We start from the raw sequence: 121,896 nt of genomic DNA, 5'->3' as shown, positions 1-121,896 counted from the left end.
GTCCTTACACATAACCTAACACGTGACATGATAAGATCAATGCACAATAAGATGAAAACGATGCGAAATTAGATCACCTTCCCAAATTGACTTTAAGCTCTGCATCCAGACGAGAGTCAGAAATAAATATACTATCCGTTGGTCCCAGTTAATTTCGTTTAGTTTTTCGTCTACATCAAGAAAGATATATAACAGAATAATGAAAAAGTGTCACAATGTTTAAACAATAAATCAAATTAAAACACCATTGTTCTGAAATCAATAGTTTTTTTTCGAAATTAATCATCTAAGACTGTATGAGCTAACATGTGAAGGTCATGACTGCAGAATTCCTGCCAAGTTTGGTCGGGAAAGTGGACACGATGAAGTAATACAGCCATTATGGTAAAGACGGATACGATCTCGACAGAGAAGAAAGAACGATATGTTCGTAGCTTCGTGGCAATAACAACTATGTTTCTACTTTATCGCTGACGGATGATAACAAAAAAACACCCTTTAAGCCTGTTTGATCTTGGTGGGTGTTAGATAGCCTAACACATTGTCAGCGACGCTTTTAAAAAGCCATAAAACTAATTTATTTCAAGATCATATAAACACGCATGCTTTAGTGCATAAACTTGTGTCAACATATATGCCTGATCGATATATCTAGGTAGATTTTGTTATTTCGTTGTTGTGACTGTTGAATAACCCACCACGTTGTGAAATGAAATACACAGAGACGTTTGCTACAAGTTTGTTGTAACTTATAATGCCTGAGAAAAATTGTTTTGTCGCAGTGTATTCGATGCTTGGTTTCAACGGGGAGTCCATACATGCACGCTTAAACTCTGTCGCGTAGGCGGAAATGGTCGGATAGAAAAAATGGTGAATTAATGATGAAAAATAGAAGATTAAAAGCACGTTAGTGAATTAAATCAACCCAAACCCGTGTCAGACGTAACAGCATTCAACTGAAGACGTACACTGGTGATGGGGTAATTGACTTGCGATTCAGCCAAAGAATATTTGGTTACGGCTGAAACAGCAAGCCATGATCTGCAGTCTACGGTGTCGGGTTTACTTCATGTATGTTTTTCTTGGTCTCCGATTCGTGCATGAATCTCGTTAGAACCATCAGAGCATTAGATTGTTATTTGGTCAAAATCACATCGTGCTGAATCGCTTAACTACGCTCAAGTCCAAAATGAAATCAGGTATTTAAAACTCCCATTAAAGACTCACCTGATCAATAGTGTCAATCCTTCCCTATTGTGGTAGGTCTATTATCAAATCAGCTTCCCAGTGCATCAACGGTGCTTCTAATAACACCTGATACCATGCTCGGCTACAGTCGTTGACTGCGGGATTGTGACATTACCGTCGGCCATTAAAGGTCTAATCTCACGGGATTTCCCGAGAGGTTGTAACACACCGGGTGCAACAGGAGCCCAGTTCTGCTGGTAATTTTCCTAATTGTATCTCTAATCGGGACCGACAATTCTATTAATACAGAAAGAGTTCGTAAGAGATCTTTCTTTCTCCCGCAAGCAGGTTCGTTGGTTGAGAACCTTAATTTCCCTTTTAAGAAGCTGTAATTGTTTGTTTAAACTAGCGGCTACAAATAACCCAACTCGCCGGGCCTAATCGAGACAGCGCCAGGCCTGCACTGTATCAATTAGCCGTAATGGGATCAGCAATCGCTCGAGGGTGTTTCCCTACAAAAGAGCTAAAAACAATTACTATGCCATCAAAGTAGAATATCCTTCTTTTCGGTTGACCCATCCGGGGAATGGTCCCTTTATGTTGCCTTGTAATGGTTTTGAAACATTATCAATATATTTTTATTTTATCTGAATAGTAGATTATTGTGTCTCAAAGTGGACCAAACAAAAATAACAACTCGTCTGCATCACTGGGATGTTTTCGTAATTAGATTTTATGCTTTTAGTGAAACCAGTTATGTTACTAGTGAGTCTTGTATTTTATTTTAGATATTTGACAGCTCAATCGATGGGGCATGATGCATAGATTATGAACAGAAACCCACAGAATGGGGACGATGCCAGCAGATCGACTGCCGATCATAATGGGATTCTGTGGTCAGTGCAGCCGGGTTTGGCCAATGGACTAAACCGAAAGTTTATAAACCACATATAAAAAACAACTGACCCAGTATCACGGAAAATTGCTACTCTTTTTAGGTGTCGACATAACTCTATTACAAAGGGAGCTTTAGAAAGAAAAATCTGGAAGTCTGCTACTGGCATTCTTCCCGAGGCAAGAACGTTCACTTGCTGATATCAAAGACTAGGCCTCATCCTTTCAAACCTTGAGTCAACTGAAGCGCTATCCTTTTCAGAATGCCAGTTGGGATTGTTGCAATGAAAATTCGGTATATCCAATCGCTGGATGTTTTCGGAAGTGGTCATTTTGGAAACGTAAATGTGTGATTTTTTTTAAGACCATACTTTTGTTCCAACAGTTTTGGTGGTGGTGTGATGCTAGAGTTAGTTTGCTTATATAATATGTAACGCCAGGTCGCTGTATACATGTGATTAAGTACAATGTTCCGATTAGAATCTCCAGATGGAAATGACTTGTGTAATGTCCACACTTGCATCCAGGTTTGATCCAATGACTGTACTCTCAATTAGAGTTTATGGCTTTTATGGCTTAAATCATTTGACAATTACAAAAATATTAGATAAAGATAATCAAGATTTATATCGACGTCACAAATGTACCAGTATATAACTGATAGCATGTAAAGAAACATTTTAATTTCCTTCGATCTAAAAGGTCATCTAATGTATTTCTTCAAGAAACACACGTACAAAGAACTTAGCAATGGTGAGTTTGGTTTTACTGTTATTTCCTGCAAGGGCATGGTGATACTTATAAAAACTATTTTGAATATCACAAGAAGTAATGTGTGAAGACAACGGACTATGTAATATAAAAGATATTACACCCATAGAAGCTTCGTTTCTTAACAGGAATCATTCAATTATTGCAGATCCGCTACAGTAATATCGAAGAATTGAATGTTTTAGACGTCTTTTGAGAACTCTGTATGAATGATGTATTTGTATGTTGTACATTATTTAAAAGGGATGATGATATGGCTGGAATATTGCTAAAAGTTGGAGATAAAACCAGACTCAGTCAGTCATTATTTAACATTATATGGCATTTATTTAATGTATTTATAATGTAAAGACTACATACCATGTGACCGTTTCTGTTGCAACTCAATAGCGTATTAATTTTTCATAAATGCGACCAAGGCCCCGTTTTACGAAACTCTCTCAAGCCTAAGATCTCGTATGTTTTTCTCGTAGCCGTTGTACCTCCTATCCTGTAACATAGGAGGTACGGATGCTACGAGAAAGTTACGAGATCTTAGGCTTACGATAGCTTTTTGAAACGGGGCCCAAGCTTGTACATGTTTGTTTGTTTGTTTTTCTGCTCAAATAAGGTCTCTCGTAGCAAACAGCATAATGTTGTCTCCATTTTGTGGATGAGGAGTCGAAAAATCAGTAACCTCTCATTTTTATGATGAAATCAATTTATTACGACTATTTTGGAGAATTTAACTCTTTATGAGAGGATATCTCAAAACCCGTCCCTGTATAGGTATGACGCCAGTGCATGAGTAATGCATGCACGTTTCAAGGTATTTCAGAGACAATAACAAAAAATATGCTCACATTTTAATGTGTGAGTGAGTATTAGTTTGTTCCTGTAATCACTGGACACTACGAACACTACAATATGAAGAGTGATAATACTTCGGAATATATTGATATTATATTTCTATATGCCACAGCTTTACCGAAGTTCTTCATGTATGACCGAAATATCACTGGATGTTCTGACACAGGTTACAGCAACATGCCTTAATTCCTTTCTTAGGAATCTGTAATCCGGGCCAGAATTGATCTTCACCAACCCGTGCTTGTCGTAAGAAGCGACTAACGGGATCAGGTAGTCAGGTTCACTGATTTGGGTGATGTATGTCATCGTATCCCAATAGCGTAGATTGATGCTCGTTTTGATCACTAAATTGTGTATTCCAGACTCGATTATTTACAGACTGTCACCATATAACAGGAATATTACTGATAGTGGTGACACGCCTACAAACAAACACCATATTAACTCATTTGAAGTTCACACAACAAAACCTGCGTTAACTCAGTTTTAACCATTCATTCAATGGTAATTAACAATATGACCTCGGGTTTTCTTGTCTTTGAGTAAAGACTAACGAGATCGGCTCTCAATTGGATCTCAATTGCGTAGATCAATGCTCATATTGTTGATCACTAGACTGTCTTGTCCAGACTCGATTTTGACAGACCGCCGCCACATCGCTTGAATATTGCTGAGTGCGGCGTAAAACATAACCCACTCACTCCTTGACAAAATGTCAGTTAAAAGCTAGGTGTGTGGTACGACTACGGGAAGAGAGCTATATTAAAACAACAAACAACCAATTTGATGAGTCATGTCGGATGTGGACAACAATCGACTAGTGTCCAGAGGGACGCTGCCTACTTGTTTACGTGTCATTTATCATGTAATATCATATCACAGTAATAACAATATCTGTTTGACATTTGATAAGTTGGTGAGTACCAGTAGAGACAGAGACGCGATGGACAACTTCTTCATTGCAATACATCACACTTGCTTGACAACGCTATAAGCATCTATACCGAAATGGTGCATACTAATATAATATAGATGTTCGCATTCATAAATCATCCTCTCTTAAAATGACAAGATAATGGTCATAAGAACAGCCTAGCACTTCTACAAGTGCCTACTGCTCATCTGTTTCGTACTAATCTCGATGCATAAAGATTCAGAGTAACAATAAAGTATCCATTATGCCATATGACAAAACGGATGACTTCACCCTTCCCATAGTCACTTTCCCCTTATTTCAGACGCTTCAGTGCTGTCCTTGGTTGTCCATGTTTAAGACATCTTCATATGTAACTGAATGTACTATTTTTGTCTAAGATTTCATTTATATAATCCATTGTCAAAACCTATTTGTGCAGTTATCAATATTCAAAACCTTCGTAAAGCTTTCAAGGTCTTTTCTGGTTGACATGAGGAGTCCAGAACGGTGTCCAGTGCAATTACCTACTTCGACTTAAGATGCAATATAGTTACCATAATTCTCCTTCACACCTATTTCGAATTAACCGGAATCAAGGAGCAACATGTTTTTTTTCCAAACATTGACATGTGGACACGTTCTCGCCGGTGTTCGGATGACGTCAGAGCTCATTTGAAGAGCACTCGGGGCGTTCTGGCTGTGTCGACGTGTATTCGAGGTACATTCGAGCTGTATTTCAACTTCAGTCTAAATATTCCGACACATTTAAAGAATATTCCACCTGAAGTCCAGCAGCAATCGAGATACATACCGACTCATTCGAGGTGATTTCGAGACATTTGCAGGATTTGAAATTCTTTTCTATTCTCTTGAGAAAATGTTCAGATTATTTAGAATGCCTTAAGAATACATAGAATGCACTTCGAATTCACCCCAAATGCCTTTCGATATTTTCCACTATTAAAAGGGGGTAAGCGCTGTATTTGGAACAGTGAAACAAATGCACATGCAGTAAGTGATGAGCGTTAACTTACGCCAACCCTACGTGTTCTCGGCGTTTCATTTAACGTGCAGACCCGTGAAGGTCCCGGAGTAGAATAGGCCTTCAGCAACCCATGCTTGCCATAAAAGGTGACTATGCTTGTCGTAAGAGGCGACTAAGGGGATCGGGTGGTCAGACTAGCTGACTTGGTTGACACATGTCATCGGTTCCCCATTGCGCAGATCGATGCTCATGTTGTTGATCACTGGATTGTCTGGTCCAGACTCGATTATTTACAGACCGTCGCCATATAGCTGGAATATTGCTAAGTGCGACGTAAAACTAAACTCACTCACTCACTCACTCACTCATTTAACGTGCATATTCCCTTGTAACGCAAACCAGTAATTGCAATTTGAAACTACGATCGATTGTTAAACAACTTTTGTCCTAAGTTGAAATTCTGAAATTTATGTGCTCAGTTGGGAAGGTAAAATTATGAGGATTCGAAATCGTAATTCCGCATTATTCGATTTACTTTTTTGTATAAAGTAATATTCGTCGGTACGTTTTCACTGCAAACAGACAATAAGCATTGATGATAGTTAGCCAGACAGTCAGTCATCCTAATGCTGACTTGGCTCGATCAAACCAAATACCCTGTCAGTCATTGTTTCGTAATTTGTTGGACACGGGATGACCAGAACTTAGATCTGAAATTAAAACACTCCCGTTTTCTATACACGACATACACGAGGGAAAGCAAGATGGCATAATAGGCAACTGCATCAGTTTGTTCCTGTGAAGAGTTCCAGTAGACCAATCTTCTAATGGATCTTAAGACTGCAACTAAAAGTATCACCAAAGAGGCGTATATACATTTGAGACAATAACAGCGAGGCAGCTGAGAAGGTTGAACTCCTTACGTAACAGACATAGTCCGACACCTATCAAAATTGATGTATCATATCGGAACGAGACAACAATGGAAGCTGAAAAACAGGTTACAGACAAAGCTTAATCTTTGGAGGATGTCTCGCAGGTTGATGAAGTTCTTCTTGCAGGTCAGGAAGAAGGTTTGCTCTTTGACAGCCTGATGACTATTTCTTAAACACGCTTGTCCTTATTAACAACTTGCTGAAACTTCGCCACGTTTTCTTCTGAAGGTAATTTCTGTTTCTTGAGCATAGGAAACTAGTTTTGGGTTCATTATTTTCTGTTAATGATAAGGACCAACGTAACACATCATACACATTCAACAAGGAATCAATAAATTATTTCCAACCAGCCATGTGTTCAATGCTATTACTGAATGTGTCATTCTGGTGATAATATATTATGTGACAGTTCGTTACTTGAAACGTGATCATTGCAACAGTAAACATATGGAATCATATCCCGCAATACTGCTCTTGTATGGTTAAACTGTGATTAATCATGACGTATAGTCGATCAAGAGTAAATACATATGGTGCACGTTTTAAAGTGCATCCTACTTTTTAAGAGTTAGTGTGTTTTAGGCAGATCTGTTTCAACACTACTGACAGGTTTGACAAACGTTTCTACAAAACAACCAGCTATGATCTTACTTGAGTTAGGGTTATTGGAAAGGAATTTCCTTTTCATTCGAATCCTAAACTCACATATATGTGCTTACAAATGCTTTAGCGCTCTCACCCATATTCACCTGACACAGAACCGTGTAACAGAGTATATAAGTCAGTTCTGAAAAGAGATGTGCAATACAAGTCTGACTAACACAGAACCCTCAGCTTGCTTGTGCACACCTACTGGTCAAACAACATCATGACCCGAGCCAGTAACAATCATAGGACGTATGTCAAACAAATACTACTTCCTCAGTGTGTGGCGCCGCTTCTAACTATCTTCCAGCAATCTCACAGTTGAGATACCAGAAGAGGTTTTCACATTTTGTACCCTTGTGGAGAACTGAGCCAGGGTCATCGGCTGCAAAGGCCACCACACCGCCCCACAACCACACTTATCTGTTTACATAATCATAATGCATATTCACTTAACTTGTTTATACAGCTTTGCGGTTGACCAGGCTCAGATCTGTTATTTATCAGTCTAGCAGTTACTGATCAAACGTTTCTTTTACGACAGTTTTTTTGTGGATTCTCGAATTAAAGAAGCGAACTCAGTGGAAGTTTGTCTTATATGATGTTATATACCATACCATGTCATGTTGTTGAACCATGTTGAATACTATGCATTTGCAGATTGTAACATGATATTCCCCAAGTAAAGAAATCGTATCAAGTGATATCAACAAGATTTCAGAGCTTCGAGCCGCATTTAACAACGCTGATAATCCCATAATTCTCAGAATGCCACACACTCTCCCATTCGATTTACAATTTCCAATGGTACATATTAGACTGTCCCCCATTGTTGGCCAAATTTTCCAATATTGTTCCTTTGCAGACTGCTACGGCAGCCTCTGTTTGATTAATAAGTCACTCTTGTGCAATACTGCTCACTGATTGCATCACAGCCGTGACAATCATGAATTTCTTTTGCCAATAAACGCCAATGCCCAGGGGATATTAATACTCGCATCTCTGTCACATGAAAGGGAACATGGGTCCAATAAGGAGGGACACAGTCGTATGCACGTTCAGGAACGATTGTAAACTTCAAGCCATTCCACCATGTTTTATAGAGACGGATAAGAATGTCTTGAACCAGAAGCATGTACACTGGCTCAAGTTCCTGACTTTCTTACCCTGATCAATGCACCAACAGTGGAGATGGAGGACATGTCTGTACATAGGTTTATGTTTTCGAGTTGTTATTTTTTCGCTTATGTCAAGCAATAAAGTCTCTGCTTCATAAGTTTGCGTGTATATTTCCCAGTTATTAAGATACTTAAAATCAATTCCTTTCATGCCCAAATTACAAATGTCACATCTGTCTGGAATTAAAATTATTTGATCAATGGTGCAATATAGCGCGAGTCATAAAAATTCCAGAAAACACTAATAATAAGTACTTTGAGGTCTGCAGACTTCTTTCTTGTGGTTCTCTTCATTCCTCAGCCTCCCAATCTATCCCATTTGTTTACTGCTACTTTCATACGTATTTCGGTCATGTTAATCTTATAAGCAATAGCGTGATGGACTTGACAACTGATTTGCATAAAAATGTCCCAGGGATGCATGTTCAAGTTTTACCTTAACATGAGACATATTCTGAAAATGTACACATCTTCAAACAGCCTCTTTTCAACTTCCTAGTCCCACGGGACCCAAGCTGCCAGAATTCCCTTTCAGTTGAACTCCATGACAACCGGGTTCTCAAGAGAGTGGGTGAGTGAGTTTAGTTTTACACCGCACTCAGCAATATTCCAGCTATATGGCGGTGGTCTGTAAGTTTGGGCCAAACAATCCAGTGATCAACAGCATGAGCATTTATCTGCGCAACTGGGAACCGATGACATGTGTCAACCAAGTCAGGGAGTCTGAGCACCTGATCCTGTTAGTCACCCGTTACCACAAGCACAGACGCCTTCTGTGGCAAGCAAGCATGGTTTGCGAGACACCTATTCTACACTATATCTGAGTGAGTGAGTGAGTGAGTGAGTGAGAGAGTTTGATGTGACAATATTCCAACAATACCACAATGGGTACACCAGAATGGGCTAAAAACGTTCTATGCAGGTGGAGAATCAAACCCTGGTCTTAGGTTGATGGCTAACTCTTAAACTTCTAGGTTCTGCCCTCCTTGTCTTGTGGATACTTTCTGTTTGAAGGGACTTGTGGCTTGATCCCCTGCCTGCATCAGATCAAAGGACATTTACAAGGTTATTGTTACCTTGCCTTCTTCTCAGCATTAAGGGCATATAATAATCACTGATTACCTCAAACATGTTTAGGGGTATCAGTGTTAAAACTGACAAGGTATATATATGGACAATGGGACAGACCCACACCCTCCCTCAAGACCTTCATTCATTTCATCTCAGTTCACCACAGAATATGGTTGTTGGTGTGTAGAATATTCATAATTTCCATTAAATAGTTAATGGCATCATTAATTAGTTCAATTTGTTCTTTTTGCAAGCCATCTCGAGGATAATCTAACGTTTATTTGTGTCCACTCTGCTTATCCAGTGGCCAACATATGACATCCCTAAGAAAGGAGTTCATGCATGTGTAAGAACATCCAGCGACATTAAGGTCAGAATTTCAGTAAAGCTGTCTCATGGATTGAAAGATTTTATAGACAAGGTATACATTAGGTAGCAATAATTACATAACACCATGATTGTGGCAACATTATACAGCCCGCCAAGCCCATTTAAAGAACCCTTTGTGTGGGTTCTCAATGTCCAACTATTATGGTTTGCATGGAAACCTTTTATTCTCATATTTTGTTTCCAAAAGAATTTATAGAATGCATAAAACGTTTTGTAGCTAGTGCATCTGAAACAAGAAACTGATTCCGGTCACCCCATGTTTTCTGTCTCCTCCAGTGACATGATGGCGATGTATTAATCCTGACAATCTATAGTTTTCTAGCATTCGCAGAAGTAGAAATTGAGTATGTGAGTCAGTGTTACCTCAAGGAGCATCTGCAATACTGCAAGTAGGAAGCCCTCTTTCGGGTGACGATGATGAGTATCCTATATGACTACATTTTCTCATTACATAGAAAATAATTTATTGAGGCAGCAGCTCATACAGGCATAAAGACAAGCATCTTCCTCCCATCACATTTTCATACAATCATCCCTGGTCTTCAATGGTTCCAGGACTTCATGATGAATTAAAATGCTCCAGTCATGTGAAGAACCCTGCGACCTTCAGGTTCCTCTTCTGACTAGTGGCTTGCGACCAGTTCACATGAATTCTTCCACTGAAGTAATCGTACCATGAAACTTGGATGTTGTCATCAGTCTACCACAGATGTTTCCAGGCGAGAGATTCTGTGTCTGCGGATGTCACTGATGCTCCCCCGCATCTGTACCAGAGCACTGTACTGGAGTCGCATGTCTGCCAGAGCATTGGACATCTGTGCTATCAGGGTGTCCTACATGACAAAACAATGCATAGAGTCAGAGGCATGTTGCAAAATAAATGGGGAATCTGTGTTATCATTTCCAGTCAAAGGGGCAGTGGGAAGGGGCAAGAATGTTAAAAGATGAGAGAAGAATCATGCTGAACATGTTACTAGACTCTCATGCAAGTTGATGTGAAGGATGTTTGAAGGGGCATTGGACAGGACTTCCAAAAGTATACAAAATAACCAGCATGCACATAAATGATGTTAATGTGTCCAACATGAATCGAGACTGAACTGGACAATCCAGTGATTGATTTCATGAGCATCAATATACGAAACTGTAATATGACATGTGTCAACCAGTCTCTCCTCTAATCCCCTTAGTTACCTCTTACGACATGTTAAAGATGTGTTGCTGAAGAAAAATTCTCATCCTGATTGTCATGAACAGGTTTGGCAGAGGACTAGAAATCTGAGCAACAACCACAGGTCCAATTGGAAACCTATCCCAGTGCACAATTACTATGAAACAGCGTTCGAAATAATCAACGGCCCGGAGGCCCAGCACCACCTGTTATTGCATCGGGCCGGCAGTTTCAAAGATGTGCAAGCCCTTGTGACCTTCAGTGAACTATCTGCCATCTTTGATCTCAACTGGAACCGTTTCCATAATTCGTTTTCGATACGTCTGCGAATCATCCATGATCCATCATGTTATGATAACTTACAGTTTCACTTCCTTGTATTTCAGCGCTTTCCGCATAGGAATGTCAATACCTGTCCTTAAAACTTTGAGGATCTCTGCGCCACTGACTTCGCTAATTGATATTGTAGAAACAGTGTGAAACTGTATAGTCTATTCGGTTTGTATTGGTTTGAGCCATCAGACTGCAGCAGGCCCTGACGGCCACCTGCCAAATCAAAGTATTGGAAAGACTGATATGAAATACTCTGAAATTTAAATTTTTGATGATCAAGAAATAGCAAATATTTGTTTCAGCAGCATCCATATTTATGGGAAAAAATTACCATTTTTCCCTCAGAGAAGTTAGTCCTCTTCGTCCAGCTGACGTTGTCTAGGTTGTAGTTGAGATCTCCAAGGATGGGAGCCACCAGTGGGAACAGCTCACTGGCATATCTGGAACAGATCAAAAACACCTGACTAGGACCACCTAAGGCACTGCATTGTCTGACCAACAATATCCATTCTGTTATCAAAATTTATACACACTCCATCCCCCGATTGCTTGAAACAAACACATGTTTTCACCAATGGAGTCAACTTGAATGACGATTGATGTGTTGCATCTATTGTATGAGAAACTCACCTTTCCTGGTCAACAGAGCAAGTTTCCTTAGGTATAAACTCAATAAAGATTGGAGCATATATTTTACAATCTGGAATTGTGTATATATAACATTAGTCTATTTCAGAGTCTCCCAAACATGTCATTTTCCTTCAAAACAGCCCTTTCTTCAAAGCAAAAGCACTTGAAGAAGCAAGTCCACAGATTTTGACCCACATAAGTTGATCAGGTCACTGCAACTCCACGTCAACTTTAACACTTTGAAAGCTAAATGTTAGTCTGATTTAACATTTGTGTATCACATGTGTAGCAGACTCATACATTTGTGCATGTGTACACAGCTTTTTAGTTAGGACTGAAATGGTAAAACTGGATATTAATAAGTAGTAATGTATATGACATCGTTATTAATAAGTAGTAATGTATAGGACATTGTTATTAACAATAGAAAAACAATACTAATTAATAGAATATTACTTACTGGTATAGAAGAGTATTAGTTATGTTTTATAGGTTAACATTTTGTGCCTTAAAACATTAATTCCAACAATCTGTAAAGTAAGCTTTTCTCTCAGTTTTACATCCACAAATGGTCACATTGCATGCTAATAACACGCTTTGCTTCAGTATGCAGGTCAGTTTGACAATTTCAAACAGCTGAAATTTTAACAACTACATTCTTAAAACTGAAAAGCCCAAACAACTTAAGCAATATAGTCACAAAACTCAAACTCTGCTATGATTGAGCTTAATATCAATTTCATTACATTCTACTTCTAGGAAATATATTGCGTTGTTCACACCTGTGAGCTTAGTTTTACTCTGCTTTTAGCAAGATTTTAGCAATATGCGGGGCAACACATGAAATAGGCTTCACACACTGTACCCATATGAGGAATCAAATCTAGGCCTTCAGTGTGATGAGCACAGTCTGCAAGACATAAGAAAGGATAAGAGTCATATGATCATCTTATCCCCTTGGTACCCATTCACTGCTAGGTGAACAGAGGGAGAAGTTGTCAGGAACCAAACTTGGAAATAACTGACTGCTTTTAGCAAATATTTCACAGGATATGGAAAAAGTTTTGTTTGTTTTATTTCATTTTGATCGCTGAATTCATAAACATATCATAAAAGTAGAGTGGAAAAGAAGTTTAATGATACTCTTAATGTTCATCTCATCTGTGCTTATGCACACAATACTTATCAGAACACCTGCGTTTTATCATATTTGGGGTAATTTGAGGGCATTTGAATCTCATCAGTTACCTGCCTTACCCAAATTCTACAAAAGCAAAATATATTACCAAGGTATGACGCTCCCATATATTTCACGCAGACCAGATGGCTGGTTAATAGTAAAACTTGGAAGCCTGAACCACAAAATATCGTGTCTAAATTTTAACTCAACCGTTAAACAGGTGAATTTGGCAGTCCAACCCATTGGGCAGGCAGGTATTTCAAAAGCTGATATTACATAATGCCAAACATTACTCAAAAATTTGACAAAATCAAAATCCACATTATATCCTTCAGTGAATTAAGATGAACAGGGTTTGAAATTAACGCTTTGTGGTAGCAAATTTGCTATTCAAAATTGTATACAGCTACCAGAAAAATCTCATAGTAGCAACAACTTGCTACCTGGTATTATTTAGTTGTTAATTAGCCTGCACTTCCAAAGGATAGATCTCCACTTTCACTCATAAACTGGTATTTTACTTTCTCCAAAATTGTTATGGGAGTTTTTGTTGGTCACTAGTTACAATAAGTTGCAAACAGCGAACCAGTCAACTCAGTGTGCATGCATGTATGTATAACATTACTGCTTACAACGTTTGACAATGGACATACATCATTTACCGGCACAAGGATGATAAAACATTGCCTGCTACTACATGGAGGCCTAAAGTGCTGTCGAAAATAGAAAAAAAAAAGATTTTAGGCTGTTACTCTGTATCCTTCAAATTTACACAAGTGCAAATAGGATATGTCAAAATTACTCACTTTGGCCTAACTGGGCATCCAATAGGATGCATAAGAGGTTATCCAGAAAAGCATGTCTATTTGTAAAATAGGGTTTAACTTAAAAATACTAGTTGCTGAAAAGAATTGACTATAGATAGTTTGGTCGCTCAGCCATGCATGCACTGCCTACTGGCACATGGGTTTCATCTCAAAGATATTTATTTTGCTTTTACATGTGTGTTGAATATATCTCATCTACTGATTGACATCTTATGTGTCTTTCTTTCATAAAGTTTATGTTGAGATATGTGAAAGAGTATGATACCTGATACCCATAGAAAAGCATTGTATTAAATATCTCAAAGTATAGGTATAGGTATAGGTAGCATGACCAACCGAAGATTGACAGGACTTTACATCATTTGTAAACTGTTATCACATACCATGTACTTCCACTGTTTAATTCCTCTAAGGGATTATAAATATTAGCAGATATCTCTATTTCTATCCCCAAGCTCCATCTCAACTATGGTCTGCTACACCCATCCTGGTTTTGCTTTTCAGATGACCCCTCCTACCTGTTTCTCTTAAAAGTGATAGTGAGACTCCATGGTAGCTGCATCCTTAACAGTTTCAGCATAAAAGTTAGCATTTTTATGTCTAATTTCAAAATGGGCATTTGAAAAGTGCCCTATGTAATAAAGTATCATCGCACATTAATTGGCATAAAGTCATGGTCTGTTCCAAATAAGTCTCTTTTGACTTCGGACAATATGACATACAGATATAATCAGTCTATAAATCTCTGTACAGAGGTATATAACAGAAATTTGCACCCTTACTTGTGGTATGAGGCATCCATTTTGATGTAGTCGCCCACAAAAGGCTGCTGAAGTCGACCTGTCAGTTGATCCTTCTTCTCCATGATGGATTCAATGTGAGCATTCAGCTTCTGGATCTTCTCCACTTTACCCTCTGTAATCAGTCAACACATATCAATTCATTCACAAAAAAAATTCACCATGATGTCATCTGTTCATAAAGTCAGCTACTTGTGAAAGTTCTTCACCAACAGACTGACTGGTCACAGTTTGACTTTATTTTCTCAGAAGAACAGACTGTGGGTTATTATAATACTCCACAACCTATCGCGCATCAGATCTTGAATTTAAACCAATGATCACTGCTGCTTCCTCATCCTTGATAATCTCCAAGGTATATGTTCCTGTAATTGCATTACCTCTCTTTGCCTGCTTTTTATCCAATTAGGTGTGTACACTGGGATGTTTAGTGTACCAATGACCCACCTATCATCACTCCCACTTCTTTCATCTAACCAATGTTTCTTTTAAAACTTGGCAACACAATTGTTGCAGAGGTACCCTGCAAGAGGTAGAGGGAGTTCTTGAATATATTTTTTTAAGGTTTCAGATCTGCAAATTTGTATGATTTGCCCCTTAAATCTGAGATGCACAGTGAGCAAGCCTTCAAGGTTGCTGCTGCCATCTTTGTTGACACTGCCAAGCTCAGTTGTAATTCACTAACTGATTGGTTACTGTGACAAGGCAAAGCAGGCAAAAGGAGGTAATTCAACTACTGGGCCGAGACATAGATGCATCCAGGGTACTAGTGGAGACTTATCAGCACATACATCCTTGAGATTATTGACTATTGAGGAATGAGTGAGTTTAGTTTTACGCCGCACTCAGCAATATTCCGGCTATAGGGCGGTGGTCTGCAGATAATACAGTCTGGACCAGACAATCCAGTGATCAACAGCATGAGCAAAGATCCCGTTTGTCACCTCTGACAACAAGATGAGTCGCCTTTTATGGCAAGCATGGGTTGCTGAAGGCTTAATCTACCCTGGACCTTCACGGGTCGATTGTCGAGGACACAGCTTGCTATATTTGTTGTTTAATGCCCCACACCATATGACAGCAGAGTAGAAAGAGCCATAATAGCACAATGAATAGAGTCATTGTCAACAAGAGCACTGATGTATGCAACTCGAACAGAATTACATGCCAGTTAGTTGCCACTTTTGTAGAGACCAACTTTAACCAAGATCCATTAATCCTGGTATAATTCATCGAGGTAGTTCTTTCCCGATGTTTGCCTAATAGCACACTATACAGTGTTCCAGCTTTCTGGTGGCAATCTGTAAATAACCAATTCTAAACAGTCCAGTGACTGACATCATGAGCATCAATTTACACCACTGGGATACAATGACTTGTAACAACCATTTCATCAACCATGACGACCCAATTCCAGTTGTCACCTTTTCCAAAAAGCATGTGCTGCTGAACATGGGCTGCTGAAGGGCAATTTTGGTACGGACCCTCACAATCCTTGGATGTTTCAGTGACAGCACCAGTAACTCGCCATAAAACAATGTACCTATGGCAAGAATCATTTGTCCCTAACCTAAGGTATGAGGAATGAGGAATCATTTTGCTACCTGATAAGAGTGAGTGAGTGAGTGAGTGAGTGAGTGAGTGAGTGAGTTTGGCTTTACACCACTTTTAGCAATATTCCAGCAATATCACAGCAGAGGACACCAAAATGGGCTTCACACATTGTACCCATGTGGGGAATCAAACTCAGGCCTTCGGCGTGATTAGCGAACGCTTTAACAACTAGGCTACCTAACCACCCTGCTACCTGATAGGAAAAGATAGTAACAACAACTTGCTACCTGGTATTTTTCAGTAAAACGGCTTACGTTCATCAATTAGCTGTCATTTTCAAAGGATAGATCTCCATGACCTGCAGACTGCAGACATATCCCCTTGAAGAATAGATGAAAATCAAACTTGCAGACCCACAGACTCTTAGACAATTCGATCCTATAAACCACTAGTGAACAGGTGGTGAGTGTGGAGAGAGGGTAAGGAAACCTAACACAGTTCCATGTGGTCAAAGACTAGGACGGAGGGATTAATTACGAAAGAGTGCTGCTACCACGTAAGGGATTTTGTTACCTATTTTTAAACCTGGTAGCAAGTACTTGCTACAAGTTAAAAAAGTTAATTTCGAACACTGCAATGTCACTACAATGGAACTCATAGCTTTAGATCACAGCTCAATAAGATATCATCAATGAAATGTCATTGCACATTCGAAACTGCAGGAAGGAACAGGCAACAAGTCACCTTGATGGGTGATAATGTTCAGGTTGACTCCTGTAGGTTAGTAGGGCCAAACATTGTGGTGCACATAACATGTGGCATCACCAGATGACTTTGTGGTAACATGTTGAACCAGCAGTGAATGGGTACCTGGTAGGATGAGATAGTAATGTCATAGTTAACATTTTAGAACCTCAGAGGCAGTTTGTGTTCTCCTCCGTGAGTTGAGCGTGAATATCGAGTACAGTGATTGGGTAACTATACCCACTGAAATAAATTGTTGGATTAGGTGTTTAAAAAACCTATTATGATTAAAATCTAAATACATAAAGCGTTTACTGTAATCCATTTCCATAAACCAAAAAATTATCAAACAAGCATGACTGACAAGTCAGATTTTAGACATCTGGTTAAAGTATTCAAAAAAGATAAATTCCAATAATAATACTTTTAAGAACATGATGGAAATTCCTAAACACAATAATTTTCCTTATTTGCCATTGTAGGAAGTTGTCAATTTGGCACAGTGCTTCTTAACCGCTCTTAACATAATACATGTAGTATGAATAGCGATCTAGTACTTGATTCATTCTGACACGTGATTAAACCAATCCGATCATAAAAATACCTAGAAAAAGATAATACCTCTTAATACATGCAAATGAACAGCTTTCATGTCTTCTTTGAAGTTAGAACAAAATAAGCAGAGACATCGAAAGTGACGACAATAAAACTCATCGTGAATACAATCATAAAACTGTGTGAACAGATAATTTAAAATCAATTGTTGGCGTCTAAAGTTTCACAATATCTCACTCAAATGTGAACTGTCAGTGCATATGTACTATAAAAAATGTCTTTTAGGTCCCATTAGTATTTGGCCATAGCTGAAAACAGCTTATCATCTCACTAGTAGAGTGAGTGAGTGAGTTTAGTTTTATGCCACACTCAGCAAACATTCCAGCTATATGGCGGCAGTCTGTAAATAATAGTCAGGACCTGACAATCCAGTGATCAACAGCATAAGTATCGATATGCGCAATTGTAAATCGATGACATGTGTCAACCAAGTTAGTGAGCCAACTTTTGTGGCAAGAATGGGTTGCTGAAGGCCTTTTCTACCCTGGATCTTCACAGGACCTCATTAGTTGACAAATAGTGATGAAGATAGAATCATCAAGGAAGGCCCATTCACATACAGCTTTATGTAGTTCAAACACTACGATGCTTGACCGTACTTGTAGTTTGTATTTTTCTGTATATACATATCTTGAATCTGAAGCTCTGTCTCAGCAGCTGTTAATAGCACAAACTGTATCATGCAGCAAAACCAATTATCAAAAACAACATGTTATTTTAAGTTTTACAAACAACCACAGATGCTTTTAGTGTCATGTTCCAGATCTATTTTACACTGAAAGTGTCACATGATAAACAGGCTTTCAAATATGGCTGTCATACTGGTAAAGACGGAATCACGCCAATCAACTTCTTTTCATCCATATCCACATATTTCACTTATCCACATTTATATTTATTCTTATCCTGTGAGTGAGTGAGTGAGTGAGCGAGCAAGCAAGAAAGAGACAGAGTCAGAGCGTTTTTTATCCTGAGCATTTTTTTGCAATATTAAAGCAATAGCAGTACAAAAGCCACTTGAAAAGGAGCTTCACACAACGTACCCATCTGATAGATGCTTTCACAAGACACCTCAAACAGTTTCAGCAAATTTATCTGTCATCATCAGATCATTGTCGCAACATTTACAACAAGTTTCTGGTCTAGTAGAAAAAGATGAAAGAAAACCCCACGAAAACACAAAACACACATTCCACGACCAAACAGTTCAATACATTCAATGAGATAGGCAAAACATGGTTTTCATGCCGAGTGAGCTGTGAGCTCTATATGTGAGCATCTAATTGACAGGTGTACCAACAAGAGAACATATGTTGGGATCAGTAACCAAACACCTTATTTACAGCAGTATCATTTCGTAATGGGTGATATATGCATGTGAACACAATCGATCAGCATCACCAAACCAGGATACTGGGAACAGCTTTCATGAAACCGAAGCATCAGAATTCCTAACCTATATCCTGTTGATGATAGGTGATAAGGGATCGTGTTCATGTGTCCAGTGGGCTCAGTGAGTTTGGTTTTACACCACAATATTCCAGTGATATCATGGTTGAAACACCTGAAATGGGTTTCACACATTGCACCAAAGGGGGTGTCATATGACTGACAAGTGAACAATTTAGGCTACCCCAGAGAGCCAGTGGGTTTAGATTGGTATGATACACACACACATGGCTACTTTTCATGGAATGATTTACCGGTAGTAAACACTACCGGTATTTCTTTTCTGTATGGCTAATTACAAGTGAGTGAGTGAGTTAAATTTTACACAACACTCAGCAATATTCTGGCAATATGTAAATAATTGCATCTGGACCAAGAAATACAGTGATCAACAACATGAGCATCAATCTATGCAAGTGGGATATGTTGGCATGTGTCAGCCAAGTCCTCATCTGTCCTATCCACCCTATCCTGTTGATCAACTCTTTCAACAACCATTGGCTGCTGAAGACCAGTCCTAACCAGGATCTTCACGGGTTGAAACGTATATATGACCCTGAGTTGAGCAATATATATGACACACATTAATTATTTATGATTAGTATGTATGTGTTAGACTCTAATCAATATTACATAGACAATGTAACCCAGGTAACAGCTGGCTAGACTACAACACCACACATTGTTACTTGTAGCAGTTGTTGATGAATACACTGGCTTTTGCTTTCTCCATGTGTAAGGGAGATATACCAACAAGAATTATCTCCCTTTCCTCAAACACCAATAAGATACTGATTTTACAAGCCTTCTATCATGTCTATAACCAACCGTGATGCAATATCACCAGAAATACTTAAAACCATCACAAGTTTGTCAACTGCACATAATTTGTACTGCAATATATTGCAATACATGCATCCATATTATGAAATATTGAGAGGTGATCTGCTTGACATAGTGACACTTATATTAGCAGAGCCTGTTTTCTGTATAAAACAATACATATTATGGTTTCTAGTTTTATCATTTGATTACTATTGGAATGTCAGAGTAGAAAATCACAAAGCTGTATTTTTAACCCAATATATTTGTTCTTAGATAACATACTGAAATGGTCTGAAAAGTGTATTATGGTATACAAGAAATACTTTAATATGTTGCAGTTTTAAAATATAATATTTGACAAAAGTTCATAAATGCATGATTGTTCATGTGAGAATAACTATTGAGGCATGCATGTTTGCCCTCAACTATATTTCAGTGGTCTGTAAATAACTGAGGTTGTCCCAGACAAGTGATTGACACAATGAGAAGATATCAAAACAACTTGGAGCATCAATAAAGTCAGCAAGGCTGAACTGAGTGACGTACCGATTCTGTTTGTCACAACTAAGGAGAACCATGAGTTACTGAAGACCAATAAAAGGGAGCAGCAGTAGGGCACTGGTTAAAATGTTCACTCGTCACACAGACAATCTGGGTTTGATTCCCAACATTGGTGCAATGTGTGAAGCCCATTTTTGGTGTCCCTGCTGTGATATTGCTGGTATTACTGCTAAATGCGGTGCTCACCCTAAACTAGATATTCACAGGTGTGACGGTGGTCTGTGAATAATCTAGTCTAGTCTGGACCAGACAATCCAGTGATCAACAGCATGAGTATCGATCTACGTAATTGGGATACGATAGCATGTGTCAACCACGTCGGTGAGCCTCACCACCTGATCCTGATAGTCGCCTCTTACAACAAGCATGGTTTGCTGACCAATTCTAACCTGGATCTCCATTGGTATTATGACAACAGTAATGTGAAAGAACAATTACATTCAGCATGTTCTGACACAGCATCAAAAATAGCATAACCTGTTTTAGAACGACTCCTTTTTTTTTAATGGCCATTTGTTGCGGTTTCACTCATTATAACAAGTCATGTGACATCACCGAGCAGTTGAATTGACATCAGGAATTCCCTCGCATCAGCTCCCACAGAATGCTTTATGTGAAGTATCCAAAGGTGACACTTTAGAAATATTGTAAACACAGTGCAATTTGTGCTTGCATCTTTTTCTTGAAAGCATATCAATTATTAAATGTAAGCATATCGTAATTACACCATGCAAACCTCAATTTGAAGCGTCATTGGCAATGTTTACATGTCAAGTAAAACTCACATGATTGTCGCAGTGGGGAAGCACTGTTAAAATTTTAAATCTATGGAAGTGTTCGAAAACTGGTGACGCCACATCATTGATCGGATGTTGACTTCACATGGAAATGGCAGCCACGCCTTTTAACCCCCTAGATGCCATGGGGACATATTTCTCCTTCCTCTTCACCCCCACTTTAAAGTCCAATAAAATTCTAAACATACCATGTACATATATATACTTGACCGTTTCGAATTCTGCGGAAAAGTTTCTGTTTCTTGATACCCTCCACTATTATCTCAGACCAAGCTTAAGTGCTCAAAATTACCTTTCAAAATAGGTATCATCGTAATTGTCGCCATTTTTCACACAATCCAAAATACGATACAGAGGGGTATTTGCTGTATGTTTTGAAATGAGAAAATCGTATGAATACAGCCAGTATTGAATTTCACAAATGGCATATTAATGATCACTGATATCAAGTTTTCATGTAACCACTAATGATAATTCTGAAGCGTCACCAATGAACCCAGAAGCAGTTGGGATGTTTTCGAAAATACACTTACAAAAACGCTGAAGTGCGCGTTCCGCCATATTGGACAGTGTTTACAAAATCACGTTTCAAGAAGGCTGATATTGAGACTCCTATTACATCACCTATATTTTATAGTCAGCTACGACAAATGCATCATTGAATTCCCCACACATCTTAGAATCAAATTACAAATGGTCTTGTCACCAATACCAACTATCTAGATAAAACGAAACGAAAGATACTGGGTATGAAAACAAACACTCTCCACGAAAGACTGTGCATGTTTGAAATGTAAACAAAGAAAAATTCTGATTCTACACTGCGTAGGATTTTCAGAAATTTTCCAACATCCAGCCACGTAATCATTGCTTACAATGGCTCAATATGCTTAAGACATTCAGGGGAAGAGTATCGTAGCAAGAAATAGCAAATTAAAAATAGATAAAATGTTAACATTTGATAATTGATAAGAGACTGTCAAACTTTTAGTACAGCGTGACACCATGACTGACGCAAAATCACAACCAACGACAACGGTAATTGTCAGCATTTCTGGCTTCTTTTGTCCTTTACAATGTAAATGATAAACACATATAACAATACCCAGATAGTCAGAATAATTGTGATTACTTACATCTAACATTTATGTACAACGTTCCCTGAATCAAGGAAAGAGTCCTCACAAAATCTGTGTACTTTTGTCAGCAAAGCCGCCATTTCGAAAAAAATCTGTCATCAGTAGTGATGTCACATGTCAACACTGTTGCACATATTAGGCAATTTCCTTGAAGTGAAGGTCGGTTGAACAAGAGTAAACACAATGGCCATATCATTCCGATTGTGGTGTATATTTTGCATATCGTTCAGATATTTTTCCATGAAACTGATTTCAGTATCTCCATATATCCTTGTTCAACATCATATCATATGTGGACATAAGGTATGCATTGTTATTCTTTGAAAGCTTTTTATTGTTTGAATAATATTTATATGGGAAATTGACTCAGTAAGTGTACTTTACCACACTTTAAGCCTCTACACAAGTGTTGGAAGTTCACACTTAGCCATTACTGCAACATGTGCTTTAGTTCCTGTGATGTACAATATTCAGTACCTTGGGACAAATATTGCACTTTCACGTGAAAAGGTTAATGTGCAGCGATTTAATTCAACCTTATAAGTAAAACTGATAATATTAATGAAAATGATTTATACATTTTATGAAATGTATAGGCACACATATTTAAAGGAATTGACTTGTTCATTGCATTTGTTTGTGTTGTTTTTATAGACAAAACAATTATGAAAATTGATTGACCAGGTGCAAGTTTGTCAAAAACGTTTATGATTCACTATCATTCTTTTAAATAATAAAGTCAATTCAAATTCGATTAAAACATATTTTGATGACAGAATATCTAACTCAAACAATTTTTTTTTACGAAAATTGTTTATGAATATATAAACCAGGTCATGTCTTAATTTGGACAAACCTTACGCCCATATTCTAATAGTTCCATACTAAAAAACCGATCTCCTTTCATTGCATACTTATGAAGTTAAATAATTACATAATCATAAGAAGAAAAGTTTATACCCTAAATGAATATTCAGTGAACATGGTGAATATTCAGGAGTTGTGAAACTTTCATATACGCTAAATTGATGCCAGACAGGTGCGAGTGTTGCTCACAGTATGATACGTAGTAAAACCGTCTAATTGTTGATATATTCAGGACACTATTTCAGTGGTAAAACCATTAATGTTATGTCTTGTCTAAAAAGTGTTGAATTCTGACACAGAAGCCGAGACCTTATACACATTGAGTGGAAATTAGGTTAGATATATACTAATTAGCAAACAGATGTGGTCTTTTTCCGACGTTACAAAATGCACAATACATGCCATGACGTCAAATAAAATGTCACATTATTTTCAGTTATTTCATTACATTTGAAGATGTGTCAGTTACTTTGTTAATAATAATCAAAATACATCTACACAAACAGGAGAATATGGGGATCTACGAACTAAATTATGTATTGGATGGGGCCATCCAAATCGCTATTACCTGCTTTCTCATGCAGTACATTGGCATCTTTTCTTACAAATTGTGAAACAACCAAAAGGTGCCCGCTCACATTGGGGAACTTTGTATTGTAATTGTTTGGTTCACTGTGAACAAAACGTCACAAAAATACACTGTCCTTATCCACAACAAATTCTCTCCATGTGATCTGAGTTACGTTGACCTAATGTAGAGCATAACGGAGTTTTGCCCCTTTATGTTTATACGTGCATGATCTCTCTGTCGACGTTTGACATCATAAAAGAAAATCAATCTTTGACATTTAGTGCGGGTCATTTTTTATCTTGTGCATATGACGTTATGCATTAGCACATAAATCCATTTCATATACACTTATAGGATATGTGTACTCACTCAAAATATCTATATGTGTGATATCAGCTGTCTCCTTGTCCTGGACTCGACACTGCATCTCCAGATTCACCTGAAACCCAGTTAATTACATTCATTTATTTCACACCTTCAGCACTGACTAAAGCCAACAGTGAAGCCTATTTCTGATGCCCCCAGCTGTGATATTGCTGGAAACTGGAATATTGCAGAAAGTGGCATAAAACTAAACACACTCACTTAACGTGTTGAGTAAAGTAATTCACGAAACCCAAATAAACAAGAAAAGGGTAATAACTGAGCACATTTGAAGTGTTCAAGACTTGTGTTTAAACTTTAAAAGTAACAGGACATGGGATCCCCTGAGTATTAGACGTCTGTCTGACCAACTGAAATTTTACAGGACGCATAGCAAAAACATTAAACACACATTTCAGATTTAATATTCCGCATAACTGGCGATCAAATTAACAAACACACAACTTAAAAAGAGCAAGCAAGTGTCCCATGTCACATATGACCACTTCAGTCATTGCGGAACATATAGTCAGACACTGATGCTGGCAGAATGTATACTTCCAGTTCCACTGGACTATAGACGAATCTGTAGGATATGTCCATGGGTCTGACGCTATCAGTGAACACTGCATTAGAATTATTTTTCATCATATATGGAGGTATATGTTCACTATACAGAAAAAAGGTACATAAAGCCATAAGGAGAGACATAAGGGTCACTCTATGCTATGAAGGGGGTGATGAGGTAGTCTAGTGGTTAAAACATTCACTCATCAGGGCCAAGTTCGATTCCTCACATGAGTATATGAGAAGTCCATTTCTGATGTCCTCTGTTATGTCATAGCTAGAATATTGCTAAAAGTGTTGTAAAACTATCCTCCCTCACTATCAGGGAAGAGTGATCAAATGTAACATATATACAAAAAGACCTTTTCTTTTTAAACAGATAATTCTTGGCATCAATTTTCTGAATCAACCCTTGAGTACCTTTATCATTATGCCACTGTAGTTTCTGAAAATATGTCCCCTCCATTCAGTTACAATATCTCTTTAGTGTGTTTGTGAAAGGCACTATATCATGCCACACTTTTCTAAATATAAATAATGCAGTTTTCTCAATAGTACCAACTATCAGTCCTCAGGGAAGCTAACAGTAGTACCATATACTATTAATTTATTCCAATTTCTTTTACATTTTTAGATTACAACAATAAATTACACAGTTAAAATGAATTCATGCCCCACTGCCTTCGACTTTCAGGCCCTCTACAAACACTATTTCAAGTTACCCCTTAGCAGGGATGGCAACAAGTGAAAGTGATTTCAGCTGAAAATAAGCTAGGGGGCCGCAACAAGTCTCCAAAGAAGAAGACAGATGTGGGTACTTGAAGTTGATAAGAAGGACCTCACCCCTCTTAATATTTTCTCCCCGGATTTAGATGAATCTCAAGATCAACTGATTTGCATTTAAATCCATGGATGTCCAAGGATTCACAGAAAATTGCCATAGGGTTATGTCCCTTGGTGTCCCCTGTGTGCAATAGTTTTCCATGTACAGTCCGAGGCGTAACGTGTACGCGAGACAGCCTATCGTCTCTTGTTCGTGAGACGGAGTTCTCCGCGGTACTAACTGAAGCGCTTCCTCTTAATTAATTCAGTCACAGTGGAACAACCTCGATTGGGTGCGAACATCATGCAGGGTAATTAAAGCGTCCCATAAAATCCCCAAGGGTGGTGGGGTACTTAATTGACAGTCGTGAATGAACAAGTTTTTTTCGTCACACTTTTGTCATTTGCACTGATGTACAGAGGAATTGTTTATAAATTACATTCCATTTATGGCAAGTGTTCAGAGTTTCCATTATCGATTTCAGGCAAGTCATAGGACAGTAAGTCCTTCAAAGGATAATAATTCCAGCCTTCAACTTCATTGAAGTAAGTCTGGGGATACAAATTACAATATCATGCTGCCACCTTTCAAACTCAGTCTTGCTTATTGTCTGTTCACTAATCACACGAACTTAAAACATGTAATCATGCTTACTCCAGCAGTTTTTTGAAAAAAAACTGAAAAACTAATCCTAATATGTTACAAGCTTACATTCGTCTTTGGCCAAAAATCAGGCCATTACAGTTCCAGTTTCCAGACCTGTGCAGGGACTATGTATGTCCACATCAACCCCGCAACAAATATCAGCACCCTGTTGATGCTACTATGGTTACAACTTACATGTTCAATTTTGTTATGCTATCAGTGTGACTTGTATTTCACTGATGACACAACAAATTAGCCCTATTACTGTATTAGCCAGTCTTGTGAGTCTCAATTCTTGGTTTTATTTTTGTAGTTCAATGTTTTCTTGATAATATGAAAGTAATGTTAAGATTCCTCTAAATTTAAGTAAATAGACATTTTCAGAAAAATCCAATTTTGTCTACAACTCAGTTTTTGAAAGCTGCATTTGTGGAATGCCAAAAGCACTTGGTTTGGGATCCTGGTTTATCCTTGGAGTTACATTCCTACCTTCTGGAGCTCTCTCTTCTTCTTGGTTATCTCCCTTTGTAAAGCAATGAGCTTGAGAGAGGGTAACTCCTCTTGATCTTCTTCACTTGGGCCATTTCCATCTCCCCTCTGCTGGAACCATAAAAAAATCAAATCTATAACTGAAATTATTTCCACTGATAGTAAAAGCCGATACTAAACACTCTTATAATTTTTTCAGAAGTTTCAGATTAAAATAACACACACAAATTGTTGCTCACAATTTTGGGGGTAAATCACACGAAAAAAACAGAACTTTCACACTGACACAATACCTTTCTCTGACTGCACCTTCACTTCTAAAAAGTTAATAACCTCTCTTCACTTAACTTGTTGGCTCCAATTCAGTTTTACTGTGATATTTTCAAAAGCTTGCGTGACAAGGACAGCCATAATTGTCTTCAAAGTGAGCAGTGCTGCTGCATTCTTGTTTGTTATTAATATCTCAAAAAAAAAAAAAAAAAATAACAAAAAAATGCAAAAAGCGTATTTTGTCCCAATTTTCGGGTATATCTGCTATCAGAGATATATGCGGTTTGAAATATTTATGAGTTCTTGGTCATACATTTTTGGAGTCCAAAGCATGAAAATGGGAACAAACATCAATGTTTGTTAATTTTATCAAGTCTGTTAAAGGTCACATGCAACATGACAAACTTTGTAGATTCTGATACTTTTCGTAATGCACTTACCGAATCAAATCATCAAACATGACAATTCAACCTAGAAAGTTAAAAATATGATGGGAAAGAAAAGCCCGCAAAATAGGACTTCAAACGATTCACTAATTGTCCCCCAGCACTGGGGGAAAAAGTGGTTTCAATGGGTATGCCGCGCTCATAACGCATGTGCAGTGAATAGGTTCACGGAGACTGAAACAGTGTGCCTCCCCAGTGTATGAGGTCGTGAGCAGTTGTCTAACATTGGTTGTGTACACAAAGAAGAAAATAATCTACTACATAAAAAAACCATTTTGATTGTGATAAGCAGACTCTGTCCAAGAGAAAACTCAATGTCTAGTTTTTTGACACTTATATGTCTGCATGTCTGTCTGCTAATGACTATATGCAATGCACAACTTCAATCACTGACCACGTGCAATTAACGCCTATCAGGCTTATAAGCCATAAACAAAGAGCTGGCTAAGTGTATCAACAAACCAGTGGCCAATGAAAAAGCTTCATTACACTTGAGTGCACACCCATCAACTCTGGGTTCAGTATCGCAGCTGTTTGTTTCGAGTGAGGTAAACCCAAGTACAAAATATTGCACTTTTGGCTTGCGATTGTACCCTTATAACTTTGTTTATTTGTATTTTTCTTAATCAACGGGTTACAATGCATTTCATATATCATGAATAAGTGACAACTGTGTTTTAATTATGTTTGATTTTTTGGCTGCATGTGACCAATTATGTTTATCAAGTCTGTAAAACAATCCTTATTCCCTGTGTCTCAGAACCAATTCAGTGCACTAAAGGGATTTCCCATGTTTATTTACTTTTGGGGGCAACAAGAGACTCAAAACCTTTCTGGCGCACAAGTGCGTCTGCCAGCCTACAAAATTGGGCAGGGGTGGAACTAACCCATTGCCCGACATCTCAATCAAGTGGGGTTTTTTTGGCAAGCAAGCAACTTTGTACATCATGCGGTACTGGTGTGCAGTTGACGTTCTAATGTTAATTATGTTGCATATTTAAAGAATCAAACAAGAAAATCAGCCATTAAAGTGGGACAATTATCAGGGTAAGTGATTTTACATGTGCAACTGTACCAGAGTACACTAAGAATTATAAAGTTATTTCCACCCCTGTGGGGTCCCAGGAAAAATGGATAAAATTACATGCTGCACCAAAAAGTATGTGATGCAAGATGGAACGAACTCAGAAGCCTCAACACAGTTCATGCTAAAGTTTTTGTCTTCAAAAATCAAAATATCACCAAGTGACATCTTATCATATCTTTCTTATCAAACAGCCCCACACTTGCTCACTGAGAGCCAGGATGCATTATTTTCAGTATAGCTGTGACTAGTCTGAGTGTGAATCCACTGCTCAGTAGATCAGCAAGCTAAACGTCTTGTTTAGCTGGCTGAACTAAACTCCTCATACGTTTTGGGCCCATTGCTGGTAAGAGTTCCACCCGTACCCCAATCTTTTGACAGTAAATTTGTCCCAGGGAAGTCTTTCCCCAGTATTTCAACACTGAAGTATGTTCATTGATTGTTTTCAAACCAGTTCTAGTTTATTGAATGTATATTTAGGGAAAGGTATGCATGTCAGCTTGTAGTTTGGTTTTCATGGGTGTGGGGGTACGGGTGGAACTCTTTCCCATTTGTTTTCAATATTACTACAACTTCAACAATGTAACTTAATGAGAGCTATGATTATTAGTAAAGATCTGGATTTCAGTACTTGGTTTCAGCAAACCCATGCTTGTAGTTGTAAGAGTACATCAAGGATACGTTCGCCACGCTAAACCAATCCTACCCCAACTCAGTCCACCCAAACTCTAACAGTCCGTTTGATTGATTGGCTATCGCTACCCAGTTGCTCATAATCTCAATCAACGCGTTGTCTTGTCCAAGATAGATATTTAAAGACTGCCGTCGCATTAACAACAAATGAACAAAGTAATTATACTGAAGCATGTTTCTACTTGACGAGATAAATGAAACTGACAGGGTGCAAAGATATTAATGTCTCATTGTCTGCTAACCTTTCTTGTATGTCCCGTTTTTTCAGCAAGGTGTAGTACATTGCGTAGAGCTAATGTTGTTTTGTCTGACGAGGACCACGGGTTCTGCGTTACATCCAGTGCAGAAACATTCCTTGACATGACGGATGTTATCACGACATCAAATTTCGTGTTAAATTTACCGCTAGATGACAGTACGTACGTTTCCTCTTCCGCTGTAAACAGGAAACGACTTGGCGGAATGATATGATAAACAGAAAATATTTCGGAATGAATATGGATGAGAATTTTATTACTTCTTATAAAAAAACAATGTTATGTGTACACGTATCACAGTGCAATCTGTTCTTTAAATATTTGCCGGATATTTGGATCCATTAGTAAATGGCACTATATCTCTAGCGTAAACTCTTCCTTTTCTAATGTAGCAGGTGTTGCGAGTCTCATTGCGGTAATGCCTCGATAACCAGTAATATCGTGCAAGTGATGGAACGACATTAATAAACTCGATGTCAGCGCCGATTTGGTAGTTTCACCCACAGGTTGGCAAATAAACAATTTAATTTTAATCGTGAAGGAAACAGTTTTTAGTGTTTAGCGCGTACTGTTTAAAATTCCCAAACGAGGGCAAACGAAAATATCGAGAATTGTTTTCCGGCTTGCTTCCACATATTACATATTTATGATTTAGTGTCTAATTTAGCTTCTACTTTTGTGGTGATACATATTATCTGTAAATGTTAATATTAACCACTGTAAATCTACCCTTGAATAATTGGTCATGAACGGAACCTGGTGGTCACGCTCGCTGACTTTGTAAAACGCATCATCGTATAGCGGTGTCCATATGTTTACGGAAGTGACGTCACAAACCACGCTCACTCAGACATGGGTAGGCAGAAAGCCACAATGGTTGATGATAACGATGGGAACCGGTGTAGTGTGAAAGGCAAACAATGGTCGGATTATGTACTTAACATTTTATTTCTATCTGATAGACACCCCAGGTCAGTTCACCCTCGAATCTGTGAGACCCTCAAGTAACTGAAAGCATATGAATATGTGGAAAGTGGACACGTTTTTCCGACACAGTACCACAATGTCGATGACAAAATACCTCTGTGCTTGCTGGATATCTGCTACGAGAAAATTATGTTTGTGAGATGACTGTTTAACTTACATATTAAATTGTTAGGAATAAAGAATATATTGCTGATGCCTACTACAAGTGTGTCTGGAAAGTTTTGAAACCACCCTGTTGGTGAGATTAGCCTAGATCAAGGCTGCTTTTGTATGTGTTTTTTATAAGTAGGAATTAATGTGATGACATGGTAACTCAATGCCATTTAAAGATTTAGCTTAGATCAATGCTACTTCTTTATCTGTTTTCATAAGAAGGAAAAGCTGTGATAAAATGGTAACTCAATGCCATTTAGATGCATGTGTTGTTATAGTTGACAAGGAAGGTTTGGGGTGGTGTTTATGCAACATGTATGACTGGCAGGTGAGGCAGATTACTCACCTTTCCTGATTATGTCATTGACAATATGTAAGCAAAGAAACAGTATGTGAGGGATTATTTGTTTAAAATTTGTATTGTTTGAAAGAAATGCGAGACAAACACTTGGGAGTTTTTGCATTACATTCTTGCTTTCATTGAAGTATGAAATCTGGATATTGTCAATTAGATACTTTCCACAAATGTTTTAGAAAAATAAAGGTTGTGTACCTGTCTCATTATACAACACCAAAAGAAAAAAGAAAACCAGATCGGGAGGAGTTGTTACGCATGACAAGTCAACGATCAAATGTATGCAGCTTGTGTGGTTCTCTCGTGTTTATGTTTAACTTCTGCCTACCGGAAGTACTCGGGCGCGTCACGTGATCAAAACACTGACGTCACCGTGGCCTCTCCTATCGCAATTGTGCATATCAGTGCTCATGCAGTTGATCACATGAATAAATGAATTGTCCAGTACAGACTGAATTATTTGATGACCACTTCCTTATTCCTGAAATATTGCTGAGTGCTTTGTTAAACAATAAACAAACAACTTAACGTTCTTGTCATTTTGTATCCTTTTATAGCCTGTAGCTTGTTGTTTCGTTACAGATATATACAGTGTGTTTATGTGTGTGTTTGTATTTATTCTGATCATTGCAAATACAAATTACATAAACACATGAAATTAATTTATGAAGATTGTATCCAAGTATATCTAGTCTTAGTCGGCTATTTCTGTATAGCCTGCAGTGACAAAACAAAATCAAAATATTTTTAAGGACTCACAGAGGTAGATATACTGGAGCTTCAGTTTAAAACTGCTAACAGTAACAACTTAGCCATAAATACTGTTCTGTGTTTGCTTACGTTATTTGAACCACTTTTGTTTCATGCATTCTTTCAAAATTGTGATTAACAAAGGTAATTATTTACAATGAGTTGCGATGAGAAATCCATCCTACCTTTAGAATACAGCATCACAAACATTAAAAACACATCATAATACGTAATTGTAGGTGATTAGGGTTAGGTTGGGGTTTGGGTGAGGGTTAGGCGTAGGGTAGGGCAGGGTTAGGTTAGGATACGGTAACCTGGCCCTAACATCCTTCCGGAACATTGTGGTGCTGTATTCAAAAGGCGCTCCGAAATTCCTGATCTTGAAAAGGTCTTACATTGAGCCTTGTGGAAAATAATCTACTCTGATCCATTTCTAACATTGTCGTATGTATTATATTGATATGTTAGGGACTTCTGTGGCCTCACCTGAAGAGTGCTTTGTTAAACAATAAACAAACAACTTAACGTTCTTGTCATTTTGTATCCTTTTATAGCCTGTAGCTTGTTGTTTCGTTACAGATATATACAGTGTGTTTATGTGTGTGTTTGTATTTATTCTGATCATTGCAAATACAAATTACATAAACACATGAAATTAATTTATGAAGATTGTATCCAAGTATATCTAGTCTTAGTCGGCTATTTCTGTATAGCCTGCAGTGACAAAACAAAATCAAAATATTTTTAAGGACTCACAGAGGTAGATATACTGGAGCTTCAGTTTAAAACTGCTAACAGTAACAACTTAGCCATAAATACTGTTCTGTGTTTGCTTACGTTATTTGAACCACTTTTGTTTCATGCATTCTTTCAAAATTGTGATTAACAAAGGTAATTATTTACAATGAGTTGCGATGAGAAATCCATCCTACCTTTAGAATACAGCATCACAAACATTAAAAACACATCATAATACGTAATTGTAGGTGATTAGGGTTAGGTTGGGGTTTGGGTGAGGGTTAGGCGTAGGGTAGGGCAGGGTTAGGTTAGGATACGGTAACCTGGCCCTAACGTCCTTCCGGAACATTGTGGTGCTGTATTCAAAAGGCGCTCCGAAATTCCTGATCTTGAAAAGGTCTTACATTGAGCCTTGTGGAAAATAATCTACTCTGATCCATTTCTAACATTGTCGTATGTATTATATTGATATGTTAGGGACTTCTGTGGCCTCACCTGAAGAGTGCTTTGTTAAACAATAAACAAACAACTTAACGTTCTTGTCATTTTGTATCCTTTTATAGCCTGTAGCTTGTTGTTTCGTTACAGATATATACAGTGTGTTTATGTGTGTGTTTGTATTTATTCTGATCATTGCAAATACAAATTACATAAACACATGAAATTAATTTATGAAGATTGTATCCAAGTATATCTAGTCTTAGTCGGCTATTTCTGTATAGCCTGCAGTGACAAAACAAAATCAAAATATTTTTAAGGACTCACAGAGGTAGATATACTGGAGCTTCAGTTTAAAACTGCTAACAGTAACAACTTAGCCATAAATACTGTTCTGTGTTTGCTTACGTTATTTGAACCACTTTTGTTTCATGCATTCTTTCAAAATTGTGATTAACAAAGGTAATTATTTACAATGAGTTGCGATGAGAAATCCATCCTACCTTTAGAATACAGCATCACAAACATTAAAAACACATCATAATACGTAATTGTAGGTGATTAGGGTTAGGTTGGGGTTTGGGTGAGGGTTAGGCGTAGGGTAGGGCAGGGTTAGGTTAGGATACGGTAACCTGGCCCTAACGTCCTTCCGGAAAATTGTGGTGCTGTATTCAAAAGGCGCTCCGAAATTCCTGATCTTGAAAAGGTCTTACATTGAGCCTTGTGGAAAATAATCTACTCTGATCCATTTCTAACATTGTTGTATGTATTATATTGATATGTTAGGGACTTCTGTGGCCTCACCATGTGATCTGCCAAGTATGTTTTGGGAAACTGTTTTTGAAATGTTCTACCCAATGCTAACATTTATATGTTCATGCTACGAGAAATCTTGCTGGAAATTTTAAATCTCTCAGTATTTCTAAAATCAGGATTTTTTTCAATCCAGATCGAAGTTTCCAACAATAATCATGGGTGACAACAGTATTGCAGACAACCCATTTGCAGCTCTGTTTCCGACCTTGACACAGGCTCAGGAGTACAGCAGTACCATAGCTGGCAGCAAAACACCAGTCTCAGAAGGTCTGTAGCTCATCCTCCTCCATATCTCCAGGGTATACATTCTGATAAGTCTCCACTATACCCTGGATGCATCTACAGCCTGATGACTTTATTACCTCCACTGGCTGGCTTTTTATCCAATCAAGTGTCAACTCACTTTCACTTCTTAAATTATCTAACCAAATCATGCGCAGGTAGTACTCTGAAAGAGGTAGGAGTTCTTGCGTACATTTTTCTAAAATTTTTGATCTGTCAATTTGTCTGTATGATTTTCCCCAAACCTTAACATCTGTGATCACTATCTTTGTTGACACTGGCAGACTCAGGTGTATTGGTGGCTGCGCTGATTGGCCACTGTGATAATGTGGAGCCAGCAAAGGCAGATACTAAAATTATTGGGTAGATGCATCCAGGGTATAGTGGACTCTTTTCGACCATATTCCCTGGAGATATCGAAGATTTTAGCTCATTTACCAGCTTAAATCTTATTCCATCTGAGTGAAACTGTCCGTTAGTGCACAAGTGCTTTGTGAGTTTGCTGATGCTGATGATCACTGTAATGTATGGTCCAGACTCGGTTATTCAAAGACCAACACCATCTAACTGGAATAATGCTGAAAGTGGCATTAAACACATAACCAAACTTTATGAGGTCTCATGCAGTGGAATGATACACGATATGTATTTTCATGGAACAATACAGGATGTTATAATAGTTAAAATAACCTACTTGCTACTCTTTGTGTGAGTGGCCCCCAGCATTTTTGTCAGTCGCATATTTGAAAATCTGTTGTTACTTGTTTCAAGCTACATATTTGTAGTAGCTGCAAAAGACGTGTGTACAGCCAGGTTTCTTGTTGAACCTAGTCAAATGAATCCAGGCAAGAGGTTTCCTCACACAAATATGTGTATCGCAATAAGTATCATATTGTGACCTATGCATCACATCATGACTCTCTGGTATTGTTTCACTCCTATACTCAAACAGACTGCAGTGTGATATGTTTAGTTAGTACATGAATAGTAGGATATATCCATTGTTATATTCTTGTCAGTAAGTACTACATTTCACAATGTGACAGGTGTTAATGTGGTTTCTGAAAATGTTGCCTCACCTGTAATCCCAATATAATGAAAACATTTGGCTTCCATTAGTTAGAATAGGCCTGAAACAATATCTAACGGTTTTAAGTGGTGACTAACTGAACTCAGACTGTTAGCATTGTGGATTGTACATCATTATACTTTTACATTGTTGGACATTGTACCCATGACAGTCCAGGTTAGAATATTGATCATTAGTAACCCATGCATTTGGGATCGGATGGTCAAACTTGCAAAGCAAGTGAAGATTTGAACATGTTATATTAAATGAGCATGAGGATACGGTCACCATTTCAGTTTGATATATCCTTGTTATTACTTCCAGTGGAGTCCAGGTTATATGTTGTCCCCAGGAACAGGTGACTAAATGACTACCTGAAGTTGCTTTGATATTATTGTGCCACGTCAAGGATTTACAGGAAGCAAATCCCTGCATAGCATGTACATACAAATTGGACAACAGATGCAATTAGTACGTCCCTAAGGATGCTGAAGAAGTGCAAATATTTTTCTTAAAATGATGATCAAGTAACAGTAAGTTATCAGTGATTCTGCCACTAGCTGGGCTATGATATCATTTGCAGTTTAATTACTGTGATGATCATGATGCACAATGCAATAAGAGTAACTGAATTGCAACAATATTATAACATAGTATAAATAATATTTAAGTGTCTGTGACCCTGATTTTTTACTTTAGTCCAAGGCCCTGAAAATTGAGAATATGAGTCTGAGTGATTCTCAAATACAGGACTCAAGGTAAATCCCTGCCAAGGACATTGTGCATCCTTGCTCCCAAATTACAAGATTGTCTGGATGAGATTTGATTATTTAAAGACCACTGTTATAGCTGGAGTATCACTGATTGGAAACAAACACTATCATGATATTTATGCATGTTATGGTAGGAAATGTCTGTATATACTACACATCAAAAGTCTAGACTCACTAGTGTACATATAGCCTCTTACTTCAGTCAAGTGTTTTAAACTGAAGCAAAAGCAAAATATTCCATACCGTTTAAAGGTACTGTTCACACATGAACTGATGTATTGTAGAACTTATCCACAACATTGAAAAGATTATTGTCACGAGTTGAATAAATGATGAAATTCAGTGAAAATTTGCAGTCTAAACAAACATTACACCAAAATGCAGCTGTTCACATGCGTATTTGCACAAGCTTTTCAGCAAGTTGTTGCTTGAATATAATTCATCTGCATAAGGTTTTCAGGTGGTTCCCTCAAGTCAGTGGTGAAATTTTTTGCTTTGATGTAACCCATAAGAGGCGACTCAGCCTGTCGTAAGAGGCGACTAACAGGATCGGGTGGTCAGGTTCGCTGACTTGGCTGACACATGTCATCAGTTCCCAGTTGCGCAGATCGATGCTCATGTTGTTGATTACTGGATTGTCTGGTCCAGACTCGATTATTTACAGACCGCCGTCATATAGCTGGACTATATCTGAGTGCGGCGTAAAACTAAATTCACTCACTCACTCACTTTGATGTAACCGTATATATGTAGTTTATATAATATATTGTGAGTGCTTTAAGTGCGTCTTTATCTTTTGATAGGTAGTATATATGATGAGTTGTGTTATTTATTTCAGTATCATGTCTTTCCAACACCACAGTGCAGGATGAGAATGACATGGAAACCAAGGCTCTCGAAGCAGTGGAGTTCAATGAGGCTGTTGAAAAAATCTTTTTAATAACTCTTGACAATGGTAGGTAGAGGTAAACATGGTCAAATCATAGAGTCTTGTGACAAATTTGAATTAATTTTGTTTTTCCAACTGTTTTGAAAGCTTCTGACAGAAAAAATGTTTGCATTATGATCATTTAGGACTTTGTTATGAGATGGATTACAGTAACGTTTTAAAACCGCTGTCTTTCACAGACACGAGTTCTAATGTACAGCGGCCATGTCGTTGTGTCTACCTGGAGGAAATGGCTTCAGCTCTACAGGGACAGACATGGTTTGATCAAGAATCTCTGCCACAGGTATGGAGCTGAAGACAGACTCTCATTTAGTATTTAACTGATGGGATCACTTCAGAAATTTATGAGTGAGATACAGGACCATGTCTTCCTGTGTGACTGTAACCATAGCCCGATATCATGAAGCTTTTAAATCCTACTCAACACAAGTACTTGTGGAAATCCGGTTTATAATTTATGTTCAGTAACCCATGCTTGTCGTAAGAGGTGACTAAACACATCGGGTGGTCAGACTTACTGACTTGGTTTGACACATGTCATCCTATCCCAGTTGCATGGGTCGGTGCTGATGCTGTTGATCACTAGGTTGGTTTTGCTGGATTATTGATGAGCGTGGCACAAAAGAAAAACTCACTCTTAGTGCAAAAATTGTTGTATTTGTACCTTGTACCAAACTTGAAATGTCTGTGGTAAGATAAATAATGATGTATTGGTAAATGACTAAATCCTTTCTCACAGACATTAATTTGGATATATATTCCTTTTTCAGTTCGGACCCGTGAAGGTCCGGGGTAGAACTGGCCTTCGTCAACCCATGCTTGCCATTTAAGGCGACTCTGCTTGACACAAGAGGCGATTAACGGGATCGAGTGGTCAGGCTCACTGACTTGGTTGGCTCATGTCATTGGTTCCCAATTGCGCAGATCGATGCTCATGCTGTTGATCACAGGATTGTCTGGTCCAGACTCAATTATTTACAGACACCCCACCATATTGCTGGAATATTGTTGAGTGCAGCTTAAAACTAAACTCATTCATTCACTCGCTCCCTGTTTGAATTGGCTGTGTTTCAGAGATAAGAAGCTTGGTATTGAAAGTTAAAAGTCAGCTCCAGGGCAATGTTGTTCATCATTCAAAGCCAAAGATGTCATCTACACCCTCAAGCTGAATTAATTGTCCATGAACCTGTACACATAATCCCATTCATTCATAGCTTAATTTTCAACAATCATTAAATTATTGCAAATACCTGCCTTTCTGTTCCCTTTTATAGCCACACAATAGAGTTACCTCCCTTGCATCAGTAACTTCACATTATTTAGTCCTTGACTGGTCTGTGATTGAAAGATAAGGAATGGTGTGTGTTGCTGTTTTATTGGGCCATGTTTAAGAGATAAGAAATGGGATTTGCTAGTGTTTGACTGCATGATGTTTGTGACATTATGGAAAAAGATGTTTTGGTGTTTGATTGGGTAATGTTGAGAGTGGTTATGTGACACCTCAATGTTTGACTTTACTATGTTTGAGTGAGTGAGTTTAGTTTTACACCACACTCAGCAACATTCCAGCTATGTTGTGGCGGTCTGTAAATAATCGAGTCTGGGCCAATTTTGAACCAATGACCTGTCAACCACGTCAGTGAGCCTGACCACCTGATCCCATTAGTTGCCTCTTACGACAAGCATAGTCGCCTTTAATGGCAAGCATGGGTTGCTGAAGGCCTATTCTACCCAGGAAATTTCACGGGTAACTATGTTTCAGAGATGTGTAATGTGACATGTTTGACTAGGCTGTGTTTAAGTGAGGTGACTTGATATAGTAGTGTTTGACTGACCTGTTTTTGAGAGAGGTAACATGACATGCTGGTGTTTGACTGACCTGTTTTTGAGAGAGGTGACATGATGTGATGGTGTTTGACCAGGCTGTGTTTGAGAGAGTGATGATGGAGAACCCAGTCGACAGTATGGTAACATCAAGAACATCAGGGAAGGATGCCAGAGCAGCAGCAGCAGCTTGTGAGACGGAGGTGTTGAGATACCTGTTCCAGTGCTACACCCGGCTGCAAGCTTCCACAGAGGACTTAAAGGTATTCAATCCATGGACATCATTCATGCATTCACGTTTATAAAGAATATCAGAGTAGAGATTGCCATTCTCTTCCCACAGAGGTTACTTGTCATATTTTCCTACGAACCTCTGTTCTAATACGGCCATATTTCGCGGTTCTCATAAAATCCCCTAGCGTCAAAAAATGGCAACAGATTTATCTCCCTTTTTTTTAGATTCAACTTGACAAATGCAAGCAGTGTGGAGAAACAAAAATTATGTGACTGAGTTCTGTCTAGAAGAAACATTTGAGTATCCCTCTCGGGAAGAGATTCTAGTTTTCACGATGCATCTGGAAATTACCGAGATCTTTCGAACGATCACTTTTGAAACAAGGTGGCTGATTGCACTACTAAATCTGATTGCTTCCAATCAAGAGTCTTGAACACTCGCACCATGAAAGGGTCGTATTAGAACAGAGGTTACGTAGGAAGATGTGACAAGTAACCACTGTGGGAAGAGAATGAGAGATTGTATGATGTGCCTCAGGTCTTATTGAAATATTTATTCTGATGTTCGCTGATGATGTGGTGTTCTTCTCAGAGTCTGTAATCAGTCTGCAGAGGCAAATTAATGCTCTAGAAACCTACTGCAATAAGTGGGCCCTAAATGTCAATCTTGATAAAACTAAAATCATGGCTTTCAAAAGAAGATCAAAATGTTGTTACATTTTACCAGTATCTTGCCGTAACATTCAACAGCACTCTAAATTGGTCCCTCTCAGCTTCTATTACAAAATGCCTTTGTAATTTTAAAGACTTGTCATATGATGTCTACTTTAAAATATTCGACTGTAAAATACTACCAATATTATTGTATGGGTCAGAATTGTGGGGTTTTCACAAACATGGTTGCCTGGAAAAGGTATTACTTTATGCATGTAAACGATTTCTTGGTTTGCGAATGTCTATACCAAATAACATTGTACTCGGAGAAACTGGTAGATATCCTGTCCATGTATATACTCTTAAACACTGCATTGCCTACTGGTTAAAGCTCCTCTCCAAGCCCTCTTCATGCTTTCCATCTAAAGCTTACAAAATGTTATGTAGTCTAGACTCAAACGCAAGCGCCGAGCCAAATAGGTTTAACTGGGCTTCACATGTAAAAACAGTTCTCTTTAGATTTGGACTTGGACATGCGTGGATATGGCAGGGAGTTGGAAGCAAACACAATTTCTTAAATCTGTTTGTATGAAGAAGCAAAGATTGCTTTATACAGGAGTGGCATGCAAAACTCCAAAACAGTTCCTGTGCATTCGCTTACTCCTTGTTTAAAGAAAGTTTTATATGTTAACGGTATGTATTAATCTCAAGAAAGTAAGAATAGCCATGTCACAGTTCCGTTCCATTTATTATGACATAAGTTGTTATAAAGGAAAATTCCATAAGAAATCCACCGTGTGCAAGTACTGTAAATTGAATATCCTGGAAGACGAATACCATGTACTATTAATTTGTGACTACTATAGAAACATTAGAATCAAATATATACCCAACTATTTTACGATACAACCGTGAAAACATCAATTTATCCAACTACTGTCAACTTCCAATCGGATCCTCATTGGAATTGTTGCTTTGTTTATTTATCATGCTATCTCAAAAATAAATCCACTCTGCTGTCTGCTGTTGAACTGTTTTTATATATCTGTACTATGGGCCTGTGGCCTCCAGTTCTGAATAAATATTGATTGATCTGCCTCTAAATAGTGATGTCAGATGTGAAGATAGTAAATGTATGAACAGCTTATGTAGGCTGTGTGCTGAAGATGAATTGAACTTTATTTGAATGTAAATGAATTGTATTGTGTTGACTTGTCATGAGGGGTACATGGGTGGATGTACCCTCAATGTTTGTTCAAGTTCAAAGGGCAAGGAGGACATTCACAAGCATAGAGGGTACATCAACCCATGGACCCTGGGGGAACAGGGAACACTATATTTATCATACTGAACACCTCAGTGTTAGTTTTCAAATGTTAAACGCATGGATACAAAACCTTTTGTAGCCATCACTAGATTTTGCAGTCAACAAGAAATACATATCATCTCCCTTCCATCGATTTGCATTCACAAAATTTCAGCAATTTCGGTACATCATACATGATTGAGTGTTATTCAAGATAAAGAATTACTACCATGATGTACCACATGAGTTCAATGTTCCAAGTGGGGTACATGGAAATGTTACTCGCTTGTAAGCAGGTTATATTGAAAATAATGGAAGAGTGCTCAGCCAGGGGTACATAGAAATGTTACTTGCTTGTAAGCAGGATACATTGAAAATAATGGAAGAGTGCTCAGCCAATCAGAAAGTGACATTTATTTGTGAGGTAAGATAAATGTATTTGTACCTGTGCTGATGGCTTGAATATAGAAATGAATAGAAACATATTTTCTAACACTATAGTTGTTACTTTGACTTGCAGACAGCTGTTTTCCATCAGTGTGAGGACCTGATCATCATGAATGCACGCAACTGTCTGCAGCAGACGGAGCTGTTCCCGACACAGAAAGTCCATCTGCAGTTCCTGGACATATTCCAAGAGGAGTTTGACTTTTTGTCAGGTAAGACAAAGTACTGTTAAAACATTCTCTTGCTTTGTATTTGTAAATAAATCCATAAAATAATGATTTTTGATGTACGTAAAGAGATGTAGGCAGATGTACGTAAAGAGATGTAGGCAGATGTATGTAAAGAGATGTAGGCAGATGTATGTAAAGAGATGTAGGCAGATGTATGTAAAGAGATGTAGGCAGATGTACGTAAAGAGATGTAGGCAGATGTATGTAAAGAGATGTAGGCAGATGTACGTAAAGAGATGTAGGCAGATGTATGTAAAGAGAATGATGTTCTAAACGAATATTTGAAGCCCATATTGGTTAATGTGACAAGCAAAGTTAATATGTTAATCGTATTGCAATTTTCTTCAAGAAAATAGAATCAACAGTCAACATTTGAAGCTCATACTTGTCTTTCCTGTGAATATGTATTACCTTTCAGTATGGATATGGTGTTAGTGCGATTATAGAATCCGCCACTTCATTTTGTGACTGCTTTACCATGTTAATCAATTTTTCTTTCCTCTAATAATCAGGGTTAGGTTCGGGTTTTAGGGTCAGGTTAGGATTTGAGTTTGGGTTAGCCTCTCTATCTTTTCTGGTGGCGAACATATCCTATAGGCTTCATGGTATTTTCTTTCAGTATTTAAATCTCAGTCTTATAGTTTTCAGTTCAGTCAGAGGCTGAATAATGATGTAGGGAGACGGTATGTAAAGGTCAACCTTGACATTCACAGCTCACAACTACAGTGGAAGCTGTCCAGACCAGCATCTGTCCAATCTAGCAAGTCATCAACAGTAGCATAAAATCTCAGTCCTGTCCGTGGCTTGTACCTTTATTATCAGCGCTACAATCTGGCACATTGTCGAAACCGGGTTATTTCTTCAGTCCCAATGAGTACTGGTTTAGACAGCTTCCACTGTATAAGCTATGTAGACATACAAATACTTCTGCCCTGTACTTCTGCAGGAGGACTACGTGCAGTTGCCGAGAGTTTCTTCCTCCATCTCAGCCGCGAGATTGACACCAACAAGGAGGAAGGGACTCTGCTTGAAGTGTTCAAGCCAGTCCTGGAAGTAGTCAAGGAGAAGTTCACCAAGGAGCTGACTCTCACTCACGCCAACACTCTGTACTATGTGGCCTTCATGGAGTTCTTCACTAAGTCCATTGAACTAGGAGAGGTGGGTACTTGTATTTTTAGAGTGTGATCCTTTTTTAAAGTATCCGTATTTTCAGTCCTTTCAGGGGTGCTGGGTCGGCTTTGAATTCTGTTTGTTTCATCTCTTACCAGTCCCGGGATCTGCTTATCATGATTGGTTCAAATTCTAAATTTGCTCTTATTTTCATCCTTCATCTGTCAGTATCAAATATTTCCTCCAGGTCGCTCGTTTTTGTGTCAGTTTGAATTTCCTCCAAAACTGAGTTAATATGTCCAATCATATTAGTCGTCGTTACAAACAGTATTCAATAGTGTAACATTGCCACTATTAAATACCACCTCTTGCCATTTAGATGATCCAGGTTAGGTCTGATCTTCAGTAACTCATGCTTGTCATTAGAGGCAGTTAACAGGATTGGGGGTCAGGCTCACTGACTTAGTTGGCAGGTCATCATAAAGTCGTTGTGTAGATTGATGCTCATGCTGTTGATCACTATATTGTCTGGTCCAGACTCGATTATTTGAAGAGTGCAGCTGTAGGGATGGAATATTGCTGATTGCGGCATTAAACAACCAGAGCTCCAGCAGCTCCACCCCAATTATTGATGGTGATTCTTGTTTGAGGCAAAGTTTCAAACAAACAAAAATATATTACAATGTACAAGGAATGCCAGTGTTAACGATTTCACAAACTACAACCCAGATTGCTCCAGAACATTATTCTGTTTTGTACATATGATAGAATATGTGGCTTAACTGGCAGAGACCTGACTTTCATCCAATGAAATTATATACGTCTGCTTTTGACAAGTGGAAGGTGTCAAAGAGTTGTCTCCCTTTCATCAAAGAGTCACTATTTTTGTTGGTGGTGAATTATTTGAAAATAATACAAATATGTAATTCAGTGAACAACATTTCTTGCCTTATCATGCTAACTGCATGTTGTAAGTCCATCTTCTTGCGTCATTACTTCCTGAAGTGGTATTTTAGAAGTTGGTATGATGAGAATGAAGACTTTAATGGACAGACAACTTCTTTCTTGCAGTGGATGCGACGTTTTGGTGTAGATTCTAACACAGTTATGAAGCAAAAGATGATCACTGCAAGAAACAAGTTGTCTATCCATAAAAGTCTTCATTCGCCTCTTTTACGTCATTGTTGAGATTTTGTGAATGCTTTGAGTAGATCTAATCTATGACTTGAAAGCAGTTTATGTTGCAACAGCTGCGCTGTTCATGTATGCGTTGTTGTATAGAGATTAGTATATAGTGTGGTGGAGAAAAATGGAATACCTGTGGCAGGTTAACGCCTGATATTCCTCAACACTGGATTGTGGCACTAAGCAAAGCTGAACAATGTTCAATATCGGAGAGACAGATAGGCTGTATCTTTAATTCATAAATAGGTTATACTCTAATTCACAGAGCATCATTCTCAGTGAGAATCTGAAGAAGGCAGTCACAGCTATTGCCATGAACTAACCAATATCTGTGAAACAAAGTAGTATATTCAGAGTTTGAAATGCTGTTGCCTTGATAGGAGTGTTGTAGCATTGTGATTAAAGCATTTGTTCATCAAGCTGAAGACCCAAGTTCAATTCCCTACATGGATACATTTCTGGTATCCATAATATTGCTGAAATATTACTAAAGGTGTTGTAACACGAGACTCACTCACCCAGTATTGTCTTGATGTCCTCCCTCTCATGAATGGTGATGTAGCCCAGTAGTTTAAGTGTCTGCATATCACGCTGAAGACGCGGGCTTGATTCTCCGTATGGATGCAATGGGTGAAGCCCGTCTGTGGTGTCTCACACAAGGATATTGCTGGAATATTGCTAAAAGTGGCGTAAAATCATACTCACTCAAACACTCACACACCCACCCACCCACTCACTCACCCACTCACTCACACACACACCCACCCACCCACCCACCCACTCACTCACTCACTCACTCACTCACTCACTCACTCACTCACTCATGACTATGGGTATTCTCAGTCACTTTCACATCACTTTGTATTGGATTTGTGAATTACAGGCATTCATGGCATACAATGCGCCATGGGACTGGAAGAATGGCAAGGCGTTTGAGATGACTTTGATTGGTGCAGCTCTATCCCTCAGCTGCATCCCCAAGAATGAGACTGGACCATATGAGTTTTTCAACAATCCATCTTCAGCTCCCAAACAGGAACATGACATCACTGAGGCCAACATCTGGCAGGTAGGCATTTGTGTACTCTTCTGCCGACCACCATTATCTACCACTGATAAATGACCTTGGGGGCGGTGGGGTGGCCCAGTGGTTAAAGCATTCATAAAGGCCAATCCTGAGGTGGCTGAATGGATTGATGGTTGATATCAATGATTTCTCAGTTAATAAATCACAAATTTATCCCAGTTCATGGACATGATTCACTATGTCATCAATCACAACTTTGTCTGACCAGACTTTATGACATGACTTTATTTCAGCCACTGTCAAACCTGTGTGAGCATGTCCACCAACTGTTTCTGTCTCTGATCAAACTCTCCCCAGATCTCCGTCACACTGTCCTTACCTGGCTGGGCAAATGTCTGCAGGCTAATTCAGGTAAAGATATTCATGTGATCAGTAGCTATGGTCTGTAACCATGGTACCTGACCAAATAAGTACTGTATTATGGTTAAGACATAAAGTTTTTCAATTTTGGGGAAATGTTCAAATTGAGGAAGTTTGAAATAAATTGGTGTATGAAATACTCACTCACTCACTCACTCACTCACTCACTCACTCACTCACTCACTCACTCACTCACTCACTCACTCACTCACTCACTCAACTCACAGTGGAGATCTGGATTGAATGGTCTTCAGTAACCCATGCGTGTAGTAAGGGGTGACAATCAGGATCGGATGACTTGGTTCCCCAATTACATAGATCGATGCTGATTCTGTTGATCACTGGATTGTCTGGGCCACCATATAGCTAGGATGCTGATGACTGAGGCATAAAACAAAACTCTGTATTTCAGGTAGGACAAAGATCTGGTCCAACCAAATCCCACAGCTGTTCAACCAGATGTATTGTTCCGAGGGATTCAGCCTCAATTTATGCCACGTGATGCTGAAACTCTGCCAACCCTTCTCCAACCCTACCTCAGCTAAACTGCTCAAAATTCAGCCGTCATACACCAGCGCTGTGGCTGCCTGTGATGAAGAGGTGAAATCCAGGTGCATCCATGCTGGCGGTGAGCTCATTCAACACTTCCAAGCAAGTCATACCAAGAGATCCATCTACTTTTATTCTCCCTCTTAAGGGGAAGACAGGAATGATACAGGAAGCAGAATAATTTGTGGGATCACTCCCATGTAAACTTATCCTTTAGTATAAACATGTTTCTTGACTTTAAGGATTTCCAGTGCCTAATGTTTAGACAAAGAATAAGAGAAGAAACAAGGTTTGTCAAAAAAAACTGAAGCAAAATATGGGTGTTAAAGCTTATAGTGCCCTGAGGTGTCCTGTGTTGTGTACTCCCTAGGGAGTTGAGAATGGTAAATGTAAACTAATTGGTTCCTAATGTTGTTCAGGTTGTGACTTAATGGATGAGGTTGTAAGTCTTTGATGTTTGTTTGATGCATGTCTTCATATCCCAATGAAACAATTCTTGATTTGAGATCAATAGCTGGATTGTTGGGTCCAGACTCCATATATTCACAGATATTCAGACATGTATATGCAGTCAGATGTACAAGTAAACATGAACATTTACACCCACACACATTAACTCAGTAGCTCATGTATTTACAAGCTCACTGACACAGTCCCTCCATGCTTGTGTGATTATGTATGATCAAGGAATCTCTCACCCATGCAGGCTTGAACACTGAAACCAAGCTGGTACAGCTGGAAGATGAGTCTGCCCAGCCATCACCCTCCTCCGACACATCATACAACTTCATCACGGAGTGCTTCTTCCTGACCCAGCAGTGTCTGAACCTGGGTTTCCACATGGTGCATGACAAGTTCCTCAAGCTCAATCAGGACCTGCACCGAGTCCAGAGAGTGTACAATGACATGCGGGGACAGGCGCCAGATGAGGAACAAGAACCTATGCGTAGTGTCAAGGCTCAGATGGAGAAAGGTAGCTTATCTCCCTTTACAGGGTGTACATACTAAATCTTGTTATCAGGATCTGTTCAGATGGAGAGAGGTAGATTATCTACCTTTACAGAGTGTACATACTAAATCTTGTTATCATGATCTGTCATATGGAGAAACTTACATTATCTTCCCTTTACAGGAGTGTACGTACATTCTGAAATCTTGTTATTATGGATCTATTCAGCTGGAGAAAGGTAGATTATCTCCCCTTTACAGGGGTATGCACACTGAAATCTTGTTATGAGTATGTGTCAGTGTTGAGACACTGTAATGTTGTTAGTATCATCCTTGGATTGGGGGATGGGCTTCACTGACTGGGTTGATACATGTTATTGTATCCCTTCATGTACATTTATACACCTGGACAGTTATGAAGATCATGTACCAGTTGCTGTTGTTCACAGTGAATAGAGGTCTTTGGTGACCTTAAGTCACAAACCTTAACATAGACTTGAGGTAGCCTTAGCACCAAGGTTGTTTTGTACAAGAGCACCCTGGAATGTAGATAAGTATGACTTGGAGTTTGGTGTGGACAAGAAATGTCAGTCTAAGTAAACTTAACCCGTTTGTTATTTGTTACACTCCTACACTGGGTCGAAACTAGTAGGAGTTCATGTCAGGTAACCTTTGACATTGACCAATCAGAGAAAAGGTAACCTTTGAGATTGACCAGTCAGAGAACAGCTTAAATTGGGAAAGTAACACTTGCACCTTTCGCACCTTTACCCATGCAAAAGTTTGTAGCTGAACGATTTCAAATGCTATTATCCCTATGATCGTCTCCAGATGATGCACTTGGAGCACGCCACAACAGTGAGTAAATAGTCGCTGAAAATAGCGTTCGAAATATTAGCTAATGGTAACCATGTCGACAGCAACCAAAAAGCGTATAAACTGCAGGTCAAATATCAGTATTATATGCAGATTTTTTTGTTGAGAGATCAGTGTCAGTGACAAGTGTATTTTGGAAGTCACACCAAACCCTAAACAGAAGCTGTTGTCTGATTGGTTAAATCAGTCTAGCTGTCTCACTTTTGATTGGACAATCAAAGGTTGCTCAAAGGTTACCTGACGTGACCTCCTACTAGATCTTGTTAGACCCAGTGTAGGAGTATAACAAATAACACTGGAGCTAACTTAGACTGCATGAATGTTAGACCATATGTAACACTGGATATGAGGCAGCTATTATCTCATCTACTGCATCTGATTCTTTCTTCCAGGCATGACTCTGTATCTAAGTATGAAGGCAGCCCTTACAGAGCCAAACCTGATGGAGATGTCTCTCAACTTCCACATTGCCACAGCAGCATGGTTGGTGCAAGTTGCTGTCCACAATGACATCAGCAAATTCCAGACAGTCACATTCCCCCTCCCTGAAGAAGCTCCAGCTGCACTGGCATACATTCCAGAGTTCCTCATGGGAAACCTCACCGACTTTGTGCTCTTCTGTCACAGGTTCAAAAGTGACATGTTTCAGGTAATGATATGTCTGTAGCAATAACATGACTACCACCTGAAGATTTTCTCCCACACTGACTAGCCCTAATATAGATGAAATACTGTGCAAAAGAGCATGAATTCTGGACACTATTATGTATCAGGATATTTATTAATCCACTTCATTCCCATTTACCCTCCTTTGTTCCATTTTTGGCTGTCTGTATCAATGGCTTTTTGAGGTTGTGTATGGTAAGTTTATAATTGATATTGTTAGATAAATTGGTATTGGAAGCAATGCCTACCAGGGTGGTGGGGTAGCATTATGGTTGAAGTGCCGGCTCATCACTGTTGAAGATGCAGGTTCAAATCCCCACATGGGTATAGGGTATATATGGGTATGAAGCCATTTCTGGTGCCCCTCATGATATTGCTGGAGTATGGCTGAAAGTGGTGTAAAGCCATACTCACTCACCTGTTCCTGCCATCAAAAGAATTATTTTATTTCGTGAGTTTACTTAAGATGTTGCTGCAAGTGTGAGGGTGTCCCATTACAAGTCACTGCAGAATGCTGGGTAGGAACTGGTCTTCAGTAACCCATGGCTGTCATAATAAGTGACTAATGGGATCAGGTGGTCAGACTCACTGACTTGGTTGAGACGTCATTGTATTCCAGTCGGGTAGATCGATGTTCATGCTGTTGGTCAGGGGATAGTTGTGTCCAGATGTGGTTATCATGATTATATACAGACAGCCTCCATATAGCTGGAATACTGCTGAGTGAAGTGTTAAACAACAAACCATCCACATCAGAATGACCTTTCAGAATGAAATTTTAACCAGACAGTTAGATGGCTACTTAGAACATCACATAGTCAGGACCAAGATAGGTTCCCAGTCAGCAATTTTGTTTGATAAGTACCATAGACATATTCGCAGCAGTGTCATTCTGTAACTTAAGTTGACGATGATGCCAGTAGTAATGTTCATGTCTGCAGCTGGCAGGGGAGCAAGTCAACCATCTTATGACTCTGATCCTGGTATTCATGGGAAGTCCTCAGCGGATGAAGAACCCCCATCTTCGTGCTGAACTGGCAGACACTCTAGCCGCTCTCATGCCTGACAAGGACAGTGGTCGCAGTGGAATACTCTCAAGGTCAGACAGATGCACCTTTGAATGCTTCATCTTTTGCTTGTTTGTTGTTTAACACCACACTCACTAATAATAAAGCTATATGGGTATGAGAGTGATAAAACCAGTTGACTTCTAAAAAGAGCTAACCATGGCAGCTCTACAATCTGGCTTGCTGTCTAAACCCCATTATTTCTTCTGTCCCAACAAGTTCCTTTACAGCTTCCACTGTAATCCCTTTCCTTGCCTGAAGAAGCATGTTAAATCTTAGCAAAATGTCAGTGCTTGGTCTTCCAGTACCCTTGAGCATTTCCTTTTTGCCCATGAAAACATCATGCATAATTTATTGTTTAAAGACTTGAGTAATGACTAAAGTCATAGACTTGTACAGAATCATGAAACTGTTTGTTTAACATGTTTCATCACCCAAATGTCATTGGTCATATGGTTGAAGTAATTGTTTCTGATGCTAGTTTCCATCGAGACCAGCTGTTTGTGAAGCACCCCCAGATCTCCCATCTCTCCACAATGCTGCTCCATGTCTTCGTCAGTATCGAGATGACGGGGCAGAGTGTGGAATTTGAGCAGAAGTTCAACTATCGCCGTCCCATGTACCAGGTCCTCGAGTACATCTGGGAGATAGATATACACAAACAAGCCATTAAGGTGGGGCAATATTTTACTTTTAGCTGTTTATCATTTTAAATAACATGAAATGCATGTACTTATTGTAGGTTTGAACAATTTGGCAGAATTGGATACATTGTAAATTGCACAAAAAGATGCAAACAGCATGTTCAAAGCATTAAAGGGTCACTGATTCAGAGCAATTTCCATGTACTGGTTGTTGCTTTTGGTATTGCTTTTCTCCCATTAGTACACAGATTGTATCCCAGAATTCATTACTGATTTGTGACCTCTGCTGCACTACCGACATGTGCAATTATCACGATAATTATAGACTGATCAACTAAGATGCAGTCATTTTCACTTCATTATAATGAAAACTGAAAAAAATTTGTAGTTTAATTATCTGTCAGAGGCAAAAGCTGTTAGGGCTGAACAACAACAAAGTTTGTGTATGCCTTTATATTTTGTCTTATAATCATGTTTAGTTTGCTATCATATTTGTAATTTTTAAACTTAATGAAAAAGCACATGATCTGCTTATACATGAATTAGTAACATGACTGTAATATCTAAACATTGTATAAATTACCAACGTGAATCATATTTCAAACACGCCGTATGAGAGGCTAGTGTAAGCCTTCTGTCAAACAGATTCTGCTAAATGCTACAACAAATGAAGTAAAACAGATGCAAATATTAAATTTAAGACAGACTAAAGCTATAGCAGCAAAGGCTGTTACCTTGTTCACTCCACTACACTCGTTTCACTCCACTACTGAGTCTAACAAAACCTTATGGGAGGTCGCGTCAGGTAACCTTTGAGATTGACCAATCAGAACACAGCTTACCAAATCGCGAAAGTGCACATTCGCACATCCCTTTTGAACTTTTTATCTCGAAAAGGTTCGTACTCGAACGATTCCGAATGCTATTTAGCGTACGATCGCTTCCAGGTGATGCACAAGGCGTATGTACAGCCATGACAATGGTGAGTAAACAGTCGTTGAAAATAGTGTTTTTGACAATATTCAAGGATGTTATCTTGTGGAAATATTAGCTAATGGTAACCATGCCAACAGAAACCATAAAGCGTATATACTGCAGGTCAAATAACTGTGTTATATGCTGATTTGTGTTTATGGAGAGATCTGTGTCAGTGACCTGAATATTTTGAAAGTACCTCCGATCCCTAAATAGTAGCCGTTGTCTGATTGGTTAAATCTATTGAACCGTCTCGCATTTGATTGGACTGTCATTGGTTGCTCAAAGGTTACCTGACGCGACCTTCTACTAGGTTTTGTTAGGCTCAGTGGTGGAGTGAAACGAAATACACTGAGTCTAAGTTTACGTAGACTGGTGTCTTTCAACAATCCAATATGTGAAAAAGCATTACATTGTTGAAGGTTTTTTCACATTGGTGTGTAGTCTCATTGGTACCGCAGCTGGCAACTAATAGCATGGTGTCAGTCATTCTAAGTAATTTGATTATCCAATAATGAGCAATCAGTTAATCAACGTATTGGCGGATAATCCTTTGAAGATAGGACGTTGTTTTTACACAGGCACTGTATGACAGGATGTATTCAGTATACATTAGCAAATTAATCAAGCAGCTTGTTATTGGTTATTCCTTTGATCAGTATTTCTTTTTTTATAACTCAGCTGATAATATTCCTTTTGCTGCACTTACAGGCTCATATTACATAACATGCAATACATTTGCCACATCAGACCTTGATCTATAATGTTGAATATTTACTCCATGACATGAGAAATGCCAAATGGGAACTGTTGTCAGGTAATCTGAGTGGTGTTACCATTAATTATACCTGTAATAAGTTCATTAACTGACCACCAAGTGAATAATGACAAATAATGCGTGGGTTTATGCATCCAAACAAGGGTTACTGCAAGGGTGAAGTAATCGCTGTCTTGAATGCATCCTGAAAATACTACTTATGGGCCAACACTGTTTTGAGATACAAACAGAACTTCAATGTTACATAAGAAATGCATATAAGCATTTGCTGTGTACATATATACAGTATGGTTCAAAATTATTGAGAATAGCTAAAGCATTTCATATTATTAAACGAGAACAAATCAGATAAAAGTGAATGTATTGTGAAAGTGAACTGACCTTTTCATGTTGTGTAGGTAACAATTTAATATTTTATCAAGTCTCCTTGAGCTTCACGGCACAGTCTAAGACGGGTAGGCATACTTCCTATCAGAGAGGTTAGTGTCTCGTGAGTTATGCTGTCCCAGTATCGGACCACTTCTCTCTTCATGTCTTCAATTTTTGTCAACCCCTTTTGATTCACACATTCTTTCATCATCCCCCAAATGTTCTCAATGGGATTTAAGTCAGGACTATATGCAGGAAATGGTAATGCAGTCACATTTTTCTCCTGAAACCACTGCTTGGCATGTTTTGCGGTGTGTTTAGGATCATTATCTTACTGCAAAATCTAGTCATTTCCATAAAACACATGTGCACTTGGAAGGAGAAAATTATCTAATATGTTAGTGTAGCGTTGACTTGTCAGATTTCCCTCAAACACACACAGCGGGGTCGTTCCTAATAAGGATATCCCTCCCCATACATGAAACTTTGGGCTGTATTTAGGTCGTCGATACAACGGTCCTGACGCAGACTTTGTCCATATTTTCACATTATTGGGACATACCCATATTGAGCTTTCATCAGTAAAAATCACATTTTCCCAGTCAAAGTTTTCATGTGCCAAACACCACTCAACACGCCTGTCTTTATGTTCTTGTTTCATGAGAGGAGAAGGAATTCCAGTCTTTTTCTCCCATCCAAGATCAATCAAATTTCTTCTAACAGTAGATTTTGATACAACTGTTGATCCCCTTTCTATCATTTCATACCTGATGTTGGAGATGCTTGCCCTTTGCTTTTTAGACGCTAAAATTCCCAGCCGGACGCGATCTGAGAAGTCCAATTTTCTGGGTCTCCCTGCTCCTTTCTGGTGCCCAAAGTCCTTTCCCTCTTTAAAATTCTTCCTAATCCTATACACAGTAGAAAGAGGAGTTCCTGTTCTCTCTGCCAATGTATTTACATCATTTATTCCTTGATTACACAACTCAAAAATCAACCTTCTTTTATCTTCAGCAGACATTGTTGACAGTGCTGAGGAAAATGACGTCTGCTACAAATTCAGGGGAGGTAACTCTAATTGTACTATACTCAGTAGGCCAAGATGAGTTACCTCCCTTATACCATTACTTAGTTTTAACTATCAGTGAATCAGTTGAGGTGTTAGGATAGCTCAAAGTAAGAAGAAAAATTCTCAATAATTATGAACCAGACTATATATAATTAGGTAAGATCAGTTTTACACCTAAGAAAATTTTCAGATTTTTCTAGCAATGGCAAAGTGGCTGTTATTCATTTACATATTCAAATAAATCAAATGTGTGTTTTTATTATCATAAATAATAGACCAGGGACTCTCAAGGCTATCCAAATACATGTATATAGATTTGCAATCTATTGAACGAAACAAATGTGTTCTCTGTTTCAAACCAGTATACATCTCTGTTATATGATGAATTGTTTTCAAAAACTCCTGTTTTGTAACTGATTCTCATCATTTTGTCCCTGAAATGGTAGCATGACAGTGACATTCCTTGTAAAACAGAAGAAAAAATATGATTCAAAATGGCTGAACAGAAAGATATGTCACTATACAATACCGTTTTGCCATATCATTACAGTACTGTTTTTAGACCCGTGGTTATCCAGAGTAGAACAGGCCTTTGGCAACCCATGCTTGCCATAAAAGGTGACTATGCTTGTCGTAAGAGGCAACTAACGGGATTGGGTGGTCAGGCTTGCTGATTTGCACATGTCATCGGTTCCCACTTGCTCAGATTGATGCTCATGCTGTTGATGGCTGGATCGTCTGGTCCAGACTTGATTATTTACAGACCGCCACCATAAAGCTGGAATATTGCTGAGTGCGGCATACAACTATTTTCACTCTGTCACTGACAGTACTATTTAGTTATGGGTAATGAAGGATAAGGCTATAAAACATCCTCCCATTTCATTCCAGGAATTATCAGTGATAGCCGAAGCTCACATCGAGGACACCGACCCGCCACTCTTCTTGAGATTCGTTAACCTGCTAATCAATGATGCTATCTTCCTTCTTGATGAGGCATTACAGGTAAAACATCCATATGAGCATCACAGAATTACAAAAATAGTTTTTCCATCAAAACATAATAAAATATCTTATTCAGACTCATATGTCCTTCATGAAACACTGGATTTGAATTAGACGCTTCAAGTATTTCTTGAATTATGTCATGATTACCTTTGCTTTTGTATATGTTACCTTTCTCATATGGTCAATATTAAAAAATGTTGTAAGGAGATACAATCATATTTTTATCATAAATTCATGTCATAATCCAGTTCCATGAGTGGCAGGAATTTGATCCAATCAATTTCCCATCAAGTGGCGATTATTCTTGGATGGTTAATGATTCCTCTTCTCCTTATCAGGATTGAAATATGATTGACGATCACCATTATCAAGCTAGTTTCCATGTATGATTAATACCATTTGCAGACATTTCCAATTTCACACTACTCATCAGGGTGTCAGGTCTAGGAACAACACGCTCAAAAAAAAGTGGTAAACTACTCCATAGAATTTCAATTTCAATTTATAAACCTATTTCAATTCCCAAAACCTACTTTGCCAGTCTATATTTTCTTGAAGTGACATTTAATCTTGACAAGATGTTTTAGCTGAAACATGAAATATGATTCTTTTTTTTTCATTTTTACATTTTATAAGAATGAGTTGTGTCATATCAAGTATTTTGGACCAGTCGACATGGGAGTTAAGATAATGATCTTCTCTTGGTTCCCATCTTTTGGACTGTGAAACTGATCCTGGTATATTGAATGGAGGTATAATTATCCTAGCCATTCTCACCCGATCTGTTTTTCTAGACATTATCACTGATTGATTATGGGGTTATGATACCCAGAGGGTTGAAAATGACCCAGTTAGACATTTCCATCTTTCGAAATATGTAGCCTTCAGCAAGAGGGCCAGATTGTCATTATTAAATGCCTCACAGGATTATTTTTGATCTTAGACCAGAAATCAAATGGGTTCTTATTGTGTGATATATCAAATTTTAACAATTATATTTAAGTGATGTAATGTGAATATGTGAGTCTTACAATTTTGTTGCTTGCCTGAAGGCTATATCAAGTAGAATGTACTTTGGTCAATTCCATAAGAATGGATTACCTCTGCTTAGATAGATCAACAGAAACAGGAATGATTCCAACTGGTAGTTTCAACTTTATAGGGCACAGCCTTTGGATGTATAGTCACACTCAGATATGTGGCAGAACTTGTACATGTTCAGACATAGGCCACCACATCACACTCTAATGTGTCAAGGTCATTCTCGGATCATATGTCAGTGTCAAGATCATTCTCAGGTCATGTGTTAAGGTCATCCTCAGGTCATGTCATATTATGGTCATTCTCAGGTTACGTCTTATGTGTCAAGATCATTCTCAGATCACATGTCACATGTCAAGGTCATTTTCAGGTGATCTTACTGGAGTCACAATCAGAGACCCAGGTCTGTGTTGGCTGGCTGGTTGTTGCACTTAGCAGTATTCGAAGTATATGGCAGTGTCCAGTATGTCACCAAATCTAGACCAGACAATCCAGTGATCAACAGCATGAACATCGATCTACGCAATTGAGATCTGATGGCATGTGTCAACCATGCCAGACCACCGATCCCGTTAGTAGCCTCTTAAGCATGGGTTGGTAAAGACCAGTTCAAAGATGGATCTCTATGGTTTCCCAGATCTAATCAAATGTCGTCCCTTCTCATGGGCTTCAATCATATTAGATCATTTTACTGCTTGACAAGTATTAGACAAGCCAGCACAGTGAACGCCTATGTGACAAGCAGGCGGAGCATGTAATCTGGACAAATACACTTGGTTGCTACAGGTAGATTGGCGATTAAGCATGTGCAATACATGCTGACTGTGGCATGAAATCAATACCGTTACCGTTTAACACATGTCTCGTAGAGCAATTTAGTTCAGCCAAACACTGTCACGGCATGATTCACACAAGGAAATTGAACTTTTCAATATTTCAACGACAACCTGTTCACCTCTTGTTTCAAATGGAATGTTCTGAAGGGCGTTCCCACAGATGCAAATTTGTCAGGTTGAGGCTCCTCTAATACTTGTCAAGCATAATACTTGTCAGGCAGTGGACAGTTTAACTGACAGAATCAACATAAATGACAAGCCATGTATCCTACTACATTTAGCTTAAATAGTTCCTCTTGGTCAGGATCGGTGTAGAAACCTAATGATTGAAGCTCTGGTTTGTCACACTGATGACGCAGATTTGATTCCCCATATGTGTACATTGTGTGAAGTCCATTTCTGATGTTCCCCAACGTGATATTGCATCATGATACTCTCTCCTCATGGCCATGGAATCAAATGCTGGATTGTCTTAGTCGATTACTGCTGCTTAGGCCCAGGCTGTGAATGAATCTGTCACTGTGGAACAAAGTGATCCTTTAAATTCCTGATGTGACATTACACAATTATAGATTTGTGATGAGGTCAGTACCTGTATTTATTGACCCGAGAAAAGCAATATTACTTTTCATGGGTCCATAAAACCAGATATTAATTGAAATTACCAGTTTAAATTTGTTTTATTATGATATTATAAAAAGGCTTCTAAAAATTAAAACATGTCTATTTAGTTAGGAAAAGTCATTTTATTTTCACTAAAAATCAATGACATTATCTCACCTCACCTCACCTCACCTCACCTCACCTCACCTCACCTCACCTCAACTCACCTCAACTCAACTCAACTCGAACCCACTCACTCACTCACTCACTCACTCACTCACTCACTCACTCACTCACTCATGCCAGCAACTAATCATTGTTCCAGTACATGAGCCAGATCAAAGAAAAACAACAGGAGAAGGAGCGTGGAGACTGGAACAGCCTAGAACCACGACAACGACAGGAGACAGAAAACAACTTTCGCCACCTGGGGATGCTGGCTCGCTACCACAACGTCATGGCCAACTACACCATCCACGCCCTGGAGCTGCTGACAAGGGAGATCCAGTCCATCTTCTGCCACAACATGCTGGTCGACAGGATTGCCGGAATGCTTAACTACTTCCTCCTGCATCTGGTGAGTACACCAGGATTACACTGCTACAAACCAGTCCATGTTCCAAAACATTCAGCATACACTCCGGTATATATTTGTTACCTATAAATGGTGGGATTCTCAGAGCTTTGAAAACTTCTTGAAACATCACCCTTATAGCATTTGTAGAAACATGGCTATATCATGATGACATGTGTCCTTGTATCCAAATTGCTTAGATCAATGCTCACGATGTTGATGGTTGGATTGTCTGGCCCAGACTTGATTATTTACCAACCTCTGCCGTGTAGCTCGAATTTTGCAGTGTAAAACAATAATCAATCATTTTTTGCCATCATCTCTGTGGGGAAGGGCTCCACTAAAGTGGTAGATCTGTATTTATTTTAGCTTAGCACCTATATTTAGTGGATCCATAGAAGATACTAAACGACCCACAGTGTAATACCATTTCTTTTAAACAAGTTAATGATTTGGTATCAAATTAGAGAAAGCAAGTTTGATATCAAATCTTTCACAAGTTTAATAAATATGGTATTTCACTGAGGCATGTTTAGTATTCTGTTTATTACTCTACAACACAAATTGATAGAAACTCTGGCTACACTGCCTACTGTGTATGGACTCCATATGTCAAGCAAGATTGAGTACCAGTCTGTCAACGGCATTGGATTGTGACGTCAAAACTGTGAATCACTATGACGTCACATGTCTAATGGTATTATGCTAGTGTAATATTGCCATAAAAATTTTCCATTGCAGTATCTTATACAGGCAAGTGAAAAACTGTGATACATTACTATTACTCTTCAAAGAGGTATAAAAACTAACTCACTCTGTAACTCAGTGAATAGATGCTTATTTAACCATTTTCTTGAAACACAGGTTGGTCCCAAGCAGAGGAACTTCAACGTCAAGGATAAGAATGAATATGAGTTCAAGCCACAGCAGATCGTGCAAGACATCACCAAGATCTACTTGAACCTTGGGGAGAGTGATATGTTCTGTCAGGCAGTGTCAGGGGACGAGAGGTCATACTCCCCGGAACTGTTTGCCAAAGCTGTCCAAGTCCTACAGAAGATCAGCACCGTGCCTCAGGTCATAAGTGACTTTCTTGGCTTGGAGGACAAGATCAGGGTGAGTCTTAGATTGCAGAGGACAAGATCAGAGTAAGTCTTAGATTGCAGAGGACAAGGTCAGGGTGAGTCTTAGATTGCAGAGGACATGATCTGAGTAAATCTTAGATTGCAGAGGACAAGGTTAGAATAAGTCTTAGATTGCAGAGGACAAGATCAGAGTAAGTCTTAGATTGCAGAGGACAAGATCAGGGTGAGTCTTAGATTGCAGAGGACATGATCTGAGTAAATCTTAGATTGCAGAGGACAAGATCAGAGTAAGTCTTAGATCGCAGAGGACAAGATCAGTGTAAGTCTTAGATTGCAGAGGACAAGATCAGAGTAAGTCTTAGATTGCAGAAGACAAGATCAGAGTAAGACTGAGATTGCAGAGGTCAAGATAGGAGTAAAAGAGGACAAGATCAGCTTAAGTCATAGATTGCTGAGGACAAGATCAGAGTAAGTCAGATACTGGTCAAAATACATTAGGATTATTGGTACTTTTATGACTGATATTTTATCATTATATCAATGCCTCATTATTCATAATTTCGAAATTTACAAATGTCCTTAACTATTTTTGTCCAGTATAGACTGAACTTAGATGAACATATGCATGGCCCAGGGGGTCAAGCGGGGCAAACGGCTGATTGAGTTAACTTCATGAAATAGGAGAGCAGATAACGTTTGTGTTGCGCTCATGAGAAAAATGCATTCATGGATGCATTACAGAACTTCTGTTTACAGTCATAATCTATCTAGTTTGGGTTAGTAACTTTACAACATAAAGTCAGTTACTTTCAGAATCCGAATAACTGCTGCTCATTGCCTAAAACCCAAATAGGAAACATTAAACAATGCTTACAGTTTCTCGACACTGAGATGTCAAACAATGACCTTGTCTCAGCCTTTCAGACCTGCTAACAATCACCTGACAAAGGCACACCCCTTCACAATAATAGACCCATCCAGTTGTGACATGGTCACACAATGCATTAGTATTCACTTGATCAGGTCAAGCTGAACAAGCTTTACATGTATCATCAACCTTGTCCATTGTAGCAAAACACTGACATTGCTTAGAACTGTGCATGTAAGAAAATACTTTCACATGGATAGAGCTGTGTATGAGATTTGCTTTCTTTATGGAAACTGAACAGTGTGTGTTATATCATGCCACAGCTAATATTAATCTTTAACTTGGTCATATTTGCACACCTAAGATCATGCTGTCCCCATGGCAAACCTTGTATGTGACATCATGCTTTCATCATGTGTATGTTATGTTTCCAGTGCTTGGCCGACAGTCTTCGTGAGGAAGAGGAACTGCTAGCAGATGTTCCTGAAGAGTTCTTGGACCCAATCATGGGAACCCTGATGAAGGATCCTGTACTGCTACCATCCTCTAAGAACATTGTAGACAAAGCCACCATTGCCAGGCATATACTCAGGTCAGTCTGCCACTTTGTTTTGAACCTGTCAATCAGCAGTTTTCAACACTTTGTAGGACAATGACATAGAGACCCCACCCAGACGATAAAATGATATTTGTTAGGAGTAACAGTCCATTTAGCCAGGGTGTGATGACATCCCGTAACTGAGCATGACAACCCTATCTTCTTAGCTGTAACCTCTCTGACTACAACCTCTTACTTACTGAAAACAATAACCGTTCCCCTATGAAAGACATATTTTCAAAATACCCTTTCACTGTTCTTGTTCATGCAGTTCATGATCCCCTGAGAAGAAACTTGCAAAAGCACTATAATTACTTCATTATTGAATGCTATGTCTGGCAGAACCTGTCCACCCCCACACCCCCACACCCCCACACCCCCACACCCCCACACCCCAACACCCCAACACCCCCACACCCTCGAGTCAATTTTGACCATGTTTGACCTTTGCTTTGCAGGTTGGCTTTGATTCTAAATTGTCTCAAAATGCAACAAAATTATTAACACTGTAATGATGCACCATCAGGTACTGTTTACCCAATGAAGCTGAAACTGCACACCATTGATAACAGCTGCTGTTGAGATTTTCGAATCCAATTTTGTCACTATGGCCTCTGACACCATTTGTTTGCAATGTTTTCAACAGTGCCATGACTCTTGTTTCTTGTTTCAGCGATCAGTCAGATCCATTCAACAGATCTCCACTGAGTCTAGAGATGGTAGAACCACAGCCTGAACTAAAGGCAAAGATACAAGAATGGATAGCAGAGACAAAGTCTAAAGCTGGACAGTCATAGCGTACAATAATACTTGCATAGTATGGTGTGATCGCCATCAGATTCCAACTCTGGTGTATGGATGGCCTTCAAGGTGAAGGTCACTTCTATCAGATGAGGATTTCTGACATTTGGCTAAATTCCCATGCTGAATTCAGGAGACAGCTACATCAGTGAACTCTCTCAAGGAAACACTGTCTATATTTTGTATTCAGACGCAATAGAACAGATCTTTGGTTCTCATGTACTGTTCAATGTGCAGTCAAGTGTTTCAGGTACACAGTAATGTGATTCTCCAAGATATATTGGCTGTGAAATAAATTTAGGCAACAATGTGTTAGATATGAGATGTCCATGCTATATTTTATTTTTTAAACAAACTGTTCAAGGCATCTGTGCACACCAACAGCCAAGGGGAGTAACTGAAACGAGGAGAGAATGTTGGATGATGCAGGTGTATTTCATAAAGTAAGGAGAGAGGGTGGAGTCACCCATAGCAAATAGCTTTGTTTGTAGGTGCATGTGGATGAAAATCTGACTTTTAAGATATTATTGCCTTTTCATGATATTAATTGGGTGGTCCATGTGATTCTTGATGTGAGAGGTGCATCAAATCTATTCAAGGTCACAGTGACCCATTTTGCCACCATGCAAGAAGGGGCAGTGTCAATCAGTGTGGCTTGTGACCCACCATGAGGGTACGATCAAGGTCATGTGGACCCTTATCGCCCTCAATTTCAGGTTACAATTGGGGTCATGCTGACACTGTATCACCACCATGAGAATACAAGCAGGGTTATGCTGACCCTGTTCCACTATCATGAAGTACAAAAAAGTCATGCTGACCCTGTTCGACACTCATAAGGTACAAGAAGGTCATGCTGACCCAGTTCCACCCCCATGAAAGACAAGCAAGGTCATGTTGACCCTGCATCCCGACTATAAGGCTACATATGAGGTCATGTTGACCCAGTTTTACTACCATGGTGTGTCTATATGGTTACAGTGACTCTGTACTACAGACACTAGACAAGCTCATACCAACAGGTCACTTTGACGCAGTCGTAAAATGAAGCATTTTCACCACATGTATGTCATGTTGTTGTCTATGTGCATTTACAGTCCATGTCAAGGTAGATTGCATAATGACATGTAATGAGTCTGATATGGGCATGAGTTTGTAAAGATATCTACTTTACTGTTAAAGGATATATGCATATGAATGTGTAATGCCATGTACATGGATTTGTAATACTATGTACATAAGTGTGTAATGATGTATACAGGAATATTTATCTATTAGTAAATGAGTGTTTTGCAATATGTAAATGAATGTGTAGCGATATGTGCAAGAGTGTTTCATGATATATATATCAATATTAAATGACTTATACATCGATATTATATATGTACTTGAGTATGTGTCTATACGTACATGAATGGCAAATGATAACTACTAGAGTATGAAATGATGTATGCACAAGTAAGTCACTGCCTGAACAATGCATTTCAAGAGACACCTAAAACAGAAGACAACTCTTTATCCTTGATGATATTCACATCTTATAGATTTAGGGGCTGCACCATTGATACATGAGATATTTACATAACTGTACAAGATAGACATATTTGTGATAATGTTATTTCATTGAAACTAAGAATTCACAATCAAGGATAAAGATGTCAAAGTTGCAGAGTACAACAATGTACAGTAATTAACATGAGCTTATAATGCCCAGAATGTCAGTGTTAACTTGAAACAGCACACCATAAAATCAGGCATTTCCATTGAAGTCAACTGACTAATCAATAATTGTCAAACTTTCAGAATAGTAAGATTTTGAGGATGCTATACTTACATCAGTTTTTTTCGTACCTTACATCAGTGTATGAAATAAGCCCAAAACCCAGCCAGGCAACATAATCAAAAATGGATTTAACCAGACCAGACACCAAGATACAGTGAATTTACTCAGGTGTATGGAACATCTAAAATTCTTACCAGACCATCAGGTTTGCAAGCTTTAAATCTGGACCATTCATCAGAAATCTCAGATTGGCCTTGTTTCACACACTGTATACATGTTAAAGTTCTCAGATATAAACTGATAATCGATCAATGTTTAATAAACAGTTATCAATCTCTGTGATGTATATAGATAGCCAGCTCTATGAAAAGATGTACTACTAAAGTTCCAGAGAACCAGATTACCACACAACATGGAAGTAAAAGCCTGTCCTGTACTTCTATTGAGCAGAGTATGTGGTTGATACAGGTATTTTCGGTTTGATTTTGTTAATCAAGGGTGATCTACTGATTTTCATATTATGAAGATTTGAATCAAAATTAAATATCAGGGATTATCTAGCATGTGATTTGTGAGGACTTTGAATGATCACGAAATATGCTTATTAGGCCAAATCAGTTTTATTTCTTGATTATTCTCCGCGGAAAACCTAAGGCAGAAGAGAAAATAAGTAAAAATAAATTTTCCAATCAAAGTAATATTCCATCTAAATACTCAAAGTATTTAAAATTGGCAATTTATGAAGTGAGTATGGGTGAAAAAACAACCTAAAAAGTATTTTCTTGTCAGTTTACATAAAAAAATTAATTTTAAAAATTTTTCTTATTCTTGAAATAATAAGGCAGACAGATCCGTAAAACAAGAAATAAAATCAGTCTGCTCTTAAGGTAATACATGTATGCAGTTATGCTTATAATTATAGAAAGAACAGTCATGTGTATGTACCTCTCAACAAAACAACTGTTAAGAATGATCTGAAGATCTCTTTACTTTCCATTTAACTTTGCATTGAAAAATTGTTCTATGTGAAAGATCAGTGAAAGGTGACCAACAGGATCGGGTGGTGAGGCTTGCTGACTTGGTTGACACATCATCATATCCCAACCATGTAGATCGATGCTCGTGATGTTGATGACTGATTTGTCTGGTCCAGACTTGATTATGTACAGACTGCTGCCATGTAACTGGAATATTGCTGAGTGCTGTGTAAAACTAAACTCACTCAGTCACCATTTGCAGTTGGTCAAGGTTCCTCAGTTCACTGAGAAGATGTGACTCTGAGAGGCACCTGAAACCTTTGATCACTTTCCATGCTCCTCTCACATATGAGGCCATATGACTGGAATACTGTTGAAATATGTGACCTCTAACTTAATAACCCACTAACTTATCAGGACCATGAAGATCGGGGCTAGAAATCATGAAGATCAAGGTTTGAATTGATCATCAGCAACCCATGTTTGTCTAAACAGATGACTAAAGGGTTGGAGTTGTTGGGTATGCTGATTTGGTTGATACATGATGTAACCAGTTGCATGGATCAGTGCTCATGATGTTGATCAGTGAAATGTCCAGTCTACACTATTGCTTGAACATTGATTACATGTTTTTAAACTACACTGTCTCTCTCACTAGACTGACACGTCTCATCTTGTTTCAGTGGCAAGATTCACTCACACAGTCATCTGGATTATGGATCTTAATCTTAAAAGGACAAGTAAACTCTTCATACATTAGCTTCATCGTCTGAAATAGCTTTGTTGAAATTTGAATGCATAACATCAGGGGTGTCAGGGTATACTGGCCTCATTTATCCTTACATGTGGCTGATTTGTGTGAGTTGGTTCTTTGGAGCCTTCAAGGCAATGCCATCATCTAAAGAATTATTCAAATCATGTTGGCTTTTTATATTTGTTTGTTATGTAGGAATGTTATGTCATCTGTTAGAAAACTATTTTGTTGCATATTGTTATTTATTAAGTCGTGTATATTGGAGAACTTGCTTTTCTTTTTAAGATCATAGTCATTGTTCCTATCTATGAAGATGCACGTAAGATTTGGTCTTCAGTAATCCAAATGAGGACTGGGTGGTCAATTGCTGACTTGATTAATGCAAGTCATCATGCCGTACTTGCATTGGTCATGATGTCAATCACTGGATTGTCAAGTCCAGACTGATTTCACCATTAAACAAGCAAGCACAGAACTTTTCTCCTGCATTATGGAATCATATCTATGTCAAGAGGTACACAATAGGATATGATGTACGTCATTGTTTATGAATATACATATGGCTTGATTTTAGTAAAGGATCGTAGGTGAAAGATGGTTATGGTTATCATAATTAGATGCTTTGATGAGACATCAACCATCACAGATCTCAACTTATAAATGAATGTCATGTTTGCTAGATGTTACCTGGGATATTTCTGAAAATAAACCAAGACATTTTCTAGAAATGTGATTTGTTGCCATTTATGTAGAGTGTAAATGCCATAACTAGTGCAGATTGGTGCTCATGATATCAGTCACTGGATTCTCTGCTTAAGACTGGATTGTGAACAACCGCTGCCATGTAGCTTGGATGGTAGTATTTCTGTTAGTAGTATCGGATGGTCAGGCTCGCTGACTTAGTTGAGGCCATATAGCTGAATATTGGTTTGTAAACACACTCACTCTGATTTCATAGTGGACAGGCCCATGAAGGTCCCAAGAAGAACATGCCTTTAGCAAACCATACTTGTCATAGAGCATGACTCTGCTTGTCGTAAGAGGCGACTAACAGGATCGAGTGGTCAGGCTCGCTGACTTGGTTGACACCTCATGGGTTCCCATTTGAGCAGATCGAGGCTCATGGTCACTGTATTGTCTGGTCCAGACTCGATTATTTACAGACCGCCACCATATAGCTGGAATATTGCTGAGTGTTGCCAAAATCTAAACACACTCACCCCCTCATAGTGGACATACAGAGTGAAATAGGGAAACAGTTGCATTCTCTAATTCATTTCTGATACCATTACTCTGTAGGCATAATCCTTCCTTTCACAGTATACAGTGACCTTATGGGGATCAGATAATATATAAACAGGAGCAACCTGACAGGTTGGCTGGGTCCTCGTCGTCGAACCTGGCAGGTGAAAATCATCCCTTGCAACACCCATCAATAGCATATCTGATTAAGATTCGACCAGGGGCGGGGTAGCCTAGTGGTTAAAGTGTTCGCTCGTCACACCGAACACCCTGGTTCGATTCCCCTCATGGACACAATGTGTGAAGCCTATTTCTGCTGTCCCTATTGCTGAAATAGTACTAAACGCCGTGTAAAACAAAACTCACACACCAAGATTCGATTATATCCAGGCTATTTTCATTTTGCTGAAATTTTATAAGTGCAGTGTTTCATAACAAACATGCTTTGGGTTTTTACACAAACAATTACGTACTATGAAACATCCTCTAACATGATGTAGCATTGCTAGATTTTATAGAAATCATTTCGTTTAACGAATTTCCCAGATTGATGCATCGTGGGTATTAGCACTGCAGTGTTAGAAGATCACATCATAGACAAGATGTAGCGCATATCGTTACTTTGATGGTGGCGAAATTTTGGTTGGACCTAAAAAATGTTTTTGGAACCGAAGCGAGGGAAGTAAATTGTCGTTTTCTGCTTGCTTCGCTCACATAGAAGAAGACTGTCATTTTCTCTCTGGTGCGAGAAACCTTTTTACGCAGTAGTTGCCTGTGGTCACAGGTACCAGTCCCCAGCACTGCATAACGGTAAACGTGGCGCGAATTTTCACTGTATTTGATGTGACACCTAAACCAGGTAATACTATTTGTCAGAGATCTTGGGTAATATCAAACAGGGCCGTGCTGGTTGAATTGGTCGATGCATGTAATCACATCCCAATAGTATGGATTGGTGTTCATTACATCAGTCACGGGATTGTGTGGCACAGGCACATGTTATGTTTTTTTTAGAAACTTTACTCCCTACATTTGCTAACGTGATTTTATTTATTATGTAGTCTTAAAATTACTGATCGGCAAGTAATAAGCAAAAGCTGGAAATGGAAAACTACAGTTCATGACAGATACGCGTGATCACGACAGAACATGTACATTTCATAGTGTATGGTTCGCACTAAATCCGACAATCTTAGATATATTATTTTTGTTCAAAGAGTGCAAGAAAAATATTTAAAAAGTCACTTGCACTCCACTGTCGAGTGATAACAGGCAACACTCTCTCATTTAATAAAGTTAAAAGATAAAGACTAAAGAGATCAACATTTTGATTAAAACTTATTGAAGCCCAACGTTTAATATTTTATGATTGTGTCTACTATTCCTTTCTCGATTCTGTCTTAAACAGAGTGCATGGAACAGCATATGATTGATGCTTTGATTAAATAGCATAAAGAAATGAATGGCATGAGGAGCCGTTAATCATGGCATTACAGGCATCAAAGATTCAACCGCAATTCATGGAACCAGAAAGCGGGAAAATAAGAAGATTTTTACGCCAAACAGTGTCCTATTTCAAGGTTTTAATTGTCATACACATATGGTGAAATATGCGCTCCTATTGTCCGTGAGTGCACTCCAGCTAATGGAAGCGGACCCACGCGCACCTAAGCATATGAATAGAAATCCCCAGTATTTAACCTGTTTTGACAGTAAGTAATAATTCACTCTAAACTATGCCTCCCAGAAAGACATTCCACATCCCTAAATCATTGCCTCTATAACCTTTGATATTAGACCTTGTCTGGACCAAAGATCACTTCGGGGAAAATGAATTACTTGTGCCCTCTGTTCATTTTAACGGCCGTTTTCTCTTCGACTTAATTCCACAAAGTGTGGCTAATCAAGGAGAAAAGCTCCAATTTTGTAGCACCGTTGATCACCACTAATATGAGACTGTTGGACGACTGATGAGCTTTTTCAGAGCACAGGCCGTGTTTGATTACCAAGTGTTCTAGCTGTGAGGTACGGACACATCTCCGCTTGAAGCAGATCAGGAATCCTCCCAATTGTTACAATGATGATTGGCCACATCAGACAGAAGAAGCCAGTCATTTTATTGGTTCTGATTTACAGTTGTCCACCGTAATGAAGAGTTTGCTTGAGGACCATTTATTTTTATAGTGTGTTAACAGCTAATGTGATTAAATCCCAGTGGGACATAATGAACCGCTGATTGAAGCCTTTTTAACAGATCTGCTAAAACATAAATTGTGATATTTAGTGGAAGCTTCTTTAAGTGTGAACTATTTGATATTGATGCATATGTTCCTTAGATAGGACTGTTGGCTTTTACAATTTATGTTCATATTTTGATATTGGTCATGTTGGTATTTGCATGGTATGAAAACGACAGTTGATGAATCGGCTATAAGAGGAATCAGTGTGTAAAATCAGCCAACACGTCTACAAAAGACCAGAGTAAACAATCAGCTTATTAGACAGGCACGTAATAGTTAAATATGATCTGGCAACAAAGGACATGTTTGCAATCAGTTATAGAAGCTCATACGTACAAAAGGTTGAGGTGAAACGGGTTTAACGTCATACTTTAGAATATTTCGCTCATATGGGGACGTGCATGTGTATGTCGTACCGGGAAGGTTATTTTGTTCAGATGTCCCGGGAAGGTTAAAATGTTTTTGTTCTGTTTTCCGGGAGAGCTGATAAAGGAAGTACCGCCAAAGCTAAAGATAAGTTGCCGGGAAGCATAACCCATGTCGGGAGCAGAGAGAATTCTTTTCAAAGCATATTTATAATCTTCGCTTCTTTTAAAGTTTATACTTCAACTTTAACTCCTTTATTTTCATAAATCACCATCGGTGGTACAAGAGCAAATAATATGCAATATTAACAAATGTACATATATATAAACATGCGCCATGGTAATGAGTTATTTACGTAACAATTTATTCAAGTGAGAGGTGAATGGTGATAAACATTTGCAGAGCTTAAAATTGACGGGCGACATGACCTTGTTGATAAATTGGCCCAGTTGTAATATTTTTATGGGATGAATGATTTCCTGTTGGAATTAAGGCATGTACGTTTAAAAAGATGACTAATTTCCTCACCAACTAAATTATTCACCAACTAAACAGAAAATTCCGAGGGAGTTATATATATTTCAGATAGACAGATTTTGTCAAATAAATGTTTTATAGAGTGTAACCATGGGTATGCCGTAGGATGTTGTTCACAGTCATGACTAATGGTTCATTCTCCACTAAACGTCCATTTATCAGATTATTGTGTCGCTTTGGAATAGATATAAAATGCATTGTTGCTAATGAACATTTTAGACTCCGAAATGTCCCTGATTATATGACAGTTAACATTAATTTATAGAAATCGGATTCAGGCTCTTAGATATGCCAATTTTACATAAATATGCATGTCGCTAGCCAATAGAGCAATTACAGTTATATATGCTGTATTCGTGATAGTGAACAAATCTTCTGAATATTAGCTCATGACTCCACAACATGAGAATATGTTGAGTACCATTCAAATACTTTAGGATATCAGTGTTTTTGAAAAAAGGCCCAGAGGTAGGTGTTGCTAAAATACGTTATCTAAAATCGTACTCCATTACGAAATCAAAATTTAAGGTGCATAACATCAATTATAATGTCATTTCAACCGCAAATTAATACAAAGCAATATTTAACAATCAGCCGTACATGCATTTTTTAAATATATTTCAATTTTCATGAGAGTACTTTGAACTGTAACAAGTACGCGAAAATATCAACAGATACGTTACGTATGTTATCTCCCATTTTGGAATGAATCGTCTTATATTCCCCGACTCTCATACATGACCAACCTGCATGGAGTGTGGTGAGTAGTCTCGAGGTTATGGCCCTTTTCTGGCTTTAATTGTGTCTCTAACACATCTAAATACATTTATGTCCAACAGATACAGATAAAGATACGTTAACAACAGATACGTTTCCAGTGCGTTGTCAGTATGTGAAAACTTGAATTTTCCGCGTTAGGAAATCACGTTTGACGTGGTAATTAACGAGAATGTTGTCTCAGAAATATTTCCGGTATCAAGGACGGACGCATAAGGAGGAGCGTCACCAATCTCAAAGGTATGCACGTGTTATCCATGCAATCGTACATCATCACCTGTGTAAACATTGTAAAACAGCATGCTATGTTGGATTTTTTAATGTTGACATTTTAGTGCATACCTTATTTTTAAATTGCAATTATAATTAGCTCACTGCATTTATTTGCAATGATGAATTGTGGAGGTCTTTCATGGTAACGTACCTGTTGCATTTGGTAACGTATCTGTTGCACATTTACTAATAAATAGTGAAAGAGTAACTGCACAACACAAAGCGCTGCATGATTTGAAAATGAATTTGCCTCAAGGACATGCTGTGATAGCGATGGACTTTGCGGAAAATTGTATATGGCAGACCATGGATAAAGCGAAATGACATGGTAAAGGTCCGTGCGATGGGATAGGGGCGACATCGAAACGTATGACAACACAGACTACCAACCAGGGCAAAGCGACAGTTCAGGATGGCCGTGATTATTGCAAATGGCCATATGAGAATGAGACAACAATCCGGTATATTTTCTACTCCTAGGATGATTATGATGCTGCAGCAGCCAATCGTGCCTCACTGAAATCTAAGACAGTTCCTGGAACTATGAAGATCCATACTGTACAGTCTTCTGGTGACACAGTTATCTATGTTCGAGAGATATCTTGCTACTGTGATAACTGTCTAAACTGGAATCGACCACGTGACGGCTGGATTGCCCATGATCTGACATCAGTCACAACCAGCGTAACTGTACCAGACGCTTCAGCTACTAACCGAACTACAGCAGCCCACATCATCAGACACACCTGGGGTTGTGTAAAAAGATTCTGAGTCTACACCTATAAAGGTTATCTCACACTGCCAAATGTTGGGGATATGCATGATGTGAAGTATGATGATGACTGGTTTCCAGGAAAAGTACTTGACGTTGATATGGTGGATGCAGATGCTTTTGAATCCTTCATGACAAAGAAAACAGTTCAAGGAAAAATCCGACCGCAATGACCAGAACACCGTGATGCCATATGGTGTTCATTCCAAGACATAATCATGTCAGTTGAAGTAACGTCCCTTGATCGACGCAGAAGATATTACACAGTGGCACCAGATCTTGTTCAGTCAGTCCCAAATGCCATGGCCACAACGTGAACAGATACGTCACTTATTTTAGCTGCTGTTGTATCATTATGGGTTCCTTGGTTATGATTTAGCATTACCCTGGGTTGATCTGCTACATGCTAGTGTGAAAGGTTAAACGATTCTTGCTTTAAATACGTTCATATTATAGTGAACCAGACACTTAACATGGGAGTGACAGATACGTGACAATTTGGCTCTTAGTGAAAATCGTTCCTTGCAGAGACTAAGTATGTTTCCATCTTTCTGTTCTTTGATCATTTTGTGCACAGACAAATTTGTCATGGGGAGAAAATTATACATTTCTTGTTCAGTTCCCATTCTTTATGCAGAAAAGGATATGTTTGTAATCACTGAATGCATTGAAGAAGGCGTTTGTCCTTTTCAACCAAACGTTGTTTGGTATACTTCAAAGTGCAACATGTACCCACTGGACATGAGTTTTGTACTTCAAAAGGTATCAACAGTTCAGTAAAATAGATTCATATCTGATCTCTGCACGTTGTTTTCCATATAGTTAGCACATCTATCAAGTGGTCAGTAACGTATCTGTCCATACCCACAGAGGGGTGTACAAGAGTTGACCACCATAAAAACCAGCACAAGCATCGCACAGTCCAGCCACTTCAGAAAAATGTTCCCCTGACGTCACTCTGCCGTTTACCTAAACAAATAACGATCTATGAGACACTTCATTTCTCAGCACCCACACGGACCTATATGCACGTTTAGTGGAGAATGAGCCTAATATAAAACTGGTATAAAACATGAGATACTTTGATCGTGTCATTTGATGCGAGTTTATGCCAAAGGACAACATGTTGACATGGGTTCTTATATTTAATGGGACTCTACCAAATTCGTCATAAACCGTGAAGTTCCACAAGGTCATCAAGGTGGCACTGTGTCTGAACTTCTCAAATTGTCTTTTCAATTGTCTCGAAAACAGACAGCCAGAAATGTGATTTACCTTAGATAATGACAATTTAATGTCAAATTCAAGAAAATGTACAATGAAGAATTGAGACGAAAAAGTGTTAATAGCTTTCTTTGTGTTGTTACATGGGTCCTCGTTGATCCTGTTTTCTTTGTAATCTGTCAGATCCTCCGAGTGTGACTCGCCGTATTCATATTCAGCCATAACATTGCGTTGGAAGTACCGCTAAAGGTATGTTCATTGAACAGAGAAGCGTCACGATTTTAGCTTTCCCGGCCACGAACCGCGCGCCCAGACTTATGCTGGTTCATTGTGCAAACTCACAGAGATACCATACCGCAGTTAAGCATGAATACCCCACTCAGGGACATCATACTAACTCCGAGTCGACCCGTCCTTGTTGTATCCATTAATGCCGAGCGTTAGGCAGGGACCAACAAGTACCGTATTTTAACATCTGCTGATATGAAGAGGATAGGAGTTGGCCTTCCGATCTCTGGGTGAGCAGTATGAAGCTAGAAACGGATTCGAGATTTGGGATTGGGGATTCGAATCCCGACTCTGAATATTTGTTTCATGTATGTATGTATGTATGTATGTATGTATGTATGTATGTACGTATGTACGTATGTACGTATGTACGTATGTACGTATGTATGTATGTATGTATGTATGTATGTATGTATGTATGTGTGTCTGTCTGTCTGTCTGTATGTACGTATGCATGCATGTATGTATGTATGTATGTATGTATGTATGTATGTATGTATGTATGTATGTATGTATGTATGTATGTATGTATGTATGTATGTATGTATGTATGTATGTATGTATGTATGTATGTGTGTATCTATGTATAATTGTATAATTGTATATATGCGTTTCTGTATGTACCTATGTATGTATCCATGCATCACTGTATGTATCCATGCATCTATGCATGTATGTATGTATGTATCTATGTATCTGACCCGTGAAGGTCCCGGGGTAGAATAGGCCTTCAGCAATCCATGCTTGCCATCAAAGGCGACTCAGCTTGTCGTAAGAGGCGACTAACGGGATCGGGTGGTCAGGCTCACTGACTTGGTTGACACATGTCATCGGTTCCCAATTGCGCAGATCGATGCTCATGTTGTTGGTCACTGGATTGTCTGGTCCAGACTCGAGTATTTACAGACCGCCGCCATATAGCTGGAATATTGCTGAGTGCGGCGTAAAACTAAACTCACTCACTCTATGTATCTATGTATCTATGTATGTATCTGTGTATGTATCTATGTATCTAGCTATCTGTGAGTATTTTTTCAGATTCGGGATTCAAATCTTGAAAACATGAAGACAAAAACCTACGTTTTTCCATATTTCAACCTCAAGTTTGACTTCATATTCGGGTTTCGGCATTTGAATCCCGAATCTGAATATTTTTTTTCAGATTCGGGATTCGAATCAGCAATCCCGAATCCCGAATCCGTTTCTAACTTCATGTTCCCCTCCGGGAGGACATAAAGGCGAAGAACTTCAGATAGAACTTGACACAGAATCATTATACAATACATAAGCTTCATTCGCCGAGATACACAATATGATGTACATACGTAATGTCATACAAAAGTTTACATATGGTTAAATGCAACCTATCAGACGCACACTGACTAATAAATTATCAATGGGCATTCTATTTCAAACGTGATAATGGGACATAGTCGATTTGTTTGTATTATTCTTTATATCCTTTAACACATGGCGTGCTGTAATATTTGTAAAACTTCATCTAAATAGTTGTGTGATATAACAAACGATACTACAACGACACATCTTGTCTTTTCTGGAATCCCTGACAAATTGTACTTTGGTAAACATCTAAGAACAGACGGACATGATAACAGGCACTACTCATTAACTGGGAAAACAACACGACTTTATTGCTTGACTACCAGAGCAAATCTGGGATTCGAACTCTCTATCATCAGGTCCTTGCACAGCTAAGGGAATTCAACGACCTTCATCACGAGACCATTCTGCATTGTTCAGTCATAGAGGTGTGGTTGTACCTCATACAAACAGGACTGTTTTGAACTGTGATGAGAAAAAAACAACAACAGAGACTCTAACGGGTGAAAGTGACTGGAACACTATCAGACTTTCAAACGGACAGAACATCACTGTAAGAGGATTGTTCCACAATGTCCTCGTAGCTAAATATGTACATATATCATCTTAAGACCAGAACAGTCTCTGGCCTTGACCTTCCAAATCAGAAGCTCCGGAATGCTTTTAAGTCTAGCGACGATCTTCTTCTGTTTGGGTTTAAACATCACAGGCGATTACGCCGAGCAAATAGATGGCTGTCTTCCCGATCGCTGAAGCGTTGTCCAATCTAGGAATTACACCGATAGGTGCATGATAGTCTGTTAAAATATGTATGAGGGGAACACCGTGTTAGTCAACTCAAATGATTGATGTCCCTTTAGACTAAATCTGTTTAACCGGAGGGGCAATCTTCCGCATGCCAACATTTCCATTTGGTCTGATCCAATTAACTCTATTTAATTTTGTGTGCACTACTGCATCCTATCAAAGGTATAACATCCAGGGTGCCGTGACTATGGGCTGTTGTGTTTTATAGTGTGTATTAGCTAAGTGCCTACAGTTACGTTGAATTGACATTAAACATTTACCATATACTTCTAATGTCGTCGTTTTCAGTGGACATGTTCTGTATACATGTGCGCAGATTGAAACAGACAGGAGATTGAAAGCTGATAAAGAAACCCGGTAGAATGAGTTTTCGTAAAAGTCTGGAAGCTGAAGGACAAAATATTAAAGTACATGAAAATGACAAGCATCAACTGTAACCAATTATTTTCATATCGCATCAAAAGTTTCCTTTCCACCCAATAAAAGAGCAATTCCGTGAAACACAATGCTAAAACACAGGGAAATGGTCGTCTAAAAGAAGACAAACATCAGATGAAAACTATTATTTCCTAATCCCAACAGAATCTCCTGTTCCACCCATGTCTGTAATAAAATTTTATGATCCCCGTAACTCTGATCAATACACAGTTTGAATGATGCCATTCATTTCCTTATGTTATTTAATCAAAATAAAGCAAACAATGCCAAAAATACCATCATGCAAGGCATAAAAGTTACATGAACTGCACTGGCCGATTTATAACAGATAACAATCACTCGTATTGTGAAGTTAAGTGATAAAGGTCAAAGAGATCGACATTTTTATTTAAAACTGTTGAATTAAAAAACAACGGTTAATATTTTATGAATGTGTCTTCGAATACCTTCCTGATTCTGTCATAAACTGTATGCATCGAGCATCTTATGAATTTTCGTGAGAGATGATAAAATGGATCCAATGGTAAGCCTCGAAGACTCTGTTGATCGCTGGTCATCGTAATGCTCATGATTTCAATCCCTTGTTTGTCACGATGAGATTAGATCACATTCAGGTCGCTGAGTTGTGCGTTCTATGTATTCAAACGAAAGAAAGAACCCGTTTAAAGGATCAGTTTGATATCCTTTTGAAAGTATCCGCAGCATTGTGCCGCGACAAATTAATAGCCTGAAGAAGCGTATTATAAGATCCGTCTCTTTCGCTCGCGGCCAATACCAAAGACTGGAATTCGGTTCATGATTTTAACAGTATTTCGCTACCCTACCTTAATTACGTCTAATGTCCGCGCTCATGGCCCCACGCCCCATTTGTCTACGTTCTCCAGGCGACAGCCTCCAAGTGTAGTCTGTTGTGTTACAGTGTAGATGGTATTTACACCTCCCCTGTCAGCTCCCGACGCCTTGTAAGATCCGATTATTAATTCAGCCTGAAACACTTTCTACAAAGAGTATGTGTGTCCCCCCGCGCAATACTACAACGTTGCGAAGAGACTCATATTCACACGTGTCTCGGTGCAGCTGAAAAGCGCGGTCACATGTACTGTTATGAACGCTGTTATACTGGACCGAATTGATCAACGATGTAAACCGTAGTAAGATCGTAGTGTCATGTTACCACGATGCGCTATGGTCAACGCAACAGTGCAGTAAGGTCATTTCCGGTCAAATAGGGATAACCAGGGTCAACCAGGTTCAAACTACTGTAACAGTAGCGCCTTGACTTTCAAATAACCTTAGAGATACTTTGAACATGTTTTTGGCACTACAATGGCAATGTCCTGGGTTTGTTGAAGTTCAAAGTACGGCCATCACTACTGTGATCTACGCTGAACAACGCCTAGAAACTATGTTTAACTAAGGTCAGATGCGGGTCTACTACAGTCAACTATGTGCGTGTCCGTAACATGTGAGCTCCACTGAATAACCTGAGCACTAAAATTTATTTAGTGAGCTATTGGCGACCAATACATAGAACTTACCCTGTATGTGTGTGTGTGTGTGTGTGTAGGAAAGCTTGGTGGCTAAAGCGTTCAATACTGAAAGTCTAATACTGGTTTCGATCCTTCATTTGGGTGTGCTTCATTTGAATGTGTGATGTCTGGTGGCCATGATGTCAAACTAAGTCGCTCGCTCACTCACTCACTCACTTACTCACTCACTCACTCATATTTCTAAATGTATTTGCAATACATGGATACTTAAATGTGCAGAATTTCAGCAATATATAGACGATACAGTGATTCACATTGTAATCCAAGGCCCATGCCCAACGGGTACGAAGGCACAAATCACCCCCCCCCCCTCCCCCAAATCCTTCTTCTTATCAGGACCAATCCTAAACAGGACTTCGCCTTAGGTCGGTGTTATCCAATAGAAAAAAAAAGGGGTGACAAGATTCAGCAGAGGGCACTATTGTATGGTGTCACACAACCAACATTTATTTTTTAATGCAGATTGTATCAGTTGTACAGGCGGGACAGGACATGCGAACACCCGGTGTCATCACTGATTATCAATAACAATGTACCCCATGGAATATGTTTCCGTGAATAATCGAAACCTCGTATTTAACTGAAATTATCAGGTCTCACTTTCAAGAATAACAGTAAATTCGTAAGGAGTAATTTACACGTTTCACTGTGTTGTATTTATGTATGTACTTACTTACGACTTCAGTATATTATCTCAATAACATTAAGGGCACGGGTGATGTTTGTCACAGCAGTTCGCCGCAGACAGGCCAGTTATTAAGCCTGTCACAATGTATGGTATAGTGTTGTCAATGCCAGTCCTATGTTAAAGCATGAAGTCTTTTGTGGTAAATTGTTCCATTTGTTAGAAAAGTTGAAACACATTTGCATAGCTGTGAATATTGGAATACCACTGAATACCACTGAATACCATTGGTGTACATTGGTGTGTCATTTCTGTCAAACAATCGCATCATCATGATGTTTGTTTCATTGAACACAAATCATGAGATAACCCGTTTATGATTTTCTCACCTCTTGGGGTAGTGGGGTACCCTTGGGCTTAAAGCGTTCGCCGATGAAGAGCGTTTGATTCCCAAGGGCCACGTGGGTTCAATGTGTGAAGCCCATCTCTGGTGATCCCCGCCGTGAAAATATTGTAATATTGCTAAAAGCGGTGTAATACTGAAATTACTTACCCAGTCCTTCACCTTTAGTTTAGGGGATTATTTATCACTGAGGGTGGAACAGAACATTTTGATGTGATGAGAAAATAATAGGTTTTACCTGATGTTTGTCTTCTCTTAGATGATCCCTTCCATGGGTTCCAGCATTGTGTCATTCTGCTTCCAGATTTATCAAACGTTAAGCGATATGTCACTTATTACTGACATGGGTGGAGCAGAAAATGTTGATGCGATTAGAAAACAATAAGTTTCATCTAACCCTTGTAAGTTTTAGATGACCCTATTCATGTGCTCTAGCATTTCGTCATTCTGTTTCAAGAGAAACAAGAGCCATTACCCACCCACCCACCCAATTATGCTCCGGAATCGAAGCCCATCCTTCCCAACAATTATACCAAGACCAAAATGTGTCCATGGAACCCCCACCCCCACCCCCCAAAAAGAAAAGAATATAAATGCCCAAACTCTCTAAACAGCAAACATGATAACGGACAGACAGACAGACAGACGAGGCGTCGACTATATATCCACTCATTACATGCCGGGGGGATAAAAAGGGGAAACGCAAAAACTCATTCTACCGGGTTTCTTTATCAGCTTTAAATCTCCTGTCTGTTTCAATCTGCGCACATGTATACAAATCACGTCCACTGAAAACGACGACATTACCAGTGTATAGTAAATGTTTAATGTCAATTCAACGTAACTGTAGGCACTTAAGCAATAAAACATAACAAACACTGTCACGGCATCCTGGACGTTTTAACTTTGAAAGGATGTAATAGTGCACGCAGTTCTTCATGTATTGGATAACGCTTCAACGGTGTGGTAGACAGCCATCTGTTTGAGCAACCTATTTTTTATAATCGGTTTTGGTGCATGAACATAAAGAGACTCACTCATTCACTCATATTTTCTTGATTTGTTTATCAATACAGGGATAGTTTTATTGTATGGTTACTTAAATGCTTAGTCCCTAGACAGTAGTGCATCCCGGAGCTTCTGATTTGGAAGGACAAGATCAGACACTGATCGGGCCTGAAGAGAATATAGGTTGTACAAGAGATTGTGGAAGTATTCTAGCAATGATGGTCTGTTCGTTTGAGATTATGATTTCTCTGTATTTTATATTCAAAACACCCGTCAGAGGTTCTTGTCTTCATCTCATCATAATTCAAGACAGTGTTGTTTTCATGAGGTACAAAACACATCTGTATGACGGAACAGTGCAGAGGGAGTCTCGTCATGAAGGTCGTTTAATTCCCTTGGTTGTGCAAGGATACCTTGATAGAGAGTTCAAATCACAGACATGCGCCGGTAGTAAAAATATAGCAAAGTTAAAGTCGTTTTGTTTTCCCAGTCAAAGTGTATAGCCTATTGCCACATAAGTTCGGTCTGACAGTTGTACCAGCGTACCAATAACTGTCGGTTCCTAGAACATTCATCTTCTAAAATAATGTTACGAAAGTGCAATTGTGCTCGTAACCCGTAACTTTTCAAATATTACCGATAAACCGTGGTTGGAAGATCCAACCACAAGATACAAGATGGCAGCTCCTTAAACAACATTTTATAGGGTTCCAATGTTTGCAGTGAAAGGGACGTTGCTCGTTTCATGACATGACTCACATTGTCAACCCGCGGCGAGGACAAGTGGCCAACATTTCTTGAATGCAATAGCCCTGCTTGCAAAGATATCGCGACCAAAGGTAACTTTTTCATGTTAGTTACATGTAATGGGAAGAATAAAAACAGCTAATTAAACAGGCTTTCAGTTCTCTTTAAGTCTCCAGGACACCACAGAGTACATCACGATTGAGATCAGGACAATCACCGATAGTTTGACAAGATAAGAAGTGTTGATGCGCCTTCTTGAACGTCACCTTGGGCAAGGTCGAGCCATTTCAGCCTCCGAGGGGAGAGAAGGTGCAAGTGTCAGGATGCTGATTTGATTACAGGCTAACACTTGGAGCAAGCACTGAGGAAGAACTAACGGAGATAGTTCTCAAAAAACACATTCCAAATAGTCACGTTTATATTCCCCAGGAGACTGCACAGTCCGGTTTAACATTTACACAGCTTTGACTCGGAGACGATGAACTCAGTTTGAAAAAGAAACAACAACTCCTAGCTCAAATGTCACATATTCGATGGGAAGCAAAAAACACCGTATTTTAAATGGCGTAAGATATCAGAGAAATGAGGTTGAAAATGAGATAATACTGTTAAACACTATTACCAGACTTGGTTTACTGGTTCCTGAGAAAAGAGCTTGTTACAACGAATATAGAGCTTGTATTTATTTGTTTAACGCCGCACTCAGTGATCAACAGCAGGAGCATCGATCTACACCGGGTATGATGTCATGGGTCACCCAATCCATCAAGCCTGATTACTCCTTAGTCGCCTCTTACAAAGGTGGATTTTGAAACCCTTTTCTAATCCAGATCTTCGAATTCACGGGTGAGTGTGTGTCTGGCTGTTTATCTACAACTTCTTGTACTTCTTGTACAACAGTACTTATGATCATCTATAGGCAATGTGTCATCAAATATCCCAGCAAATAAAATATTTATCAAATTGATATCAATGGTGTTTACTGAAAGGCCCAAGGGTTTATGTAGTTGCGTATGACATATAGAGTAAGGAAGTTCAGTTAATCACTTCCGAAGAATTTCATGACATGATCTTGCTATAATGTACAATTCATGGAAGCTTCTCACTACATTTAACGACAGGTAAATGCTATATTCAATATCCACTAGTATGTTTTAGTACATTAAAAATAATTAAATAAGGTACAACATTCCAAACCGTTACATGACAAGTATTCCTATTCATATCGTTGTTATGGACTAGTTTTATCTACTGTCTCTATTTTCAGATGGTGAGTCATTAACGAAACGTAAAAAGTTTCTAAAAGAGACGCCACGTCTTGCTTTCTATTGACCTTCCAGTTTTGTTTTTTTATTCCATTTTAAGCGTTTTGATCAACCTTTTTAACATCGACCAGGTTCAAACAGCATGCGTGTATCTACAGCGTAACCGAGAGAACATACTTTGTTATTTATCACGTGGTCTGTGGACACAAGGAGATACTAAACATTCTAACCCTTGAAAGTTACATCCAGTTGTGTATATTTTCGATGATACAGTCATGTAATCTTGCCTTTTAGGCCGAATGGAGGGAACTGGGTGCATAACTAAGACCGGCTATTTTCCCTAGCGTTGGCGTTTAATAATACAATAATGCAGTACTAGGGGATTTAAGAATATCCACCTGTAGTGTTTGAGTACTTGCTGAGGGAGAACTAGCCCCCCCTCTGATTTAAAACAGCTTGCAAACCTCTTAATCCCCAACCTTATGAAACATTACTGATTTAGTTTTCAATTCACATTCACATTTAACCACATTGTCCAGTCAGGATCATTTCCAAATACTGTTTCAAGTATTTATACTACAAGCAATTCGATTTACCAGGTCTTGGTTATTTGATTTAAATATTTTAAATACTTTAATTTGTCTTACCTAAACTGATAAATATTACGCGAAGTTATCAAAAGCTAACTTGCCTCTACAAATGTTTCCCATCCAACCGGTGGGCCGAGATACTGTCACCTTTTTCAAGTTGAAGTGATACTAGTGATACTTTGAAAGTCATCTATAAATACTTTTTAAGACGCAGACGGAATTGTACGGATGATTTATTTAGGCTATGACAATGTTCTGTTGCTTCCATAGGCAAAGGAATGATATGGAAAATAAATCCCCCCCCCCCTCCCCGCCCTTGAAGAACTGGCTTATCAGGACCAATTAGTTAAATTCATGTCGATAAGCAGCACGTTAGTTCCCAGTTAGCTGACATTGTGTGGTCCAATTAACTTTAGAAAGGACAAGTTACTATGATACAGCGAGACATGTAATTCTCTTGTTCACATACACCGGAACTGCCATTCTTTATTGTCGGGAGCATCTGTTTCTTGGTGTTTACATCGCTCCATACTCGTTTAAGAAACGTGAAACTCCGGGTTAGAGTTGGGCTTCAGTAACACCAACTTCTCGTAGTATTCACCAGACGGAATCGAAGCCTGACAACCGATCTTTAGATATTATGTAAAACTTTGCATGTTCTTCTGTTGCCCAACTGTGCATGCCTCCAAAATCTGATGTGTGCGATAGAAATTTACCCCAACTCATCATTTTCAGTGTTTTAGTGTTTTGTCTTTTGCATTGCATTTTGTATTTACAGAACTAACAAGACTGTGCTCGAAGAGAACCTGGTACAGAGAACCTGTCTCAGAGACCAACTTTATTCGTAAATTCAGTCCAAGATGGTCGTTGTTCATGTTCACTGAGAATATTTGAAATAAATTATTATGAACACCATTTAGAATCTCAAAAACGCAACAAATTTATTCGGATTCCTTGAATCTCCGAAGTGAAAGACGCAGACATTTCAAGAAAGCAGAGACATGTTGTACGTTTCCACTTGCACCTAGAGCATGTGTTTAATAATCACTAGCAAATAGTGATGACAGAAGAAGTTGGCAACACTTTGAGCCTTTAATAATTAATCAATAATTAATAAACAACTTGAATGATTCATAAACAATCTGAGGTTTTGAAGATTATTGTCACTAACAAGCACAATGCATGTGTATACTAGGATACGATTTTGAAATCGTTAATATTTTTTGTCCCTATTCCTTGCTGCATACTTCTGAAAAGTTTCAGTTTGTTCACATGCATATCACTCTGATTGTATAATATGTGTTACAGTATATACCGTTAAATCCAGATCAGAGTCCAAAGATATCCCGACTGACAAATGTTGTATTCCCACAATACCTCATACGATATCACCGGAAAGCATTTTACATCCTGATTACACGTCAGCGTGTCAACCTTCACATCCCTTTTTACATACAAAAAAATAAGGATAGCGCACTTAGCCAGCAGAGAGATCATAAACTGATTCACACAAGCAACGATGTGTGCCTAAAATGTGGTCATCAGTTGGAAAATATAGGAATATTACACTCACAATGTATGTTTTATCATATTTACAAAGACAAATGTCCTGTTTATTTTGAAATGTCAAAACGTGTCCCTATAATATTTTATCACTGACGTTAGTGCTTGACGCTGTCGGTGTAAATAAAACGATAAGGTTACCAAAAAGCAATTAAATATCAAATATTTATCAGTCCGGCCACGACAATCGATATTCATTAAACATTTCATCCTTCAATGTTTATCATGACACATGGCAGCACAACTAATTCTGTAAATATTGTTTCGGAAATAGGCCGTGTTCACATTTGTGGTGATTTTGATATAACCTGGATGTGTACTTCGGGGTTCTTAGTGTTAGAGGACGGTGTGAGGTAGTCTAGTGCTTAAAGCGTCGCCCGTCACCCCGAAGACACGGGTTCGATTCCCACGTGGGTGCAATGCGTGAAGCCCATTTCCCCACCCGTGATATTGATTGAATATTGCTAAAAGCGGTGTGAAACTATACTCACTCACTAACTCACTCACTCACTCACTCACTCACTCTCTAATACAGTTAGACAGCATCATGATAACTAATGACAGTTTAGTGTTTCACTCACTATGTTTTTTTCGGGAAACGCCAAAAGAAACTTACTCACATTTAAGCAGCATGAAGTTTCGGGTCATTGGTTCATTAACAGCAGAAATACATTATTTCTCAAATAATGGACACCAACCGTTCATTTCGATTCTGCAACGAATTAATAAGACACAGTCACGTACTGGAAGTAATGGTACAACCCAAGCATTAAAACATTATGTGCAGTCACATAGAGCAATGATCGTCAGAAGTTACAAATAATACACAAAAATATGTATTCACAGTGTAATTTTATTTATTCATAAACCAATCATTGCCGGCTCATTGAGCCTGCTCCTAAGATAGAACGAGCATGGCGATTGACGTTGATCAAAACGAACATAGACCAAGACATAGCACTTGTCTTGACACCTCTTCTCAGAAATAATGATTTCTTCCTTAATCTGAGGATACATGCCACTTTCAACTGTAACCATTTCAGCTGTTAGATACGTTTTTATCACATCAAGCGCATTTGTCAAGAATCCAAATAAAGTACATGAAGAATGTCATCCAGACATGTAAGATTTTACAAAGTCGTGTAAGTCTCTCTAATGTGCACAGATTCTGTGACCCTGAGTTCAGGTCCTACAGATAACGTACAGCATGTTTAGAGAACTTCAAATCATTATTATGACCCTCTAGACAAGTGGGTTATTTCGTTATTTTTGTTTCCCAGAATGTCACACCTAATTCCCTCTGAACGCCCACAATGATATATGGCTGGTTCCTTATCTTTTGAAATCTAACGGAATTTTGCATCATACAAATTCACAGATTTCGGATTGCGGCTTGCGCCTTATGGCTTCCTTCACCTTTAAGTGAAGTTTGGCCTTACGCCGTTTTAGCAGTATTCCAGCGGGGAACATCAGAAAATGGGCGCCTCACCTTTGAACACACAGTATTTCGAACTGTGTATTTATCAGGGTTTAGGCCCCTGATTTACAGGATGTGTGGAAAAGAAGATTTTGGTGCGATTAATAATAATAGTACCTGTTCCCATTATCGGCTTTCATTCTGGAGACTGTTTCACATATATACGAAACACTAACTACGACGACATGAGAAGTGGATGGTAAATGTTTAATGTCAATTCAACGTAACTGTAGACACTAAGATTATTCGCAGACATAAAACACAATTTAACTCACATCCTGAAAGTTTTAACCTTGATGGAATGTAATAGTGCAAGCAAAATTAAACCGAGTTAATTGGATCAGACCGAATGGAAAAGTTGTCATGCGGAAGATTGCCCCTCCGGCTAAATAGGTTTAGTCTAAAGGGGCATCAATCATTTGTGTTGACTAACTCGGTGTTCCCCCCATACATGTTTTATCAGACTATCATGCATGTATCTGTGTACTCTTAGATTGAACACCGCTTCAGCGATCTGGAAGACACCCATGTAAATATATTTACACAACCTAATCGCCTGCGATGTTTAAACCTAAAGAGAGGAAGATCGTCTGTAGACTTCGGTGCGCCACGGAGCTTCTGATGTGGAAGGTCAAAGTCATGTTCAAGGCAACCATGACTGGGGGCTTGAATACGCCTTGTTTCAGAAACTGATCCGGACTCGAGTAAATGCGGGGTTATATAACTGAGGCCCTTATGAAAATGTTGTGTCAGTGATGCTGGTCTTCTGAAAACAAGGTTGTGGATTCAGGATTTATTATCTGAAACGATTGGTATCGCTGCTTATCTCTTTTGACTGCTTTTACTTATAATAGCATTGTGCTCTCAAGATACCAACGAGTTTCAACGAACAACACAGAGCGGAAACACGATTACAGAGGGGACACAATACAGTAAGTGAGTCTACTTTTACGCCGCTTTCAGCAATATCCCAGGAATATCACGACGTGGGACATAAGAAATGGCTTTCACACATTTTGAACATGCGGGGGAATTCATCCCGGGTTCTCGACGTGACAAACGAAAGCTTAAACACTTGACTGCCGCACCACCCCTACATCGCCTCGCCTCGCCTCGCATCGCATCGCATCGCATCGCATCTCATCTCATCGCAACGCAACGGAACGCAACGCAACGCAACGCAACGCAACGCCCTCTACATGTATCGGACATACGTCCCATCATAACATATACATACACAGCAGGCCACTGCAAACATGCACGCCACGCCACGCCACGCCACGCCACGCCACGCCACGCCACGCCACGCCACGCCACGCCACGCCACGCCACGCGTCAATGATCTGGCTGAAGTGTGTACCTTCTTTCGTCATCAATGTCACTCTATACTACCTGCTACCTCCAGAAACAATCAGCGTGTTCTCAGATGATTACCGAGGGACTTCAGCAATGTTTTGATCGGATAACACGACTCTATATCAATTATCGATTCCGTGCAATGCCAGATCAAGTGCTAGACAAGTTAGATACAAATGAAAAAAGGCACCTTAGAGAAAGGGCAATGCACATCTCCCGTAACTATTCAAAGGTCACGGCTGGAGGTGAGTGTACTGTTTTCACATGATAAAACAGTTAATATCATAAAAGTACTCCTTACAGGCAGATCACACCTGACAAGATTACGTTGTCTGAAGTGAGCTGGGCGATGCTTGTTTCATGAGATATGCCAGAACGCCATAACGCGTACGAGGCGAAAAGTGGACAAACATTCTTGAAAGTCATATATACTTTTGCAAAACACCACGATCAAATGTAGCTTGTTCATGTCAATTACGTGTAAACAGATTCACTAAACGATCTATCAGCATCCTTTTTCCTTAAATCTCAGGACATCGCAGAGTTCATCAGGACTGAGAACAGGGCAATCACAGATAGACTGACAAGATAGGAAGTGTTGATGCTCCTCCTGAAAGTCACCTAGAAAAAAGTAGAACTATTTCAGCCTCCGGGGACAAAAAAATAATGATCAGGTTTGAGCTTGTCCAAACGAGTAATGTAATTGTGTATATGATTACTTACATAAAACACTGGATAAATAATATATTTTTTATGTTTGCAGAACACATTCTTACATTGTAAAATAATGTAAAAGTAATTTGACTATTTCCCAAAAGTTTTCAGTTTTTTTTATCGTTCCATACTATACAGTACTTCATACTCCACAGAATAATGAAGACCAGAGAACCAAGTAGATACGGGTATATCGTCAGTGATTCGGTGATGTTGTAATCCCTATTTCGCCTTTAATGTCCATTTAATGTAAGTATTACTTATTGTGGTATACCAAGAATTCACATTGTAATTTTATATGCTCTGTGGCTGGTAACAATTCCAGTCGTTCCATTAAAACCTGTCAAAAAACCTCAGTTGTTCTGACTTTACAATTTGAATATTACCTAATTATTTCCAGGTAATGACACATTTCCTAACATGGTTTAACTTTGTTAAAGAACTTGACTCAAGCAACTTTCAGAAGTGGTTAATTAAACTCAGGTTGACAGTTAACATTTTGTGGTCCAATTGACTTGTGGAAGGACAAGTTACTATAATACAGGGGGACAAGTAATTGTCCTTTTCACATTAGGACTGTCATTGCTGGTTGTCGTGACTAAATGGATCTCCACCAGGCCCAGTGATACAGTTATGCTGTTCTGAAATACTTTCATCTCCCTAAGCTTCTGACAATACTGTGTGACAGTTACACGTCTCAATACTTGAATATGCGTCTGTCGCCCAGGAATGGATATCCTTCAGCCAGGTGAATGAGGAAACAATGTGACAAAACTTCGTGTCAGTCCAACACATGACGACGTGACAATTCCCATTTTTATTGGATTCCAGAACATAAAAACTCACTCGTAGAGAACCTGATACAGCAAATGATTCCTGTCTCAGAGGGTAACAATAAAACCTAACACAATTATAGAAGAACGACAAATTATATGTTGGCAATTGTATTCACACATTTTTTTAAGCAAATTATCAAAGCATTTGGATTCTGAAAAATGCGTCATTGAATTTGCTTGAACTGTCGCAATCTCAGAAACATAACAGAGTGAGGTTGCTTTTTAGCTTTTAGCAGTATTACAGCATTTTTCGATTTCGGACAACTTTCGATTCGCATGGTGAAAAATATATCTGATCTGATAAAATGAAATGTTGTACATTGACTCGCCTATTTATGCATCATGTACTTTCAGGGCAACTACTTATCAAAGAAATGTGATAACCGTATTGCAGTAATAAGTTTAAAGGTTAATAGTATTTAATTATTCTTTTTCTTGATGTTGGTTTCTGGAACATTCCATTAGCAAGGGACATGACATACATCTGATGTGAGCATTGTGATACTCATTACTTAGTCACACAGCTGAGAGGATGTGCCTTGATAGATTTCTACAGGGAATATTTTGAAATATCAAGCTACGTTTATGTGAGTTTATACTCTTTTTGTATATGTTTTATAAAACAAAACATTGCCAATAGCATTATATCATTGATGAAGTGAAATTTTAGATTTCATAAAATCGTTAGAACTGTCATTGCTATTCCCAGATGTGTTGTTTAAACTTATTTCAATTTGCTTAAAGGCTTTCTCGATTTAAGTTACATGGACATTTAATCAAACAAATCGACGAGAAAAGCGTAAATATTGAACATGCGCTTCTCTGCTTTTGATGACTGAAGTGACAACATGATTCTTTTTATTCTTGACTGGATAAAATGATTTATAGCTATCGGTCTGAAGACACTTTCCTTGTGGATGCCTTCGAGGAAAATAATTCATAAACAACCGCTAACTGTACATTCTGTGCATATGTACATTACCAGAAACCTAAAATCTTGGCGTTGACAAATATGTATTGTAATGAGTTCATTCAATAATACTCCTCAATAGCACAGCGGATGACCAAGAGCATAGCTTCACACACTTAATCCACAACTTTGATAACCTAATGTTTATGTCTGCAAACGCTTCAAATAAGTACACCTCACCTGATTTGATATGGCATCAGGAAATAGTTTTTTCATTATGTCAAAACAACACTTTATCTATACACATGAGAAAACGCAACACCCCATATTTGTCGTAGTATGTCACAATTAACCATAGTAAAAACGTTATCTAAACCTCTAAACTTTTTATAATAAACACAATAAACCTCAAGGAAAATTAAACACCAAATAAACATTTAAAAAGAGAGAAAAACTAGTTTGTCCACAGAAGCAATCATGGCAAACCATTGCTTCATTTTGTATTACTGATAACTATGAGTGTGTGACGTGATGCTATCATGTGCTGTCATTTTCACCATTCTTGCATTCGTTCCTCAAGAAATGGATTTAGACAAGCCGCAAACTAGACTGCAATGATTATTACACAAAGCGCAATAGGCAGGAGTCATGAGTTGATCAGTGACCAGGGCCGTGCCCAGGCCAAGTATCAACTCCATGAAGTAGCCGCATTGATCAATTCTCTGCGACCATTTAAACTGGCACAGGTGCCTAGTCCATTTCACGCCATTTTTACTTCTGCAATATCCGGAGTAAGTCACCTTTCGTTTCATTTAACTGGACAATCACGAGAATGTAAAATGACAGGTGCTCGTTAGCCTAGGCCTGTTTTGAGTACTACATAACAATTCCGGTACACAGGATAAAAAGGCTTGTATGGACGCTGCATGCTTTCGACAATAACATTATGCACAAAATATTATGAACCAACGATGTTCTTCCTTGTGGGACAACTGAATGTGAACTAGACTAAATCGTCTACTGTTTCAAACATAATGAATTTCCTGGACAGCTGAATATGGTATTGATAATAAGAACATAATTAATATGTTGAAATGTGTTTCACTCTAGATGCTATGCGCAACAATGTGAACGCATGTTAGTGTTTCAGAGTGACTATACGATATAAATGTAAATGATTGTCGATTTTCGTTTTTTTTCATCTCACATGTTGAAATTTTCACGAAAAACATTTAATCTGTACACAAAGGGAAAGATTTGTTCGTTTGTTGCTGGTGTTTTTATTTGTTTGTTTCTTACGTATTGATGTCATAATCAACTTCAACTTCAACTTCTTTATTCTCATAAAGCAATCATTGGTGGTACAAAAGTAAATATGAACATGCATCATGATGACGTGTTATTTACGTAACATTTTATACAGGTGAGAGATAAAGTGATCAATATGTCCTAAGTTTTAAAACTGACGGGCTACATGGCCTTGCTAAGAGCTGAAAAATTGGGACAGCTGTGATATATTGGGGTAATGATTGATTTTCTCTAAGAATTAGGTGACATACATTTAAAAAGATAATGAAATTCGTCACCAACTAAGTTGCAGTTACATAGTCTACATAGTCTTTCTATTGTCGATATGTTCTGCCTCTGATCTGAGGTTCTAAATTTCAAAATAGGGATGTGTATAGATTTTTGAAATAAAAGGTATTTTTCAAAAGACAGTGTTTTTTTAAGTATTAATAATAAAATACCTTAGAGCCGGAACGTTTAGCTTCTTGCCATTTTTGAATAAACACATCTGTTGGAATTTGTTTTGTTTTTTTTAACTAAGGAGTAGATACGCCGAGGGATTTACATATATGTCAGATAAACCGATTCTGTCTAATAAACCCACATCATCTCCGTATGATGAAATACATACGAAACCCAACCAAGTCAATCAGCTGGACCATCAGATTCATTCAAACACCTTTCGATTTCATTTCTCGGAGTATAATAATAAAAAAAATATGACGGAAAGGGAGAACAAGGTGATTTTCCACTATCCAGTTCCTGAAGACAGAGCAGGATTTCGCTGTTCGATTTCGCTGTTCGATTTAGCTGTTCGATATTGCTGTTTGATATTGCTGTTCGATTTTGCTGTTCGATTTTGCAGGTGGGTCGTTCAAGCATTGGTGCATGTTGTCCCTTGGAAGTAACCGCCATATCCAAGGATTCAAACAGGATGTGAAGCAAAACGGAGTAATTATCTACAGAAAATAGAAATGAAATCACTCATATTTATTTGAGGAAATTTACTCGATTTACTCGAAGTCTGAGTGTTGTCAGTTCATGGAGGTTACTCCGAAGAATAGTTCTACAGTTCTCAGAGCCATCAGCCAAGCTGCTGAATATTCACAACACATCTGAGCGAATGATATGGAAAACCGGGCTTCTGAATTTAGTTATGTCATTTATTTATGCATACATGCCTTTGGAGAAGACGTTCATATTACAAGAGACAATAACCTTCTTATTCCTAAATGCGTACAGATTGTCAGAATGTATCTATGTATCTATGTATGTATACCTTTTGACGGTGACGTTGGTATCTGTTACGTCCAACAGAGTTACGTACATCTAGTTAGCAGAGCCATATTAATTCTTTAATTAGACAGCTGACAGGATATGTCATGCCAAATGTCAAAAAGGAATCTTTTTCAAATATCACATTATTTTTTAGAGAGTTTATGCTCCTCTTATATATGTATGGACGTCTTTCAAAAGGCATTGACAACATGAAAGATCTAATATACTAGTATATGCACTATATGTTTAACATTTAACAACCGTCCTTACACGTCGGTACGATGCCCAGTGATATAGTTTAGAAATGGTTCAATTAGTTTAATGGCTTTAACGCTTTGGTGCCATTTGAAATATCATCACGAACATCACGGGGAAATCCTGACAAACACCAAAAGACGTGGATCTAAAATGATTACTGACAAAATAAAATTCTAGGCTTGACTGTATTACGCAATAGAGCTACTTCTTGCTTCATGTCCCTTCATCGGGTGAGATGATGAATGAGCAAGACAATCGTCGTGACAAAATTATATATCCATAAAAAGTGTCAAGTTTAATATTAAATGGATTTCACTGTCGATGCAAATCCTAAAATGCAAAACACGTGATCGCTTTTTGATGTTTTAGCGCGATTGTACAGTAGAAGGACACAGTAGCGTGATGCAAGTTATATTGATTGTTTGTCTCTAAGCCTATGCTCAGTCACAGTGTGACACAACATTATCATCCCATCTTTGCACAAGCGGAACGAAAGTATGTTTCTTTGTTGGTTGGTTAGTTTTTAGAGCGACTGAACAGTAGAACGTAAATTTAAATGCAAAGGCACATGCTTACATATATCTTCAGGAAGAGAATCATCTCATCTGTGCTCAAACGGAGAACAAATGCTGTTTGTTTGTTTGTTTCTTTCTTTCTTTTTGGATATGATGAGTAACGGCGCGAAATGAGGAAACGCGGTCAAACAAGCAGACTAGCAGATTCATTTTGACTTCTTTCAGCGACCAGATTACTTTCCTCAGGACTAGGAATCACCTACAATTATTTAAAGTACGCATGTTGTTTTGTGTTGACGTTCTTAATAAAAAGCATGAACTGAAAGGGTGAACAAAAACGTGTTCACTAATCCCAAAATATAAAACATCTTTCGTGTCTACTACAGGTGGAGGACCTTTCAACCAAATAAGATGTTTATTGGAACTTAATATCTGGATTACTGATACTGGAAACGCCTCTCGTGTCTTTGCGCAATAGCGATGCACTCACACATTATTTTAATCTCTTACAGACTATGATCTGAATGTCCAACCATTAGAACGTGATGAAACAACGTTGCACGATACTGTCTCCACTTATCAATTAAGAGAAAACGAAAACCGCCTCTACAAGATATCTTATAATTGGCTCATATTCTCTCGTGGAAAAGAACACCAAACCCAAGTATTAAGCAACACGGAGTAATTATTGAGAGAAGTTACAAAATCTGTTTTCAGTAAGTCGGAAACAATAGATTGCCAGTACATGGAGGCCGAAGATCAAACGAGATGGATAAGTGGCATTGGTGATGTAAAAGCAAGCACACAAGACAATTTTCATCGAAACTCTAGTCAGAAACGAACAATGCTTCAGTGATGGAACGATACATGCCCCTTATGTTTTATTTTCTTGACAGGCATTTAGAAATTGGAGCAGTTATTGAAGATAACAATATATGGATAAAGTAAGGGGAAACGTCTCATCTATATCTTAGCTGTCCTTAATGTATGATATTATGAAAAATGTCACCTTGATTACATCGTTACATAGTCCGAACTGAGATTGTGTACGGTTATGGAAATTACTGATAATGAGGCGCTATAGACCCAGTGGTTAAAGCGTTCGCTCCTCACGTCGAAGACCCAGGTTTGATCCTCAAATTGGGTAAAATTTGTGAAGCCCACTTCTGTTGTGGTTGTGATATTGGGACATTCATCTATATATAAAAAATGCAACGAGGATTTAAGGGTTTAACTTTAGATTTAACTTTAACTTTAATCGATGTGGTATTTTAGCTCTTTCTCCAAAAGATAAAATCCGGCTCTCGTAATTATCCATATTAAACTTTCCCCTTTTCCTCACATTAGAAACGAATAAAACATGCATAGTGATGATCAATAAAATGTTCTAATCGGCAGAAGAATATTTAGGTGCCGGAATCGACTAGACGTTTTCATTATTGCTACTGCGACAACCGGTTGTATATATTGTAAATGCTACTGCGACAATTGGTTGTATATATTGAAATTGCTACTGCGACAATTGGTTGTATATATTGAAATTGCTACTGCGACAATTGGTTGTATATATTGAAATTGCTACTGCGACAATTGGTTGTATATATTGAAATTGCTACTGTGACAATTGGTTGTATATATTGAAATTGCTACTGCGACAATTGGTTGTATATATTGAAATTGCTCCTGTGACAATTGGTTGTATATATTGAAATTGCTACTGTGACAATTGGTTGTATATATTGAAATTGCTACTGCGACAATTGGTTGTATATATTGAAATTGCTACTGCGACAATTGGTTGTATATATTGAAATTGCTACTGCGACAATTGGTTGTATATATTGAAATTGCTACTGTGACAATTGGTTGTATATATTGAAATTGCTACTGCGACAACCGGTTGTATATATTGAAATTGCTACTGCGACAATTGGTTGTATAAATTGAAATTGCTACTGCGACAACTGGTTGTATATATTGAAATTGCTACTGCGACAATTGGTTGTATATATTGAAATTGCTCCTGTGACAATTGGTTGTATATATTGAAATTGCTACTGCGACAATTGGTTGTATATATTGAAATTGCTACTGCGACAATTGGTTGTATATATTGAAATTGCTCCTGTGACAATTGGTTGTATATATTGAAATTGCTCCTGTGACAATTGGTTGTATATATTGAAATTGCTACTGCGACAATTGGTTGTATATATTGAAATTGCTACTGTGACAATTGGTTGTATATATTGAAATTGCTACTGCGACAATTGGTTGTATATGTTGAAATTGCTACTGCGACAATTGGTTGTATATATTGAAATTGCTACTGCGACAATTGGTTGTATATATTGAAATTGCTACTGTGACAATTGGTTGTATATATTGAAATTGCTACTGCGACAATTGGTTGTATATATTGAAATTGCTACTGTGACAATTGGTTGTATATATTGAAATTGCTACTGCGACAATTGGTTGTATATATTGAAATTGCTACTGCGACAATTGGTTGTATATATTGAAATTGCTACTGCGACAATTGGTTGTATAAATTGAAATTGCTACTGCGACAACTGGTTGTATACATTGAAATTGCTACTGCGACAATTGGTTGTATAAATTGAAATTGCTACTGCGACAACCGGTTGTATATATTGAAATTGCTACTGCGACAATTGGTTGTATAAATTGAAATTGCTACTGCGACAACTGGTTGTATATATTGAAATTGCTACTGCGACAATTGGTTGTATATATTGAAATTGCTACTGCGACAACCGGTTGTATATATTGAAATTGCTACTGCGACAATTGGTTGTATATATTGAAATTGCTACTGTGACAATTGGTTGTATATATTGAAATTGCTACTGCGACAATTGGTTGTATATATTGAAATTGCTACTGCGACAATTGGTTGTATATATTGAAATTGCTACTGCGACAATTGGTTGTATATATTGAAATTGCTCCTGTGACAATTGGTTGTATATATTGAAATTGCTCCTGTGACAATTGGTTGTATATATTGAAATTGCTACTGCGACAATTGGTTGTATATATTGAAATTGCTCCTGTGACAATTGGTTGTATATATTGAAATTGCTCCTGTGACAATTGGTTGTATATATTGAAATTGCTACTGCGACAATTGGTTGTATATATTGAAATTGCTACTGCGACAATTGGTTGTATATATTGAAATTGCTACTGTGACAATTGGTTGTATATATTGAAATTGCTACTGCGACAATTGGTTGTATATATTGAAATTGCTACTGCGACAATTGGTTGTATATATTGAAATTGCTCCTGTGACAATTGGTTGTATATATTGAAATTGCTCCTGTGACAATTGGTTGTATATATTGAAATTGCTACTGCGACAATTGGTTGTATGTATTGAAATTGCTACTGCGACAATTGGTTGTATATATTGAAATTGCTACTGTGACAATTGGTTGTCACATTTCACACAGACTCTTATATGGCTGGGTTAGCGACACCATAGGAACTCATCACTGCCATATAAAATTCAGGTGAGTTGGAGAATTAACAAGATAACTGTTATCAAAAAGCCAATAAATGTCAAACATTTAGCCATCCATCTCACTTTGTGAATATTTCATCTATCTTCGTCTGTGACAAATGACAGCACTTCTAACTGAACGAATTCTTCAAATCTCAGTTTCTGGAAATATGTAAGCATTTTATAGTTACAATATATAGTTCCATGACACATAGCGGTTCATGGTGGTCGTGAAAAACAATGTTACATTGCGAAGCATGTAATAATCGCCAAGGCTTTGGGGCACCGCTGTGATCTGCTTTGATATGTCATCTGTCCCACTAAGGAATGTCGGATGTTCGATCACATCAAACCAAAAGACATTAAAATTGTTTACCCTGTAAAGTGCCCAGTAGCAAAGAAATAAACGTTAGTCTGGTGTGTTTGCAATTGGTACAATGTGCCCGAGTGGGGTATCCATGTCCAGCTACAGTATGGTGTAAGAAACAGCAGGTGGAGGAAGGGATTATGTACAGAAAGGCCATATGTCTACAAACTAAGACTGGCTAAAATGATTGATAATCGGAACTATAGTCTTAAGTAAAGTACGACGTTTTATGGAAGGCAACTTCTTTAGTTTATTATGATGTTTATTATTTTGGTGTCGTTTGGAAAAACAGTAATGATTAGAAAAACTGTGTTATTGATAATATCGTACATTAACTTTCGTGATAGAATGGTATTTTTTATATTTTCTCACACTGTATGCAAATTTTGGTTTGCTTCTGAAATATGTTTAGGATGCTGGTTTTTGTGTGAATAATCTATGCAAACCCAACAGTTGTGGGAAATACATTCATTCCTCAAAGTTACGTCTCCGGTATTTATCGATAATCTATAGATATTTAGTTCACGGTTATCGATCTCTGTGATTTTAATAGATAGTGCACATGCATAAATATACGTACAATATGCCAATGGCAATGCGTACTCATTTAAATGTCTCATCAACACATGACGCATGTGTGAGTCCAGTATTTTCCAAAACTACGCTCGATCGAAATGTGAAATGAAACTACTTATATGATACCTTAGTATTCAGTAAATACAACTGGGTGCAGTTGTTACGTTTGGCACCATAAATCCTTTTTACTTCTAAGGATCAAACATATGACATGCACAAACTTTCATACGGATCCTACATAATGCATAGTCGCTTTTTGGATGTAATAATAACATAGCATGAATTGACAGTGGTTCCACTAACTAAATATAATTTCTACAAGTAACCTGCTTTACTGGAAAACCAATCATTGCCAGTTTATTGAGGTCTCTTCTGAGATCAAACAAGTCGGACGACTGACATTAGTCACGAACAAACGGGCAAAGCACATTAAACACCAGTTGTCATAGAGCATCTATTCGGTGACAAATAAGAGAAAGACATGGATCACTGGATGCTCTGAAGAGGCGTTACAGACATCCTCTTGTCGTTTTACAGTGTTGCGTAGTTCTTTGTTGTGTCCTTTTTCCCCAAATGTGGCTTCAGATTCTGATTTGCTTGTTTGTTATATGACGCGACACCCCGAAATATCAAAACTGATAGAAAGCGGTGTGTAAATTATGGAGTCTGGATCACATAATTCAGTGATCAACATCATCATCATAATCATCATCATCATCATCATGGATGTATGCAGTTGCACTACGAAGACATGTAGTCAATCACGTCAGCGAGCCTGACCACAGGATCCCGTCTGTCGCCTCTTACAATACGCATGAGTTACACATTCGTGTTTCTGTGAACCTCCTTGAAAGGATCAAATGGATGAACACCTTATGTTCTATAAAAAGATAATAGTTTTAGCAAAAGCATCTGATTTATGTCCTTATAAATCCATGCCAAGAGACTCTGTACTCGTTACCTCTGTCACCAGAAGATTGTGTGGTAAAATATGCATGTCAAATGGCAGTTTATGGAAAGCGTGAACGCAGTTCAAATCAAATGTACAACCGTTACGAAAACAAAAAGCCCAGCCACGACATGCTGACCATTATAACTTTGAAAGGATGTAATAGTGCAAGCAAAATTAAATCGAGTTAATTGGATCAGACCGAATGGAAATGTTGCCATGCGGAAGATAGCCGCTCCGGCTAAATAGGTTTAGTCTAAAGGGACATCAATCATTTGAGCTGACTAACACGGTGTTCCCCTCATACATATTTCAACAGACTATCATGTACGTATCTGTGTAATTCCTAGATTGGATAACGCTTCAACGATCTGGAAGACAGCCATCTATTTGCTCGACCTAATCGCCTGTGATGTTTAAACCTAAAGAGAGGATCATCGCTAGACTTAAGTGCATCTCGGAAACTTTTGATGTGGAAGGTCAAGGTCAGATTCAAAGACCCTTGTGGTGGAAAGACTGCTGTGCCTGGACCTGAAAGAAAGCAGGCTAGGGACGTGGTTGTGGATGTGTTCCGACAATGATGTTTGGTCTCTTGAAAAGAAGAGATTCATTTTTTGAATCACACGCTGTTGTTACTGTCCTGAATTACCTCATATCTTAAATCACACAACAACATTGTGCTGACAAGGTACCAGCAATTCCTTTTTAACATATGCAACGGATACATGTACTTTGACAGAAGTGTCACGTAACATCCCGTACAGGTGCAGGGTGTACACATATCTTGTCTCACAATATTAATGACAGTGCACATTCTACAACACCCATGAAGCTCCGTGTAGAATTTGCCTTCAGCGCCTATGCTTGTCGTGAGCGGTGACAAACCAGGTGATCAGGCTCGGTGCTTGGTTGACACATTTAATTTTGCTCCAACAGATCGATGTTCATGCCGTTGATCACATATTTGTATGGTCCAGACTAGCTTGTTCACAAACAGACGCCATCTTGCTGGAATACATGCATCAAGGGAGTATGTCAAATCACACAGTAGCACACATGCACGCTGCACCACGCCAAGCCAGCGATTAATGAGCGTGTTCTGCCTAAGCGTGTTCCTTGTTTCGTCTTCCTAGTCACGGTGTTTTGCCTATTACTCCCTGAACACATCAATGTGTTCTTAGACGATAACCTGGAGCTATCTAGAGATACTTGTAGCGGAGAACTCGATACCAGTGATCGATTCCGTGCATGGCGAGATGAATGGTTAGACAGGCTGCCCATGCAAATGACAAACACAATTTCATGGACAATGTACATCTGCCTAACTATTCATGCTTGGCGTGGAACCATTGCTCAAGGCACGAGGGTTGTTTTCACATAGCGATAAGCTTATGATCGTTAGAGGAAGTCTTATCGTCAAGTCAGAGCTCGATGGGTTACATTGTCTGAAGTGCAACAGACGGTGTGTTTTTCCTGAATGTGGACCCGAATGTGGGAACGTTGCGAAGATAAGTGACCACCCTTTTATTAAAGGCATCTCCACTTTTGCAAAGATATCACGCCCAAATTTTACTTTTTCATATTAGTTACATGTAAGGAGCAAAAACAGCTGATTAAACAGATTTTTTTCTCAGCTTCAATTCTCTTTAAGTCTCCAGGACACCGAGGCTCTCATCAGTATAGAGATCGGGGCAATCGCCGATAGTTTGACAAGATGGGAAGTGTTGATGCGTCTTCCTGAACGTCACCTAGGGCAAGGTCGAGCCATTTCAGTCTCCGAAGGGAGAAAAGAACAAATTGGGGTGCCGAAGTTGAGCTCGTTACGGGCCAGCGGTTGGAGCAAGTGACAACGAATTGTCAGATACTTGTCAAGAGGTTAAATAATGTCAGGCTTAACATTTACCCAGCTTTCCACTATAGATGATTAGCTGGGTTTGTAAGAACAAAAATAATCCAAACGTCATGCATTCGATGTGAGTACAAAAGCAACATGCAAATGGAAAGGGGTGTCGTAGACATTAAGATGCCAAAAGATCAAGACAATGTGACACTGTTACATCCATAGTGCTTAAGTGACCCCGTGAAACTGAATATACGTCCATTTTACTATTTGCAACTCGGGAGCAGAAACTCGATCCGGGGCGCATAACAAAAGAGGTAAAATATGGTTCTTGTTCACCCCTGCCTAGGGGATACAACAAGGATACAAAGTCGACTCGGAGTCAGTATAATGTGTCTGAATGGGGTATTCATGCATAACTGCGGCACTGTATCTCAGTAAGCTAGTATAAAACCAGCTTAAGTCTAGGCTAATACAAGTAACCACACACACTTACACGCACACACGCACGTCGCTGTGTGATCGAAATATTCTTAAGTGCAACGTTAAACCTCACCTCACCTCACCTCACCTCACCTCACCTACTTGCAACAACTGTTTAAGTGATTTTAACTACGACATCGTGTTAAGTTCAGTGTGTAGACGATATACTTTACAGCAGTTGCATCATGTCATGAATGATTATACAGATGTGTAGCTTTATGAAGAATATAAAATGACACGTATGTTTCGCGTAATGTTTTATTACAAATAAAAATACACAAACCAAAACCGTCAACGACAGAGAAGAATCTGTTTGGGATATCCACCGAAATATATCCACAAAACGGCGAGGGAATATTAATCATGACAATTATATGAATGCTTCAATGAATATAAGTAATGGAACCGGATCTTCGCATGTTTAATCTAATTCTTCTAAGCTAACGACATAAAAGGAACCTTAAAGCGTCCCATTAGCACTACATACAAGTAAGTATTCAAGTATTCAAAGCATCATTTAAGTATCAGTTCGATAAAAAGTCGACTTTTTGAAAACCTTACTCTGTATTTCGAATTATGTACTTTCAGACACTCTTAAACAGGTTTCAGACAGTCAAAATACTTGTGATGAACGAACGGATGTCTCGAAGATAAAAACTGTCTTTACACATCATTTATGTATAACATCGGGAAACTCGAAGAATAGCTCAGGTGCCATCAGCCTCGACACAAAAGTGCTTGGTTGTAAAACAAATATTACACAAACAAATTATCATTATCAGGGCGCAGGAGAACAGAATGATGATAACACACAGACCAACTGAAATTGTAACATGCCAGCGTTTACGTTCTTTCTTATGATTCTTTATAACATGTCTGACCCAATACCACATTCTGGCAATGTTCTTTTGCCAATATCTCATCTTGAAAACAAAATGAGGTAAAACTCCTATATAAATATCCCCAAAGGATACAAGCAGTTTCGGAACATGAGAAAATGAGTAGTTGGGTCACCCAGAATATCAGAATTTCATGACGTGCCTGCTCCAGTGCTATGTATATATTTATAGGGACTTGTCATTACATTTGACAAATGGAAAATTTGAAGGAATATTCACAGTCTGCATCATCGTGTTGTGGACGCAGCAAAACATATGCCTTTCAATTCTAGACGTCTCACCACGCCACGCCAGGCCACGCCACGCCAGGCCAGGCCACGCCACGCCACGCCACGCCACGCCACGCCACGCCACGCCACGCCACGCCACGCCACGCGACTCATAGACACGACACCACACGACACCACACGACACCACATACCACGACACATACGTACGCTTACCTTTTCAAATACCAGTTATAAAATGGTAGCTTTTATTCGTTAATCTAATGTCGGGAAATAGGATTTCGTTTTCATAAAGGTATGTCAGATTCAGTCTCTTCAAGTCCTAGCAGTTCATCAGACCTGGAGTCTGTAATGAAGGCAACAAGAACCCTTCCATCAACATATATCTCCACAAAATGGACTAACAAGATGGGAGAATTGAGGTGCTCTGATGCCAAGGCACCCAGGTCAAGGTCGAGTCCATTTCGCCCAATGAGACTTTAAAAGAATATGGCCTAAGAGGTAAAGATGATTTCATTACAGGTCACCACTTAGGAGAAGCACCCACATATCTGAATGGCTGGGGGCAAGGAGTTCACACTATGTTCGTAAAGCTTCATGTTTAGATGAAAGGCCATTTGCCTTTTGACCTTCCTTACGACCAGTGTTCTTTTGATCTTAATGCCTATCTGTCAGATCTGATATGATCACTGGATTATCTGGTCCAGACTCGATTATATACAGACCGTTGGCTTATCGCTGGAATACTTATGAGTGCGGCGTTAAAGAACAAACAAAATACAATCTCCCTGAATTCTTTCACACAGTGTCACACAAAATGAGAAGGGATAATGTGTGTGTTTATATGCAGTGAAGCTGGAAATGAGGGTTGTTAACAATCGTTATCATCTTAGCATTTGTATTGCAGTTTGTAAAAAGCAAACAGTGATTGATTTGTTCTTCAGTATATATGCATTGGGATAGTGATAGAAAATCTTGCGAAACCGTACCTCCTTTAAATGTTGTAAGATTGAGCCGAAATGGCAAAATATCATCATTTACACCGAGATTTTGTTGTGTGACAGTGAGTAACACTTTCTTTCTTTAAATTTAAATATTATATCTTTTGGTCGATGATTTTAGATTATCTCAGACAGCAACATTCCAGTGTTACTTGTTTAACAAAATAACGCTCAACTAGTATAATTTCAACTGAAAACAAAACATCTAGTGAACTTTAATCTGAAAAATAGTTTCTTTTCCTCCTTTCAATATACCGTGACACGGATATAAGCTCTTCTGTTTTAAAACTGTAAGAATTCACTACCTTTATGTAGTTTCTTAATGACTGAGATGAGAGTTGAGGCAATGGTCAAAAATAAATGTTAAAAAATTGCAATATGTCATTATTTGAATTAAGACACAATCTTACAAACGTAGTGCTCACAAGAACGCCGTTTCTTCAAACGACATCATTTAATTTGCCATGACACTTTAAATTAACCGTAAAAATAAAGTAAAATCACTGGTCAGTATTATGTAACAACAACCATAGTGTGAGGGGCCATGAGGGTTTCATGCTATGTTCAGTTTTACTCGGTCCCTGGAATTTCCATGGGGGAACTGTTAACATGCTCCACAAATAACCATGGTCTGACAATTTCCTTCGTTGAGGGACCATTGAAACAAGGAAAACGTGTACGATCATCCCTTTGAGAACTGGTATACCTGACACAATCATAACCAATCCTTGACTTCTCAATGCGAATTTCGTTGAGAACAATAATATATATTGATCAAATGCGATTGCCCCTCTGCTCCACGCGAACACACCTTTATATATTTTCGTCTGTGTTTCTGGGCGACAAGACCACTGAAGTCCAATGGAACCCGATACTGACCGATGCATACATATATGTAATGAAGACTGTGACCAACCTTTCAAAGGCGTAAGATCTTGTTTAGAAAGAAGATTTGGCAAGCATAAATAACAGCTGGACACTCTCTTTTATATATTTATTGCTTGTGCTCCAGACCAAATCACTTGTCGTAACATAAGACTGTTGTGTGGAGACGTATGCAATCAAAAATCCTCGGCTCGGTAGATTACAGAAGGACATGCTTTTATTTATTTATGGTCGACTGATATCATAAACATCATTCTGCGTCATGCACACTCAACCAAGGTGTCGTGTCAGACAAATTCGATTCTTTCAGGCACCTTTACCGACTAGTTTTACTCGGTCCCTGGAATTTCCATGGGGGAACTGTTAACGTAAATATAGTTTTGTGTTGAAGGTCCTTTTTGAATGGAATAAAACAAGGTTTAACTGTGAACATCCGAGAACCCTTTGAACAGATTTTCTTTTTTGTTGTAGCTGGTGGACCTTTCAAGTAAATGAGTGGGTGATTGTTATTTTATTGATGTTCACAATGGTTAACTTTGTTTTCATTCTACACTACTGGCGCATTATCTGTCTCCTTTTGTCTCCTGATGTGATTCCATCAGTATTATCAGATATCATATCCATGAAGATCCGGGTTAGAATTGAATCAGGTGGTCAGACTCGCTGACTTGATTGACACATGTCACCGCATCCCAATTGCATAGATCGATGCTTATGCTGTTGGTCACTGGATTTAATCGACCATGTACATATAGCTGGAACACAACCGCCAGTGAGCGATGAAATAACATTATATGACTGCGCCCCGGCCAAATCACAACCCGTAGCTTCGCAAGATCTGTCACGGCATTTCTGTCATGGCAGTTGGTCCGTGTCGTCCTTTAGAAAAATGTCATGAAATGAAGTATAGGAATAACACATACTAATTACAAATGACGCCATTTTTAAATACATCTTCAGTAAATATTTTAACCTTTAAATCCAATCATTGCCAGCTCACGGAGTTTCTCCTAAGATGAAACGAGTTGGATGATTGAGATTGGTCACCAACAAGCTAACAGTTAAAAATTCAAGGACACTCCAGTTACAAACGACCATCGTTCCCGACTGACACTTGCAATTGATATCAATTTAGCCAGCTATAGGATGATTTATTTTTCTTTCAAACATCGTGTCTTTCCAAATAATCTTGAAAATTATTGTGACTCATTAAAGTGTTTGAAGAAAGTTTGTTGATGTATCGCTCTTGTCGTGTTATTATACCTTTGTCCCTAGATTGTGTCACCATCCTCTAAGAGTTCTTTCCAGTTCCGAAATTAAGGTATAATACATTTTATTTCTACGGATTATTATAAACGTGAAACGTGGATTCAGCAGGAAATATTTACGTTCCGATTCTTTGTCCCTTTGGAATAAAGTACCCTGAAACAAATCTCTCATGAGGAACCTTAAGTAAAAGTTTAGTAACATTTTCCCTTACCTGACATCAGGAACAAATTGAAATATACCCATTGTCATTAACAAAGGGTCAGATGATATTTAGTGTATGTTAAGAAATTACTAGGACAGAGTAACATCATGTTTAATGTGTTGACAAACGTAACACATTGTCACACACAAACTACGACTTCAAACAGGTTCCTGAACACTGCAGAGCAATGAAGACAGCATCATGGATAGTCATGCCATTAAATGGCAGGTTAATTTCTATAGTGACAATTCGAATAAAATATGTACCATTTGTAGCAGAATGTTTCGGACTTTAAAGAACTCAATACAGATATTCATATGGCGTGATGTGTTTTTCCATACTGTTAAGAAAGTTTCTGAGACTGTAATTTATATATGTTCTGTCTGATTGTCAAATCAGTCATTTTGTGAAATGACTAAACATTTCAGTCAATTCGTGAAATGACTAAGCGGGTCTGCCATTTTTCGTCATTTTGTGCGACAACAATCAATACACTTTCATGAAATTTCATTTTATCTATATGTGGTGCACAGGGGGTTTGTGAGGTGTGGCTGCTCGTGACACAGCAAGTGTAAAACAAACAGGTGTAAGTGCTTCAAAGCCAAGCCGATGTGCAGTACTAGTAGTCCCTGAGACAATAGTTATAATTGTTAGTGACAATAAGTGATGCTGAAATTGTCATCCACTTTTGTAAATAGATTTATTAAGTGAAATTTCATGAAATGGCTGAAATATACTGATTGTTGTTACACAAAGTGACGCGAAATGGCTGATACCCGAAGTCATTTCACGAAATGACTGACTTCAATATCTGACTGAAACATATCGAAACAAACAAGAGGATCTTGCAACTTTTAAGAAATAGTGTTGCCCGTAGCTGGTTGATCAATTATACCACGATCAGTTACAAAATACAATCTATATAAAACAAACAAACAAACAAACAAACAAAAAGTATCCATAGAGTCATGATGATAAATGTCCTTTCATAGCGAAACGTCAAAACTTTCGCCACGATACTTTCATGATTGGCGTGAGCGCGCGACACCATAGGAAACCATCATAGGTATAAATAATTCAGGCTCTGCGTAGAACTAACAGGGTAATCGTTATCAAAAAGCAAATAAATGTCAGCTATTTATACATCCATTTCACGATAGACGGAACTGTTTGAATATTTCATCCATGTTCGAAACTAGTGCTCACTTTGACAGATCCAAATCCTAAAACCTCTGCCTGTATGTAATCTTCATCACCTATTTCTGGAACTACGTCAAGGATTCTGTAGCGCCATGTATGTAACTTACTGTCCATGCGTCAAAGTAAACTGGATGTTTATTATCCACAGTTATATGTTGTATAACTAGCCCGAAAGAACTTCCTAGTGTTCAATGATATATTCAGCAGAAAGGCCTTAGGCCCTCGTACGTAAAACTTCAATTTGCGAAAGGCTAGAGTTGCAACATAAATAGCAATGAGACTCGTTCTATAGAAAGCATTTGGGTAAACTAATTTGAAAACGACAGTAAGCGAGAGTGAATACTGCATTGTAAGGAATGGATTGCGTAGTTATTACTGATGAACGAAGATAGATTTCTCAAATGTTTTTGGCAAAGATCATAATATACTGGACTAAAACAAAGAAGGTGAAGTTCGCCTTCTACGTTTTTTAAATTACATTAAACACAAAAGTCAAACCGGTTTTGACGTGGAATATCATCACGTCTACAAACAGACTTTAATTGGGTAGTTCGCCAGTCCTTTGTAAACTAATTTTACGCCGTACATCTTTTGATCAAATATTGTGCAGGTTAGGTTCTATTCGGATTGGTTCTATGGACCAAAGGTGACCAGACAGAGGTGGCATTATGGTTTGGTGAGTGGTGCAGATGCTTGGTACCGCCATGGTTCTCGTTATCAATGGATTGAAACCTGTGTAGGTCGAAATCAGGGCAAATATACACATTGAACAATGACATGCATCCCAGTTGCCCAGCAATATATAGTTGTGTGTTTGTTTGTTTGTTTGTTTGTTTGTGTGTGTGTGTGTGTGTGTGTGTGTGTGTGTGTGTGTGTGTGTGTGTGTGTGTGTGTGTGTGTGTGTGTGTGTGTGTGTGTGTGTGTGTGTGTGTGTGTGTGTGTGGTCCAACGTTGGACGCGGAGTCATTAAACTCACTCAATCGAAATCGGAAGATGGTCAGTTTTATTACGATCCACCATTTCACAAACAAATAAAGTTTTCTCTGAGCCCTGGAAATAACCCGTTATTCAAAACTATGATGATAGTCTGTCTGGATACCTCGTTGGAACAGGTTAGTCAACAACGATGTCATTTGGTAATAACACTATATCGAGTGAGTGTGTTTTCTTTTGCGCCTCATTTAGCAGTATTCCAGCAACATCACGTCAGATATTACAAGAAATAAGTTTCACACAGCGTATCCGTGCGGGGATTCGAACCCGGTAATACACGGCGTGAACATCCAACGTTTTAACCACTAGGTCACCCCACCGCCATCCCTACCGACAACTTGGTAATACCGAGTCTTGTGACCATGTGATTTCGCACGAGAAGGCTGGGGCCAGAGTATTCTCAGAACGGATTCATGCTTAAATTTTTATGAAAATGCGAATACGACTATACTGTTATGATACAGACTGGATTTTAAACGTTTTAACATTACGTCGGTTATCACAAAAATGGCTTTCAAGCTTGAAGCAATCAATGGCTTCTTTTAAGATGAAAGAGATCTGAGGAAGTAAGCTTTTGAGGCTTTTGCGATGTGGAGCTGTATGACTCCCTGTGTAACATCACAGAGGGATCTCTGGGTCATTAAGTTCACACGTCGAAATCCAACTAAAATACTCTTAAAAGTCAAGTTAATCCCAACTCAACAATTATATCTTCGCAGATGCATTCATGTTTTTATAATACAAGCTGTGTTAAATGATACTTCATATTTCCGTGGTACATTTGGCGCATCAATCGTTGATGGAATTTAACATTTTTAAAATAAAAAATAATGTTTATCATGTTTTAGGGATGAACATCAGTTTATATAAAACACTGATATCTCACTCGAGTTCAATAACACTCTCAACCGGAACAGCTATCAATCTCCCTCAGGGAGGTTGGGGGTTGAGAGTATATACCCAAACCTCATTAAATATAACAATTTGCTTTTCTTGTATAATAGCACTCAACGAAATATCTGTTATGTATGTCTCTCAAGAAAATATTGACTTTGTTGGACCAATCGATCAGATAAACGTGTCATAATCATTTGACAAGTACAGACAACAGTCTCTGTATATCCCTTCAACATTTGTTATATTCCACTTGTTAACAGGAAGAAACTTTCAGTCCTAGTAATTATTCTGTTAAAAAGGAGGGGTCATGAAATATGTATGTTAAAAGCAAGCCTCCGAACAAAAATAAGTGTTGACGACCAACATTCTGTACAAGAACGCCAAAAGCCCAAAACACGTTGATAACTTGCATGTGCCACACACGTAACTAGATTGTCGTTTTTAGCATTCGAAGACGGTCGATTTAAACTGCATGGAACATTGTTTCATTCACTCCTACTGATTTTGTTGCTCAAACAATTATGATTTACACGATTTCTTTCATTGTTTCTGCTGATGCGGCGTCTTAAAACAGGGGCAAAGTTCGACTACTTTCTTGCTCGAACAGTCGGTGTATCCCACATCAAGAACATGGGATTGAAGTCAGGGTTGTAGGGTTCAGAATGTTAGTTTACAGTGAGTAGATAGAGGCGTGTGCGTAGGGCCGCTGTGATTGTATTCCGAACTTGGCGAGGCGCTTCAAGAGGAATAGGATACATATCTGCCATTTCCCGCTGGAAGACTCATGCATTGTATGCCACTTCTGGAATGTTCCATTTGGCATTTCCAGTCTTACCCTAGTCTCTAGCAAAGCATTCATAACATCAACTGCGATGTTTGACAACCATATATAATGTCATCAATAGATTGTCATATAAGCATTTCTAGAATCTTGCATTTCATATTATTAGGAAAGCTTTTAAATTATATTCGTATATATGTGTTTTGTAATGCATGTATCTGACGTTAACAGTTGACATTGAAAAGCTTCAACATCTATCAGTTTGATATCACTGTTGGGGCACAGTAAATTAGTTTTGACAATTCACCCTTTCCGATTTCAATAGTTGAATGGATGGACTGATTCGTCTCAGTTCGCTGGTGGAGAAAACCTGGACGATTATGTACTCTGTTCCGGAGTATCAAGCACGACCTTAGTACTCGTTCGGCACAACAGGCTGATCATTATGGATAAACCAGTCATTTCCAGTTTAATGCTGAAGCTGGCCATTTCAGCTCGCTTGATCTTATTTATAATTGTAAACTCTTCCTGATATTGAAGTGATAGTCTACCGACCAAGTCAATGCTGTTTTCTGTAACAATACGTGCATATGGAAGCTGGAGGGTGGACCAAAACAAGTGCTGTGTAAATCATAACATGAGACAATACAAGTACACGTTGTTACCACAGTGTTTTTTCTCGTGTCAAGGCATGAACATCAACTCGTTTACACAACCTGCCCAGTAAATGTAACATCAACAGAAAGCAACTGGCTTAATGAAACATGCTCTTTCTGACAAGCAAACATACTCTTTCTGACAAGCAGCCATGTAATCAAGATCCGAACGAGGATAATGCTTGTGTGACTGTTCACACCTTAACGACGATGATGCAAGGTTAAGTGCCATTGATCATCGTTTATTTCAACCTGTCGATAGTTCGATCTGTTTACATGAGACTTTTCTATTGTGTACTTACATTATCTAGATCTTTACACCTCTTGTGCAAGTCTCTCAACACTGATAGCAATAACATGACGAGGAGAAACCAATATTGTTATAGTCATCCCTATTGGGGCTGGCAATCACATAATCTTGACCCTGTACTTGTTGAGGCAAGGTTGAGAGGCATCGATCACCACTTATTGCAGCGTGCGCGATATTGTTTTGAAAAGTTCTAACAAATTGATCTTCCTGATGGCGTATGAAGTGTTCGATCATGTTCGCAGATGTCCACACATTGAAGAACCCGCGGGCACAAAAGGTCAGACGCAAAATCCCAAAGGAAAGCAAAGTAAAAATGTCTTAACTTTGGTTAGGTCCTGGACTAGCTTTTGTTAATGTAATACAGCGCCTTGTATGTTCAAAATTTTTTCTCCTCTTATTTCTAGTGGAAACCAATTCAACGTAACGTCCACACTGATAAGACATTGTGGCCACACAATCAACAAGGGTATACTGTTTACGGCGGTGGCTGCATAATGCTCTTCTGGTCACCTGAGCACACTGTATCTCGATAGTCCCCATAAACAACACTGAAATAAAATTATCCTATTTATGAATATGTATCTACAAAACTACGAATAGATTCCAAAAGGAGTCAAGAACAATTCATAATTTCAGGAGACGGTTATATCCGAGGCAATGCAGACATGCCCGGTTATTCTACATTGAGTTTGGCCTTCGTTAAATATATTCTCTGGGGTCGGAGAGGTAGATTTGTAAACCTTGCTCTTTAGCATATGTGGTTATGTTGGGTTAACATCGGGTGAAACAGTATGCCAGCAAAACTGTCATCCCAATTTTGGACCAGGAATGACCAAGATTGCTCTCGTTTCCCACGTGAGTATAGGACGCTGCGTATTTGGCCAGACGTGTTAACGGACCTAACAGTGTCAGGACTCAGGACCCGCTTACTCGTTAATTCATAGATAAAGTTCGCACTCCTCATGATCCACATAGCCACAACACCAATGCCTACTATCTGTTTCTCTCTGTAATCTCATATGGTAACATGTTTCAGGTACAGTGTACTCTTTACCTGACATTAAAAGCTAATAAAATATGCAAATTGTCACTTTGAAACATCGTTCTCAATAGCGATGGATAAAGTTTCCGCAATTAGCTATTATATTTTTCTATCATCCTCTACAAGATAAATTTCCTTTTCATATTGAAATGCCAAAACGTTCACCTAAATTCCGTAATGGCAAACTGCCCCATAGGAATCCATGATTACCATATATTATTCATTCATGACCGGGACCCATCACAATAATAGTTATCAAAAAGCAAATAAATGTCAAATCAGTTATATTAAAAACGCGATAGCCGTTACTGTTTCAATATTTCATCCATGTTCTAGTGTGTACACCGACAGATGCCAGCACTTCGGTCTTACCAAATTCTTCAGATCTGTTTCTGGAAATACATCTAAGTGTGTAGTTACCAGAAAGACGTTCTTGTTAACAGGTCGACTTGGTGTGTAATATCGTCTTCGTGGTACATCCTTATTTGTCGTAGAGTGATATAGTCGTCATTGCCTAAATTTCATAAATAATTGTCAGCAAAATCGGCAGGTACTGCTCAATCCTTTGCCGATAATCAGTTTTATGACCGTTTTAGCACCATTCCAAGAATATCACAGCCGGAGTATATGTCAGAGCTGTACACACTGGCCCCCGACGTTACAAGCCAAAACTTTAAACGACAATGCTCTCTGCATTTGTATGGGTAGGGGGGTTTACACTGTTAGTTATTTTATCAGATTTCAACTTGTCTCTCATGTTTTAATATTTAAGAATGTTCGTAAGAAAACTCAAAAACGTTTCATAATTTTGACAGAAGAACTAGGTACAGCTTAAGTACATTATGAACGTCTGTGCCTGATATTACAGTTCACATACACTTCTTGCTGAGGTTAGAGCTATGCCATCCAAGGAATATAACACCAGTAGTTTCAGGTCTGATTAATTGTATAAAGGTTTCTTTCAAAATCGACTTATCTGATCGCAATTTAGAGACAGCGAAGCGACGTCTTGTGATTATGTGAGCCATGATCTTTGCAGGATTGAGGATTGTTGTTTTAACACCGTCAGCCACTTGACGTGTATCATGAGTAAAAATCGTTAAACACCTACCTGGGTCTGTAACAGTACCTGGTATTTACCTGTTTACAATCACAACAGGCTCTTTATACGACATTTCCTTGTTCTGAATAAAAAATACGTCTCGTTTTCACACATCAAGAATTAGGCTTTTTATTATCATGCCTTATCAACGTATGGGAAGGAACGGCTAACAAAAAAGTGGATCTATAAACAATGCAATGGGTGTTCACAAAAACTGCCTTTTAGATTAAAGGTTAAAATGGCATCGTTTAAGATGTTCTCAGCTCCATAGCTTTCGGTGCCTTTGAGACTACTCCATATTTTTTGTCAACAAAACAGGTCCCGCGAAGTTTAGTTCATCACCCTCTTAGATCATGGGCTCGAATTGCAAAATCAGCATTGTTTTAACGAACTGCATGCATCGATTCCTCAGCAACAACAGTGACACTTCCCATCCCTATCAGACTAGTTCAAACAAAATGTTCAAAGACGAATACACTTTCTTATTTCTGACTACATAGTTTAAGTCGAGGCCAATCCAAGTTAACGATGACGCCTCACTCATGAGATTTCGTACCAGGAGCTACGATTGAGTTAATATGTTTGCTTGTTACAATATCCTTGTAATTTTACTACACAAAGTATTTAAATTTTGTTGCAATCTTGTTTACGAAAGGAAAGTGACAACGTACAGCTCATTTCTATTTCATTACGTGAGGGGAAGGGTCGCCTTAGATATAAGCGATATAAGTATTTTTTACGGACCACAAAAGAACATTTCTACTTCCAAGATTTTCCCTAATCAGTTCTATTATTTTATGAGAAATACTCAGCATTGTCTCAGAATTAATTAATGAACCGTCTCTTCATAATACTACTCACCCTTCAAGCTACCATTCAACCCCCATCTCGAAATCCCACCTAATGCTTACAAGGTGATGTAATGGTCGGTTTGTTTGTGTGTTGGTTGGTTAGTTGGTTGGTTGGTTGCTTAGTTGGTTCGTTGCTTGGTTCGTTTGCTGTTTCACTACACTCAGCAATGTGCAGAACTGGATGACAGTAGTCTGATTCCATCCGGGCACCGAATCAAGAGTCCGGTTGTCTGACTACATTCATCAAGACTACTCCGGCCCTTGAAGCATTCCAAAGACATTACTACTGAGACAAGTTTGTTTATTTTTAAACCCATACTGACCATTCTTTCAGCTCTGTAAATACTCGAATCGACATTTCAGTGACCGATACTGGCAGGTCTCGAACACATGACCAATATTTGATTTGACATCTATGCTGGGAATGGAACGCTGGTCGTCAGCGTGAAGAGTCAAAGAACGACAGCTGTGTGAAGTACTATTTACTGATATTACTTTACATGGTCAAATATGCAATCTCTGAACACAAACCGAACCAGCAGATCATAAGATTTCCCTACAAGCATCACTAAACTTGGGCATGTTCTTACTAAGTTACAGATGCAAAATAATTCTGTGATTGTTTTCTTCACTTCTCATGAGGATTCAGCTGCTGTATAAAAAGACGATGAGGTTGTGTTTTGACTTGCGCTAGGCTGCACCTGGTGATGAAGAAAATAGTCAAGTCCTTTTGGTGCGAAAATATAAAACTGTATTCACGAACAAAAACCTTACTTTTTGTTCCCCACTACATAAACAGAACATCCCCTAAAAGTCTCCACGTGTACATCAGCATAATAATTCAGTGTAAGCACATGTCGTTTGTGTGTTTACAAACTGTCTCAAATCTGTTGTGAGAAAGAAAATGAAATTTTATTTCTAACAAAAATCGGGGCTGTGATAAATTCCCTTCCCTGATATTACATTGTCAGTTTTTACTCCTAGATCTAAGTGAAAAGGGGTCTGGATACAGAACAGAATGACTAAACTATAAAGTTGAATGTTTTTAGACACCAGGTGTTGGCGACGTTTAAGATCAGGTATACCCTTACTGCTAGACACATATTAGATGATCCTGCGCACTAAACGCATTTGTGTCAAGAGAGGCGGTACAACGAATTGGGCGAATACACTTGGCTGCTACAGGTAGCTTGACGATTATGCACGTGCAATACATGCTAACATGAAATCAACACCGCATATTCCTTCGAATGATAAGACAGCAATTTCAGGCATAAGATACTGATATTCCACGCTAACCTTTAGTTAAGACGAAGACAAATAGATGATTGGGGCATTGACAAGCATTTTAGATATAATCAACAATTTTGTTTAAAAAAAACAGGAAAATGTCATTTGCTTCGTGAAATTGATCGGTGGTTCTAAATATATTTGCTCAATATATTGTGTTGATTCAATTCGTTGGGATTGTACCTGTTCCCAAATCGACTGTGCTATAACAATTCATGCGTGAAACGCACGGGGAAAATGAACTCGGTATTTATCAGACCACCTGTCTCCCTCTTGTTTCAAGTGGATCGCTCTGTGGGGCGTTCCCAAGTATGCAAATTGGGGTCATTTGTCAGGTCATGGATCATCTTATATGTGTTTACCAGTAAGAAGGCACCTGTCGTGTTAAGTTACTATTCAGTTAGTTACATTAATTAGTTACATTTAATTTCCATTAAACAGAATAAGTAATTGAAGTTCTGAACTGGCACTAATTATTAAATAGTAAGAATGCTGCTAGCCACATATATCACTTATGCATGTGGAAGGATTTTGGCGCCTATGTTTAGTAGATATTGATCAGCAATACGGCCATGGTTCTCTGAAGCTTTACAGACGCATATGGGGTTCGGTCTATTTTTAAAATGTTGCCGCGTTAAGATAATCACTATAGGGGTGGTAGGGTAGCCTAGTCTTTAAAGCGTTAGCTCGTCACGCCGAGAAACCAGGTTTGATTCCTGACATTGTACAATGTGCGAAGCACATTTCTGGTTCTGGTTTTGCTTGACAATTGCTAAACGTGGCGTAAAACCACACTCACTCATTATAGTCACTATAATTCACTTCATGTTTGACCTGTGTTGGGACGGCGAGTAGATGCAACATTAGCCTGTGCTGATCGAAGTCGGTCGATATGTAGCACCTTGATGTGGTTCTTATGTCAATCTTTTGCTCTTTCAGCATTTACAGCAGATGTAAGAGGAATGCTGAGAAGAATCATGTTACTCTGTACGGGGAGATAGCTTGTATCACTTTCACCCCTCTTTAAACGACTGTGGAGTGCCGTAGTTTTTAAAGCGTTCGCTCTTCAAGCTGAAAACCCGAGTTTGAATCCCGGCATGTGTGGAACAGTGATACGTCATTCCTCACTCTGTAAACTTATAAGTCCAGATACAGTGAGTGACGTCGATTTTAGGGCGGTAGCCGAGTGGGTAAAGCGTTCGCTCGTCACGCTGAAGACTCGGGTTCGATTCTCTTCATGGGTACAAAGTTGAAGCTCATTTCTTATGTCCCCCGCCGTGATATTGCTGGAACATTGTTAAAATAGGCACAACAATAAATTCACTCAAACATTGGCCAGTGGTTTATGGTAAATTGCAAAGAACCAAGGGTAAGATCGCTCGTACATATTAGACCGTTTGACAGCTGGAAGACGAACATTTCATGTTGCTTATGCCTGTCAGATATTTGGAGCTAGACTGAAAATGGATATGCTTTTAGGTCGCATTTTAGTTGTATTCGAGCGATGTTAGGTCTCGTGAAACAGAAGTGTTCTTCATACATTGTACCCGTGTGGGGAATCGAACCAGGACTTTGGAGTGACGACCGAACACAGCTAACCAATAGGCTACCGACAGCCTGTGTCAAGTCGGAGAAATAATGTACAGTAATATGTGATAACGCGATGTGGGATCTAGGTTTCGCTCGGGATTGGGGAAGTCGAAACTGGAGTACCATGCATGTAAGATGGAAACCAGCTTTATCTACAAACGCCGATGACAGAAAGCATTAGGCCATCGGGTTTATAACACTGTCGTGACACAACACGATCTCAATCTGCTTGCACAGACCTTACATTTTAGGCCATCTGTGACCTGTCTGAAATCAGCTGTTATCGAGTAGATGCATTCCACTAGACGTATCAATGTACATGGAAACAGAAACTAGATCCTTCGTGAACATTGTAGTGCCTTGAATTGATAAATCGGAGCGATTACGCCAGGAAGATAAACGATGTGTTGTTTGTGTTGTAGCGGATGTAGACTCTACTTTTGACCTTGAAGAAGAATATAAAATCTGGCAAAAAAAACCCACGTTTTTAGTTTTCTTGGCAGCCTGACAGGGATATCGGCACTATGTACATGTTAGGATTTCTTCCTTGGACCTAGCAATGATAATGTTTCCTACAGCTCAGACACGCCCGGTTTTAATGTCAAACAATATATCTCTTATGAAGATGACAGACCCAGTGTGTGCCCATCGGTATCCCCCATGCAAATTTTAGGGGCCCAAGCTTGCCCAAAACATTTCCAGTGTCCATGTATATGGACAATATGAGAATATAAGAATGCTCCTAAACTTGTTTAAAAACATCCCAATAAATATTACGATATCTCGTTGTTGGATAGCACGTGAAAATCACAATCAGATTGTGATCGTAGTCACCTTTCAACACCCACATTAACATGCCCGCCTCTGATTGGGTCTTGCATGAAAAACATTCAATCCCGCGGTTAGGAATATTGACTCAAAGCTAAAAGAGCCATTTATAGGAGATGACTCCAGTTACTGGCTTGTATGAACATGTGATGCCTCTTACCAGCGCTGTGTTTATGGAGATTGTAGGCGATATTTCCAAATGACTGATCAAAATAAAAATGAATATGGTGATCAATTCTGTGTATGTCTGAACATTCTTTGCCCTCACATATCCCCACACAGTATTGCGTCCTCGTGGTTCACGCGGATATTATATATTCGATTTCTTCCTGGAATTGGATTACATTAGGAATTCATGATGAGGGAAGAATCCTAAATTCCTTGTAGATATTTACACGATCACTGCATTTCCTGACAACACCTACGTGGAGTCACAAGATGTAAATACATATTCAGTATAAACACAGTGTGGACTTTGACGTGAATATGCTGATTACGCAGTGTCCATAGCAGTTATTAACTTGTCATAACGCAAACTAATGTTGCAGTCAGTTACTGTAAGTAACAGCTTTAAAAACCTCACTAGTCATGAACATATGAAAAGACAATGATATGAAATCAATGCCTTAAAACTGCACAAATGAATTGAAAAAGTAAACAAATGTATCACAGCCCGCCTTTACTATAACATCCAATTGTGTCTTTTCTGTCATTTTGTCTTCTTGTTATTTCTATCATTGACTGAAGTAATATACTACTCAAGAAGAAAAGAAACGTATAGCTGAAAATCAGTTTATACACTTAAAGTTCGGTAAATACAGTTCAGTCATGAAGAAAACCTGAATGAACATTAACGGTCCAATGCTGCAAGAAACTGTACATCACAAATGACAAGTGTTCCAAGGTCAAGGTCGCAGAGTAGTCAGTATCTTATGTGGCCACCATCAGTATCAATGGTTGCTTGGCATCGGCGTCCCACAGACCGGACCAGATTCCGGATGAATTGCCTGGGAAAGAGTTCCCTCTTCCCTCAAGGCCACAAACAGAGCAGGTAACGTCTATGGCTGAGGGTCACGCTGTCGCACACGGCGATCCACTTCGTCCCACAAATGTTCAATAGGGTTATGATCCGGTGATCGTTAGGGCCAATCATGAACCTGAATGTTGTTCTGTTATTCTTGCTGTATGCGGCAGAGCGTTATCATGCTGAGAAATGACGTTCTGGCGGTTCATGAAAGGAAGGATATGAGGCCTGATGATTTCATCACGGTAACGTCGAGCTGTCAAATTGCCCTGGACCTGAATGAGATCTGTCCTGCCACTGTGTGAGGTGTCAGCCCAAACCATGACACTTACTCCACCAAATATGTCCACTTCCTCTACACAATTTGCAACGTAACGTTCGTTACGATGTCGATATATACGTGCTCTTGCGTCGGGACGTCGCAGCATGTAACGTGACTCATAACTGAAGATAACAGTTCTCCACCTTTGCAATGGCTATGAGAGTTGTTGGCGACTGCGCCGCTGCTGATGCTGGCGTGTAAGGACAGGTCCTCGCAAAGGTCTTCTGGAACGAATACCAGACTCACGTAAGCGGTTCCTCACAACTGATGTTGTAGAGGATGCTGTGGTGGACCTGTTCCGCAAAATGTCGAAGCCAAATAAACCTGTCCTGAGCGGGCGTGGTCACACGGGGTCGACCTGACCTGGGGCGATCACGTGTTGACCCTTGCTGCTGGTAGTGACGCCAAAGTCTTGCTATTGTTCTCTGTGACACATTCAGTTGCAATCGCAGACTGAGCCTCCCCAGCCTCCAAATGATCAATCGCATTGTTGCGTTGAGCCTCAGTAAGTCTAGGCATGACTTTAACACCAAATTTAAGATTTTCAAGTGTCGTAAGAACATTAAACTCCAACCCCCCCCCCCCCCCCCCCCCCCCCCCCCCCTTTATTGAGGAAAACATTTTGGTGCGTTTTGGCGAGTTGTCCTCAATGACAATGGATTCACACTCGGAAATGTTTGCAGACAGCGTTCACCATAGATACCATACTATGAACAAATGTAGAAACGGAGAACCAACGTGTCTGGGATTCGAACTAACGATAGTAGATTTCCATGTGTCATGGGTTTATTGATAACACCGTTGTGGTTCGCTTTTCACGAAGGGTTGGCGAGCTATGTGATGTTTTTGATAAACCTGCAGTAAACTATTCAGTTATTTAACGACTTCAAGTGGTAAATACATCAAACGTGTTTCTTATCTTCATTTCTATAGCATTCATTCTCCAATATAACGTACACAAATGCCATTCTCAATGAATCCGAATAAGGCATGCAAAAAAACATGTCGAACCTCTACACCGTCTGTCTAAATGTATCTGACTAACAGCTGAAGTAAATGCTGGAATCGGTATAGTTAAAGTAAAATGTTTGTGGTTATTTCATACACGAAGAAAGATAAAAAAATAAAGTTATCTTATAGAGATCTCGCATCATACATTCCAATATGAATGCATGCATTCAGAGTCTTGTGTGTTCTGTAAAATCTCATCGATGTAACCAGCGACAAGGGAATGTGCTGTTAAGTTGTTATGGCCATACGGCCCAGATTGTAATGACTTTGGGTCTACCATATATACTCTTCGAATGATATAGTTTTAATTAAACTAAAGTTCACCTTGAACATTAACAGAAATCTCAAGTTTGCGTTCGACAAAAAACACATGTGGAAGATGCCTTTGTTGACCTCTGTTTCTAACAACACTGAAATGTGACCTAAAAGGTTCCTCCGGTTTAGATCCCGACTCTCACGATGCGGTTTGTTATCACCGGTGACGATTCGTGGATTGTGACAAGGCGGCAATATTTCTTCCAGGATTCCACAGTCCGAAGTATGCGACATCAGCTGTATGCGTGCTCTCGCAAGATTACCTTGAAGATCCGGGTTAGAAATGATCTTCATCAACTCATCCTGTAGGGGAAAAGGTGTAGCTTTGTGGTTAAAGCGTTCGTTCGCCACGTCAAAGGTCCGAGTTCGATTCCTCAATATTTGATACCCCATTTATATTTCTGGAATATTGCTAAAACTGAATCTACATCCAATTACACACTCTCTCATTCTTGTCGTAAGTAGCTCGCTGACTTGGTTGATATTGTATTCCATCGTATACCATTTGCTGAGCCCATTATTCCAATCACTGTATTGTCTGGCCCAAACGATTATTCATGGACATATGGCAGCAAAACTGTAGATTGTAGCAAACACAACCACAAAAATCCTATGGTATGTATTGCTCTTCTTCATTTTTCTGTTTGTAATCATGTTCTCTTTCTCTCAAATACCGCAGTCTGAACCTTTGCCATTCCATCACTTAAAATTCATCTGTATTTCACCAAGGGAAAACATGCACCAGCGATCAAAGAATAGGGTTATTTCTACATCTGTCTTTAAGCTAAAAATCAAATCAAAACAAGAGACTCCATTCCACATAGACCTGCTATTCCTATGGTATTTTTTCTGAAAGAATACGATCGATTGTGCATTGATTGAACACATGAATATCAAGCAAGAAATAGCTTCCTCTGTCTAGTTTTCGTGCCTTATGGCCTTCCTAATGCTCTTCCCATTCACATGGTTTTGTGACATGTTTGATGAATATGCTTCAGTGTAGTTATGTATAGCAAGTTTTAATAAAATATGACTTAAGGGTTGATAACTCTTACACAACTGAGCATCGCTCTTGACATCACACTATACCCGCGAGGCTTCTTGTTTAATTGTGTTTCTCGGATAGCTGATCTTACTTCGGACAGCAACAGAACAGTGATGTTTCATGAATTCGCTTTACAGTAAAGCACAAAACTTTGTTCATAATCAAAAGAATGTGCGAATTCTGTTACACCATAATCACGTGGTTACGAATCACTATCAAATAGTATCGACACTAGGTCTTTGCGGTCTTAGGTGTCAAAGAAGTCAGCTCTGCACCTACAAACACGTGAACGTATGTTACAAGTCACATTTGGAAATGTCGCCCACATTTTTTAAGGCTTTGTCGAGGCCAAGAATACTGTAACCCAGATCAAACAACTTTTGCCCAAGAGTGGTATTTATGTTTTCTTACAACATTCTCATCTGTGCTTCTAGCGCTATGAAAGGAAGACACCGACGTTTGAAAAGCTTGAGTCATATCTCTTGTGAGATTATCTTGTGAAGCTTTTTTAGTCTCTCTTAATCTTGTGATGTATTATTTAATCACAGATTGTGATTTGGCACTAAACAGTCACTATTTAAACAGTTATATTTGGTTAAAAAGTCTTTCTGGTCTGTGATAGTCACACAAAAGTAGTTTCGACATTCATTCCTGGCTCTGGCCAAAGTCCTACTAGACCCAACCAAGACGAGTACCATCTGAATATGGTTTCGTGAGCACCATGTGTTCTTATATATTTTCAGCAATCCATTCATGTAATTTTCAGCACTGTTTGTCTTTTACGACCCGTGGAATCTGTTTCGGGGATAATCGAGACTGGTTTGTTTCTGTCCTTGACGTACATTTTTTACGCATGTCTGAACGGCTACAGAAGGCACACACGACATACATATACACGCACTCAGGTGGACTGTTCGTGTCGAGAATACCCTGTCTGCCACCTTATCTGTTCTTGGTCACGTAAGGCATCGTCTCGACACTGGTACGCAGCCGTCAGCTTCGAAACAGAATGTTTTCACAATAGCTGTAAACATGAAATATGAAACATTGATGTTTTTTATTATTATTGTGTAACGCCGTGCTCAGCATCATTCCAACCTAATGGTGGCCGCCTGTAAACAATCGAGTCTGGACCACCAGACAATCCAGTGATCAACAGCATGAGCATCAATCTACCCTATTGGGATATGATATGTGTCAACAAGTCAGCCTGACCACCCGATCACTTTAGGTACATGTTAAGACAAGTATGGGTTACTAAAGATCAGTTCTAACCCGGATTATCACGCCTCCCTTATGGTGTATTTATGACCTGACCCTCAATATGAATACATTGATCACAAATACACTCCAATGTCATCTCCAGGGAGCAGGTGATAAGAGTTAGTTAGAAAGTACTGAAGGAACTTGATATTATCTGTCAAACCTAGTCTGTCATACAGATCTTGAAACAAATATATCCAAGAAAGCCCATACAAGTCTAGAAAATGTGGCAAATCTAGATTAACTTATCTTTTGGAAATAAAGAAAGTCTCAGGGCGCATTTTATTATAACATTCTTTTTAAACTTTGAACTTTTTTCAGTCAAATATATCCATTTCAGAGATTAGTTGTAAGTCTAGGTCAAACCCATACTTTACCTTACTTCTTTGTTGTCTCCCCACCAAGACCAAGACGAAACAAACACAGCATCTTAATTAACGTTATTTTAAAACATCCCACTAACCACATCACAGGATGCAACATACTCCTTAGAGTCCGCTTCCAGTATCCTACAAACGAGTAGGTTACATTACACTCAGCAGTTGGTCAACAAATCTTCAAGAGGTCGCGCTCTGACTGAAATTAAACATGATCAGCAATGCCGTACATATATCTGCAGAGATGGACATTTGCACTTGGCAGCTGTAGCCAGGATCCATTACACATATTACACATTAGTGGTATATCTCGCGTTTAGGGTAAGGTATTCTTTTATTGTTACCTTCTACCGCGCTGTCCGGTGTTTCATCAAGGACTGCGAGTACACATATACTCACTGTTGATTCCGCTTAAGGGACATCAACGGTTTACAGGTGTCAGAATAAGCTTCACTGATCCATTGTTCACTGAATCATGTAAAAACGACTTTGTGCAAGTTCACTGGGTAGAAATACGATGTAATTATCGTGCATCAGCATCGTCGTTCTTAGTACATGTATGTTCTGCCATGTTTCCGATTTAAGGATTGAATACTCCATCTCAACATCTCACTTCCATACCCACCCGTGAAGAACCGAGAATTGATCTTCGGCGTAAGAGGTGATTAACGGGATCGGGTGGTCACGCCTGATGGCTTAACTGACCTGTGTCTCCGAATGTCAACTGCATCAGTGGATTGTCTTGCCCAGACCCAGCTATTTACTCGCCACCGCCATATAATTGGAACATTGATGGATGTGGTGTTAAACCACACACAACCACTGGGCATCTCCCCTCTGCCACCTTCCAAGCACCATTCAATCTAAAGTTGGTGTTAATACCAGAAACCATCTACAATCATCGGAATTAAAAACATCTTGGGAACAGAAACAGTGCCAACTAAATTTACACAATTTGTTTTCCAGCACGTAATCTAATTTTCTCACAATAATTGTGAGTTTATTTTTGCAGTAGCAAAGATCAAATGAGTTTTGAGATTCATAGAGAGCATGGATAATGTACAGTCCCCAAATGTCAAACTCTCCCTCTCAGACAAACACCCAGTTTTAACTATTCCCAAGGTGAAACTGTCTAAATTAAGGAGATCATCTGCAAGAGAAAGGACGTTGTAATTAGAACACTTCTACTTTCCACTCAGTGTATGAGTGTTTTTTAATGTGACCAGAACGAAAATTTAAAAGGGCTCAGAGCAACACCCTGTCTAGACTGTCAGTGACATTCAAATTAAGATGAAGTTATTGATTTAGCAATGAGATTCATAACCTGTTCTCAACACGTGTCGGTAATCCTCTTGCAGTGATTCATAATGCACTGACGCACAAAATAACGTATACACGTGTTGCTTTGGAACTAATATCCAAAAATATTTTGTAAAGTATACATACATGTGGGATTTACAACATTGTATGCATGTTGCCAAAACACCATACATATCCTTTACAAAGGCATGAGTGGACTGTCATGAAATTATGATTTGTTGAATCGCACGTGCATGTCATACGCCTGCAGTGTCAAACACCGTCGTTCCACATTGGTAGTGGTGTTCATGTTCAGGCCCACCAGATCATCAGCCAAAGAAATGTTGCAGATGGAGGCTTCGAGTAGCTATATCGCCATAACGCATGGCTGTAAAAGAGCATCATCAAGACTAGTGAGATGGGTCAACCAGTATGACCACACACCTGACAGTCCAAGAACTTGAAGACCGAGAGTGACAACCCATCAAGCTGACTATCACCTGCGCATTCCCCGCCTGCGCATTAGGATGCTCAAAGTGACAACATCGACATTAACAACGTTTCAGCGTAATACGGAACGGGATGGTCAGGCTGACTTGTGTCCCCAACTACGTTGATCAATGGATTGTCTGGTCCGGACTCGATTAT

The 121,896-nt window shown here is 38.8% G+C and overlaps 2 protein-coding genes across 3 annotated transcripts; one reads left to right on the top strand and one right to left on the bottom strand.

The window, feature by feature from the left end:
• Nucleotides 1-10,261: 10,261 nt before the first annotated feature.
• LOC137283584 (uncharacterized) lies at nucleotides 10,262-29,705 on the bottom strand. Of its 2 annotated transcripts, none has more exons than XM_067815163.1 (6): nucleotides 29,508-29,705; nucleotides 26,773-26,880; nucleotides 24,255-24,324; nucleotides 14,746-14,878; nucleotides 11,658-11,766; nucleotides 10,262-10,655 (listed from the first exon to the last, which is right to left on the bottom strand). In XM_067815163.1, exons 1-6 carry the CDS (start codon nucleotides 29,625-29,627, stop codon nucleotides 10,518-10,520), a joined length of 678 nt encoding a protein of 225 aa, XP_067671264.1. In that variant the 5' UTR covers nucleotides 29,628-29,705; the 3' UTR covers nucleotides 10,262-10,517. The 2 variants fall into 2 exon arrangements, with proteins under 2 accessions (XP_067671264.1, XP_067671263.1); XM_067815162.1 differs by having other exon boundaries at nucleotides 26,773-26,883; nucleotides 29,508-29,699.
• A 195-nt stretch (nucleotides 29,706-29,900) lies between these two features.
• Nucleotides 29,901-64,863, top strand: LOC137283788 (ubiquitin conjugation factor E4 A-like). Its single transcript, XM_067815472.1, has 19 exons — nucleotides 29,901-30,028; nucleotides 33,893-34,026; nucleotides 36,722-36,838; nucleotides 37,012-37,115; nucleotides 38,755-38,919; nucleotides 41,371-41,509; nucleotides 42,474-42,685; nucleotides 44,706-44,891; nucleotides 45,143-45,260; nucleotides 45,682-45,897; nucleotides 46,525-46,791; nucleotides 48,035-48,291; nucleotides 49,250-49,407; nucleotides 49,857-50,049; nucleotides 54,099-54,212; nucleotides 57,021-57,272; nucleotides 58,134-58,385; nucleotides 59,657-59,814; nucleotides 60,494-64,863. The coding sequence occupies exons 2-19, from the start codon at nucleotides 33,915-33,917 to the stop codon at nucleotides 60,615-60,617; spliced, it is 3,144 nt and encodes a 1,047-aa protein (XP_067671573.1). The 5' UTR covers nucleotides 29,901-30,028; nucleotides 33,893-33,914; the 3' UTR covers nucleotides 60,618-64,863.
• Nucleotides 64,864-121,896: the final 57,033 nt, after the last annotated feature.

Source organism: Haliotis asinina, chromosome 5 (genome assembly GCF_037392515.1).
Source record: "Haliotis asinina isolate JCU_RB_2024 chromosome 5, JCU_Hal_asi_v2, whole genome shotgun sequence".
Taxonomy (NCBI): Eukaryota; Metazoa; Mollusca; class Gastropoda; order Lepetellida; family Haliotidae; genus Haliotis; species Haliotis asinina.
This window is presented reverse-complemented; position numbering and strand designations above follow the sequence as displayed.

Excerpts from the sequence above, each read along its gene's own strand:
- LOC137283584 (XM_067815162.1), bottom strand. The coding sequence starts at position 29,627 with ATGTCAAGGAATGTTTCTGCACTGGATGTAACGCAGAACCCGTGGTCC. Across the intron at positions 26,884-29,507 it reads AAACGGGACATACAAGAAAG|CAGAGGGGAGATGGAAATGG; the intron begins GTTAGCAGACAA and ends TTATGGTTCCAG. Across the intron at positions 10,656-11,657 it reads ACTTCTCTGAGGGAAAAATG|GACACCCTGATAGCACAGAT; the intron begins GTAATTTTTTCC and ends TTTGTCATGTAG.
- LOC137283788 (XM_067815472.1), top strand. The coding sequence starts at position 33,915 with ATGGGTGACAACAGTATTGCAGACAACCCATTTGCAGCTCTGTTTCCG. Across the intron at positions 41,510-42,473 it reads GGAGTTTGACTTTTTGTCAG|GAGGACTACGTGCAGTTGCC; the intron begins GTAAGACAAAGT and ends GTACTTCTGCAG. Across the intron at positions 45,261-45,681 it reads ATGTCTGCAGGCTAATTCAG|GTAGGACAAAGATCTGGTCC; the intron begins GTAAAGATATTC and ends TCTGTATTTCAG.